At 45.1% G+C, this 144179-nt stretch overlaps 2 protein-coding genes, 1 long non-coding RNA gene and 2 pseudogenes across 9 annotated transcripts; 2 read left to right on the forward strand and 3 right to left on the reverse strand.

Annotated features, from left to right (window-relative positions):
• Window positions 1-12203: 12203 nt before the first annotated feature.
• Window positions 12204-19162, forward strand: LOC136478081 (uncharacterized). 7 transcript variants are annotated; one of them, XM_066476408.1, is made up of 12 exons: window positions 12204-12459; window positions 12549-12643; window positions 12726-12899; window positions 13811-13949; window positions 14032-14127; window positions 14637-14907; window positions 15487-15544; window positions 16068-16165; window positions 16805-16884; window positions 17233-17315; window positions 17419-17484; window positions 18702-19162. In XM_066476408.1, exons 3-10 carry the CDS (start codon window positions 12799-12801, stop codon window positions 17284-17286), a joined length of 897 nt encoding a protein of 298 aa, XP_066332505.1. In that variant the 5' UTR covers window positions 12204-12459; window positions 12549-12643; window positions 12726-12798; the 3' UTR covers window positions 17287-17315; window positions 17419-17484; window positions 18702-19162. The 7 variants fall into 7 exon arrangements, with proteins under 7 accessions (XP_066332505.1, XP_066332504.1, XP_066332506.1 ...); XM_066476407.1 differs by having other exon boundaries at window positions 12204-12643; XM_066476409.1 differs by lacking the exon at window positions 12549-12643.
• A 7117-nt stretch (window positions 19163-26279) lies between these two features.
• LOC136474810 (uncharacterized) lies at window positions 26280-69437 on the forward strand (annotated as a pseudogene).
• Window positions 69438-70675: 1238 nt separating this feature from the next.
• On the reverse strand, window positions 70676-71342 carry LOC136470577 (uncharacterized mitochondrial protein AtMg00810-like). The gene is made up of 2 exons (XM_066468378.1): window positions 71048-71342; window positions 70676-70950 (listed from the first exon to the last, which is right to left on the reverse strand). Exons 1-2 carry the CDS (start codon window positions 71340-71342, stop codon window positions 70676-70678), a joined length of 570 nt encoding a protein of 189 aa, XP_066324475.1.
• Window positions 71343-110000: 38658 nt separating this feature from the next.
• LOC136475941 (uncharacterized) lies at window positions 110001-110472 on the reverse strand. Its single transcript, XR_010763337.1, has 3 exons — window positions 110383-110472; window positions 110207-110299; window positions 110001-110125 (listed from the first exon to the last, which is right to left on the reverse strand). It is a non-coding gene; the product is annotated as an uncharacterized lncRNA (long non-coding RNA).
• An 11205-nt stretch (window positions 110473-121677) lies between these two features.
• LOC136470578 (uncharacterized) lies at window positions 121678-123312 on the reverse strand (annotated as a pseudogene).
• Window positions 123313-144179: the final 20867 nt, after the last annotated feature.

A 144179-nucleotide genomic window follows, 5' to 3' on the forward strand; every position in this document is an offset into this window, starting at 1 on the left:
CCAACCTCAATTGCAATTGAACGGGAGCTGAACAACTACAAAGTGCCGCGACGCATTGAAACGAATATGAAGCAAATAAATGGAGTCCGTGCGCAAGTTGACAAGTTGCCACATAACATTTTCATTGGTTCGACATAACCAACTAAGTCTGCAAGTTTCGGACGATAATATTCGTTCAACATAAGTTCGACATAACCAATTAAGTCCTAGGAGTGTAAGGATCCCTCGGACTCCTCTGTCTCTTCGGATTTGTAGGCAACACATTGGGAGTGTAGCCAACGTCGGTGTGGTCGCATTGCCGGTGCGTACGGCTCGTACCCTGTAAGTATATGATATGCACGATTACTTATAATCTTTATGATCATTAGTTCACGGAGCCTATGTATTTAAAGAAACTACCTTTGTTACTACCTGTAAGGCTCCTTGGGTATCAAGCGGGGCACCACCTAGCTGAGACATGCCGATCTCGTCCTGCTGCCAAGGGTCCCACTGGTGGTGCTGTACGCGGACGCCCGGGGTGTCGTCGTCGTCATCGTTTGTAGGGTCCTTCCCAGCGCTATAATGTGGTGGTGTACGCACAGCGGAAGCAGCACCTGTCATCGGCTGGGAAGAGACGACTGGTGTCCTCAAAGAGCCAGAAGACGTGCCACCCGACCTCGCCGGGTAATCGGGTTCCACCCAAGGAGTGTCCATGCAGCTTAACTTCTAAGCTAGCTTCCTGCAGCTCCGCTTCACCTTCTGCATAAATAGACGTTAAAGTTAGTGCATTTCCCAAACGCATATACACTAAAGAAACATTTTTGGAACGGACAAGTTTATGTTTACCTCCACAAAAGCCTCGAGAACGCCTGGCCCCTGCCCTCTAGACTCATGAAGCCAAAACGCTGCTTCGTTGGACAGCCTTGACAATTGTATCGCCTTGGTACAGAAATACGGTTGGACAGTTTTAGTACACATACTTAATACCAAATGGATAATAAATTATACCATTCGAGTATCTTACCACATATCTTTAAAGCGGGGCTCTCTGTAGTTGTGTGTCGTCCCTAGTGGCAATGTCATACACATCTTCGATCACATTTTCCTCGTCATCCTTGTTAATCGCCTCCTCAGTGTACGGAGGATTGATATGTGTCCTCGTAGACTTGTGAAGCCACCGCAGGTACTCGTCGAAGGTGTGCTGGTCATGTGGGGGACCTGCATCCACCGGCTGCCGGTCCCTGGTCTGCCACAACTAGATGTACGTGTTGTGTGTCACGTGCCAATCATTGGTCTTGTACCTCTTCCTATGGTCATACCTGCAACAAAACGATTGTTAGTTGTACCATACACACCTCTGAATTATAGGTTTGTTATTAATCGATAACGCACCCGTGCAATTCTTGGTTGGTGGAGTAAAGTGATGGTGGGTAGCCTATCATTCTTCTAAACTGCCTGCAAACCCTGATGGGCAAGTGAATCTCGACCACGTGGAAGAAAATAAGAGGGACATTGCAGCGATACTCGTCTGACTCATCCCTAGTGACAGGACAGATAGTCCTAGAGCTCCGGAGCATCCCAAGGACACCAATACACCTGAACATTTCATAATTGAGTTACGTTGTGATATAGTGTACATCGAACAAGACACATGTATGATAGTAAAGAGAGCATAACCTAGTGCTGTGTCAGGACGTCGAGACAGTCCGTGTACTCCCTGTACTTGCGCCTCGTATTCCCTCTAACTAACTCTGCTTGCGTCCAGATATACAGAGCTATAGGGAGTGTATCCTGCCTGTTCCAATGCTGCATTAAACATGATAATGAATTAGCGATTAATAATTTCATCATATGTAACTGCCTCGAAGAATATAGTGAATCGAAGTATTTACAGGGAAACCAGTAACAAGGGGCCTCCCAACGGGCCATCGTTCCCAACACCAAACCTAGAGTAGGTAAGAGCAACCCCCAAAGTTCGCATACCCTGAGGTGCGATGGTAGGCAACGCATAGCTGTCGATACATCTATGCTAGGACTGCGCTGCTCCAGCTGTACGCCGCTGTGTTATCTCACGGGGTGGCGTAGTATGTCAAGAAAGATCCAGCTGATGGTGTTGCCCGAGATGTCTGGGTAGCGAACCTGTCGATCTGAGCCTCATTAACCTGTGGGTCCAAGTAATCAAAGCGCTCTGTGATCCACGACGACGAAACACTGGAACTTTTCCTAGAATTCACCAAAGAAAATAAGACACGATGGCTGTAGAAAAGCAATGCAAGTATTAAATAGGCTTCAATTGCTCACTTATTTTTCTTGAAAACCTCATCGTCCGGTGGAAGAAAGCCAGTGAACTGAGCCACCAGCTCTCTCCAGTGATCATTGTCAACTATACCTGTCACTGGAAGTCCCCCCAACTGAGGGCTAAAGATAGCCTTCACGTCCTGCATGGTCAAGGTCATCTCGCCGCAAGGTAGGTGGAACGTGTGGGTCTCAGGCCTCTACCTGTTATAAGAAAAGAAGACTGTTAGTTACCTCAAATTTGTTATAAGAATGTTTATGTACAATGAAGACACTCGTACATATCTACAGCTGCAGTAAGTAGTGCTAGGCAAGGGGCCGAAGACCGTAGTTGACAACACGGATAAGCTCGAGGAAGCCGACACACTGTATGTATGACGCGTAATGCTCGTCCTACTGGTGCGCTCTGGTGTGCGTGCGGGGCCTCAAAGGAGGCAAGGGCACCTCTGCGTCGGTGTTAGTCAAGAAGTGTGCTCGGTGCGGGTCGTCGTACTCCACCTCAAGAACAGGGTACAACTGGTGCTGTATGGGAGGGGCCATCATGTTACAAATTAATAAACAAATTAACAATATTCAAATTAATATTATGTAGCATTACAAAATTTGAACTACTTATTATGCAATACGAAAACAATATGAATTACAGTATATAAGTTACAGTATATAATTTACACTGTTGATTTACAATATATGATTTACACAATCTATAATTGGGGAGATGCCACAACTGCATTTGCTATATAGCTTTCCTTTCTTTCCTCTCATGATAGCCCGTTTTCATCCACCAGAAGCGACGGTCTTTCCCCACTCGCTCCCCCACATTTAAGCATTTACGCCCAACTTGAAAAGACAAATTAAAGCCACGGCTTTGCGCTAGCGAGTACGCTAAAAGCTTCTTTGCCAACTTTAGAATGAAAACGAATACGGATAATACGAGAAACTATTCACGGCGCTGCGCTAATGAGTATACTAGAGGTTTCATTACTAACCGCTATACGAAAATGGATGAATGTATCTATGGGCGGGTGAACGTATCTATGGATAATTTAGAAAAATAAAACCATGGTTTTGTGCCGCTGAGTATGCTAAAAGCTTCTTTGTTAACTTTTAAATAAAAATAGATACAGATACACGTCGCCGAGAACGAGAGCTTTGTGACTGCCGGCGAGCAGCTGCTCTTCGGTAGGTTGCAGCCATCCCTGTGTCGCAAGAACGTCCTCACGTACCAGGTAACTGTCCACATTCGCAGCATCGCCGACTTTGTTCTTGCCGACCTCTCACCACCACCACCTCCGCCAACCACCGACAACGGCGACAGTGGCCAGGACGGCAATCCAGATTGCCACCACTTCCAGTGCGGAACCAGTCCTCGGCTCCAGGGATACCGGTGCCAGAGGGGCATCGTCGACAGCGAGGTTGGGACCTGCAAGAGTGGCGACGGCGGTGTTGGTGCCATGAAGGCACCGCATGTTGCAAGAAGGTGCCTAGGGGACAACGTCACCCAACAACTCCACGCCTGCCAACATTCTGAGTACGCCTGCGCAAAGCAAAAGGAAAAGCAAAAGCCGAAGCCACAGCAGGATGCACGCGAATCCTGCTTTTGTGACCATACCGTTCCTAGGCGGGAGAATGACCTACCGGAGCCTTCCATGATGCCTGAACTAGGGGCCCCGCTCCCATTCGAATTTGGCCACATGCTAAACGACGGCCAATGCACTAGAGTCGAGTCGGCCTCGGATCCAATGATCCTCGAGGTAGGACTCCTCAGTGACCCCACAACGCTAACAGTCATGCAAGTCAACAACCCAACGAGCGTCGAAGAGGCAGGCACCGCTGAAGTGACCAACCCTCATGCCGTCCCTACGGACAACGCAGGTGGTGACCATGTGGCGGCCAATGTGGTTGCAACCTATGAGCCCCTAGGCCACACAGCAGTTGCTGGGACCGGGGCGCCTGTCACCCCACCGACCGCCACACTGCCGGCAGTTTCGTCATCGGCAACACAACCCATGTTAACATCAGAAAATACCTCTGCTCTGGATGCCACCGCCACAAACGTGTGCGCCACGGCGAGCGAAGCCACCCTATCGCTGAATGAAGCCGCTCGACGGCTGGCATGCTTTGCTGATGAGGTGATACAAAACACCAGATCACCACTGCTCAACACTCCGCTAGCCCAGCAAGCCCCGACAAAAAAGAGGGCCATGCCATTACGTAGCAGCCGGATCGCCTCGCAGCAGCTAGTGCACGTCCCAGCATCCAAGCGTGGGGAAGTGCTTCTTATGAGGAAAATGGGGATTCCGCAGAACACGGCGCCACCATCACCAGGGGCCAAGCGGGCCTATGATGCCATTCTATCAGGGAATCTCACAACTTCACAAGTAGCTGCCCTGGACGAACTATTCCCAGCAACAAAAACATGAGCCGGTCGAGTAGTCCGCGGGGCCACGGTCCTAGCCAACTAGGCCTTGATCACCGTCTGTCGGACGTCGTATACATCAATGGATAACATCTCCATTTTATCGTGGAACGTATGGGGTCTGAACTCTAGAGCGCGCCAAGACAACGTGCGGACGCTCGTGGCTGACATTAGGCCGGCGATCGTGACGCCAGGAGCAGGATAGAACACGACCATAAACCGTGTCCGCAGATAGTTCTTAATGCCTATGTAATCCCCTTTAAGCTTCTGTTGCCAGGCCGGAGTATGCCATTTGTAATTTAAACTCTCTTCCTTCTTAATACAAATGATACGCAATGCTCTTGCGTATTCGAGAAAGAAAAAATAACACTTGGAGCGTCTACAAGAGTTTTTTTTAAAACTCATTATCTAAATAATCAATTAGAGAGTCATTTGCATAAAAAATTGCTTTCTATATGTTAACAATTTTTCTATATCTTATGTGCACTCTATATCCATTCTCGCTGTCTATCTTTGGCTAACAAGAATTATGGAATAGAAGATAACTATATTTGGATAATCAATTAGAGAAGTTATTAGATGAGTTTTTTTTACCAAAATCTCTATATTTGGGAGTAAGGCTAGATACCGAGCCAGCTCGGCTCGTTATGGCTCGACTCATTAGTGAGCTGGCTCGGCTCGGCTCGTTATACTAATGAGCCAGAATGTTAGCTCAGCTCGGCTTGCTTGCTAGCTCGAGCCAGCTCGTTTGGCTCGCGAGCTCACCGGTGCAAAAGAGGAGAGAAAGAAAATTGACATGTTTTAGCCTAACGTGACGGATGAAGATTTGTTGTGGCAGCTTCATGGTGCAAATGAACACCAATAATCAACCCAAGGAACAACAATCTCTATCTCTACTCTCTTCTCTATCTCTATCTCTACCACATATAATGCACCGATGTAATCCCTATCTCTACCACATATAATGTATCGATGTAAATTTTTCTAAAGCCATACCAAAAACTGTCCATCACAGTCAAGACCTCTCCTAAATGTACCCAAAAAACTACACCCAGAAACAGCGCACTCTCAAAACGAACACACTAGATCCACTCTAACCCATCCTTTCTCTTAATCAAATCCAACGCTCCAGATTGTCCGGATCAAACCTCATCACTCATCCCCTCCCGTGCCCACCGCGCGCCGCAACTCTCCCTCTCCCCCGACGTCCGCCCCCTTTCCCACACGCGAGCCCACCCCCGGCGCGACTCCCCATCTCCTTTGAGGCCCCGACGCCTCCTCTCCCACACTCCCTGCGCCGCCCACCAGGGCAAGCCGGGCGCCGGCCACCAGGCGAGGCCGCCATCCGCCGGCCCGAGATGCGGCAGCGGCACGGGATGTGGTGGCGCAGGCTCAGCAGGCGGCGGCGTGGGCTCAGGAGGGCGTTGGTGGCTTGAGCTTTGTGGAGGACAAGGCCACGGCGGCGGCCGCCACAACTGCCCACGACGACACGTGCTTTCATCGTCACGCAACCAATCGAGATCAACATTCTCTACCATGTGAGACAACCCTCTTCCTCCATCTCGCCTTGTGTTTAGTGAACTGCTAGGTAAATTAATCTTTGAATTGTCAGATTCCTTTGATGCAGCGGATGCCCTTTTCAGGTAAACAATGCAGTGGTCTTTGTCTCCATCGCTTGCCAGGGTTTTACACTATAGATTAATCTGATTCCTATGGCCTTACCTTATCTAACACAACTTGAGTGCTAATATGATATTTTATTAGCAGATGTATTATGTGTTTGTTGATCCTTCTCATTACGTGGATTAGTTTTCCAATCAAAATTGACGGAGTCTACTAATCAAGATACACCTATGATGCTGCTATCTATAATAGATGAAGTTGAGAGGTAAGCCTCTGGCATGTCCATTTCCATTAATTTCTTGCAATATTTTGTTAGTAAAATAATTTATATTAGAATAAACTGGATACTTTTACCCAAATTAACTATGGTTAATCGAAACAAAAGTAGAAAAGGTTAATCGAAACAAAAGTAGAAAACTCTCAATAACCTCGCCTCCCTAAACCATTGCCTTATATTGTCTGCCAATAATTGTCGGGGTTGATGGCTACTTACCCTATGGATGAATTTCATCTTGTCGGGGTTCATGGTTACTCGGCATCTCTGGTTGTTTCAATGTTTCACTATTTTTGTTGAAGAAGCTGATGGGTTGGTTGCCATTTTACATGGTTATTCATGTTTTCTAGATGTATGTTGCAAAACACTGAGATAGTAGTTATATTATAACATGGTGACTCAATTTCTATCTCAATTTTCTTTGTTGGTCATATCTCTGAATACATCCAGTTAATTAGCTTTGCTTTTAGAGAAACAAGCAACTAAACTCACGACAATGTTACACTATGTTCATCAAATGCCTATTTTTTTATTGCTGATTTGCCTTACAAACTCATGACGACATGAGTGTCGTTAGTCAGAAAAGGAATGAGGGCCAATAAACTCTTCTGAGCATGTTCCCTACTACGACGGTACAGCCTGCTCTGGTGCCACTAATATTTTCTCTATTTTTTTTTGTTATGAACAACTTTTATTTGCTCATGAAATTTGACAGAAGGGATGATAGATACAAGTATCATGTACAATATATTAATCTGACAACTGCATCCTTTGTACAATTTGAGAGATTGGTTGTATGCTCTGGCCAAGGACCCTTTTAGGTCTGGTTGTTAAAATTTACTATAGTTATGATAGTGCCTTATCAATATCGAAGAAATGTCATTCGTTGAAAAGAAATGCAGGCACACTAAATTTATAATCTCCTATCTCTACTCTCTACCACATATAATGCACCGATGTAAACTTTTCTACGGCCACCACATAAAGTGTCCCCAACAGTCATAACCTCTCCTATATGCACCCCAACAAGCTACACCCAGAATCAGCTGACCTTTCAAACGAATGGACCAGATCCACTCTAGACTCTCCTTTCTCTCACTCACTCAAATCCAACGATCCAGGTTGTTTGGATCAAACCTCATCGCTCATCCCACCTGGCTCGGTCCCATCCTACGCGACTCCTCTCCCCGCTCGCGACTCCCCTCTCCCCTCGACGTTTCCTCTCCCACACCGGATTTTTTTATTTTTAACACTTTTTGTAAACTAATTCTAAATCTAACACTGTTTTTCCCCAAAACTAACACTTTTGGCCACGCCTATTGTCATGGCGCGGCAAAACGCCTGTGCCACGCCATGCATGGTGTCGTGGCGAGAGGAATGACGTGGTGACGACTGGGGCGCTGACCGGTGACGTGGCAGGGTCTGTCGCGCCACCTATCTTGGTGCGGCACTGACGCACCATAGCCCATGGTGTGGCACTGACGCGCCAAGGCCCACGGCGTGGCAGGACCTAGACGTAGACACAAGCCGACCAACCTCAATTGCAATTGAACGGGAGCTGAACAACTACAAAGTGCCGCGACGCATTGAAACGAATATGAAGCAAATAAATGAAGTCCGTGCGCAAGTTGACAAGTTGCCACATAACATTTTCATTGGTTCGACATAACCAACTAAGTCTGCAAGTTTCGGACGACAATATTCGTTCAACATAAGTTCGACATAACCAATTAAGTCCTAGGAGTGTAAGGATCCCTCGGACTCCTCTGTCTCTTCGGATTTGTAGGTAACACATTGGGAGTGTAGCCAACGTCGGTGTGGTCGCATTGCCGGTGCGTACGGCTCGTACCCTGTAAGTATATGATATGCACGATTACTTATAATCTTTATGATCATTAGTTCACGGAGCCTATGTATTTAAAGAAACTACCTTTGTTACTACCTGTAAGGCTCCTTGGGTATCAAGCGGGGCACCACCTAGTTGAGACATGCCGATCTCGTCCTACTGCCAAGGGTCCCACTGGTGGTGCTATATGCGGACGCCCGGGGTGTCGTCGTCGTCATCGTTTGCAGGGTCCTTCCCAGCGCTATAATGTGGTGGTGTACGTACAGCGGAAGCAGCACCTGTCATCGGCTGGGAAGAGACGACTGGTGTCCTCAAAGAGCCAGAAGACGTGCCACCCGACCTCGCCGGGTAATCGGGTTCCACCCAAGGAGTGTCCATGCAGCTTAACTTCTAAGCTAGCTTCCTGTAGCTCCGCTTCACCTTCTGTGTAAATAGACGTTAAAGTTAGTGCATTTCCCAAACGCATATACACTAAAGAAACATTTTTGGAACGGACAAGTTTATGTTTACCTCCACAAAAGCCTCGAGAACGCCTGGCCCCTGCCCTCTAGACTCATGAAGCCAAAACGCTGCTTCGTTGGACAGCCTTGACAATTGTATCGCCTTGGTACAGAAATACGGTTGGACAGTTTTAGTACACATACTTAATACCAAATAGATAACAAATTGTACCATTCGAGTATCTTACCACATATCTTTAAAGCGGGGCTCTCTGTAGTTGTGTGTCGTCCCTAGTGGCAATGTCATACACATCTTCGATCACATTTTCCTCGTCATCCTTGTTAATCGCTTCCTCAGTGTACGGAGGATTGATATGTGTCCTCGTAGACTTGTGAAGCCACCGCAGGTACTCGTCGAAGGTGTGCTGGTCATGTGGGGGACCTGCATCCACCGGCTGCCGGTCACTGGTCTGCCACAACTAGATGTACGTGTTGTGTGTCACGTGCCAATCATTGGTCTTGTACCTCTTCCTATGGTCATACCTGCAACAAAACGATTGTTAGTTGTACCATACACACCTCTGAATTATAGGTTTGTTATTAATCGATAACGCACCCATGCAATTCTTGGTTGGTGGAGTAAAGTGATGGTGGGTAGCCTATCATTCTTCTAAACTGCCTGCAAACCCTGATGGGCAAGTGAATCTCGACCACGTGGAAGAAAATAAGAGGGACATTGCAGCGATACTCGTCTGACTCATCCCTAGTGACAGGACAGATAGTCCTAGAGCTCCGGAGCATCCCAAGGACACCAATACACCTGAATATTTCATAATTGAGTTACGTTGTGATATAGTGTACATCGAACAAGACACATGTATGATAGTAAAGAGAGCATAACCTAGTGCTGTGTCAGGACGTCGAGACAGTCCGTGTACTCCCTGTACTTGCGCCTCGTATTCCCTCTAACTAACTCTGCTTGCGTCCAGATATACAGAGCTATAGGGAGTGTATCCTGCCTATTCCAATGCTGCATTAAACATGATAATGAATTAGCGATTAATAATTTCATCATATGTAACTGCCTCGAAGAATATAGTGAATCGAAGTATTTACAGGGAAACCAGTAACAAGGGGCCTCCCAACGGGCCATCATTCCCAACACCAAACCTAGAGTAGGTAAGAGCAACCCCCAAGGTTCGCATACCCTGAGGTACGACGGTAGGCAACACATAGCTGTCGATACATCTATGCTAGGACTGCGCTGCTCCAGCTGTACGCCGCTGTGTTATCCCACGGGCGGCATAGTATGTCAAGAAAGATTCAGCTGATGGTATTGCCCGAGATGTCTAGGTAGCGAACCTGTCGATCTGAGCCTCATTAACCTGTGGGTCCAAGTAATCAAAGCGCTCTGTGATCCACGACGACGAAACACTAGAACTTTTCCTGGAATTCACCAAAGAAAATAAGACACGATGGCTGTAGAAAAGCAATGCAAGTATTAAATAGGCTTCAATTGCTCACTTATTTTTCTTGAAAACCTCATCGTCCGGTGGAAGAAAGCCAGTGAACTGAGCCACCAGCTCTCTCCAGTGATCATTGTCAACTATACCTATCACTGGAAGTACCCCCAACTGAGGGCTAAAGATAGCCTTCACATCCTGCATGGTCAAGGTCATCTCGCCGCAAGGTAGGTGGAACGTGTGGGTCTCAGGCCTCTACCTGTTATAAGAAAAGAAGACTGTTAGTTACCTCAAATTTATTATAAGAATATTTACGTACAATGAAGACACGCGTACATATCTACAGCTGCAGTAAGTAGTGCTAGGCAAGGGGCCGAAGACCGTAGTTGACAACACGGATAAGCTCAAGGAAGCCGACACACTGTATGTATGACGCGTAATGCTCGTCCTACTGGTGCGCTCTGGTGTGCGTGCGGGGCCTCAAAGGAGGCAAGGGCACCTCTGCGTCGGTGTTAGTCAAGAAGTGTGCTCGGTGCGGGTCGTCGTACTCCACCTCAAGAAGAGGGTACAACTGGTGCTGTATGGGAGGGGCCATCATGTTACAAATTAATAAACAAATTAACAATATTCAAATTAATATTATGTAGCATTGCAAAATTTAAACTACTTATTATGCAATACGAAAACAATATGAATTACAGTATATAAGTTACAGTATATAATTTACACTGTTGATTTACAATATATGATTTACACAATCTATAATTGGGGAGATGCCACAACTGCATTTGCTATATAGCTTTCCTTTCTTTCATCTCATGATAGCCCGTTTTCATCCACCAGAAGCGACGGTCTTTCCCCACTCACTCCCCCACATTTAAGCATTTACGCCCAACTTGAAAAGACAAATTAAAGCCACGGCTTCGCGCTAGTGAGTACGCTAAAAGCTTCTTTGCCAACTTTAGAATGAAAACGAATACGGATAATACGGGAAGCTATTCACGGCGCCGCGCTAATTAGTATACTAGAGGTTTCATTACTAACTGCTATACGAAAATGGATGAATGTATCTATGGGGGGGTGAACGTATCTATGGATAATTTAGAAAAATAAAACCATGGTTTCGTGCCGCTGAGTATGCTAAAAGCTTCTTTGTTAACTTTTAAATAAAAATAGATACAGATAATATAGAAAGATAACCATAGCCCCACGATAATAATATATATACTAGAAGCTTCTTTGCCAACTCTAAAACGAAAGGTGATGAATATATTTTATAAAAAAATTTTAAGGAATCATACACGCAGAATTCGTTGCACACGAGACTATTGATATCCCTAATAAATACCTATATGAATTTTACAAAAGCTAGCTGAATTTTACAAATACCTATGTGCGTGGCCGGAGGGCACGGCAAGCGGCCGGAGGGGGTGGCGCGCCGGAGTGCGGGCGCGGCGGGCGGCCGGCGGCCGTGGCGTGCCGGCGTTCGTGGCGCGGCCGGCGCGGCGGTGGGCACACAGGCGGGCAGGCACGGATGGCGTGGCGGCCACGTGCGGGCAGGCGGGACTGGGCCGCGGGCCTTTAGCCGCCTCTGCTGCGCCACCGATCAAGGCGTGTCAGTGCCGCGCCAGGATCGGTGGCGCGGCAGACCCTGCCACGTCACCGGCCAGCGTCCCGGTAGTCGCCATGTCATCCCTCTAGCCGTGCCACTATGCATGACACGATACAGGCGTTTCGCCTCGTTTTGCAATAGGCGCAGCCAAAAATGTTAGTTTTGAAAAAAATAAATAAAACGGTGTTACATTTAAAATTAGTTTAAAAAAACGTTAAAAATAAAAAAATTCCCACACCGTGACTCCCCATCTCTCCCCCACACAGACGACGACCACGAGGGCAGGGCACCAGGCCGCCAGGGCAGGGCGGGCACCGGACGCCAGCGAAGGGCGCCAGGCCGCCAGGGGCACGGCTCAGCCACCGGGGGCGCTGCCTACAGGGGCGCGGCCGCCGGGGGCACGGCCGCCCGGGGCGCTGCCGTCGGGGCGACACCCGCAAGCGCGTCGTCGGCATCCTCCTCGGCACCTCCTCCCGCGGCTTCATAGACGTCACCAACTCCTACGCCGGTAAACCTCCCACCCCCCGCCTCCTGTTTCTCTGTCCGTCGCTAGGGTTTACACCGCTCAAGGTGTACGGCTCGATGTGCTCTCCCCAGTCCATCGATCCGTGGATCGATCCGTGCATGGACTCGGTCCGTCCCGGTGTTGGACGGTGTTCCAATCTGGTCCTCGCCTCGCCAGAGCAGGCTAGGTACTGTGCGTGTGCAGCATGTTCGATCAATTGTCTATACATTTTTCGTTCAACGTTGAGCTGTGTTGGTGACTTGGTGCAGAGGATTCATATCCAAATGAGATGAAGCAAGCCGAACTGTCGGTGCAGTTGGGGCTCACAGATATGAACTGTAGATGTGGTTCTACCATTGCCAGGTCAAGAACTGGAGAACTCTTCCAGCCAAGATTTCTCGGCCGGCTCAAGGACTGCAAATGTGTTACTGGCAAACATACATGTATGCTTTCTCCCGTCTTAAGCTTTAGATTTATGAACCTACATATTAAATGGCCTCAGATCTTTTATGCTATTATTGATAAGCTTTGCTGAAGTGCAAGATATAGTATCGTTTCTATTGAAAAACTTTGCTTTTGAAGTGTGCCTTGACCTCCATTTTTTTGGTTGTACTGAAACTGGATGATACATGTCTTTTTTTTTTGCAAGCAGGCGTCACAATTTGATTATTTATGAATTTATGAATTGTGAGAAATATTCTCTAAATTACCAATGCAACATGGTAGCCTTATTTTGTTTACATGACTATGTTTCACTCTGTTGTTGCCATCATTGCATTCTTCCCCTGAAATTGTTGCTTGTTGATAGCATGTACATAAATACTACTCTTCAAACAAAATTCAGTAACCTTCACTGCAGTTGAAGGTTACTCTGATGTATATATTGACTACTACCATTGAGATCAGGTTTCTCTATTTTTACTACTACCATTGAAGTCAAATCATGTTGTGATGTATATATTGACTTTTGTTCCTTTACAAATGCAGTGGAAAAAAATCAGTTTCGATTTCATCTCATAGGGCAAAAGGAATAGCCATAATGACAGGACCACTGCAACAAGAATTATATTATTTTTCTTGGTTTACAGCTACCTTCTGTGTATGCGTTGCCAATTTATTTGAGATGGAGTACCTGTTTATACATTCTTCTGTTGGTAAAGAACAAGGTAGAAAAAATGTACAGTTTTCAAAGGTTGTAAACATTTCTTTTTTCCTCTACAGCATAAGTTTTATTTGGAAAGAGGAACCATGGTTTAGGGTATGTTTGGTGAAACTAGAATAAACATATTGCATCTTTTTTGGTCTGCTCTCGAAACCACATTAATCCAGTCCTCCTTGTCTTATGCTATTCTAGGGTTGCAATTCATGAGGCCATGGAGCAGCAGACAATATCTATTGCCAAAGCTAGCATTACAACAGTATACTCAATTCGAGGACTTCAGTTCTTGCAGCTGCCAATCGAATTGCAGGATGCTATGATGATCTTAAGGTTGGTAAGCATATTTTATTGACTCAATAAGTAGCCATGCATGCAAGACAATTAATTTGACAATTTTTCTTTTTGATGGTCATCAGACTGCACAAGACAAAATTGATCTTCAGACTACCATTCTTTCTAGATTTGATCTAATCTTTATCGTCAACGATATCAGAATGTATGATCAAGATAAGGTATGAAGAAAAATTCTTTCTACACCTTTTCTATTCTAGCAGCTGAGAGAGTAGGAACTTTTTCCAATTTTCTCCTTTTGATGCGGCACGGCCACCAGTGCATGCTACCGTTTTGAAATAAACAATGCGTGCGATTTTGCTCTGCAGTTTGTAGGGATGTAGTCTAAATTTCTAGGAACCTTTTCTAGTTTTCTCCTTTTGATGCGGCACTATAGTGGCGGTTCTACAATTTCCTTGTGCAGGGATGCAGTCTGAATTACACAGAGTAGTTATCCTGACAATTGGAACTCTGCTTGTCTTTTTACAGTACTAATATTTCTGCATTTCTCCAATATACAATTATGTGATTTTTTGTGCGCAGATGTAGTCTAGATTTCTCCAATTGCTTAGGTTCTTAATTGGGTATTGCTGCAAAAATTTGTCATTGTGCTTGTCTTGCTGCAGTCTCCGTTTTTCTGGAACGTGAAGATCTTAAGTCAATCTCCGTTTTTCCTTTAATAAACGCGAAGACCAGGGAGGTAGCAGCGCTGATCAGTGTGGGAGGTGCCGGTCCCAGGAGGCCGGGGCGGCAGTGTGGGCTGGAGAAGCGATGGTGGGGCCGGCAGTGTTGGTCGGAGCGGCGTGGGCCTAGGAAGCGGTGGTGTGGGAGGATGAGGCCACGACGGTGGCGGCTGCCTTCGCCGTCCACTACCACATGCTCGTCGCCGTCATCCTGTCACCGAACTGCGGGTGCCCACGAACGTGACACGGGTCCGATTCAACTTCGCTGCGACTGCACGAGTAAGCCGTCTCTTCTTCCCTTGCAATCAATATATGTATGCATGCTCATTTTGTCCCATGTTGCATGATTCAGTTACTCAAGTTCCTCATAGTGCAGTTCATATAAACCACATGGACAGTGGCTGTAAATGCCCCCCACTTGCTAATTTGGATATGGCTGGAAACTTGGGAACCAAATTGTATTGTTGATTAATCTCGGTTTCATCCCTGATGTCTGTTGGTCGGTTTCTAGATAATTAGCCATGCACATCGTTTCATACAGGACATCAGTTTCAAAAGCTAACCTGTATAATGCTTCCCTTTTTTTTTGCGGCCTACAAATGCAATGTATGACCTTTCCGATTCACTTGCTTATGCTATATTCACCCTGTCTTGTACCCTTGTGGACAATTGATTCTAGAACTTTAATGTGGTCTTAGTTTGTTCCTATTTTAAATATTGCCATTATTTATTCATGGTCAATTGGACCTTTATATTCTTGTTAACAATCATTTATGTTTTAATGTTATTTCAGTTTCTTCCTACTCCATGTGTTGACTTTATTTATGTATGACCCCATTTAATCTACTGCCATTTCAGATTTGTTGTCCCTTGTGTGGAAGAAATTGGAAAGAACTATGAATCTACACCTCCCCTGGTAAGATCTTCAAAGCATTATCTGCTTATTCTCGCCATTCATCAAAATACAGGTATTCTCACCAACCGATGCATAGTTACTTTATGACATAGCCATGAATCCCCCCGTCTATTCCTGTTTTCTTCCTAAAAGTTACTTTTGATTTTTAGGATTAGATAGGGTATCTACATGGTGGTGTAAGCTTATTTATTAATTTGGATGTATGTCCCTGGCCGTTTTGTTAAATTTGTCATAGGCTTAGGCTGATCATATATTTTTTAATTTATCACCAGTTTTGAATGCATTCCAAACAAAACAGTTGATGTCCATGATCTTCTCTAATAAACAACTACTCTTGCATTTAATGGTCGAGAGGCAACCAACAACGCCATTTCAACTAAAACAAGTTTTACCCTATATGCAGTAGTAGTTTTCCCTTTCTTAGAGGATCTTGCATTTAAACATGGGATATTTTTGGCCCATAAAAGATGGTAAGTGTTCTCTGTGTTGCTGATTTCTGTTTTTTTTTTATTTGGTCTTTCAGTCTTTGTTTGGCCAGCAGTGTTCCTGTGATTGATGGCCATGGAAATGCTGCAGTACAAGCACGGCTCCAATTCCAGATTGCAGAGATTTCTAGACTAAGTAAACTTCTAGCAATTTCATTGGAGGAAAGGCTCCTAGGCAGCTAGCCACCCATGTTTGTAATAATTTGATCTTTCTTCATTTTTTTTGTTACTACCTGCTATTGAGAAAGCACAATGGAAGTCATTTGCCAGTATGTCAATACCATTTTAGAAGTAAGACAATTTTATTTTTATTGCCTAGGATTGTTCTCCGTAACACATTATTTGCATTTGCAACTATAGTTCCTTTTTTCCTCCGGTATACCCTTATTAAATGTACCAAGCTCAAGAGCACACTATATTAATGGAAGCGTAATTTTCTCTTTATATAGCTTTTATCATCAAATTAATTGTAAGTATTGTCTTCCGTAGCATTGCACGGGCACTATACTAGTACATGTGATTCTCATTGCTGTGTGTAGATGTACTTACCTTTCAGCTGATTGATTTGTTCTGCAACTTCAGTCATGTCTAAAAGGTTATCTATACTGAACGTGTTTTTCTTTTGGGATGCGGGTGTGAGCAGGAGGACGTACTCACTATACGACCAGATCAATAGAGTTCATGACTTTCAGACTCGAATTGTATTTACCCATCTGTATTTAGTCGTTTGATTTTACAAGGTTTGACTATATATTTTTCATTCTATTTTATTTAGGTACGGATTACTTGCAGAAAGGTTGTGGATTAGTGTTTTTTGAAGATGACAATGAAGCATTCGACATCTGGCACAATGAGGTCAGCTATCTAAATCTAAAGTTTATAAATGTCTTCAACCATATTTCATTGCCAACCTAGGCTAGGAGTACAAGAGCGCCGTGCACAATTAGAGGGGAGTGAGGGAAGGAGGGAGGGAGGGAGCAACAATAATAGTGAACTGTAGTAGAAGCAAGAGTAGATAATCTTCTGATTCATTAATCATCTTTAACTGTCAAAGCATGCATACTCTGTTCTGAGATGCAATGGCTATATTTTGTAACACTGGAGATGCTGGACCTGAGAAAGATATTTGTTCCCTTTTTTATTATATATAAGCAGTAGCCTTGCAGTATGAGTGATAGATTCTATATTTGTTCTTTTATGAAGGTTGGTGTACCAAAGGAGCGGATTTTGAAGGTTGATAATGGAGGCTATTCTTGAAAGACCAAACTATGAGTGCTTGCTGTTTGGTGTGTCCCCTGCTCTTAAAAATCGAGAAAAATTTGTTGCTGCGTTTATTTCTTCATCTTGTGGTACAATCAAATAATGATGTTTTTTGTATTTCATTTTCAGATCTTGATGACACTTTGTATCCCTTTAGCGCTGGCATCAATCTAGCTTGTCGCAAAAACATACAAGGTGGGTAATGATACTAATCTTTTTTTTTCACTGCTTCGTGCTTCATGCATTTATAGGCTGTTTTCTTGGAGCTCTGTATGAGCACGGTTGCCATTTTGACAACAGAAAACCTTCAGGTATCTGTCCTGTTCGCTTGGCTGATAAGCCATGGCTGAAAATACTGTTTTATTGGCTGTTTTGTTGTGAGAGAAAAATACTGTTCGTTAGCTGAAAAAGTACGGCTTATAAGCCAAGCGAACAGGGCGATCACATATTTGTAAGATGAATAACAAACATTCTTATTGCAAGGGGCATTCTTGTTGATTGTAATTCCTTATATAAAGTTGGGCAAAACAATAAACTAGAATGGTGCGGCCTGCCTCCTGTCTGGATTACTGAACATTCTCTAGCGTTGGTTAAGCCTTTGATTTTTATCTCTAAGTTGGCAGATAATACAATTTCTAAGTTCCAATGAACTAATATAGCAGCAGCCATAATATTCCAAAAAAAAATTTGACATGCATTTGACTGAAAATATATGCCTATTTCAATAGGCAACAGTAGTTTTTTTTAGCATAATAAGCAACAGTAGCTGACCAGTCAATGAACACACACTCATAGCCTATCCAATAGATAGAAATTCACCTGGACAAATGTTTGTTATTGTCTTGGTGAATGAGACATAGGTGCCCTGGTCCATCGATTAAGAAGCAAAGCATGGTGAGTTGGTCTCTTTTCTTTGTTGATTTGAGTGCATATATGAAAATTTTGGAGAGCAATTTAGGTTAGCTTTCCATAGATCTATTTGGACAGTAATAGTAATAATTTGAGTTCTGGATATTTGAAAATTTTGGAGATGCTTAGACTTCTTTCTGAGAGGTTACGAACAGCAAGTTTTTGCCTTCTGTTAAGGTACTCTCTCGAGTAAAATGATTGCATGTTTAGCTAATTTCCTTTGTTTGCTGGCTTAGGTTCCTTCATGATTTTTTTTGCGATTAGTTCCTTCATGATTGTTTGCATGCCTTTCAAAAAAATCATGATACTGCGGATTCAATTTTTTATGATAGTACTTCCATTCTTGTACTTAGGTTCCTTCATGATTTTTTTTTTTTTGCGATTAGGTTCGTTCATGATTGTTTGCATGCCTTTAAAAAAAATCATGATACTGCGGATTCAGTTTTTATGATAGTACTTCCATTCTTGTATTGTGCTAAATTTAGTTTTTGAATTTATGAAAGGGAATGCTACCAACATGGCACTTTTGAGAGGATGGAGGTTGGCGGTGGATGACGTGGTGCTGGACTTGGAGAAAAGAAATCAGATTCTGCAATGGAATACGTCAACCTCCTTGGTGGTTTCTTCTCTGTTTGGCACTGTTTTACTTTTGGAAAAATACTACAAAGCATGTTGTAACATGCATTCCATGAAACCTGAAGCCGACAATCAGTTTGTCCCCCATCTTGGCCATATGAGCCGTGATCAGTGATTGTTCATGAAATTGGTCAGATCAATGGCCTGCTAGCTTTCATGATATTTGTTGGGACATTGATGCTTTTTTGAGAGACCTGCTAGCCGTGACCAGAAGATGGCCGTGACGAAATTGGTCAGATCAATGGCCTGTTAGCCGTGACTAGAAAATGGCTGTAGCAAAAGGCTGACAATAGCTATTGATCAAGTATAATAGATTGATTTGGATTTACCATATTTTTTTAAATTCGTAATAATAGGTCGTTTACCATGTTTGATGAATGAATGTTTAATATGTGTTAAACTAGATGTCGCCGTAGCGTTATAAGAATCCAATAAAAAATAGTCGCTAATCCCGGTTCCAAAGAAAAAACATACAAAAATCCAATAAAGAATGGCCATTAATCCCCAATCCATCAAGTCCAGGTTCACCGTCGATGGTGTAATTTCATTGGCTGGATCTAGGTGTGCACCATAGCACAGGGCATGCTGCCCCCGCACGAGACGCCAGGAAGCTAGCGGGCAGCAGCTTGCACCGGCGCCGTCCAACCCAGGCTGATGGCGAGTTGTTGCTTGCGCCGGCAGCGTGCAGCCTCGGAGAGACGGAGAGGAGCTGCGTGCGGCGAGGTAGACTGGCGCGCCGTGCGGTGTCGGCTCGGGCGGGGAAACCAGCATGATTGCGCGTCTGCGCCTCCGCAGAAGGGGGCGGTGGGGATGGGAGTGGACTGGTGGTGTATTTGGTTACGGTTTTACTATATTAGGGTGGGCTTTGTCGCCATTTGAACTATCTTGGCTCGCGAGTTGCTCGTGAGCTAGCTCGAGCTGACAGCTGGCTTGTTAGTTAACCGAGCGAAAGTGCTGGCTCAGCTCGTTTAAAAATTCAAACGAGCTGAGCTCAAACCGAGCCACTAACGAGTGAGTTGAACGAGATAGCGAGTTACGAGTTTTTTTTTGTCCAGGCCTATTTGGGAGCGGAATTATCTATGACGTCCTAATCTAATTCAATGCCAAAATATATGCTCCACCTGATAAACCTTAGCTTGGGTTTTATCGTGATAATCTAGGTTTCAAGATGTATAATCTTTAATTATTTTAATACATATATATTTTTTTAAACAAATCATGAGACCTTAGGGCATCTCCGGCAGAACTACCTAAAACAGGCTGTCTATTTATCTGCTTGGTATCTATATTTTACTCCCAACTAACTAGTCCTAGTAGAGAATACATGTAGGTCCCACATGTCATCCTCTACATGGCTGGAGCCGCATGCTAGGGAGCGCCGGAGCAGAGGTGGCCGGGGAACGCCGGAGCAGAGGTTGCCAACGCGCCGAGGAACGTATGCCGCCTTCAGCGCCGGCATGGCCACATCTCGCGCTAAGGAAGCCTGATTTGTTGGGTCAACAAAAATAGAGAGTGTACAGAAAATTTATTGGACCAATAAATTTAGATAGTCTCTGTCGGAGTACCTTTTTTTAGCCTCCACTATCTAAATGTAGGATAGGTAATGAATTTAGTTAGCCTGTTAAAGTTGCTCTTGTACTAAATGGAAATAGGAAAGGAGACCTTGTATATATTGTACTTAAACATAATGCTCAAGCAGAGGAAACAAAACGCTACATTTCAATTTGCACGTGGGAGGGTTCCCAGCGAGAGGAGGGTGCTTTTTCATTAATAATAAAAGTTAGGATTACAATCAGATACGAGTCGGGGCATTTGCTTTCCATCGCACAATTTGCACATAAAACGCTTTGATAGCCGAGCTAATTTCGTGCGCTATTCTATTAATTACACTTTCTTCTAGTCCATCCAAAAAAAAGAGTGCACATATACACACCGGATATATATATTAAATTAAAATAAAAAAATGACTCCTCCGTTCTTTCGTCCGTCAGTTTATCTCACTATGTTGACTGTCCTGTCGTAGCTAGTTGCTACAAATCAGTTCTTTGGGACCAACGTTCCCAAATCTTTGTACTCTGCTTTAAGGTTTAATACGTCAGCCTTGTCAAAAAAAAGAAGTCTATCTCACTCTACCTGTCTGCATCTCACTCTTGTTGTTCACACGGTTCTAATCTAAATACAACAACAGGAAAACTCGCTGGTTTCATCCTGAATTCCTGATGCATTTATTCTAACCATGAGTCAAGAAGTTCGAATTCAACTTACCGTGATCACGTTCACATGGATTGCGAAATCTGAATCTGAACCACAGTGTGGCGAGAAGCTTTAAGTTGGTCGTGCCAAAACCCGGCTCCAAATATTACCTGGAAGTGATACTCACAGTACAGTCCAGACTTCGGTTCATGCAGGCCCTTATCTCTCTTTGTAAATGTGTGTATACCGTGGCCTTTCATCCGATGGCAAATGGCGATGTTAATGAAAGGTCTCAGCATTTGCCATTTGCCAGACTGGGCCAACTGCAAAGAGACTGCCCATTCCAACGCCAGCTTCAGGCCCTCATGGTCATGGCAAGCTATCGCCTCAGCTTGTAGTGCAGAGCCGCTGGGACCGGTGATGCGCCAAAGTAGCCAGGATCGCCGTCCCTCTGATCTCTGATGACAGTTCGAAAGATACAACTGACAAGATGCCAGAAACAGAAAGACAGAAACATATGCACAAACCTTGTATCCGATAGCCTGATATATGCACATACGTGCTGCCCAGGCAGCAGTACACTGAGTACAGCACACTGTAGAATTAGTCCTGAATATGACGGATTATGTCACTCTCATATGCATTCACGCGTATCTAGAAGAAATGTTTAGCCATGTTTGATCAGCTAGTTAACATAAAACTTCATTATGGTTAAAAATCCTTTAGGATTCCTACGATTTTCTCATGACCTATCCAAAGGGCGGTTCCATCAGAATTTCTACTGTTTTCAATCCAGTGTTCATCTACAACCCTACAATATTCCTATGTTTCTACGATTCCCATATTTTTTTCCTATGTTTCAAAGGAGCCCTTAAGGCTCCCTTTGGAACACAGGATTGCAAAACATAGGGATAGAAAAAACATAGGAACTTTACAGGAATGCAATTGCAAAACATATGATCCAAAAACATAGGAAAACTATTTTAGGTAGGTGTTTGGATGGCTATGAAAATTCAGGCCCCCTTTGGAACACATGAAAGCAAAATCGCAGGAACACGAAAATCATAGGAATATCATATGAATGTAGTTGCAAAACAGAGGATTGGAAAACATAGAAATTTTGAAGGAGTGATCATTTGGACAGGACACAGGAGAAACGTAGGATTTCTACTAAGATCTTTGAGTGGATGTTATCATAGAAATTTTGAAGGAGTGATCATTTGGACAGGACACAGGAGAAACGTAGGATTTCTACTAAGAGCTTTGAGTGGATGTTAGATTTCCTGTAGTTTTCCTTCAAAACAACAGGTAAAGGAAAAATTCCTGCATTATTCCTATACTCTATTCCTATGAACCAAAGGCATGAACAGTGGAAATTCGTGTAGAATTCCCAATCCAATGTTTTTCTTCTGTTTTTTCTATAGGCCAGTCTCAGTGGGGGTTTCATCTCCCAGTTTCCAACACACCCATATTTTAGAAATAGTGCACCATGAAACTCTCTCTACTCCCATGAAACTTTTATCTTCTCTCTTTTCATCAAGACAGTGCCATGTCAGCATATTTAATGCTCATAAAACTCTATAAAATCCCCATTGAGACTTGCCTAAGAAGACCTAGTAGGAATAGGAACGTATAATCTCCCGTGATGTGATGTGATGTTTGTCCTCTAGCTCTTTATTTCTCTGTGATACCTGTGATTTGGCTCTGGACGGTTCTGCATGCTCCACTGAGCACTTGTGTAAAACAAACGTGGTGCTTTGCTGGGCCGACAAAGGTTGCGGATAGATCATAGATGGGCTTGGTTTTGATGTGGCGACTTGGATTAGGATTTCTTGTTTCTCTTTTTTGTTTGCCGAAAGATATAGCAAGGGTGGCTTTTGTTTTTGTTATCGAAATAACATTCAGAGAATCTACGGGAGTCTTTCTAAAACTCACTATCGAGCGAACTGATCATAGATCAGTTGGTTAGGTTCCTTGTGGTCGAACCTGCTCATCCGGGTTCAAGTTCTCGACTTGGCACGGGTGCTCGCATTATACTTTCAGTGGTAGACGACGTCCCCGTCAACAGCTAGGCATCAATGGTGACTTCGTGAATCTCGAGATCTGCTGGCTTAGTCTTTTGAAGGTGCTCACAGGGGTATGGTTTGTGTATGTATATTCATAGGGGTGAGTGCGTACGTGTTGTGGATGTCTGCGTTGTATTGTGTAATTCTAAAAAAAACTCACTATCTAAATTTTCATTTAGAGAATCATTTAAATAAAACAAATCATTTTCTATATGATAATAACTTTTCTCTATCTTGTGCGTACTTTAGAGAGCCATTCTCGCTATCTATCTTTGGCTAGCATAAATTACGGAATAGAAGATGACTATATTTAGATAATCAATTAGAGAAGTTATTGGAGGGTATTTTTTTACTAAAATCTCTATTCTTAACAATTAGGAAGGATACATAGAGTCTTTTGGAGTTGCTCTTAGTATTTGGGAGCGGAATTATCCATGACATCCTAATCGAATTCAATGCCAGATTACATTCTCGACCTGATAAACCTTAGCTTGGGTGTTATCGTGATAATCTAGGTTTCAAGGTGTATAAACTTTATTTATTTTGATACATATATATATTTTCAAACAAATCAGGCATGAGCCCTTAGAGCATCTCTAGTAACGTTACCTAAAACAAACTACCTATTTGTCTGTTGGGTAGCCACTCATTTTTATACTATCTATATTTTGCTCCCAACTCCATCAGTACTCCCTAAAACAGGCTACCCAAACTAGTCCTAGCAGAGAATGACATGTGGGTCCCACATATCATCCTCTTCAGTGTTCTTCTCGCCGGAGGAGAGGTGGCCGGAGCAAGTTCGCTTGGGAACGCCGGAGCAGAGGTGGCCGAGGAACGTCCGCTTGGGCGCGCCCGTGCTGACGAAGCCTGATTTGTTGTGCCAACAGAAGTAGGTAGTGGAGGGAAAAATTATTGGGTCAACAAATTTAAGTAGTCTAATAGGTAGCTTGGAGTGCTTTTTTTTTTCCCTCCACTACCCAAATGTAGGATAAGTAATGGGTTTAGTTAGCGTGCTGAAGTTGCTCTAAATAAATACAAATAGGAAAGGTGAACTTGTATATACTGTACTTAAACATAATGCTCAAGCAGAAGAAACAAAACGCTATGATTCCATTTGTAGGTGGGAGGGTTCCCACTCCCAGCGAGAGGAGGGTGCTTTCATTAATAATAAAGGTTAGGATTACAATCAGATACGAGTTGGGGCATTTGCTCTCCATCGCACAATTTGCACATAAAACGCTTTGATAGTCGAGCTAATTTCGTGCGCTATTCTATAAATTACACTTTCTTCTAATCCATCCCTCCAAAAAAAGAGTGCACATATACACACTGGATGTATATATTTATTAAATTAAATTAAAAAAAAAAAATCACTCCTCCGTTTTTTTGGCCGTCAGTCTATCTCACTATGTTGACTCTCCTGTCGTAGCTAGGTTGCTACAGATCTGTTCTTTGGGACCAACGCTCCCAAATCTTTGTACTCTGCTTTATTAAGGTTTATAATACGTCAGTCCTTATCCAAAAAAAAAGTCTATCTCACTCTAGCTGTCTGCATCTCACTCTTGTTGTCAACACAGGAAAACTCGCTGGTTTCATCCTGACGCATTTATTCTAACCATGAGTCAAGAAGTTCGAATTCAACTTCGGTTTCGTTCGTTTGCAGCCTGGAACGGCCAGAAACTTTTCTTAGCCTGTAACTGTTTGATAATTTGTACTGGCTTGGAAATGTTCCTGGCCTGAAACGGCCTGGGACGCCTAACCGAACGGCGCCTTACCGTGATCACATTGACATGGTTCGCGAAATCTGAATCTGAACCACAGTGTGGTGAGGAGCTTTAAGTTGGTCGTGCCAAAACCCGGCTCCAAATATTACCTGAAAATGATACTCACAGAACAGTCCGGACTAAGGAGTTAGGACCATGCGCTGATGTAATCATGTAACGCAATGGGCTACTGGCTACAAAGAAAAAGTTGGCCCCACTCCAAATGGCGTGCCTAAATTTCTACGCATTCCCTGATCTCACATAAGGGAGAAGGTTCATGCAGGCCCTTATCTCTTTGTAAATGTGTGTATACCGTGACCTTTCATCCGTTGGCAAATGGCGATGGTAACGAAAGGTCTCGGCATTTACCATTTGCCAAACCAGGCCAACTCCAAAGAGACTGCCCATTCCAATTCCAACGCCAGCTTCATCAGGCCCTCATGGTCATGGCAAAACTATCGCCTCAGCTTGCAGTGCAGAGCCACTGGGACTGGTGATGCGCCTCAGCTTGCAGAGCCCTCTTAACTCTGATGACAGGGCCAATGCTTGTTTCCCCTGTCTTTTTAGTTCGAAAGATACAACTGACAAGATGCCAGAGTTAATTAAAGACAGAAAAATACGCACAAACCCAGTATCCGATAGCCTGACTTGGTCTTTTCGTCACCGTACGTGCTGCCGACGCAGCACACTATAGAATTATTAGTCCTGAATATGACGGATTATGACATTCTCATATGCATTCACGCATATCTTCCAAGTTTGGATGATCTTCCAGTCCTGACAAGTTCTATGCAAGTTATGAGTTGCAAATGGCTCGCTAATTACTCCGCTGCCAGGAAAAACAGCTGCCGCTGGCTGTCAGAACAGTGTTCTGTGAGAGGAGGCAGCTGCAGCAGTAGCCCCCAACAGAGTGGTGGAGACAGGAATAATTTTTAGGTGTGACGGAGTTTATAAGAACCAACATATCGACTTGTATTCCATATATATATATAATACACATATTAAGTGTTTTGTACAAACTTTAGGTATGGCAGTCGCCCAAGCTTGCCCAACAGCTGTGAAAACAAGCTGCCGAACAGCCCGATTCGGGTGCGTGTCCTCCTAAACAGCTGGCGTGCGTACTGTGACTGGGATGCACGCTTGTAAATGGAAGCATTTGTCACCGAGATAACAGAGCTGCAAGCTGTTGATGGCAGCCTGTCAGGTTCATGGGTCCTCTTCGGAACTGTCATGCACCAGATCATTGACCGTTTATTCATTTTTATCGGTCGCCCCTGTCACTGTCAGTGTCTCCATTATAAATACCCTGATCTTCGCTTCTACTTAGTACGAATTATGCGTTTGCTGCAGACGTGCTTCACTAGTCACAACTGCACTACCACACTGAACGCTCTTAACAGCATTTTCTCTCGAGTGTCCGACGATGGCCGTCAGTAGGATGCCGGCGATCTGGGTACTACTACTAGGTGCAGTTTTTACGTTTGGTGTTGCAGTCAGCCCAGCTCAAGCGTCCAGGTCTCATCGTCACTACGATTTCGTCGTCTGTCTGTCCCCGGACGATCACTCGTCGGTGCCTCCCCTCCCCCCCCCCCCCCCCCCCCCCCCCCCCCCCCCCACCCCCCCAAAAAAAAATGATGCACAGAATCGCACATTTCTTCTGATGCTGTATGGTAAAACAAAACTTCACCTGCAGATAAAGAAAGCTGAGTACACCAGGCTCTACCAGCGGAAGAGCATCCTAACCGTGAACGGGCAGTTCCCTGGGCCAACCATCTACGCGCGCAAGGGCGACGTCGTCACCGTCAACGTTCACAACCATGGCGATAAAAACATCACGATCCATTGGTAACGATACAGCCCTAGCTAGCATAAACTCTTGCTGCCTAAACCACATTTTATTCAGCCCGGCCGACCAGCGTCACAATCACAACCATGGTGCAGGCACGGCGTGGACCAGCCGCGGAACCCGTGGTCCGACGGGCCGGAGTTCATCACACAGTGCCCCATCCAGCCCGGCGCAAGCTTCACCTACAAGATCATCCTCTCCTGGGAGGAAGGCACGCTGTGGTGGCACGCGCACAGCGATTTCGACCGGAACACCGTGCACGGCGCCATCGTCATCCGCCCCAGGCGCGGCACTACCTACCCGTTCAAGAAACCGCACAAGGAGGTACCAATCTTCCTTGGTACAGTAACAGTACTATATAACGTTGCTTCAATGCGCATGCCTGATCGTGGAACAACGCTAGCTGTTTCGATCTGCTTAAGGGCCCGTTCGGTTCAGGCAAAACCACGCCAGGAATCATTCCATCTACTGAAAGCTTATACAAATTAAATAGCGATTCCGATCAGAAACTCTTCCTGCCAGTCGTTCCTGATAAAACGAACGGGGCCTTAAGTCTGATTGATATGCATGCAGGTGAGTGGTGGAAGAGCGACCTCCCGGCAGGTGCTGGCCGACGCGCTCCGGACCGGCAGCGAGTTCAACGCATCCGACGCAAACACCATCAACGGCCAGCCCGGCGACCTGTTCCCGTGCTCCAGGGACGGCACGTTCAAGCTTCCCGTCGAGGACGGCAAGACGTACATGCTCCGCCTCATCAACGCGGTGTTCACCTACTAGTCCTTCTTCAGCGTCGCCGGGCACAGCCTCACCGTGGTCGGCACCGACGGCTCCTACGTGAAGCCGTTCTCCGTGGACTACATCTTCATCGCGCCGGGGCAGACGGTGACCGCTCTGCTCACGGCCGACCGCGCCTCGCGTGGGCTGCGGAACGCCCGGTATTACATGGCCGCGCGGCCGCTGTTGCCGAACAACCCGTTCGTCATCTTCAACAACGGCACCGCCACCGCCGTGCTGGAGTACGCCGCCGACGCGGCGGCACCCTCCGGTGGGGCGGCACCGGACCCGGAGTTCCCCGTCCCGCCGGCCATCAACAACAGCGCGGCGGCGGACGCGTACACGTCGCGCCTACGGTCGCTCGCCAGCGAGGAGCACCCGGTGAACGTGCCTCGCCACGTCCAGGAGCACATGCTCGTCACCCTCGCGGTGAACGTGATCGCGTGCTCGCCCGACGAGCACTGCCAGGGACCCCGTGGCAACCGCATGGGCGCGAGCCTGAACAACGTCAGCTTCGAGGCGCCGCGGCACGCGAACATCCTCGACGCGTACTACCACAAGGTCCGTGGCGTGCACACGAACGACTTCCCCAGCAACCCGCCGCTGCTGTTCAACTTCACGGCCGACGATCTCCCTCCGGAGCTCTGGTTCACGAATCGCGGCACCAAGGTGAAGGTGCTGGAGTACGGCACCACGGTGGAGGTGGTGCTGAAAAACACGGCGATCCTCGGCAGCGATAGCCACCCGATGCACCTGCACGGGTTCAGCTTCTACGTGGTGGGAACGGGTTCCGGCAACTTCGACAGGCATAGGGACCCCGCCGGCTACAACTTGGTCGACCCGCCGTACCAGAACACGGTCGCTGTGCTCAGTTTCGGGTGGTCTGCGATCCGTTTCCATGCTAAAAATCCTGGTGCGTACGTGTTGCTGTTTTGTCGTTTGCTGTTTTTTTCAGATAGGAAGTATATCGGTTCCTCATGATCATGGCTATCGTTGTTTTTATTATGGTTGTCTAGGTGTGTGGTTCATGCACTGTCACATTGAACGGCACATGACGTGGGGGATGGACACCGTTTTCATCGTGAAGGATGGGAATGTACCGGAAGCTAAGATGTTGCCACCGCCTCCGGGGATGCCTAGGTGTTGATGACCAAAGGTTGATATGGTACCGATTTCATTAGTAGCTTTTTTTAAGGGAAGATTTCATTACTAGCCAGGCGCCCAGGCCTGGGCCAATTCTCGTTGGGCCTTTGAAAGCAGACTGCAACCCCAAACTCGGGCCAATCAAACTTCACTGATATTGTTTTATGGCTAGATCAATTTGTATACTTCTATTGTTTTTCTTCTTTCTTGTTTGTTTATTGGTTGTTGTGTGTAGCTATTCGTATCATTTTTATATCTATACCTATACCTAATATTAAACAACGAAGATCCTTTCAACCGCTTTCTAAGATACCATGCATCCTCCATGTCCCATATGTGACTTACGACCCGTGTTCATAAGAGTATGACTCGTGTCCAATGATAGTACGAAATCTGATTTCAAAACGCATATTGGAACCTGAACACGTTTGCTAGTCTTCTAATATTAAATATGGCAGTTTCTCTCTCCGTTCTTCGGTCCGTCATTGTTGGGGCGCAGATACGCGAGTAGCGGAGGCTAGAGAGAGTGTGAACTAACGATAACAGAATTGTTGGATAATGTCATGCAGGGACAACCGGCAGGGCCTTCGCTCAGCATCTTGGGCAGGCGGAGGGTCGGAGCGCGGAGGCGGAGACCATCCGGCGAAGACGGAGGCCGCGGCGCCATGGGGGGAGGTTGATCGGGCTCCTATTGCAGGCCAGCCCAGACATTATTGCAGGCAGCAGAAATCAGACAACAGTTGGCCGTCCTGTAGGTGGAGATTCAAAACATGCAGCAAAGCCAGCCCCAACCCAACACATCTAATCAGCTCCATTCAACAAATCAAAGTCATCCTAACCCTTCGCCAGGTATGGCCTCCCAACTAACCTTCGGCACACCTTTCAACTCACCACTAGTTCACAAAATCATATATTCAAGATCCCCACTATCCGAAGGAATCCAAATCTCACCTTGGCCATCATCTTACAAGCCCATTACTCTACCCAAATTCAACGGAAGGTCAGACCCGCGCCAGTTTATCATGGGTTTCAAAGCAGCTATAGCCTCCACGGGCGAGAATGACACTATCTTGGCCAAGTTATTTGTTATTGCAGCCGAAGGAGACGCATTGGCATGGTACTCAATGTTGAGGCAAAGTTTAGTATATTCATGGGAGGACCTCTGAGACAAGATCATCGCTAACTTCAAAGGGTTCACTATCGAATCTTTGACGTCAATGGACTTATTTCAGTGCAAACAGAATCAAGGTGAAGCACTAAGGGATTATTTTCAGAGATTTGTGTAGCTTAAAGCGAAGACACCCAATGTCCCAAAGGATGTGGTAATCAAGGCCGCAATTAAAGGTCTCCACATAGGACCCTTCACAGCTCATCTAGCCAGGGAAAAGCCACGGACCATCACAGACCTATACAACGAGTTTAAGAAGTATTGCAGGTCTGACAATGACCTCCGCAGAAGGCTAGAAGAACAAAACCAGAGCAAGCAATTCCAAGAAAACAACAAAAATACCTAGAGGGGCAACAGAAGCCAAGGCCAGACACAACCATAGCAAGAGCAAAGCCAGCAAGTCTTCAATATAGAATAACAAGGAAGCAGCCAGCAAGGGCAGCAAGCGTCGAAGGCAAGTCCAAACAACGTGCCTCAGAAACAATTCGAAGGCAAGGGAAATGGCCATGGCAAATCAGAAGCAGCGAAGGCAGTACTGTTTCTTTCATGGAGAGAACAAGGGGCGCATAACCAGGGATTGTCCAGATGCTAAGGAGACCCAAGAAAGGATAAAAAATAGAGCAAACCCATAGCCTCTGCCATAACAACCTGCAAGAGAGGTAAACCATACCTTTGCTGCACCTCCTCAGCAACAATACTGCCCCATATATCCAAGCCTAAACTCCACCCAAATTCACCCATCCACCCTAGCCTCTGCCTATTACCCACATTTCCTACCTACATGGCGACCAGGTACTCAGCAGCAAGGGTAAACTAGCAACCAACGAGCAGAAGCCAGCCTCACCTATATAAACCTGAGGCCTCCGCATATAACATTCATTGAGACCAATCAACCATCTCAACTACACAACAGACAGCTAGAGGCATTGCCTCCGCCCCCTTTAACTCCATAGCTAGCCACACCCAAAAACAAACCCAACCCAGAAAACCAACTTAACCCTCACACACCGTTACCCACCATCGGCATGATATTGCCGATAGCCAAAGGTTCCTTGATGGAATTCCAGACAAAGAAACAGAAGAAAGATCACCTCCGATTGATCAACAACATAGCGGTCCAAGGGCCAGTGCGCTGCATAGACTAGTCGAAGACGCCAATCACATTCTTAGAATAAGATCTTCAATTGGAAAGCTGCCCTCACACCCACGCTATGGTAATCAAGGCCAATATAGTAGGCTGGGAAATCAATAGGGTTCTCATAGATTCTGGGAGCTCCGTAGATATCATATTTGTTAATGCCTTTGACCAAATGAAATTAAGCAGAAGCCAGTTATAGCCCTCGGATTTACCATTAGTTGGTTTTGGAGGAAAGAGGATTGACGCATTGGGAAAAATATCCCTCCCAGTTTCATTCGGAGGCCAGGAAAATGCAAGAACAGAGTACGTGATTTTCGACGTAGTGGACCTCTACTACCTCTACAACGCCATCTTCGGCAAAGGGTTTGCAAACAAGTTTAACACAACCATTCATATGGGTTACTTATGTATGAAAATACCAGCTTTGCATGGAACCATCACAGTTCATGGCAGTCAAAAAGAGGCAAGAAACATAGAAAGAGCCATCTATAAATCACAGCGCAACATCAACTCGGTCGAGTCGGCCAAGAGCAATTCACCAGAGCCTCTAGACATACCAAAGGGCAAGACGGATCTCAAAGATCAGGAAGAAACAAAGCTAGCCCCATTAGAAGAAGCAGTGTCGGACAGAAAAGTTATCATTGGAAGCAATCTTTCGAAAGACAAAGAAGCAGAGCTCATAGAAACCCTAGCCAAGAACAAAGATGTCTTCGCCTAGTCAACCTCTGACCTAAAAGGAGTCAGCAGGGATATTATCGAGCACTCACTTGATATAAATCCAAAAATGAAGCCAAAAAAGTAGCGGCAAAGGAAAATGTCAGAAGACAGAATCCTAGTAGCGAAGGCAGAAGTCCAGAGATTGTTAGATGCCAACGTTATCAGAGAAGTCAAGTACTCAGAATGGCTGGCAAATATAGTACTAGTGCCAAAGAAAAACGAAAAGATGAGAATGTGCATTGACTTCACGGACCTAAACAAGGCTTGCAAGAGACCCATTCCCGCTGCCAAGAATAGACACCTCCGTCGACAAAGCAGCAGGGTGTAAACGCTTCTCACTTCTGGACCGTTTCTCAAGATACCATCAATTTGGCTCAAAAAAGAAGACGAGGTGAAGACAAGTTTCACTACTCCCTTTGGAACTTATTGTTACACCAGAATACCTGAAGGACTAAAAAACATGGGCTCGACCTTCGCTAGAATGACGAAGGCAACTCTTGGCCCTCAGTTGTAGAAAAACATAATAGCCTATGTTGACGACATTGTCATGATGAGCAAGAATGAAGAAGACCACATTACAGACCTTAAAGAAACTTTCGCCAATCTCATAGAAGCCAGGCTAAAGCTTAACCTAGAAAAATGTGTCTTCGGCGTAAGCAGAGGCAAAGTGCTCGGGTACATCATAGGGCCTGAAGGCATAAGGGCTAACCTAGATAAGATGAAGGCCATAATCTCAATGGTAAAGCCATCAACCAAAAAAGAAGTCCAAAAACTCACTGGAAGAATTGCAGCACTAAACAGATTCATTTCAAAATCAGCAGAACACAACCTCCTATTCTTTAAAGGTGTGAGAGGCGGAGACAAGGTAGAATGGGGGCTAGAGCAATTGAAGGCGTTCCAATAGCTCAAAAATTACTTGGCTACCAGACTCTTGGTGACAGTACCAGATCCGGAGGCTCCATTACTGTTATATGTTGCAGCCTTCGACCATGCAGTCAGTGGGGTGCTCATTCAAGAGAAAGAACAAAAGTCGAAGGTCATTCAATAGCCTATCTACTATATCTCAGAAGCCCTATTTGGAGCAAAGTTGAACTATACAGAGATTGAAAAAATAGCATATGCAGTGTTGATTTTATCAAGAAAATTGAAGCACTACTTCCAGGCACACAAAATCACAGTGCCCTCTTCGCAGCCACTCGGGGGCATACTCAGCAACAAAGAATCCTCTGGAAGAATTGGGAAATGGGCAACAGAATTATCCCAATTCAAAATCAACTATGTATCAAGAACAACAATCAAATCACAAACATTGGTAGATTTTATGGCAGATTGGACACCTTCAATGCATCAGCCCTCACAACCCCAAGTTCAAACTTGGACGCTTTACTCAGACGGAGCTTGGGGGCATATGGGAGCTAGAGCCTCCGTCGTAGTGATAGCACCATCAGGCCTCTGCACAAAGTATGCAGCAAGGTTAGAATTCAAGGCAACAAATAATATAGCAGAATACGAAGGCCTCATACTAGGCCTCAACAAGGCAAAGGCACTCGGAGCAAAAACATTACTAGCAAAAATAGACTCCCAAGTCATAGCAGGATAGGTCAAAAAAGAATACATGGCGCGGGAACTAGAATTGATCAAATACCTAGCCACAGTAAGGGATTTTGAGCGGAGGTTCCAGGGATTCACCCTACAGTATATACCAAGAGCAGAAAATGCAAAAGTGGACGAGCTGGCGAAGGTAGCAGCAAACAACTTGCCCATACCAAATGGAGTCTTTTACCAAGTGCTACTAGCGTGGGCAACATAGGTAACAACGAAGGCATTCAAGACAGTCTTAGTCACTAAGTCTGAAGACTGGAGGCAGCTGATCATAGATTGCCTGAACAACGTGCATCACACAAAAGATGAGGCAAGCACAACAAGAATGACAGCAAGAGCAAGAAGCCATACGCTCATAGATGGAGCACTATACAAGAAAGGGGTTGTTCAACCACTGCTCAAGTGCTTACCTCAGAGCGAAGGCAAAAACCTTCTACAATAAATCCACTCAGGGATATGCGGCTCACATATTGGTCAGAGGGCGCTATCTACGAAGGTCGTCAGGCAGGGATTCTTTTAGCCTATGCACATCAAAGACACAAAAGAGATTGTCAAGACATGCAAAGCATGCCAGAGCACCTCCCCACACCAGTCAAAACCTTCGGCCATTGTACAACTCATCCCACCAACTTGGCCCTTGCAAAGATGGGTCATGGACCTTGTTGGACCGCTACCACCATCGCAAGGGGGAAACAAGTTTGTAGTAGTAGCGATAGAGTATTTGACAAGATGGATTGAAGCTAAGCCACTTGCAACAATCACATTAGAGACAGTGAAAAAGTTTTTCTGGCAGAACATAGTTTGCAAATTTGGAGTACCAAGAACCTTAACAGTTGACAATGAAAAACAATTCGACTCGGACAAATTTAAAGAATTCTGCAAAAGCATAGGCACCAAGATAGCCTTCACTTTGGTCTACCATCTAGAGTCAAATGGAGCGGTGGAAAGAGCTAATAGAGTAATATTCTTAGCAATATCGAAGACTCTATTCAACCTTCGTAAAGGCAAATAGGTAGAGGAACTGCCGAAGGTAGTGTGGTCCCACAATACTACAGCCTCTAGAACAACAGGCTTTACACCGTTCAAACTCTTATATGGTGAAGAAGCAATGCTGCCTAAAGAAGTCAGGCATCAGAGCCTTCGCATCATAAAACAAGCCCTGGCAGAAGATGAGGAATACTCTAAGGAAACAATCGAAGGCACAATATTGGAAGCTATGAAAAACATCACAAAATACTGAGAGCAAACCAAAAAGTGGAGAGACAGCCAGGTGGTTAGAAAGCTCATACAAGATGGAGACCTAGTCCTTAGAAGGAAACCCATTGCAGCAAATGTTGGAAAGCTTCAACCAAAATGGGAAGACCCATACATGGCGAAAGCCGCCAGAAGACCAGGGTCATTCTACCTGACTGACGGCGAAGGCAAAACAACGACCCACACTTGGAACATCTATAGTTACATAGGTTCTACATATAAGTGTAAAGGGGTGACCTCTGTGAAACTATAAGCGAATGTCACCTCACCTCTACTTTCTCGCATTTTATTTTCTCGAAAAAAGGCATGTGCTCTTCTTTTCCTCACAAAGGGGTCTCCTAGTGGAGGTGTGGTTTTTTATGAGGCAGGACCCATGTAAAACCCTCTAAAACTTTGAAGAGGAATCCCCCCCCCGAGAAAAGTGGCTAGCACAGGAGCCACGACATTCGACAACAACAATCACGATAGAGAGGACCTTCCACTACCTTAGCCAAAGGCTATAGAGCGTGGAACGACCTCCATGGCTAAAACTAGCTAGCACCCTTGACAAAGCCCTGTCCTCAATCAGTCATAAAGGATTTCTCAAATGGCCAAAAGGCCACCAAACCTGACAAAGACCTACCTCCGCTGTAGGCATCGGGCGCGGGAAAACTTAGTGAAGACCTATCATTATCAGGCACCAGGTGGCAGTCAACAGTTAATGACAAGTACAATAGAGTTAAAGAACTAAAGATATGCCAAGTATAGAGAAGTCTACCAAAATCATGTGACTTTAAAATACATCCAAGCAATAAACCTTGGCCAACCACCAAAATTTATTAAAACATACAAACACTAGACTATAAAACCCATTGCCCCCCTACCAGCCTCAGTCGACGCATAACAAAATCACCAGCCCTAGAAAGCACTAGGGGGTAAGTTAAAGCAAACAAGACCCACTACGCCATTGAGCAAGGAGAGAGGATCATGGAGGCCAAAATTTCCTTAGAAATAACAGATCCATAAGATACCGTGCAAAGGCTCGTAATCACAACAGCTCGCATAGCCCGGTGAAGGCCTCGGATAGGTAGTACACATCAACAAATGGTGTCATACAGCCTCCATGGGGTGTTGCCGAACCATAGTCTAGCAGCATGCAGTCAGTATCAGAGGTTGTGGAAGGGTATCGCACGAAGACTCGTAACATCCCTCCGCAACCAAAGATACTAACCATTGCAGCCCGACATCAACCATGTTCGACGGGAGCGCAGCTGCTCCAGCATGGCCGAGGGCAACAACAAAGCAATCCAGGTGCAAGCAAAGGCAATGTCCAAGAAATGCTTCATCAACCTTCGTTGCTTGCTCAAATTGCTCTGTGGCCTCTAGAGAAGCATCAAGACTAAAGACTAGCGCCTCCGATGAGTGCTCAAATTGTGCCAAAGCCTTTGCAACATCAGCAAGATCAAATACAAGCACTTCAGCTTCTCTGCAGTGACATGCCAGAGCAGCCCTATGAATTCTGAGCAAGCACAAAGACGGAGGCCAGAACAACAAAGCAGACACTGCATCCTTCACAAGGCGCACAAGGTAAAAAACTAGCACCTCAACTCTACCATGTGGAAGTGCAGACTCGTACTCAACGTCGACCAGAGAAGAGAGAAGCAGAGGCTAGGAAATGTAAATAAGCCACAGAAAATGTAACCCTTCGGCCTAACCAGCAAAAGTAGCAAGAATCTTCAATAAAACAAGTGTCCAACTCAAAACATACCAAGCAAACTTTATTCATTCAAACATGAAAATAAACATGTTGCAAAGTGCATTAGAAACATACAAAAGCCCAAAGGCAACAAAAATGAAATGTAAAGGCATTAAGCCCGAGAGCAGGAATTACAATAGCGCGAAGGTCTACCAAGCAACGTTATACAAAACTTGTGTTAAGTCGATGAGCGACGCCCTCGCCAGGCTTGCAACCTAGTAAACTCGGCACGCTCATCATCTATATCGTGCAACACGAAGTCAAACATATCACGGACCAAACATCGGGGGAAAGCATCATGCCAGTATTCCCACAACTCTCCACTAACATAAACACCATCTTGCATCATAGTTAAAGGAACAACGTCTCGTGCAGGCCCCTGAGAGGCAACCTGCGCAGGACAAATGTACATTAAATTTACAAAGTTCTAAAAGTATGCAATGCAACACGCCCGACCTACACCATCAACTAAGCCTGAAACAATATCTAAGAACCTAGAAACTACACCTCCGGAGCTGTGGGTGTAGAGGCACTTTTTCTAGGCTTCTAGGAGTCAGAGGCAGTAGCAGAAGACTTCTTGCCCGCCGTCTCGCCAGTCTTCGACGTCTGTGCCTCCGCAGCAGCATGTTGAGCCCCAGCCTTCTGCAAATCCTATAGAAGCAAAAACATAAATAATAAGCATTTAAAAAATGCGAAGGCCCTAAAGGAAAACAAGGCAGAAGGAAACTAACTGTAGCACGGCAAGCCTCCGCAAGTGAGCGGGCGTCGGCGCGACCAAACTTGAACCAAAAATACTTCATAAAATTCCTAATTGACTTGGTAACCTCCTCCGAAGGCTCACCAAGCTCCGAAGGTGCTTCGAACTCGCTTTACCCTTTTAGCCCAATAGCATGTGCACAACCGAGCTTTCCAAGGGTCTTGTAGAGGTTTGTGGCATAGGAAAGCACACCAAAGTCCATAGCATCTCTGACAAACTCAGGTAGCTTAGAAAGGTTATCCTTGAACCAGGTAAAAATGCCATAGGCGGAGGCATCGACTGGCAAAGGTGAAGTTGCACCACCAAAACCAGCCAGAGCCGTCCGATACAGCTCAGCAGCCGAAACACCAGCAATCCACGCCTCTTCTAATCGCTTGTTTAGCAAATCAATTTGCGCACTCAGGGCCTGGCTCGAAGACTTTTCCACATCAACTTCCTTCCGAAGGCCCTCATTCACATTGATCGCCTTCTACAATCGAGCAAGGGCCATTTCCTCGGTGGCCTTCGAGCTAGCAACATCCTTCTCTAGGGCCCCCACTTGGATCTTCAAATCCTCAATAGTTTGGTGGGCAACACGAAGGTCGGCCACTTCTATAGCAAGCTGTTTCTTCTCCTCCTCAACCCTATCCAGCTCTTTTTGAAGGACCTCAAAAGCCTCATCTCGCTTGATAACTTCTTCGGATGCACTCTCCTCAAGGATCTAACGTCAGCAAAAATAGAGAGGACAATTAAGTTTGAAGAGGCGAGAATACAAAGCCTACGCACTCACCACACAGTTATGCTCGAGATTGTAATGCAGCAACTTGTAAAAGTCCACCTTCTTAAAATGATGGCGGGCATGATCTAACAAGAAAACAAAATAAAAGAAAAAGTAAGGCAAAACAAACAGACAAAAAAATAATTAAAATGCAACCTCCTATCTCGTTGTATAGAACATGCAGGGTTTCTGCCCACCCACTTAATGTGTCAGAAGAGCCTTCGCCTAAAGCAAAAACAAACAATAAAAATTAAGCAACGGCAAGTTCAAAGGAAAACGCAAGAGCTAAGCGAAACAAACCTCCATCGCTAGGGGCACGCTCCGAAGGACCAGCTCCAAGCTATAGTGGGGCCTTCAAAGGAGCATGCAACCCAACTCGGGCAAGATCCAAGTTAGCAGGGGCAGGTTTTTCCCCAGGAATTGGTGTCCCCATTGCCTTGGTCAAACCAGCTAAGAAACGAAAGAACATATTAGAGGGGGAACAAAACAAGTAAAACAAAGAAAGCACTTGAGATAGATTTACCTAGATGCAAGGTTTCATCAATAAAACCCAACACTCCAGTATCCATAGACGGCGTGAGGTCGGCACAACCTCTGAACCTTTGTAACATCCCAGATGTTAAAAAACAATTAAAACTTTTATCATGAGCATCATCAAGTATAATCACCAAGTGTCATGTCAGTTATGCAATTTATGTTTCAATAATAGCATGTCTATGTTGCATTGTAGTGTTTCATATGTTGTTTAATATGTTTCATTAATGCAACTCATGTTTCAAGTATAGCATTCATGTGTTGCATATGTGATGTTTCGTATGTTGCATCTATGGTTTTTCTTATGTTGCATGAAATGTTAACAACATTAGTGTTTAAGGTTCTTTATGATTTTATATATGAGAATTTGTTAAAATATACTTTGTAGTATGAAGTGTGCTTTGAAATATAGAAAAAAGGTTGATTGAAATTTCAAGAAAAACATGTTCAAATTTGAGCTCCAAAGTTGAATCAAGCACTGCTTTTACACACAGCCTTTTTCACTAAGTCCATGAAAACAGTGTTAACCTTCAATTTTTGGAGGATTATTGAATCAATTTTTATAAATAAAAGTGGTGTAACTTTTGTTCTATTGATTGGAGTGATGCTTGAGCTTTAATAATGTGTATTTGGTTGTAATGTATGATCAATGTTTAGCTTTCAATTAATAGCCCAAAGTTGCTAAGCCAAAAAACTGATTTCAAAACCTCAAACTAAAACCCTAGGTTCAGTTTCACTGAACCCTTGTTGGACATTCAAAATCTCAAAATCCAGTGAGTGTTTGGTGTTGATCCATAAATCAAAGTTGGAGATTTCTTGTAGATCAACAACTTTGGTTAAAGGTGATCATCCCATTTTGGTGCAAAATCAAGTGAGAAAGGGGGCAGAAGAAGAAGGTTTCAGTCGGCTACAGTAATCTCGACAGCAGTCTGCTTCACCTGCTCACCATCGGTGGCTGCCCACCGCCTTCGCGTTGCTTCTCCACGCACTGGCACATAGCTATTTTCGTGGCACAGCGTAAGCAGCTGCTGGATCATCTAGACGACTCATCCTTGCCTTTAAGCGCCCAAGCCGCCAGCCATCTCCCTCTTTCTTCTTCCCCTACTCACCGCCGAGCTCCTCAGTTCCCCAATCAATTTGTTGCCACCAGTTCACCAGCACCTAATTCCTCGCGCTCATGACTCCGTCTAGTCCTTGCACTCCTCTCCGAACCGCTATAGCCATCGCTTGCCATCGGAGTAACCCGCGCGCGCCATACCTGTCACGGTGGTCTGCCATGGCTGCCATGGACCAATCCACCATGGCTAGCCCTCTCTAATGCGTCCCTTGCTCCCTCGTTTGCTGTTTTAGGTTGCTTATGACCTTGTGATGCTCATATGCCTATCTATTTTAACAGAGGCCCGTCGGAGCCGCCGGAATGGCTACCTCACCGCCGGATTATGCCGCCACCCGCGCCATCAACGACGGCTGCCACATCTGTGCCACCTTTGCTTCTACCTATAGGCCGATAGGGTCATGGTAAGCGCCACTATGCTCTCCCAAAACCTAGTCGGGCTGGACTCACGCCAGAGCGCAGTGCCCGCAGCCGCACCGCTACGCCTTGAACCACCATGGTCGCCATGGCCAATGTTGAGGTCGTCATGGAACCCTAGCTAGCTGGTTGGTAGCCTAGATTGGTTCGCCTGGTTGTGGGGATCATGTAGGTGCTATCCCTGTTGCCGATCGACTCACCGCCGATGAGCTGCGCCACTGACCCACCGACGTGCTCATGGTCAAGGCGGGCTGGGTCGGGTTTGACCACTGGCCCCGCGTGTCAGTGACCTAAAAGTGCATCTAGCCCTTTAGTGGGTTTTGGTGGATTGAATGACAGCATAATTAAAGGTCTAACAAGTTTTCTAAGTGTTGAACAGGAAATTGAGTCTATTGCATATACTTATGGATTATGGAATGAGAAGTGACTAAAGGTTCAACAAGAAGGCAAACTTGATGATATTCCACATAATGTTTAAATCAAGGCCAAAGTTGTGTATTGTTGTGTTAGAAGATCATGGAAACAATCTAGTTCAAGAAAAGGACAACAATGCAAATGGAGTTGATAAAATGGCTTCTATGTTGTGGGATATCATAGTATCATGAGAAAGCAAGCATATTTAGCAAATAGCAAAAGAGACATGAGTTGATGATTTTGGATTGGTCTCAATAATGGCTTGCTTGACATGAATAAAAAGAGTTTGATAGTAGATTAGCTTTGATCAAGGATTAAAGAATGAGTCAAGAATGCATAAGTGAAGAAATACCAAGCAAAGGTTAAATGACAAAGGACACAATTCATATTGGATATAAGTCAGTCTCTACATTGGTTTGCTTGTATATATAAAGATTTAGAAAATCACTTTGCATTGATTTGATCAAGCTAGAAGTATGAAGATATATATTGAAAAGAGTGTTAGGAATGTCAAGCCAAAATTAAGAGGGTATGAGGAACCATGAATTGGCTTGACCATATTAATGTTTATTTATATATGTGTCAATGTGAATCAAACTAAAGCTTGATTGATCTCAACATTCATATCTAGAAGATATTCAAGCAAGGATCGCAATATTGAAGAAATAGTTTTTCGTTGGATGCTTAGTATGATGTGACTTGATTATGGCTTGATAAGGTGAAGATAGCAAGAAAAGGGCTTTGAGGGACTAAGCGGAGGTGAAGGGTAAGCGATGGCTTGGGGACCGAGGTACCATAGCTAAGGTGAAGAAGAGAGTACTTGCATTGAGTCGAGGAACTAATGAAGCTATGAGGAGTCATATTATGTTGAGGATCAAATCATTAGTGGAAGTGACTTGAGGCCATGTATTGAACTCACATGTGTTGAAATGGTTCAAGTCACATGCTCAAGGTATGTTTGCTCGAAGAGATGAGACAAAGATGATTGCAACCCTTTATAAAGTGATATTGAGAAGAAATGGCATATGAAGACATTAAAGACTCAAGTGGTTGAAATGATTATATTCTCTTGATCTTGAGTATAGGTATGTCATACTATCAAGGGGGGTGCAACATGAATTATAGACAACTCTCAAGTGCTCAAACTAACCAAACCCAAGTGCTAACATGAGAGAAACACAATGACACAATACTTGCACTTGTTGGTTTTGGGGCTTGTTATTTGTTGGATTGGAAAGCCCTCGAAACAAGCTTTTCAGAAAGTCCAAGATCACTGAAAATGGAGTTCGGAGTAAAAAGTTATGGCGTTTTCCGTATGGTGATCTGTGCTGTCATGAAGACCCATGGAGGTTCCATCCATTTATGCGGAGGCTCCAAGACGCGGAGGCTCCGCTGGGGTGAGTATATTACCCATCCCACATCTCCTAGCCATGCTGCTAGATCCCTAAACATTCTAAACTCATTCCAAGCCTTGTGTAAGCTCTCCCAACCTCTCTCTTTGTGAGAGTGAAGTGCTTAGTGATTGCTTAAGTGTTGGGAGTGAGAGATTAAGAGTTTGAGAGCAAACCAAACCTTGAGCACTTGTCGGGCTATGTCAAGCATTCATTGTGCATTTGTTACTCTTGGAGGTGAAGCCTCCTAGATGGCTAGGCGTCGCCCGATGAGCTCTCGTGCTGGTGGTGAGACGCGGGAAAGTTTGTATTACTCGGAGATCTTAGTGGAACCCTCAAGCTCAACCTCAGTGTTGGACTTGAGAAGAGGATAGGGTTGGAAGAGACCCAAAGCCTTTGTGGCTTCCTCAACAACGTGGACATGGGCAAGCCTTGGTGGCAAGCTGAACCATGGGATAAATCGTGTCTTGTCCCTTATGTTTTGAATTGCATTATTTGTGTTCTACTTGATGTACTTGGTTGTGTGTTTGTGAGTGCAGGGACTTTGTGGACTTGCCACTAACATCTCCAAGCACATCATCAAGAAGTTTGGTTTGAGTTTGATGTCTAGGCGTAGCAGCTGCTTCGTACTCTGTGTTGCCCGAAGGCTCCGCGACATCTCCCGAAGGTTCCGCGTAGTTTCCCAGAGGTTCCGCGGTCTGCTAATCCGCTGTAAGTTTTATTTGTTGATAATTTTTAGAAACGCCTATTCACCCCCCTCTAGGCGACATCAAGGTCCTTTCATGACCGTGGGTCGCTAGTAGTGGGTGAGAAAAGTTTAAAACGACTTATTCTTTTTTAGAAATGGATTAAAAGTATAGTTTCTTATTTAATTCATAACTAATTATTTGTGCATGTTAAAATTATGAAATTTATTTTGTAAGCTTGTTATGATATGCTCTATCAGGGAAAAATATGAGTTAGGCATAATCAATACTTTTGCCATGCTTAAAAATTACCTCTTTTAATTGTAAAGTGGACCTTGCATGATTTTTATAGATGAAAATAATAATCCTTTAATCATGAAACTTTTTGTGTATGCTTTACATGCTTATATCTGCCTCCACAAAAAGTTTGATACTATTTTGATAATTCTAAATTGGTTAATTAATTTAAGTGTGTTTAAACACCTTTTATGGATTAATAAACATACGAAAATGATTTCTATAAATCCCTAAATGACTTTGATGTGATTTTGGGATTGATTGTGGACCTTGGAACACCAAACCTCTGCTATTGCTTGACAACTTAATTGTTTTCTTGATGTGCCCATAATCAACTTTTGATTACTAATTAACATGGCTTAATTAAATGTTTAATTAGTCAATGCATGTGATTAGGTCATATAATGATCCTTGTTGCCCTCATGGTTGAACTTGGTGTAATGTTAGTTAAATAAACTTGCCATGCTTGATTAGTATAATAAGTGTTACTTTCATGATTTGATTGTAATCCACTTGTTTGTTTGATAATAATTAAAATGCCTTAATTGAATGTTTAGTTTTATGAGTTCCTTATAATGATCATGAGTTAAGAAATATGTTAATCTTTTGCTGATCCATGTTAAGTTATGCCTTTCATGATAAACAACTAATTAACTTGATAGTTAATTAACTACAATGCTTTTATAATAAACAAACCCTAGTTCTTTGGTGAAGGAAAGTTGTACTCAACTTTCTCAACTTTGTTAGACTTCTGTTAATGCACTTGTGTGTCTCTCATCATGCATCATGGCATGTAGTCCATCATGTTAAGCGAAGCATCATTTATTATGTGCAGTGTACGAGAGGACTTGTGTTGATGAAGTTTCGGAGAAGGTTCATCCACCGTGGTTTTGGTGCCAAATTAACCTCTGGATCTTTCTCTAAAAACTAACCTTCTCTGCAACACAGGCAAGCCCCAGAGCATAAACCCTTCTCTAGTATTTACAAATCTTTATTACACTTTAGGTCTTGTAAGATGTGCATTAAGTAATTAGGAGTTGGTCGAATACAGTTGCTGCATGATTACCTTGATATTCAGGTATCCTTAGTCGTACCCTGCTAGTATGTGTAGGTCGTTCCCCTGATGCTTAGTAATGCTTAGACTTTGATAGAGGGCGAATGATGGTTTCATCATTTGCAAGAAACATGTTTACCTTGCTCTTCTCGGCTCTACTTATGAGTCGTGGTAATACCATGATAAGGTTAGTATTAAATTAAGACCGAATGGGACACATGTTATGTCTCTGGTGGTTAAGCCAATAGGGTTGTCTGGTCATGCTTGTCTCATCTGTGTCGATTGAGGACCATTCGTTGTAGGCCACCGTATGGTCGAGACCTTGCAGTACTAGCCACATACTTCGGTAAGCCTGATATCTCGGCTATTCCATTATATGAAAAGACAACTGCGCCCTAGGCATGGGAGATGGTGAGAGTAGCATGTACACATCCTGTGAATCTGTCACGGACAAACGACGCAGGGAGGTGGAGTACTGTGCTCTCGGGTAGCGCAGACCAGTTCACATTTTGGAGGATCCGAGTGAAGGTTGATATATGTAGATCTCGGACCTGCATATGTCGTGTGGTAAGGAAACCCTAGGTAGGCCTAATCGATTCAAATCATCTTGCTCCTCAATTATGGAGACTCGACCCTCTAACCATACATAGTAGTTAATCAATGGAAACATAGTTACTTATAGTTATGAATATGAGAAGAGATGAGATGCTTAATGAAGTGATTGATTTAGATCAGGTGCAAACTGGATACTACTGATAACTTAACGCGAAGCTAAAACATTGAAAGTAAGAATCCACTTATAGTAAGCTTTTCTATAAAAGTTACTCTTGCTTCAAACTTACCTTTAAACCTACTTACCTTGGAGTCTTTTCTTTTAGTCGAGTAAGACTTGCTGAGTACCCTGAAGTACTTAGGATTTGTTAACCCCTATTGCAGGATCTGACTTGTGCTGATAATCGAGGTCATGTCTGTAAGTGCATCTAGCCCTTTAGTGGGTTTTGGTGAATTGAATAACAACACCATTAAAGGTCTAACAAGTTTGCTAAGTGTTGAACAGGAAATTGAGTTTATTGCATACACTTGTGGACTGTGGAATGAGAAGTGTATATAGGTTCAACAAGAAGGCAAACTTGATGATATTCCATATAATGTACAAATCAAGGCCAAATTGTGTATTGTTGTGTTGAAAGATCACAAAAACAATATAGTTCAAGAGAAAGACAACAATACAAATGGAGTTGATGAAATGGCTTCTATATTGAGGAATATCATAGTATCATGAGAAAGCAAGCATATTTGGCAAATGTTAAAAGAGACATGAGTTGATGAGTTTGGATTGGTCTCAATAATGGCTTGCTTTGCATGAACAAGAAGAGTTTGATAGTGGATTAGCTCTAATCAAGGATTGAAGAATGAGTCAAGAATGCATAAGTGAAGAAATACCAAACAAAGGTTTAAATGACAAAATACACAACTCATATTGGATATAAGTTGGTCTCTATGTTGGATTGCTTGTATGGATAAAGATTTGGAAAATCACTTTGCATTGCTTTAATCAAGCTAGAAGTATGAAGATGGATATCGAAGTGAGTATTAGGAGTGTCAATCCAAAATAAAGAGGATATAAGGAATCATGAATTGGTTTGACCATATTGATGTTGATTCATGTCTTTTTGTGAATCAAACTAAAGCTTAATTGATCTCAACATTCATATCTAGAAGATATTAAAGAAAGGATCATACTATTGAAGAAATGGTTTTTCAATGGATACTTAATATGATGTGACTTGAGTATGGCTTGATAAGGTGAAGATAGTAAGGAAAGGAAGCGAAGGTGAAGGGCAAGCGATGGCTTGAGAACCAAGGTACCATGGCTAAGGTGAAGAAGAGAGTACTTGCATTGAGTCGAGGAACTAATCAAGCTATGAGGAGTCATATTGTGTTGAGGATCAAATCATTAGTGAAAGTGACTTGAAGCCATTGAGGTGAACTCATATGTATGTAAATGGTTTAAGTCACATGCTCAAGGTGTGTTTTCTCGATTAGATGAGATAAAGATGATTGCAACCCCTTATGAAGTGATATTGAGAAGAAATGGCATATGAAGACACTGAAGACTCAAATGGTTAAAATGGTTCAGTCATATGCTTAAGGTATAATGGGAATGATGACAATACATTCGATGGTGGAGTCCCCACTTATAAAAGGGATGCAGTGACCAACTCAAAGGTGTTTAGATTCTTTGATATTTTGAATTTGAGTATAGGAAAAGCCGTACTATAAAGGGAGACACAATGCTTAAGCTAAATGTGCTACCAAGTGCTCAAACTTACACATATATCCTCAGTTACTCAGCCAAGATAGCCAACACTTCACTCTTACCCTTGCTGTCTTGCCTGGTGCGGCACTACCATGCCTAAAGAGAGGCACTGCCGCAGTGCGGTGCTGCTGCACTAAAGCCATGGCGCTGCTGCAACTTAATTGACCATTGGGAGCAGGGGGTATTTATACCTTCTCTTCTCTCCCACAATGGTCACCTATTTTTTAGCATGACCATTCCCTTCCTAGGTGTGACCAGAGCAGCTCTCTCTCTCCCTCCCTCACCATTGGAGCTCCTCAAGTTTCTTCCTTTGATTCCCTTCCAAATCCAAGAGAGTTTGAGCCTCCAAACTGTATTAGAGACAGCCCAACTGCTCTTCATCTCCTAGAGCACTTGGTTCACATTTTGGTCGGCGGTTGTGTTTATTACTCTTGGAGCTTTGCTCCTAGCCGGCTAGAGCGTCGCCCGTAGAGCTTGCCAACTTGTGTGGGAGCCCCGGGGGGTTTTTAATCACCCCAAAGAGCTAGTGAAATCACCTCTCATCTCAAGAGTTCATTCTCTTAACTTGAGAATGAGGAAAGGGTTGAAAGAGACCCAAAGCCTTTGTGGCAACCTCAACAACATGGACATAGGCAAGCCTTAGTGGCGAGCTAAACCATGGTATAAATCGGTGTCTCACTTGTGTTCTTGTGATTTGCATTGCTGTACTTATATTTGTGGTAATTCTAGGGTTTGGTCCCGGTCTACTTGCTCGTGCAGTTCCGCCAACATCCAGGTGGTGGAATAGGCTCTACACTACCCCAGGAATATTAGTAATTTGCTCAATCTACTTTTCCTTTGGTAGTTTTTGAATTGTAGTTCGAGCTTGTGAAAGGTCCTAATATGGCTAGAGGGGGGGGGGGGGGTGAATAGCCTATTTAAAAATCTACAAATCAACTAGAGCAATTTGATTAGTATGACAAATAGCGTAATGCAAACTTGCTCTAGCTCTACAAGGGTTGCAAGCCACCTATCCAACAATTCTAGTTGCAATGATTACTTAGGCACACAAACTTGCTATGTAATTACTCACTAAGAGCTCTCAACCTTGCTACTCTAAAGAGCTCAACTAGATGAATATAAATAATAAAGCAAGCTCTCAATTCTAATTACACTAAAGAGCTTGTGTCAACTAGTTTGTAAGAATGCAAATAAGTGAGTAAGGTGATTATACCGACGTGTAGGGGATGAACCAATCACAAGATGAATATATAGCCAATCACCGGGAGAATGCCAAAGACAAGAGACAATCGATTTTCTCCCGAGGTTCACGTGTTTGCCAACACGCTACGTCCCCGTTGTGTCGACCAACACTTGGTGGTTCGGCGGCTAAGAGGTGTTTCACAAACCTCGTCCACACGATTGGACACCGCAAGAACCTACCCACAAGTGAGGTAACTCAATGACACGAGCAATTTACTAGAGTTACCTTTCGGCGCTCCGCCGGGGAAGGTACAACTCCCCTCACATTCACCGGAGAGGGCCACGAACAATCACCAACTTGTGCCGATCCTCCACCGCTGCTCCAACCGTCTAGGTGGTGGCAACCACCAAGAGAAACAAGCGAAATCCGCAGCGCAACACGAATACCAAGTGCCTCTAGATGCAATCACTCAAGCAATGCACTTGGATTCTCTCCCAATCTCACAATGATGATGGATCAATGATGGAGATGAGTGGGAGGGCTTTGGCTAAGCTCACAAGGTTGCTATGTCAATGAAAATGTGCAAGAGTTACCCCTTGAGCCGGCCATGGGGCTATAAATAGAGCCCCCATCAAATAGAGCCGTTGTACCCCTTCACTGGGCAAAACACGCTCTGACCGGACGCTCCGGTCATACCGACCGGACGCTGGCCCTCAGCGTCCGGTCGCCCGATGACGCCACGCGTCACCAGCTTCAAACGCTGTTCGTCAGATTTCAACGGCTACGAAGCTGACCCAAACCCAACCCTGCAAACACCTTGCGCACATGTGTTACCCTTTTTTCACAAATATTTTCAAGGGTGTTAGCACTCTACTAGATCCTAAATGCATATGCAATGAGTTAGAGCATCTAGTGGCACTTTGATAACCGCATTCCGATACGAGTTTCACTCCTCTTAATAGTACGGCTATCTATCCTAAATGTGATCACACTCACTAAGTGTCTTGATCACTAAAACAAAATGGCTCCTACATTTTATACCTTTGCCTTGAGCCTTTTGTTTTTCTCTTTCTTCTTTTCCAAGTTCAAGTATTTGATCATCACTATGCTATCACCATTGTCATGATCTTCGTCATTGCTTCATCACTTGGAGTAGTGCTACCTATCTCATAATCATCTTGATAAACTAGGTTAGCACTTAGGGTTTCATCAATTAACCAAAACCAAACTAGAGCTTTCAGCTTGTCTGTAGGCACGGCAGTGCCGCACTTTTGTGAGGCAGTGCCATAGTGCGGCAGTGCTGCACCTTGGGAGCAGCAGTGCCGTACCTAGAATTTAACTTCCGCTGTGAGTTTGTTTTAAACAGGCGTATTCACCCCCCTCTTGGCGACATCAAGGTCCTTTCAATGTCGGTGGGCTCAACATGATCTGGCTATCTCTTCTACCTTAGGTTCTTCACCTAAGTGGTTGCTGTAGCTTTACTCAGCCTTTTAATCTCAAGTTAAGTTTTTACCTGAAACATGTTTTGTAAACTAATATTATAAATCTTTCGCACTCCGATGTAAGTTATTTTTATACCAACTGTTATAATGTTGTGGTAACTCCATGTTGATCCTATATGAGTTGTAAAATGTGGATGATTCGGGGTTCCCTAAGGACACCCGACAGACTACCAGGATTATCTGGCTCTCATGTTCAGCAGTCAGAGGTCTTTAGGATAATGACAGGTGCATGTGGGCCATATAATTTGGGTGGTTCTACCATAACCATGGGGCAGAACTAAAGACGGTCGCTCATCAGACTTGGCCACCGACTCCTCCAAATGTTGGGCCTTCGCAGAGCGGCCAACTTTGACAGAAGCGGTTTCCAAACTGGTGGAAGCAGAGGCAGAGCCTGCACCCGCTGCGTTACCCTCAGACTCAGACGAGTCATCACCAAGGATATAGGGCAACGGCTCCACACTGGAGGCTCCCGCCCCAAGAACAATAGCCATCGCCTCAATGGATGAAGCCATTAGGTCTTTGTCCATGCGAGTAACAGAAGCCTCTGACTGACCAGCATCAACAATTGGACGCGCAACTTTTGACTCATTATGGGTACTCTCCACCACCTCTTTAGTGGCATCCTCGGTGTTCTTCGCAATCTTTCTCTTCTTTACAATAGCCCTCGGAGTGTCAGTCTCCTTCCTTTTCTTAGACTTGGCCTGAGCCATAGCAACAGGAACCTTAGTGGACTTAGAGGCCTTCACCGCCTTATCCTCGATCGACTTCAAAACCTTATCTGGAATCTTCCGATCCCCATACGTAACCTTCATTTTCTTGAAAACATGGTTTAACCGGGGCATAGTCCCACCAATGACACGTCGGGACAAGTACTCCTAGTCGGAGATCTCCCCAATAATCATAGAGGTAGACTTCTCCATGGTACTCACAAGCTCTTCATCTGTTTCGTCTTCGGCATGCTTGAGGTTGAAGCAGGGAACAAACTTGCCCTCTTCGCTACCGAAGACTAGAAGTTTCATCTTTACCAGCTTCATCTCAGGCCTAAACTTCCCCAGGGGCCAAAAGTTGGAGGCCACCATTTCCTCCATAAGGTCACGACCTCTAGAAAAACGACAGGCCTTGGCAAAGGCAGCATCGCAGGCCGCTCGATCAACGCCAAATGGATACTTCTTAACCTTTGGCTCTATCTTGGGCTTGACACCAGGGGTCTTTACATAAAACCAGTAACGCGTCCAATCCTTCTCCCACTTGTTTTTTGGGGCAAAGGATATCTCTAAGCCACCATCTTTTTGCCCCCTCTTCGCCATAAAGGCGCAACTAGCAAATTGATACTCAACCTCTTCACCATTGACCTTCCCCTTCTTCGGCTGGCGTTGGGGCTCATAGTAAGCGCAGAACGTATCCAAATCGGGTGGAGCACCATACGTCTCACAAGCACAGTAGAACTTGCTCAGGGTCAGAATCTCATTGCGGATAAGGTGGTGTAGTTGTACCTTGAAGGTCTCCAGGACCAAGCGACGGAAGTACATGGGCAGAATGTGGAGATCGCTGGTGAAGAAATCCTTAAAGACGACAGCTTCATCAGCCTTCGGCTGAGGGACAGTCTCAACACACGAAGGATGGCCCTTCCCTTCCGGGAAACAGCCCTCGCCCTCTAGAGCCCTGATCGCCTCTTCCATCATGAGCGAAGGCCCAAAATCCCAAGACTTTGGCATTGATTTCTTTGCCTTTTTAGCTAGGGAAGCAGGGATTAGGTCGCCGACAGAAGCTTCAATGTTCTCCAAATCCTCCAAATCCTCCGCAGATACAGACATACACTCTTCGTACCTCCTCGACCAACCCACATATCTCACGCTAAGCAAGCGGGAATAAAGACTACTAAAGCTCAGCCAGCGAAGATCAGAACTCGTAGGCGAAGCCACTTCCAAAGGCAGCATAGAAATAAAAGGGAGCAACAGTGCAGGGAAACCTAAAGCATAACAGCAAGGAGGCAGAGCAGCGCAAGAGAGCGATAGACAATTGGAAAGCTACAGGAAAGAAAGTGATGGCTCAGGCAGCATGGGGGGGGTCTCCCCACCAACTCCCCCCTATATAGGCCGCAGCCAACGCCTCAAATTGCAGACGCCAACGGTCATGACTGTTCACGAACGCATCGGTTCCGAAGCCATTGCAAAAATCAGAAACCAACACATCACACACCCAATGGCCCGATCCGGGTGATCCAGGGGGGAAACGAGAGGAGCCTCTGCCACTCGGAACCAGCACCAGACTTGAGGCTCACGGCCTGCTCACATCGGACCGCACCCTCAAGGGGAAAACTGTTGGGGCGCAGATACGCGAGTAGCGGAGGCTAAAGAGAGTGTGAACTAACGATAACAGAATTGTTGGATAATGTCATGCATGGACAACCGGCAGGACCTTCGCCCTGCATCTTGGGTAGGCGAAGGGTCGGAGCACGAAGGCGGAGACCATCCGGCGAAGGCGGTGGCCACGGTGCCACAGGCGGAGGTTGAGCGGGCTCCTCCGTGGGGCGGAGGCTTATGGCGCGGCGGACACCCCAGGCCGGTAAAGGCCTCATTTGGGCCGATGGCTAAGGCCCAAGAAGTGAAGGTGGTTCAAAGAGGAGAAGGTCCAGATTGCCCCAGGCGGCTCGTACTGGCGGAAGAATATTCAGGGAAAGTGTTGTAGCAGTTGTAGGACAAAGATGTAAAAAGGGGGGAGTAGTGAACAACGCCCTATAAAAAGGGGGAGCTGAACCCTGTAAGAGGTGGTGGGTGAACTCATTTATGAAACCCTAATTGTGCTGGGACCCACCTTTTACTGTCTATCCGCTGAACCTCCGCCTGGGGCACCGACTGGGCGGAATCCCCCTTTCTCTACCTGCTGGAAATCCCACTTTCCAACAGTCGTCCCTTCTCATGTTCATAGTTTAGGGCTACAAAATATTCGCTGGTGCCATGTCATGGCCAAGTCTAAGCCTTTGGGCATCGTGACTCGACACAGCTGGCCGTGTGCACGGGCGTGTGACTTGCCTTCCACATTTTCAACCTCATAATAGATAGACATGATAGCTATACATTTAAGTGAGTCGATCTAAAGCCATATCCCCATCTTGGATTAATTTGATTTAATTAAAATAAGATTTAGTCAAGCGTAATTAAACCTCTTCTCTACAACTAAAAAGCAGGACGACGTCCTGCCTTGATCGTTCCGCTCCATACGCCTAACACACACTATGGTTTTGTATGGTTTTCTATCCACCATGTGATTAATGGCATCTCTGTTGCACATGCCCTCTACCTCTCTCTAATTTTCTTTAAAAAAACTAGCTTAAGTGAATCAACAAAAAAAAAAAACCAAACCCTAATCATCATGACTCGATCAACAAAACCAGAAAGTCTTCCTCACCATCAACCTGAAAAATCATGCAAAGTTTCCCTTGCCAGTAACTAAAACTTCTCGTCATCCTACTCGACCACACCGCCTCCTTTTCCAATCCAACGTTTCCCTCTTGGGACTTGGGAGAGAGGAACTCAGCGGCGAACCCTTGAGATCGACGGCTAGCAATGGCATCGGTGGGCTGCCTTCTCAACTTAATCATATCACATTCTCACCACCTCATTATCATGTTCATCGCTTGACTGCCTGTGATCCTGTTGTGCCCTGTCGTGATGGCTTGCAACGGCAAGCCAGAGCCCGTTGCATCGAATCTGTCTTCAGAAATGAAGGGCCCCCCATGAACGCCATCTTGCCCTTCCTCCTTGCAGCCAACATCTTCATCAAAGGTGAGAGAGAAACCCCCAAATGAATTGTGAGGCACCCGTACGAAACCGCTTTTTAGAGGTAGTCAAAATTGGTCTATAGAGGTGGGTTTTCCAATTATCACTACTCAAGTGCATATGCAACCATTTCTATAAATCAGTTTATAAAGGCAGTTAATGCTTCTGATTGCTTCTAGAAATCTACTGATAAAGACGACTGGTAATAACATGGCCTACTTCTAAAAAATAAATTTTCAAAATATAAAAATTGGCTGTAAAAAAATCCTGCTAGGGAGGCCGCCACATCTGAAAACTAAAAACATATTTGTGGTACCCTAAATGATTTTAAATAAAAATGGCATCAATTATAAAGTTGTAGATCTATTCGAGCTCTATAACTTTGATATGATGTTCACCTTCATCCAACTACATTTAGAAAGTTTTTTTTGTTGCACTAACACTACCTTCTTTACAAATGCTTTTTATACAAACGATTCGTAACGCCGATCGCTTCCAGAAATAACATTTCTGGATGTAGTACTAACCACCGATGAAAATAGATGAAGTTTTTAGGGACGGCTAGAAACATCGATCGCCTATATAATTGATTTTTGGATACGGATGATCTCTGAAATCATGTTTAGAAATGATTTTTAATGGACTCCTTTTTAAGTAAGAGGGACTGAGAAACGTTTGTGTAATAGTACGAGCTCTAAGGACAGCAAAGGACTCCGACAGGGAGGTGTACCCCGTGCTTAGCTAGCTCTGTGCTCGTGAATGTTCACGATGATCCTCTACCTGAGGATGTGGTTGCACGGAGGGATGCGTCTCCATCAAGGATGTCCACGCTAGCATGCATCCATTGCCTAGAGCTGGTGGTGGCGTGCTGCATCCCTCCTGCTACGGGGATTTCTGTTCGGGGTTCCTTGTCCCGTCTCTGAAGGCGGCCACAAATGCTGTTGGCCTGGCCGAATGCCCGATGAAGCACCTGCTGGTCACCAGTGGGCCGGCCGCTCAACATAACCATTCATCATCTATACTTCTTCGGTTTCCTAATCCTAAAAAAAGCAGACTAAACTTTTGGGTTAGGTTTGGTAACGCGCGTGCTCTGACGTGGTGGCCCAACGGATGGTTCGATCTGGTGCTCCAGCCTCTTCACTGGCCGTCAGACGTCAGTGGTATGCTGACAACTCGATCTCTAAACACCTGGTCAAACACTTAACTAATCTACTCTTACTTGATCTTCTCCACCGAGAAATTCCCGTGCAGGTTGACTCCACATGTCATTATGATACAAGTGTTAAATCTTAAAAGGTTTGCAAATTAAATGTCAATTATCAAAACCTCTCCCGCTAAACATGTCAAGTCAAGTGAAGATGATTACCTAAAGGGAGGATATGGCGATAAGGTCCAATGGAGACTTGACAAAAAAAACTGTGATTCTATTTATATATTCATCTCTTCCTATCTTTTCAGTGAACCACACAATAAACTAATATATTCTTACTCCATCTTCTCTCCTAAGAAGTCCCCGCTACTGAATCAAGTCGATTACTTGAATCTGGATGGATAAGTTCTACTATAAAGAACCTAGCCAGCTGAGCTACGCTAAGTCTATCATCCCTTCCTATCTTAATTCTTATGTAGGCATAGTTTCTTGTATCTTGTATAGCAAAGAATTTACATCTCTTTCGCAAAAAAAAAAAGAATTTTCATCTCTCTATTATTTAGTTCCAATATGGCATCACCATTTTGTTAGATCTTGGCGTAGAGCTCGGAAATATCTATGGCCCGCACCGCTCCGCTCTCTTCTTCCTCCCGCGCCCTAGCCCTGCCGACGCCGCCGCCCTTGCCCGCGCCGCCGCCGCCTCCGCGCCCGTGCCACCTCGGCCGCCTCCGCGCCCGCGCCGCCACGCCACCACGCCACCGCGCCGCGCTGCCGCTCCACCGGGCCACCGCGCCGCGCCGCCGCGCCACAGCGCCGCGCCACCACCGCCCGCCCGCGCCCGTGCCACAGCGCCGCGCCACCGCCGCGCGCCCGCGCCCGCGCCACTGCTCGATGCCGTGCCGCGCCGCCGCCCTACGCTGCCGCCCCACGCCGCGCCCGTGCCCACGCCTCGCCGCCGAGCCGGCGCCACCGCGGCTTCTTCCGCGCCCGCTCCCGTGCCCCGCGGCCCATGCCGCGCCCCTCGCCGCTTCAACCCCGCGCCGCGCCCGTCGCCGCGCAGAGGCCGCCCCTCGCCCCGCGCCACGCCCGTCGCCGCTCCGAGGCTGCACCTGCTCCCGCGTCCACGCCCGAGGCCGTGCCCGCCCCCTCCTCCCCGCCCCGTGCCGCGCCGAGGCCGCCCCCCGCCCCGCGCCATGCCCCTCGCCGCGCTGTCTCCCGTGGTTGGCCACGCCTTGCCCTCCACCGTCGGCCCTAGGCCGCGCCCGTCGAGCCGGACTCGTCGCGCGTAGCCCCGGGCATCCCGCGCTTGCAGCGCGCGCTGTCGTCTACCGCGCCACTGCCGTCGTCTATCTTCGGCCTGACCCACGCCCATCGTTCGCCGGTCCGGATGGGTAAAAATTATGAATATGCAATGTAACTACTAAGTTGGTATTTGTTATTTATTAGTTAATGTGATGACTCAGATAGTTGACTTAGTTAGTGATCTAGTGAGATATATATGTAGATAGATAGAAACATAGACATATGGGCACATAGATATAGTTAGATAGCTACTTAGATATGTAGTTACATTTTTAGTTATGTACCTATGATCTAGCTATTTAGTGAGTACATTGTAAATATATTCGTAGTTATTATCTTGATTACTTAGTTTGTAGTTAGAAAGTACTTGTTAGGTACTATCTATCGTCTAATTGGGACTAAAGAAAATGTGTTTCATTACTTGTTTGAAATAGATGGATAACCTAGTGACCATATATCATGGAGGCACAGTTGAAAGCGATCGCTATGGATATGTTGAGTTTCTTGACATGCAAAGCGTGCCTATGCTATTCAATGATAGGCCTTCATTTAGTGACATGGTTGCAAGGGCTCGGGAGGAGCTGCATTGCCTTGGAGATGATGGCATTGAAGTTGATGGTTTACTACACCTAGGTTGTCCTCCGAACATTTTCAGGCGAATGATCTCAATTGGTTGTACGGATCAGTGGGAGAACTATGTAAGATCAGCTATGAAGAGCCAGCTGCAATGTTTGGACGTGGTTGTGCGTCGGGTGTTAGTTGATCCCATCCCTCATGGGTTTACCCCAACAATGGATCATCAGGCATACATCAACCCTCCCGTTCTGGAACCTTACCTGCATGTGCAGATTACACCTATAGTTCCCGATGCTCAATCTGCCCCCAATGCAGTATTTGGAGATGGTTGTCAGACTCATTTTTCCATGGCAGATCCTCCTTATGAGATCCCTTTGACACAGAATCATCCGAGTAAGTGTCTTAACCGCATGGTTTTTGGGACCTTACCCCTTTCCTTACATCTATTTCTTTCATTCTTTCCTCATTTCTGTAATGATGTTGCAGGAGACATTCTTGAGAATGTGGATGTGCCCCCTGTTGCTGTGCAAGTGCAGTTTGGAGATGGATTCCGTGGGTTAAATAGTGTTGAAATTATGTATGATTTAGAGCCATATGAGATGACTAGGGCTCTTGATTCTGATGATGATCGCCCTGTTGGAGAGCTGACGGAGAGTGACGTTGAGATGATGAGGCGTATCTTTCCCGATCGCCGTGATCCCAGAGTTCATGAGTTCAGCGATCTTGCTCATTCCGATTAGGCGTTTGCAGAAGGACGTGATGATGAGCTCCTAGAAGCTCCTGAGGCTGGTCCTAACATGGTAATTGAGAATGGGAGGGTGTTCAATGACCTCCCTGCTTTGAAGAGGTGGTTGCAGGCTTTTGGTATGATACAAAAGAGGCCTTACAGGGTATTGCATTTATATGTGGAGCGCCGTTACACAGTTGTGTGTGACAAGGAACGCTGCCCATGGAGGGTTTGTGCAAGGAAGCAACAGGTAACCAGAAAATAGAAGATCACAAAAGTTGTCAGGCCACACAATTGTGCTGACCATGAGCTAACACTAAGGCATCGGCAGTTGACATCTACCCTCATTGCCAAGCGGTTGATGGGAATTTTGCAGGGAGAACCCAACATGAAGGTGAGGACAATTATCAGGACCGTTGAAGCGTTGTATGGAGGATATGTGATAACTTATGGTAAAGCATGGAGGGCTAAGCAGCGAGCGTGGAAGATGATATATGGGGACTGGGAGGATGGGTATGAGCAGCTGCCAGTTCTTTTCAATGCAATCAAAGCGGTGAATCCTGGCATGCATTATGAGTACATCCCAAAACCTAATGCATGGAAGGATGGGAGGCAGATATTCTTCCGTGCCTTCTGGTGCTTCTCTCAGTGTGTCGAGGCCTTTAGGCACTGTCGTCCCGTCTTCTCCATTGATGGTACGTTCTTGATTGGCAAATACCAGGGCACACTTCTTATAGCCATATCCTGTGATGTGAAGAACAAGTTGGTTTCTTTGGCATTTGCCTTGGTTGAGAAGGAGAACAATGATAGTTGGGGATGGTTCTTGAGGCTAGTCCGGATACACATGGTTGGGCCTGGCAGGGAGGTTGGCGTCATATCTGATAGGCATCAGGGCATACTTAATGCCGTGCGAGAGCAGATAGAGGGGTATGCACCATTGCACCATCGTTGGTGTACTCGGCACCTTGCCGAGAATCTACTCCGGAAGGATGGTGTCAAGGGTAACTTTGATCTGTTCCAGGAGGCTACTCGATAGCTTGAGGACAAGTACTTTAAGGAAAAGTTGGAGCAGGTCAGAACCACATCAAATGCAGAAGGTAGACAATGGCTCACTGGTTTGATGAGGGATTTGGAGAAATGGACGAGAGCTCACAACGTCGGTGGCTGGAGGTACGAGTTTCAGTGCAGCAACATGGTAGAGTCATTCAATAAGTTACTATTAGGGATACGTGGTATGCCCGTGAATGCAATTGTTCAATTCACCTTCTATAAGCTTGTTGCCTGGTTCAACAATAGACATGCCCATTCATTGCAGTTGAGGAGTGATGGAGACATATGGGCTCCGAAACCAAAGGCACATCTAGAGAAGGCAAGAGAAAGGGCTGGCACACATGAGGTTGCATGCTTTGACCATGCCACAGGGACTTATCAGGTCGAGCATAGGGGCGGTACAACATCCGACGGCGAGGTCCGAGAGTCGAGGATACATGTGGTTGTCCTCCAAGATTTCAAGTGCACTTGTGGTAAACCAAGGCAATACCACTTTGTATGTTCTCATTTGGTGGCAGTAGCTAGGCATCGCAACTATAATATCGAGAGGAGGATACCTCACGAGTTCAGTGTCAACACGCTTGTGAACACATGGAGCCCCCGCTTCGTGCCTTTCTGGGACCCTGGAGAGTGGCCTCCATATGATGGGCCGAAGTACATTGCGGATCCAGCTTACCGTTGGAACAAGCATGGATCAAGGCAGAGGACGAGGCACAGGATGGTTATGGATCAGATACCCGGAAGAACTAGGCATGGGAGAGGAACTCCATTTGTTACTGATCCCAAGCAGTATGAGTGCGGCAAGTGCGGTAGACTTGGCCACAACTCACGAAGTTGCCGTTGGCAGATTAGTGAGGTAGGACTATTGGTTTATAGTATTATTTTATATTTGTCTTATTCATATATTTAATTATGCATGTCTCAATTTATGCTTGTATTTGTGTCAATTACTTATACATTTATAAGTTCATGTTTCATTGTACATTGGAATTCTAATTCATTCACTTTTTTTGTAGGATGGAGCAATTCCACCTGCTCGACCCGACGTACGAGGAGACCCACAGAGGACGTCTTGTTGCACTAGGACAGGTAATAATCTATAAGTTTTATTCGTACATGTGTTCGTGAAGTAACATGTGACTATGTTTTATTCGATGTAGGACCTTTCGCACCTTCGTTCTAGGACCCACAGTGGGTTCTTGGACATTCGGTACGACGACAGGTACACTCCTTTCCTGCAAAGAGCTGGCATGGATGTCATCTCCTTTCAGGTTCATCGTGGGTTGCCCAAGTTCAACTCAGCGGCGATTACTGCGTTGGTAGACAGGTATTAAAGTGAATAATTGCCTCCATTCATGGCCATTTGTTCATGCGATTGACTTTTTGACAAGTAATCTTGCTTTGTCTTAAATATAGGTGGCGGCTGGAGACTCACAGCTTCCACCTACCTTTCGGGGAGATGACAGTCTTGCTCCAGGACTGTCAGAAGATGCTAGGCCTAAGGATTCATGGGAACCCAGTCACCGGGCAATGCACATCAGAGGGCTGGAGAGCACGAGTGGAGGCCTTCCTTGGGCATGAGCTTGGTGAGAAAGGGGCTCGCACTTCTGGAGTTCCCATCTCATGGCTACGTGCAGAGTTCGCACAGTGCCCTGAGGAGGCAGATGAGGAGACGGTTGGGTACTACTGCCGGGCGTGGATCCTACACCTTTTTGCTTGCGTTCTCTTTCCCGATGCCACGGGTGATAGTGCGTCCTGGATGTGGATCCACTGCCTCACTGACTGGGACCAGGCGGGTCAGTACAACTGGGGCTCTGCAGTCTTGTGTTTTCTATACCGGCAGCTGTGCGAGGGGTGTCATCGGTCTACGTCCAACCCATCACTTGGTGGATGCGTGTACCTATTACAGCTGTGCATGTGGGCTCGTTTTCCAGTTGGTCGTCCAGAGGTTCTGGCTCATCGTGAGTGGTTCCAAGGTTAGCCGCCAAGTCGCTAGCCGACGTGGGCGTACCTTTGGGACCAGGTCAGGGTTCCGCACACGAGGATAGACCGGGCGTACATTGAGTACATGAACGAGCTAGATATGCCGACGACATCTAGTATAAGTAAATTTTATTTTCCATGCTGCTTTGAAAAGGATTAGTATACCATCTAACATCTTATTTGGACATGTTGCAGGTGGAGTGGGAGCCGTATGGTGGAGAGGACGCACTTCCTTTTCAACTGAGCAACGTCTGTGGGGCCGACGACTACTTCTATAGGATGAGGTGCCCTCTAATCTGCTTCTATGCTGTCGAGTACCACCTGCCAGATAGGGTTGCACGCCAATTTGGAGTGAGACAGCTTTGGCCTATGCCTCTGTTCTCGACTGGCATTGACTTACACAAGTAAGTGTTTTGATATTTCAAATGTCTCATGATGATGGTCCATTTCTTATAATATGGTGCCACGTACGTGGATTAATGTAACGATGACATACGTGCAGGTTGGATCATTAGAGGAACAAAAAGATTTTTGACTGGGAGAGGCACCACCAGTCCTACATTGAGGAATGGGAGGAGATGCACGACAACGTGGATGACAACAATGAGCCACACACGAACCATGAGTTCAGGCGGTACCAAGCTTGGTACCAGCGTGCGACACGGTGCAGGCTGAGGCTACAGTGGATCGAAACTAACTACGCCGACATCGAGTCCTCTGACGATGAAGACACGGCGTACGACCAGTCGACTCGTGCAGGAAGGCAGGTGGAGGCAAGACTGATGTTGGACAGAGTGGTAAGCCAATTGTCTTATTTTTTTACGTTGAGTTACATAACAATACATTCGGCGTTCTTGGACCGACATTAGGAGTTATCTATTGTAGTTATTGCAACCTTTGAGCCGTATAACCCTTATAATAAGTTAGATTATTGTACAAAAGAAAACAAAACTAAATGCTATCTGTTCAGAAGTCTTATTATTGAGAACTTTGTTGCAGGGCAATACACTGAAATGCTCAGTTGAAGAGATCGAGCGCGTTCGGCCGAGAGTCAATGACGACTACATACTTGGCTTCCTAGACGTAAGATTTAAAATATTCTTTCAAACATATCATTAATACGTTATATTCTTTTAGTTAACATAGTTTTGTACAACAGAGGCTATCACGTCGTCTACGCCGTGCGGCTGGTTGTTGTGGTTGCAGGACAGACACGACGCAAGACATGTATGTTCCTTCCACAGGAAGAGGAGGCTTGGGTTCCTCTAGTCAAGCAGCTACAGGGGACGGGGATGAGGACGACGACGACGACGATGACGTGGACAAGAGGCACGATGAGCTTGGCCCCTCTCAGCTCCATAACGCTCCATCGACTCATCCTACACCGCCTCTAGACACTAGGCGACGCCGTCCGCATGACCCTTACACTCCAGGCACCAGCGCTCTGGGTCACAAGGGTAAGGGCAAGAGTAGGAGGCAGTGAGGGATGTGGTAGGTGTTACTATGAACTATTATGAATTTTGTATTTACTTTTCTGTAACTATTCGGGACTATATGGACATTGTGGACTATTTGGACTTTGCATGACATATTATGTTGGTTGTGATATTCATTGTGGTTGCATTATGCTCGTTGTATGATTAAATGTTTGGAATATATATTGATGTCTCTGTTTGTAACTGTGGATGCTCCTAATACAAGACTGTATCTTGCGAATTTTTTGCGTGAACCTTTAATCATACTACACTTGTACAAAGGCACAAATGTAGTGCACAGATTAACTATAAATTTATTACAATGTGTATAATCCAGGAAATATTGTACATACGCTTTGTACATGAATCTAGGATTACCAATCAACAATGAACGAATCTATGCTTTTTCAGACAATAAACATAGACTTTTCAGATACACGGACAACATCGAATTATCACATCACTGATATAGTACTAGCATGCAAGGAAGCACAACTCCACTCTATCTCCACCATCCATCTTATGACTGTTTGATCCAAGGGGTGAGGTGAAGAGGCACATGGATCGCTGACATGGCACATTGAGAGGCCTCCATTCCTCCTCTCAACCTATAAATAACCACTCACTCCCTCTCATTCACATAAACAACAAGGAAGAAGAACACTCCTCAGCATTTGCTTTCGTTGCAGTACCAATGTCTGGAGGGTCATCCAGAGGGAGAGGAAAGGGGAAGGAAACTACCTGGGGGTGGGAGGGTCCTCTTGGTCCCGATTTCTTTGAGGAAGCTCTTTATGAGAGATTCCCAGTTGAGAGCAAAAGTGATTTCACCAAAGAGACACCACTGAGAGGATATGATGAAAGGAAAGAAGAGTGGCCAAAATGCATGCATGGTGAGGACTGCCTAGTGCAGATATTCACCGAGGGAATAGATGGAGGTCGTCGTTTCTTCAAATGTCTGCGAGCATGGGTAATTGCTATTACTATTTGTTTCTTCAATATGTTTGTCTTGTATATCACTTACACGACATACTTATTGTAGTCTTCCTTGGCCGAAGAAAACTGTGGATTCAGTAGGTGGGTCGATCCTCGACCTATTTATCCACATGCGGAGTACATCTACTACCTACAAGACCATATCTTCGATCTAGAAAGGGAAGTTAGCAGCGGTTACAAGGATGACGAATAGAACGACAACAACAATGGTCCCGATTCACAGGAGGCACTCTGTAATGATCCATATTGCACCTGCCCTAACCACAAGAACAAGGGGCCTCCCCCGTCACCCCCACCACCACCACCAACAACAACGGGAGGCTACTATGGAGAAGGTGCAACACAATTTGCTATGTGACCACACTACTAGGATGACTTTATCTTTTTCACATGTACTCAGGTTTAATTACCTAAGGCATGCTAGGTTTAATTACCTAAGGCATGGTTTAATTACCTAAGGCATATTAGGTTTAGTCAAAGAAAACTCTATACCCAGGTTCGGTATATGTAGTCACATGCCATTTAATGTGTTTCGTGTGTTGATTTATATAATGCCGTACGTCGTTAAGTTTTTTTGCAGCACGTGTTCAAATTTAAATACGTCCGTATCATTAAGCGGAATATTAAGACCATAGATAATGAAAACAACCACATAATGAAAAGTTCAATACTATGCCACATTACACAACATATTAATACTACAACTACGTGCCGACAGTAGACATAGGGGTAAATGCACTTCCAAATCCTCAGTCTAAAACGTACTGAGTAAGAAACTCATCATCCGAGTACCAGTCCTCTACTACAACCCTGTTGCTGTGGCTAGGCTCAACTACGTTGCTCTGACCTGCTTGTCGCTTGTAGTAAGCGGCCTTCGCTTCATCTATGGCCGCTGCGGCCTGAGTGAAGAACGCGTCGTCATCCTCCTCTGCCTATAAGCCCACCTCTACTAGAGCGATGAGCTCGCTCAGTCTGCCAGTGTCGTCGTCAGCCTCCTGCGTCTGAATGCCCGCCTCTGCTAGAGCGATGAGCTCGCTCAGTCTGCCAGTGTCATCCTCAGCCTCCTGCGCCTGTATACCCGCCTCTGCTAGAGCAATGAACTCACTCAGTCTGCTAGTGTCGTCCTCATCCTCGTCTCCCTCATCACACAACACAATCGGTGATTGAACGGAGCGACCAGCTCATGATCTATGGCCATCTAACTTCTTCTCCTCATACCTTACATGAGCCACCTCTGTGGCATGTTCCCCGCTGCAACCAATCCCTTCATGTATAAAATGCAATCAGTTAGCAACGCGATTATATTACATTTAAAACCAGACAACGAAAAAAAAGGTTTTCAAGCACTCACTGGCACATAATGTAGCAACATGCTCATTCAAGACCTGCATCTATACTCTTGTCTCCTCCCTTGCCTCATTCCTTGCCCTCTCCTCCTCTAACGTCATCCGCCTCTCCAATCCTCATTTGTTAAGTCCAACATCGATCGGGTTACAAATACCGCGCTGTCTATCAAACTCACGCATCTTTTCTTTGTGATGTTTAACGAATAGGTTGACGTAGTCAGGTCCATATCCCCTCTTCCGTGCAATTAGTTGCATCTTCTTCAGTTCATCCAAGAACTTAGCTTGACCATCATAACATTTCCAACTGCATTTCCTAGTGCTCTGTTCAAAAGAAATATTATATCATATATGTTGGATTCCATGTTTACCATAAAAATAACGAACCTCATCATACTCAATCATATGGCCGCAATAATAGCCTATTCCAAGCTCCGAAGGGACTAGGCCATAGTTGGATTTTACACCACATTCGCACATGACAGGAGGTGCTTTGTAGATTACCCATTCTTTCTTCTTTTCCTTAACCCTCCGCGGTTCTTCCGGCCATTGGTTCTTAGGACCATACAACCACTTCTTGAAACGACACTTCGCCATTGAATACACCTAAATAATGAGACATTAGTACATGAACACATATAGCTCAAGATTTTAACACATACACTTTCCACTTACTTTATGCTTGTTTGGACACACAAACTCCAACGTATTCTCAGGGTTTATCACAGCTCGATCTCCGCAATCATACAGAGGAGGTTCCTCGAGTCGTCTAACTGCGGCTAGGTGCTTCTCCTTAGCCGTCATTGCCGGAGGGTTAGGGGGGTGGAACCCACCGCTTGAAGTGCTCACGTGGATGTCTCCCTCTAAACCAATCGTCGAAAAAGAGGTACCTAGGATCAAACTTGTCTGCACCATCGATCCACTGAAAGAAAAAGCACCTCTCATGGTCCTACACAGCGAGATTCCAACAAAATATTAGTACCATACTTAAACAAATAAAGAAAAAGGATAGTACAAACAATTTCTTACATTAAACCGACTACATGTGTAGAAGCAACGCACGGCTGTGTCCGGATGTTTCGATTGAAAAACATGGGCCGGAAAACTACAGTCACAGTTAGGGACAGAAAGGTCAGGAGGGACGGAGGCATCTTTGCTAGACGCGTCGGGGTATAATTCTCGAGGACGACCCCGTTTTCGCCAAAACTCCTCCCGAAACATTTCTTGCATGTAACAAAACGGATGTAATTTAACAAACATAAATCAAAACATCACAAAAAAATATCAATGAGAACCATAACTACAATACAACCAATTTCGTTCTAAGAACCGAAAGCAGTTAATATTATACCCTAAACCTAGGGTTTCTCATTTGATCCACAACAATGAACCCATAACATAACTACATGCGGCTAGCTTTGCTAGCTTTTTCCACGCCTTGGAATCAACCTACGGTTGTATAATAAATATATTGAGGGATACAATGAAACCCTAAGTAATGACGATTCTTAGGTTCAAAAATCCGACTAATATATACCGAATCGATGCGAAAAAACAAGGAGGTAAGCGAGTATACCTTGCTCTCGAAGATCTACGGATCAAATCAAGTTTTTCAAAGTCCAATATGTCAATTCGTGAGGTAGGGTGAAGTGGGGAGAGAAAAACCCGAGAGGGAGGAGAAAGAAGAGGAAGAACGCTCGGGCAAGAAGGTTGGGCTGGGGTTAAATGCAGGGAGCTCGGCGCCAAGATCTACGGCGCTGAGCTCGGCGCCAGTCACTCTGGCGCCGAGCCCCCTAGCCGGTCATGGCCCCGTGTCCAGGAGCTCGACGCCAGTGACGGTGGCGCCGGTGCCACCCTCAATGACGCCGAGCTAAGAGTCCATTTCCTAAATTCTTTCCGCCAAAAATCTATTTATGAGAAACTTTCAAAAAAGAGCCAAATTGTAAAAAATTTGGCCCATATGCACGTCACATTGCCAGTTTATTCGTCACTGGGCTATTAATTGTCCGTCCGTCCTACTGCCTATTGGTTCATGGTCATGCATACGTGCTCGCTTTCGTAATCCATGCCAGACATGCCCTGCACTGCAATTAAGAACCACTTGAAAAGTCTCTGCGCACGAATTTCTCTAGTTATTGAAGTCAAAACGGAATAATCTACTAGTAGTAATTTACTTCAAAAAAAAGTTAAGACCGATACCCTGGAAATCGGTCTGCTTTTAGCTTGCTTCACGCGGAGTTCAAAGAGTAGTCTGAGATGTTTGGATGACTGAGACGAACGGACGAACGCCGGCCGGTCGATCAGATCAGGACCTCGCAAGAGGACATTCTTGCTGTTGGTGTCACAGTGTCGCAGACGTGCCCGCCGTGCATACACTCCCCCGATCGGATCACATCACACGTCGCAAAGAGAGAACATCTCTTTTTGAAAGACGCAAGAGAACATTTCTGGCTGTTAGTTGGTGTCACATAGCTTAGTGTCTCGATCAGGCGTACTCACCGTGCATATAAGCCTAGCCAGCTAGGCACGTACGACCGTTACGTACGTACAGACATGCATGTATTGGAGTATTGTTTACGTACGTACATACGTGCATGGCTGAGCAACTCGCCGAAAATATCCAGCACGTACGATCTCTTCATGATTATAGCAACTCGCCGAAAATATCCAGCACGTACGATCTCTTCATGATTATATTGCATAGTCAGCACAGCATATATAGGTTCGTTATGCCCACGTTCATATATATTATTGGTAGTAGTCAAATTGATCACCTCAACCTTCAATATTAGGTACGGTGTGCCAAATAATCTAAACAAGCTAGCCCTAACTACTGGTCTGCTGCTATAGCATCCAAAAGCAGGGCCATTCGCTGTAAGCCAGCATCTCTCGGAACCCTCCTTGCTTGCCTGCTGCCGTTCGTTGAAAACTTGCATGCATATGTGGCCGGCGCGCATTGGGTTCCTTGGACCTTGACTCGTTCTAATTAAACTAGCAACCCAAGTCGCCGTCGTGCCAGTTACCGCGGTGAAGATTCAAGCCTAGGTAGCTCGGACGTCGTCGTCGTCGTCACACGCTCGCGCCACCGGGGCGAGGCAGTCGATCTGCTAGGCCACGCCAATCAACTCACGCTAACGGAGGAGGCAGAGGAGGGCGTTTCAGGCTAGTACGCGGCTTCTGGAGCCACACCGTGCATTTGTCGTCGGAAAAACGCTGCTAGGACGCGCGTGGACGAGTTGCTAAGCTAGCCAAGCAGACAAGCATTCCAAGTTATCGACCGGACCGGGGTAGTTTAGGCACTGACTGGTGGCGGTATGACGAACGGAGGATGCACATGCATATGCATCCCTCGTCGTTTCATTGGCAGCTCTCTATAAATACCTGCGGCGTCCGAGCCAGATGAGCATCGCAGCAACGCACGGAGATCACATTGCAGAAGCTAGCTAGCCTTTGCATCCTCTCGCTCGCTGCTAAACACGTTGTTCCAGTTTGCTCAAACTAACAGAGCGCACACACGTTCCTTCAAAAAAATAAAAAAATAAACAGAGCGCACACACATCATCATCATACACGAAGATCAGAGAGCCGAGCTGAGCTAGCTCTGCTGCATGCCCCTTCGGCAACGTCCGACGATGGGCGGCGGTGTAGCTAAGATGCCGGCGGCAGGCCGGCTCTGGTTACTGCTAGGCGTGGTGTTAGCCTTTGGAGTTGCAGCTAGCCCGGCCCAGGCCTCCAGGAATACTCACTACGACTTCGTTGTAAGTTCATCCATACATCTCACTTCATTTCAACCTATATGTATCAGTACTAGTTTAATTTCAGAGATGCAGGCAGTTGCTTGAGCACGTAGTATTTGCGGGCACATACAAATCAACAGCTGTACATATGCATGTTCTAGTTTTGAAATATCTAGCTAGGTTGATGTGATTGCATATTTGCATACCTTCAGAACATTTGGACATGTCAGGTCTCTAGCTAGTATGAACTGTTAGATACTCTGCATGAGCATGAAGAAGTAAGTAGACCTAGCTAGCTGTATTCCGACAGGCACAGATTGACTTCTTACATACTTGCTTGTCTAACTAGAAACCGTATTAGCAGTTATATATATTTGCTAAGCAAAGAAACTACGGAAGCCACAATTTTCCCATTTCCCTGATGTGAACTGCTGAATCGTCATCACTTGAGAAAAAAGCTAGCAACGATGTGACACATCTTATTAGCTGCTTGCTAATCTTTTCCGTTCCAGAATGCAGCATCGTCTTATCGAAATTAGCCTCTTTGCTAGATATCCAAGCCCCTTTTGACGCCCACTGCTTGCTTCATCCTACACACCCACCATGCAGTAGGCTCGATTAAGAGGAGACAAGGACTAACGCCGGCGTGTGATATATATTTCGCAGATCAAGGAGACCAAGGTCACCCGGCTCTGCCAGGAGAAGACCATCCTGGCTGTGAACGGGCAGTTCCCCGGGCCGACCATCTACGCGCGCAAGGGTGACGTGGTGATCGTGAACGTGTACAACCAGGGCAACAAGAACATCACCCTCCACTGGCACGGCGTGGACCAGCCGCGGAACCCGTGGTCTGATGGCCCGGAGTACATCACGCAGTGCCCCATCCAGCCTGGCGCCAACTTCACCTACAAGATCATCTTCACCGAGGAGGAGGGCACGCTGTGGTGGCACGCGCACAGCGACTTCGACCGCGCCACCGTGCACGGCGCCATCGTCATCCACCCCAAGCGAGGCTCCGTCTACCCCTACACAAAGCCGCACAAGGAGATGCCCATCATCCTCGGCGAGTGGTGGAATGAAGACGTGGAGCAAGTTCTCCTGGAGTCCCAGAGGACCGGCGGCGACGTCCAGGTTTCGGACGCAAACACCATCAACGGCCAGCCCGGCGACTTCGCCCCGTGCTCCAAGAATGACACCTTCAAGATGTTGGTGGAGCATGGCAAGATGTACCTACTCCGGATCATCAACGCTGGGCTCACCAACGAGATGTTCTTCGCCATCGCCGGGCACCGCCTCACGGTGGTCGGCACCGACGGCCGCTACCTCAAGCCGTTCACCGTCGACTACATCATGATCTCCCCCGGACAGACCATGAACATGCTCCTCGAGGCTAACCGCGCCACCAACGGCTCAGGCGACAACAACCGCTACTACATGGCCGCGAGCCCGTTCTTCACCAACATCGGACTCCCGGTCAACGATAAAAACACCACGGCCATTCTGGAATACACGGACGCGCCGCCCTCAGCGGGGCCACCAGACTCCCCCGTCCTGCCGGTCATCAACGACACCGCCGCGGCAACGGCGTACACGGTGCAGCTCCGCTCCCTGGTCACCAAGGAGCACCCGATCGACGTGCCAATGGAGGTCGACGAGCACATGCTCGTGACAATCTCCGTCAACACGCTCCCCTGCGGGGCCAACGAGACGTGCACCGGCCCCGGCCCCGGAAACACCCGCCTCGCGGCGAGCCTGAACAACGTCAGCTTCGTGACGCCGACCGTTGACATCCTCGACGCCTACTATGACTCCATCAGCGGCGTGTACGAGCCGAACTTCCCTAACAAACCGCCCTTCTTCTTCAACTTCACCGCCCCTGACCCGCCGGTGGAGTTCCAGCTCACGAAGCAGGGCACCAAGGTGAAGGTGGTGGAGTACGGCACCGTGGTGGAGGTGGTGTTCCAGGACACGGCCATCCTTGGTGCCGAGAGCCACCCCATGCACTTGCACGGTTTCAGCTTCTACGTGGTGGGCAGAGGCTTCGGTAACTTCGACAAGGACAAGGACCCGGCCACGTACAACCTGGTCGACCCGCCGTACCAGAACACTGTCTCCGTGCCTACGGGCGGCTGGGCTGCAATGCGCTTCCACGCGGCAAATCCTGGTGAGTATTTGCTAAATTTGGGCAACAGTGATCGAACTACAGTATATATGTTGTTATATATATATATATATATATATATATATATATATATATATATATATATGGTTTTTTTTATCTTACGTTGTGCTGATTATTTCTTTGCTTGTCTGTTAGGTGTGTGGTTTATGCATTGCCACTTCGATCGTCACACGGTGTGGGGCATGGACACTGTGTTCATTGTGAAAAATGGCAAGACCCCAGGCGCTCAAATGATGCCACGTCCTCCTAACATGCCTAAGTGCTAAGGAAACAAAGGCATGAGCCACGGATGATGCGGTGTATGCAAGACAATCGAGCAAAATAACTATTCTCAGTTGATGATTGAATTAATTATTTGCGGTACAAATTTTAATTAGTGTCATTTGTATTTTTTTCTTTTTCATTTGGTTGGAAGAGAAAAATATATTCGTTGTATTCATTATTTGTGTTGTTTTACTCCTAGTGCAATCTTTAAAAAGTGTAATTAAACAATGTATTCTATGGAGTTACATTCTGTATCCCATGAAGATTCAATATAAATACGTACTTCATATATGTATTCATTTATTTTCGCCATGATAAGACCATGATCATTTAGGTCCCTTTTGGATCCTTAGAAATGAAATCTATGCAAAAATCGAAGTCTAGGCACAAATCCAGCAGGTTGCTCATACCCAAGGTATTGCATTTCAGGTTATGGGCTCCTGTTGCATTTGTCTTTGTCAGACCTTGGCATGGATTGAGCAGTGACGAGCCAACGAGCCTACTAGGCATCATATAGCCTTGACGACAAAGGCTTGGATCTGGTATATCTTTCGAGGAAAAAACAAGGAGAAAACACATATAACTATATTCTTCCACATGATAAAGACAACAAATTGCAATGAACATGTTGAAATTCTTCTGTGAGGAACACGAACCAACAGATTAATTACATTTTCTCTGTGAGCCTTTCGAGACCCATCAAGAAAAATAAGTGGCACACAGGGAAAATACTGTTTCCAGTAGTGTGATTGTTAGGAGATCACCGAGCCAACAATCAGAGAATAAAACATTGAGCAGAAGCATGAAGACAACCATCTCGACTTGGGTGTAATGTAACATTTTCCTATATCCCACGCTCACGTAGCTTTGGTTTGATGGTGGCTACAATCACCATATGTGTCTTCTCCACACATTGCTAAACACCAATCGGTGACCCCAGCAACAAGACAATCACCGGTGCAAGGTGGTGCAAGGTGTAAGTGATGCATGAAGAGAGATTGAGCCAACAAGTTCTCGTGTTGCTCTCTGGAGTATACATATACAGGTTACAGTAACCGGTGTTGGGTGCGCACGGGATGAGCGTGGGCGACGTCATGGCCACCTCACTATCAAAGATTGTGCTAACTACCTGAGACTATAACTGGTATAATACAACACTTCAACACCCCCCACAGTCTGATGGGTCGGCACAGCGACGCAAAGACAGGAACGAAATGACTCAAATGTCGAAGTAGGCAGCCCTTTGGTCATGACATCTGCATACTGTTCGCCGGTGGGCACATGAAGAACTCGAACATCACCGAGCTGGACTCTCTCGCGAACAAAATGAATGTCCAGTTCGATGTGTTTGGTGCGCTTGTGATGAACTGGGTTGGCCGACATGTATACCACCGAGACATTGTCGCAGTAGGTGACGGTGGCTTTGGTGACCGCGCACTGGAGCTCGCCGAGCAACTAACGAAGCCAGATGCACTCCGCCGCGGCGTTGATGACAGCACGGTATTCAGCTTCGGCACTGGAGTGCGACACCGTGGGCTGGCGCTTTGAAGACCACGAGACAAGCGCGTCGCCCAGGAAGACGCAGAACCCTGACGTCGATCGTCTGGTGTCGGGGCAGCCCGCCCAATCGGCATTGGAGTATGCCGTGATGGAGAGGTCACGGCTGCCATGGATGTACGGTCCCATCGCGCTGGTCCCTCGAACATAGCGGAGTATCCTTTTCAGCAGAGCTTGATGGGGAACACGGGGGGTCGTGCATATGCAAGCACGCCTGCTGGACCGCGAACGCCAAATCAGGGGGTGTCACGGTAAGGTACTGTAGCGCACCGGTGATACTCCGGTATGTCTTGGCGTCTTCAAGCGGTGGCCCATCAGCGGACAGCTTGCCCTTGGCATCGATCGGTGTTGACGCCGTCCTGCAGTTCATCATCGCTGCACGTTCAAGAATATCGTCCGCATACTGCTGTTGCGATAGATAGAAGCCGGTCAGTGTACGCTTCACATCGATGCCGAGGAAGAAGTGTAGTTCACCGAGATCCTTGATTGCGAACTCAGCACGTAGTCGATCGACGATCCGTTCGAGAACTGCGTTGCTGGACCCGGTGAGCACCATTTCATCCATGTACAGCAGGAGGTAGGCAACCTCGTGTCCTCGCCGCAGAACGAACAGCGACGAATCAGAACTCTGTAACACCCGTGTTTTTACATCATGTTAAAAACCACTAAAAAAATTTAAACTTTTTAAAATTTTCAACAAATTAAAACCTTGACTAATTATTTTTCACAAAACCATTTTAAAAATGTTTTCCGAAAACCCTGCATCAAAATCCATCATATGCGTTTCGTATCTCGTAGGATTTAGTTGTAGCGCTAGGAATATTTTCTAGGATTAGAGAAATTGCTTCGCATTTATATTCCATTGCCTGCACTTTGTTTGCTTGGGTGTATGTTTGCTTGCGTGATTGCTTGAATGCTTGAATGGTTGCTTGCATGCTTGTTTTTCTGGAATTTATTTACGGCACCAAAATAACGCCCTTTAATTATCAATTGCATCTTTGAATTATTTAATACATCGTAGATATAAGCAATATTTTATTCTCTAGGAATTATAATAGCCATCACATTAATGAATTATAGGTTTAATTTTCTTTCCAATATTCCCTTCGAATTTTACATTTAGTTAAATTATAGTTATATATATATATATATATTAGGAAATCTAGAAATATGAGATTAATAATTTTAATTTGTGTCATAGTTATAATAGAGTAGATATAATACTTAGTCATACTAGAATATATATAATATTTAGAAATACATCATGAATATTGCATTACATTTCTCTTCTTGATTTACATAATCTATCTATTAAAGGAAATAGATACATCTACATTGTTATACATTTTCTGGGAAAAGTAGAAAATCGTTCTCCTGTGGACTCCTCCCGGCCCAAGCCTGCTTCCCTCCTGCCGAATGGGCTCGGTCCAGCGTGGCCAGCAGCTTGGTCCGGCCGTCAGCAGCAGCCCTTCTCCACTTCCATCCCTCCCCTCTCTTCCTTTCCGCCTAGGCCGCGCGCAAGGCTGGCCCAACCAGGCCTTTGGCCCAGCGATGCATCAGCCCCTCCTCTTCTCCTCTTCCTCCCTCTCACCGATGAGTGGGGCCCACTGAAAGGTCCTTGTTTGGTTTTGGTGATTGAGTGACAACCTTAGGTGGACTAATTATGTTTAATGTGAGATACATAGGTGATTAGTCCACATGTATATGTGTGTGAGCAACATATGCCGTGGAGGTAAAAATGGCTTGGAGATGTTGCAAAGCTCACACATGTGATGAAGGAGTTCATTGCATATGAGACATGACATTGAGTCATATGACTAAGGTAAAGAAGATCAAGACAAGGCTTGGCTCGATGGACCAGTTGCAAGTGTGAAGGGCAAGTTGAGTGATGACTTGGCACCGATGAACCAAGGCAAAGGTGAAGAGCAAGTCAAGTCAAGATCGATGAACCAATACGGTCACATGATGATATGAAGTGGATCATATCATTTGGTGATTAGTTGGTGCATGTGTTGCATCAACATTGGAGGAGATGGAATGGAATGCGCAAGGCAAAGGTATAACCTAGAGCATTTCATTTCACCGGTCAAAGGTTGTGTAGAGAGGTGCATGACCGGGTTTAGGATAGATGGCCGTACTATCAAGAGGGGCAAACTTGTTTGCATATCGGTCATCTAGTGCCACTTGAGCGATCTAACTTTGCATACGTGTTAGGATCGAGTGGCATGGCAAGAAGAGTGCTAATCCTTTGGAAAAATGTTTGTGAAAAGCTAACACACTTGCACAAGTTGGTGAACACTTGGTGGTGTTGGCACTTTCGCAAAGGTGAAGAAGAGGAGGCGAAACCAGGCTCTGGGGTGCTGCTTGGGTGGCACCACCACCCCCTGTCCGGTGCACGCTACCCCTATGGTGGTGACCGGCTGGACAAGGCTGAGAAGGAGGAGTTGGGGTGGCACCGCCCTCCTATGTTCGGTGACTATTTGGAAGTGGCCGAGAGCGTGTAGAAGGACTAGGGCACCGCCATGACTGGTGTGCACTACCATGGGCAGGGCAGTGGCACTGCCATGGGGTGTCCAGCGCACCATCATGGCACTGCCACTTTTTGGCAGAGTGGGGGATTCGGGGCCGGTCACCGCCTAGGCACCGCCGTGCCTAGGGCGGTGCACCGCCCTAAAATTCCAGAGAGTAGGGTTCTCGGGCAGTTGGCCAGGTGGTCACCACCACCCCTAGGGCGGTGCACCACCACCCCTATCCAGTGACCAACGACTAGTTTCTAGCTGTTAGAATTCAACCGTTGGGGAGGACACCGCCGTGTCCAGTGCCAGGCACCGCCGTGCCCGGTGCCCTCGCAAAAACCAGTAGCTTTGCTCCAACGACTCTATTTGGCTTGGGGGCTATAAATAGAGGTGGAGCTCGGGCTTGGGCTGGTTGCTAAGCACACTAGAGCCTTGGTGGCTTGTGTGGTGGTGCTTGGGAGCCCTCTACCTCACTTATGCTTCATAGTGATCATCCGATCGAGTGAGTGAGCGATTCTAGTGCGATTGCATCGAGTGGCACTAGGTGATCGTGTTTACAAGCCGGTGGTGCTTGTTATTCTTGGAGGTTTCCACCTCGTAGATGGCTTGGTGGCCTATGACTCTGTTGAAGCACATGAGAAGATTCTGCGGTGCTCTAGAGGAGGATTTGTGAGGGAGATTGTGCTCACCCCGTGGGGATCGCGAAGAGCAACTCTAGTTGAGCCTGTCATTGAGCTACACTCACTTGTGGATAGGTTCTTGTGGTGCCCAACGTGTGGGCTTGGTGAGTGATGCCAATTAACCGCCGAACCACCAAGTGAGCAGTCGACACAACGGGGACTAGTGTGTTGGCAAGCACGTGAACCTTGGGATAAAATCATCGTGTCAACTTTGTATTTTATCATTCTTCTCGGTGGTTTGCATTCCGCGCAACACAAGCTTTTATTTAAATTTCATACATTGTGCTTGTGTAGTTGCTCTTGTGACTAGTTTAGCTTTAGTAGCTTGCTAGTTGCCTTCTTGCTTGTGTGGCATAGAACTAGCTCCTTCGCGTGGCTAATTTGGTTTTAATAACCATGTTAGCCACATTTCTTAGTTTGTGTAGCTAAGTAATTTGTGCTCCATAATTTAGCTTGTGTAGCCTTGTTACTGAGCATTGCTAGTGAGCTTAGGTGGCTTTGTGCTTTTGCTTACTAGTTTGTGTAGGAGCTCTCTCGGTTACCAAAGTACTAGTGCATAGGTTTATGTGACCTTGCTCTAGAATTGATTAGGTGAGCTGTAGCTAGCCCGGCACCTTTGTTGCCTAATTAAGGTCTTTGTAAGGTGCTTGTAACTTAGATAGAGGGGTGTAGTCTTGGCTAGACTGATAATTTTAATTCCGCATTGGTTACAGTTAGCCGACACGGTTAATTTTAGAAAGGACTATTCATCCCCTCTAGTCTGTCATCTCGACCCTACACCCGCCCGTCAGCTTCACCTTCTGTAGTGGTCAACGAAGTGCTGTGTCACCCTCGCCGTGTCGCCTTCACGTGCGCCGCATTCGCGCCGCGTCAACACCGCATTGACACCATGTGGCCGCCGCATCCATCTCAAGCACGTGAAGAACACTGCCAGAGATATTTTCTAGCAACCGATAGCTCGCTGCTCCACTGATTTCCTATGCGACGGTCACTGAAGTCGCCGACCTCACTGTGCCCTGCCACCATTGTTGGCAAAGATCTCCATGGTCGGAGAATATCTCTGCCGAACGGCTTTACCATGCGCCTATAAAAGGTCGGCCATGGCTGCCGTCGAGAAGCACCTCACCGAGCTCGGGTCCCGTCTCCACCCTTCCCTCCTCTTCCTCCTATGCTCTCTGCTCCATCGAGCCACCATGGCTGTCCACCGGCCACGTTGCCTCCTATTCTGCAATCACCACAGCCGCTGATGCCGTCGCGCTACCCGCTGCCGGAGCACCACGCCATCACCGCCCTGCCCCTGCTCCCCTTCGCTCGCCCTTCACCACGCACCACCCCCGCCATTGTTGAGCATGCCACCCGCACACCCTGCACTGCCATCGAGCGCACTCTCTGCTCCCTCTGCTCCCCTTGCCTTGCCCTACGCCACCACAGCAAGCACAACAGCTGCCCCGCCCCACCCTGCCACTCGCCATGGCCGCACTGCTTCCCTCCTTTCTATCTCTCCTTCTCTCTTCTCCCTTTCCCCTCTCTCTCTTTCTCTCTTCCTCTCTCAGCTCGCTCGATTGAAGACAAGGATGACCGATACGGGATGAGGCAGAGGAAGGGATAAGCCCGGCCACGTCTGTGTGACCAATGGGGCCGCTCCACCTCGCCCCTTGGGCCCTACACGGCAGTGCCCCATACTCCTCCTCCTCTAAGTCAACCTGGTGTGCGTGAACCATAGAAACGGAGAAGGCTGGTTCACCGATCGGCTCACAAGCACAGTATCGGTCAGCTGGACCATTGACTAGGCCCACGCGTCAGCGATCAGGGTAAATGCTATGTGCACCCGGGGATTGTACACAGGATATTAAAAGGTAAGCTTTTAAGTACAGAAAAAATCCCAGAAAAATACTAAAATAAGCTAGAGTTACCCTAGATCATACCCAGATATTTGCCACTCATTTTCATTAGATAAAATTGTAGAAATTATTTCCATATTCATTTCCATTCGCGTTTAGCCGATAAACTTTGGTAATTTATATATTTCCAGTCTTAATTCTGAATTCCATAATTCTTGCACCATAAATCTTCTAAAATAAAACCCTACATATTTGAATCCTATTCCCTAATTTTTGGTGCCCATTTAAATTCTAGATATGATTGCTTTTTAGTTTTTATTTAATAATTAACCCATAGTTGCATCTAGTAAATAACAGCTCTTAGCCACGTAAGTCCGCGTACATATATACACTATACTCCGTATATAAATACATGGATAAATATAGCATGAATAGTAATATATTTGCACCCATGCAAATATATCCGCGGTAGGAATATATATATATAAACCCATATATAGTATTTTATATGTGCCGATAGTTACACCTGCACTCTCCCATGTAGATAATATATTACCCTCCGCCGTAGTAGTAGTTAGCCCTTTATATTCACGTATGTGTATGCACCATGACACATACTTGAATATATCCATATCCAATCACCTAAAATGAGTAGACATCTATACATATATAGATATGCCTGATACTCGGGTATATGCCTATGTATGGCTAACCCTAGCAACCTAGTTACTCAATTCTACTTAATCATGGGCATATACATATGCATGAGCGTATATGCCGCTAACCCTAGCCATAATCCAGACCACCTAATTAACCATAGGCACATACATATGCATGTGCATATGTGTCACTAACCCGGTGGATTTGTAGAAAGCCTGGCCTAGTCATCTTTCTCTTTTAGGTTCACATAATAGTGAACTCTAATAATGTGGTCTGGTTTTTCATCGGACCAACTACCCACCTTAACCTAACCCGTAGAACCCCACCCTATGGATGGAATCCCTCTATCTAAATCTTACTTCAGATTGATGTAATAGTGATAACCTTAGATAACAACCCATCACCCAATAGGACCAACCCATCTAGGATCGTTTGTTTGTTTATGCTTGCTTTACAAGCTTTGCTTGTTATTTTCCTTGTTTGTGTTTCCCTATTTGTCGACGCTAGACCGTGTAGGTTAGAAGACGTGAGAGAACCCGATGGAGTCAAGAAGACAGGAACAGTAGACACAGGAATTTGAGAAGGATATAATCATCAACGAATGGAGGCTAGTCCTAACACCCACCTACCCTATCTCTCCACCTTAACCACCAGCCCTTATCCACCCCCTCTCCACCACCACCACATTTTTCTAGCCTCCACCATAAATCCTCCACACTCCATCTCCACCAATTAATAAACTTGACTTATCTAAATCCTCATTGTGAATTAATGAAATTATGAGTTTAATTATGATAATAATATTGATAATAAGGTAATGGTTACCTTGAGATCATATGTGATTAATGAACTTGACGATAATAACTACGGAACTGAAAATTGGTAAAACTTGACTAAACCCGAAGTCACTTGGCTGGTTCACCTAGTGAGGGTTCTTATGGGACATACTCGCCTCGGTCACATAAGGACCGGTTCGTAGTCCCTCTCACCAAGTGAGATATTATGTACAACCACATGTCTATATGGGTAGACTTGATCTCACACCCCTTTAGATAGAAGTATAATTTCTACTAGGAGGCAGGTTTTTTACGGTCATTAACATCAATTATAAACCATCAACATAACCTACATTTATATTTAATTCCATCACCAAACATAGGTATAGGGGTTTAAACTAATGAATTCCATGAGCTTTGGTAAATATTTGTATGGAGGAGGATTTATCTAGAAAATAGCTTCCGAGGCCACTGTCATACACTCCAAACAAGCTCACTGATGACAACAAGTGATTCAACCTGCGAAAACTATGAAAGACAACTCTAGAAGGTTCTAGAAGACACCACGCCGAAGCTTGGGCCAAACGAACATGAAAGTGGGCCAGTCGGCCTAGCCCATAGGCCGGCTGGCCTGCCACGGAGCCCACTTGCCCTCCGCCACCTCGTACTCCTTCCTATGATCTACACCGTTGATTTTAAGGTGGTTTTAGGTCGGTTTATCCAACTGTGGTCGAGGGAGTTGACGCGGATTGATGATGCGGCGATTCCTTGCCCTCTACTCCACCTCGATTCCTTGCCCCCTACTCCACCTCGGCCTATATATAGCAGCCCCAACCCTCCTCCCTAGAGGCCATCCTAAAACCCTAATTCATATTCTCCTCGTCAGGATCAGAGCTAGCTATCAAGAGAAGATTAGTCCTCCATAGGATCTAGTCTTATAAATAGAAATAGTAAGATAGAAGTGAGGGAAGAGCATGGAGGAGGTGCCGGCTTGTCGGTGCTCTATCTACAACTTGTACCCTGGTGGATCCAAGTTCTATCTGAGCTTGCCTCTGAGATTTCTTTGGTAATCAACCTCTGATTCAAGTAAGCATCTTGCTTATATTGTTCATCAGGTTTGTGACTCTTTTGAGTGCTTTATTCTCTACATAGGGGGAGTAAAGTATTAATCATAAGTGTAAGTGTTGTGCTTAGACTTAGGTTAATCATGGATGCACCCTGCATTTTGGATCGGTGATAGCTCGCGAGAGTGACTCTTATAGCCTCGTTGAATCCTTTGTAGTCCACCTCCTATCTATAGGACAAGTAGGACCCGGTTGTGAAGAAAAGCATCCTCCACTGGTGTCTTTCCCTAGTAATGTCCCCAATTGAATAGTAGAAGACATAGCTTACCCAAGTCAGAAAGCTACAATGGTATCCGTGTGGTCAGTGGATTTATCTATGTGCGTTAATTTATACCAACAAGCTTTCTGGCGCCGTTGCCGGGAAAACAGTTGCTGAATTAACTATGAGCCTAGCTTAATCTTATCTTTTAACTTTTTTCTTTTAATTTATTCTTTTCCTTTTCACTATGGATTCCACTCCTATATATCAATATGCTGCACCTATGAGTGCATGCCTCGAGCTACCAAATTCTTCAGAGCCTATCCTAGCACCTGGCTATGAGCTATGCCCATGTTTTATAAAACTAATTCGGGATCAATCCTTCTCGGGAGAAGGTGATGAAAACCCATACTCACACCTACAAGAGTTTGCACAGACCTATGCATGCTTGAGTATCGCTGGCATGTCTAACGAGACCTTAAGATGGAAGTTGTTTCCGTTCTCTTTGACGGGAAGAGCTAAACAATGGTATAGTCAAACCGTAGGAAGTATGAAAGGAGATTGGAAAACACTATGCTCTAAATTTTGTTTACATTTCTTTTCCATCTCTAAAGTAGTTAGCCTTCAAAAAGATGTTCTAAATTTTAGACAACTACAAGAAAAATCTCTTGCCACATCGTGGGATCGTTTTAATGACCTCATCATCATTGGCCCAGACCTTGCCATTCAAGACCCTGTACTTATTCAACATTTTTACATGGGTCTTAGTAAGGATTCCATGGAATCCCTTGATGCAACCTCTAGAGGAGCTTTCCTTCATCTATCTACTAGTGAAGCAAGGTCTATGCTTGATAAGATTAGTGGAAAAACTTCCTACACTAGCATTCATAATTAACTCCTCGAGGAAGAGAAGGAATCATCTCCCGAACAAGAAGAGAGAGTTTTGATAGCCAAATTACAACCACTTCAATCCCAAGATTTAGCTATCAACCCCTGAACCATCAGTACCCCAGAATCTAAATCCTCCAAAAGAACAAGAAATTCAACCTTTTGAAATTTTTTTTGTGAGGATGATCTTTTTGATGTTGATTTTGGGAAAACTTGAACTTCCAACTTCACAAGAGACCTTCAAGCGAATATAATTGAAATCCTCTCAAGAAGGGATCTCTTAGAAACATCCTTATTCCCATAGAGGACATTGGGAAGAATTCAAGGATGACATGTCTAGTGAACCCATAGAAGGAGAGCCAAGTCATCTAGAAGTTATTCCTATCTTTTCTCCTTCTATGCCCACATTAGATGTCTCATCTGAACCCATCTCTAAACCCATCCTTGACCCCAATGATTCCCCTTATGCTCTTTTTCCTAAGACTCATGATGATCCTAGAAATCCATCAAGACACCCAAAGAATAGGAGTCATGAAGGCCACAAGGAAGACCAAGAAGAAGAACAACAAGGGCTGGAGGATATTAAGAACTTATGTGCCATTGCCATTGAATGGATAGATGAGGCCTTGGACAAGATCATCCCAAGAGTCACCAATCCATGGGAAATCTTGGATAATAAAATGTTTAATGAATGTCATAGGCATGGAATGATGGAGACTTTGTTTCCACCTATAGATATTCATGAAGAAACAACCTCAGAGTCTGAAAAGGAAGATGACATAGACGAGAATGGATGTTATTTCATGAACACCTCATCAAATCCATGTTCACTTGAGAAATCTCCTGAATCAATCGGTCTCTCCAACATTGCCACACATGAGATCTTCAACCCCCTCATACTCCCTATTCATAAAGACTTTGAAAGGGTGGTTGTAGATGCATATGTTTATCATTAATATTGCAAATCTTGTTGGCATGAATCTTGAGATAGACACACAAAGGTTGGTGTTGGAGGGGAAACCATTTCACCAACTTAAAGCACAATTCGAAGGTTTCCCAATGATGAGCTTTTGTCCCAAAACCAGCACTTTTGGGAGATAACATAAGTTTTCATCTTTTGCTACAATGCCCTTGTGAAGTGAGCATAGAGATATAAATTGTGAAAATATTCCTTCGAGTATTTTTGTCACTAACCATTTTAGGTTTGAAGCAAAAAGAATGAAGGATGATGACGCAAGGTATGTCCAATCAATTATCATACAACATTTAATCACATCCATCCAAACTTGATTTTGCATTTGCAAAATTCAAGTATGGGGATGGGCTTCTCTAAAAAATCTTGCTATGTTGCTAATTTGTCTTGCTTGTCTCTACCTTTAAGCCATGCTCACTTTGCTAAATAACAATCATGCTCTTTCATCTCTATTTGAATAAATCTCTATAATGCTTTCATTCTACCTTTGTTTGCTATAGTATGCTCAAGGTTTAGAGTATGTTCATAGATGTTTTAAATTAATCATGGTGCTTAGTTTAGGGGTCTGATCTTACTTCTGAAGGCTTTTTAAATTAAGCGTGGTGCTTAGGTTAAAATGCTTTCCTAGATTAAATTAGACATGATGTCTAGTTTAATTTTTGAACCAAGAGTGTGCTTTAGTAGATACTGGATATTTTGTTAGACTAACCCCTATAGAAAACTCTTAAATTCAATTTGGGTAAGTCACAATATGAATTCAAATCAGAAATGAAGCAAGGCACATCATTTAAAACATGGGATAAAAAAATTCTATGCTAATGTTAAAGCTAGTTTTGCAACAGGATGACCTTTAGCTCTATGACAACACTACCTCAATTTTGAATTATTGTATATTTCTTCAGGTATGTGTTGTCCACTAATCCTTTGCAGGTATGAAATAATGAGTGAGCAGAAGGTTCAATAAAATGTCAAAGATCAAAGAGTAAAAAAAAGATGGCATAACAAAAGGATAAGAAAGAAAGGGTGCCATCTAGGAGACAAGAAGCTCATGAATAGCTCAAGCTGCGAGGCTAGCTAAACAAGGAAAACTTCAAGCAAAAGGGAAGGACCATCACGAGTCATCTACTCTTCGTCACATGGTGTTATCATGCTCTAGTGACAAAGGTAACTTCCTAAGGTAAATGGTCATTATTCAAAAAACTTTTCCTTGATTCTGCTAGGCACATAAATAAGAAACAAACATGTTTAGGTTACAACTCCATTACTTGATCCAACCTGACTAACTCAACATGTTCTTTAAGCTTGTTCCTAGCACCACTTTCTTAATCTCATAGACTTAACCAAATGAGTTAAAAAGTGCACGTCTTATCTCTAGAAGATGATAGTCATAATCATGTAAAAGATTGATACATTATGCACAGATAGACAATCCTTCCATTGGTTAAGAAATTCAACCCACATTGTAAATGTACTTAATGTTACATTCATACTCAATCTTCTGATCTTACCACCCATGTTATAATTGAACAAAGCACATAACATCAACTTCATCTTGTTCAATGTGCCTAAGGTATAGAGGAATAAGTAAAGTTTTGGTTTTGTTGGTGTTTTTCACCAATGGAGCCCATGCACTTGATCTCTACCTTGTCTTTATGAGTATGACACACTTCAAGCAAAATATGGGAAAATAGTCGATTCCCCAGGTTTCTACAAGTGAAAGTTCTGAACCTGTCAACTCAAAATTAAATTCAAAAACCAAAAACGGGTTTGGCAGGAGAAGGTGACATGACCATAAGAGGCGTCATCACAAGAATTCTCATCTTTAGAGGAAACCAAGGTACTTGATCAATGAATTTCACAAGGAGAAGTCTGGATCGAAGGACTTACAACACCGAACCCTCACCGAAAGAGCTAGCTTGGGGGAGAAGCATTCCTGTGTATCCAGGTAAGTATTCTTTCCCTTTTGTTTTAGTTTTTAGTTTCTTTTAAATAGTTAAAAAATGATGAATGAAACAAAATAAAAAGTTATCCTCATAATAAACATGTATAGCTATAGTAATAATGTGTGATCTAGTAATTTATTTTTAAGAGTTGTTAGCAAATAAAGAGGACTCAGAATAATTGCTATAGTAATAATGGAAATGATGAATAGTTGCTCTGTTTTAATTCCTTTCAAGTACCTAGATTTCAGCCTTGAATTCTCCTGAGTTTTGGAAAGGATTGTTTTTATATAAGGATTTACTTTGAACTCGAAACTCGTGGGTAGCATATGCTTGATCTAAGTCTAGGTAATTGACGGATATGATATGAGAAGGTATGAGCTAGTGTTTATCTTGTTCCAAGTGACACTAAAGTTCTAAAGATTTGCTTTTTGAAAAACACAAAAATGTTACATGATGAGTTCATGTATGATAAATCTTGAATTCCTACCAGAGCCGTACATGTTATTTAGGGTTGGAAAACTCCCACATATATGCTGTTTGCTTTTGCATTGAGTTTTGTCAAGCTTGTTTGACCCTTATGAAATATTTGTCATGCTCTTGAAATCAAGATCACGTACACACCACCCAAATATGCACTACTCCTATACTAAGGGTAGGCGCAGAAACATGGCTTCCATCTAGATCCACTCATAAATGTTTTACTCCTACACTAGGAGTGAACACAAAAACATGCTTGTTAGGTTTTCCATCAACCAAATAAATGCTCCAAATTCTTGTTGATATCTCTCTCAAAGTTTTGTTGCAGAAAAGAGGCATGAGGCTATGCAAAAGTTATTCATAAAAAAAGAGAAAGAAAAGAAAAAAAGAGAAAAAGATGAATAAGATAGCCCTTGTTCTGTAGCAGATGTTTTCAAGTTTTCAAAAGAGAGATAAGTTTTTAAGGAGCAAAGTAGAATTAGGTTAGCCACCATATAACCGCACACATGCACATCTTGATTTGATTGTATGACTCAACTCTCTTTGGATCCGTTGTTTGACTTTACAATATATGCATTGAAAGTATGTTCTAGCTTTCTCCCTACCTATGAACTCCACATAAGCCTTAGTGGTAGGAAGAGAAAAAGGCATCACATCTTTATTTCCTTGGTAAAGATCCACAAATACCACATATATTGAGAGACTTGAGAGTGTCATACAATGAAATCTCTGAGTTTTATTTTAAAAACTTATAAAAACTCTGGAACAATGGTTGAACAAATAACTTGAGACATAAGTGCTTGACTTGATCATTCTATCTTTCAATTGCTCAGGACCCAAGTGAAGGTTGAGAAACCCCATGGTTGAAGGTAATATGGGTAATTTTGAAAGTTAGATCAGTTTATTCTAATCCGGAGGAGAATTTTTGATTGAACGCATATGTACTTTTGAGGCGTGAAAACATTGTAGCAACTCCTGATCCATTGTCGAGTTTAGCTTTGCTTAGGGACTGGCAAAGGTTAAGCTTGGGTGAGCTTGTTGATGGTCATTAACATCAATTATAAACCATCAACATAACCTGCATTTATATTTAATTCCATCACCAAACATAGGTATAGGGGTTTAAATTAATGAATTCCATGAGCTTTGGTAAATATTTGTATGAAGGAGGATTTATCTAAAAAATAGCTCTCGGGACCACTGTCATACACTCCAAACACGCAAACTGACGACAACAAGTGATTCAACCCGTGAAAACTATGAAATATAACTCTAGAAGATTTTAGAAGACACCACGCCGAAGCTTGGGCCAAACATCCATGAAAGTGGGCCAGCCAGCCCAGCCCATAGGCTGGTTGGCCTACCATGGAGCCCGCTCGCCCTCTGCCGCCTCGTACTCCTTTCTATGATCTACACCATTGATTTTAAGGCAGTTTTAGGTTGATTTATCCAACGGTGGTCGAGGGAGTTGACGCAGATTGATGATGCAGCGATTCCTTGCCCTCTACTCCACCTCGATTCCTTGCCCCCTACTCCACCTTGGCCTATATATAGCAGCTCCTATCCCCCTCCCTGGAGGCCATCCTAAAACCCTAATTCATATTCTCCTCGTTAGGATTAGAGCCGGCTATCAAGAGAAGATTAGTTCTCCATAGGATCTAGTCTTATAAATAGAAATAGTGAGATCGAAGTGAGGGAAGAGTATGGAGGAGGTGTCGGCCTATCGGTGCTCTTGCTATGGCTTGTACCTTGGTGGATCCAAGTTCTATCTGAGCTTGCCTCTGAGATTTCTTTGGTAATCAACTTCTGATTCATGTAAACATTTTTTGTATTTATTGTTCATTAGGTTTGTGACTCTTTTGAGTGCTTTATTCTCTACATAGGGGGAGTAAAGTATCAATCATAAGTGTAAGCGTGGTGCTTAGACTTAGGTTAATCGTGGATGCACCCTGCATTCTGGATCGATGGTAGCTCACGAGGGTGACTCTTATAGCCTCATTGAATCATTTGTAGTCCACCTCCCGTCTGTAGGACAAGTAGGACCCAGTTGCAAAGAAAAGCATCCTCTGCTGGTGTCTTTCTCTAGTAATGTTCCTAGTTAAATAGTAGAAGACATAGCTTACCCAAGTCAGAACAAGAGAACCTTAGTTATCCTTTCTACATTCATGTTTATCCTAACCTTGTTGCTATCCTTAGTTAAGTTAGACTGTAGTTAGTCTCACATGTTTCCCTGTGGATACGATACTTGGAATACTTCCGGGTGAAAGCTACAGCGGTATTCGTGCGGGCAGCAGAATATCAGGTGTAGACATGGGGGATAGGTTTTATTCCATGGTCTGGTTGGTGTGGATGCTTTGTGATCTTCCACGTTAAGCTTTTGGTTTTTGGCCGCGTTCAAGCCCTTGATTATTTTTGGCCATGTTCGAGCCATGTTATTTTTGTGATGATTTAGTATCATCATGTTTGGATGATTAGGTATCATCCTGGATTTGTGTGTTCCCAACCCCTGAGAAGCCATGGTAGAGTTATATGGAAATCTGAGGATGCATCCCTTTGGGTACGAGGTCTCGTTAGGCCTGTCGCACCACTGGCCCTAGTGTTGACTATGCCTATCATGTGGGAAAATTTGTAAACCTCTATAGAGTTTTATTGAATCTATTCGAATAGCCACATCCTTGGAATGGGCAGATGCTAGGATGGGATACTATGATTAGACTTCTACAACTGTGATAATCTAGTAAGATGAATTTTACTAATTTGGTAATTATAATGAGTAATGGGAACTGGTGAGAATGGTAATACTCTGTCAGGGTCCAACCTATAATTATAAATACTTCACCCTACCACCTTTACCTCTATCTATCCACCTCCACCACCATAACCACCTCCATATATAGCCTTCCCCTTCCACCTGTCCTCCACCCAAAGTTTAGGGCTTGTTGAGTACTTTATGTACTCAACCCCCCTCCATTCTACGTTTTTAGGAGTTAAGCTACAAGAGGACATACCAGGATGGAACTTCTAGAGCTATGCAAGGATAGGATACCCAGAGTATACTCAAAGACAGAGCCATATGAGAGAGCTATGCTAGGACTATGATGATTAGAATATAGGAGTATGCTATAGGAATAAGTCTAGGGTTACATTCGCACTTCAAGTTGCCTGTAGGAATAGAGCCACGTCGACATAGGACCATTGTCTTAGAACTCTAATATACGATATAAGGCCAGTGGCCCAAGATATGTAAACCTGAACCATGTAATGTGTTCCCATTAGCAATAAAAGTATAGTTTTTTATATCAATCTTGTTTGAATTGTGCGTATTAGCTATTGATCTAGGGACTAATACATAATGCATAGAGGACCCTAAGTTAGGAGCCTAACAAACGCGTGGGAGTGAAGCCAAGACTGGTGGCAAATGTGGTGAAGCGATCGAACCTAGCACGCGGTGCCTACTTTAAGCCATAGAGAGACTTATCAGCAAGCAGACAACGTCTGGACGGGAAGGATTAGCAAAGCCAGTAGGTTGCTAACAGAGGACATGTTCATGTAGATGCCCATGGAGGAAAGCATTAGACACATCGAGTTGATGCATTGGCCAATTGTGAGAAGCAGCAATGGTGAGGACAGTGCGGATAGTTGTAGGCTTGACCTCTAGTGTAAAGGTTTCGCCAAAATCAACACCAGCACGTTGTGTGAAACCCTGGATGACCCAGCATGCTTTGTATCGATCAAGAGATCCATCAGGTTTGAGTTTATGGGTGAACACCCACTTGCCCGAGATGATACAAGCACTAGTAGGGTGATCAACCAGTCGCTAGGTGCGGTTAGCTTGGAGAGCGCTGAATTCCCATTCCATGGCCACATGCCAATTAGGATCATGGAGAGCGGCATGAACTGAGGATGGCAATGGCAAGATCGCACCAGCAGCATCAGTCATGATAGCCAGAGCATAGCGAGGATTAGGTTTGAACACACCAGCCTATGAACGGGTGAGCATAGGATGGGTAGACTGCACTAGTGGTGTAGGACTGTGCTAGTGGTGCTAGCGATGGCATTGAGGGTGCACAGAACTGCGTAGAGGCAGGACTGATAGATGCGGTGGTCCCAGGATAGGGAGCCGAAGGACCCGAGGCTAGTGGATTAGAGGAGGGTGTGGAAGCTTGCCCTAACTGAGGACAAGACAGAGGTGGTTGAATTAGGCGCTGGCTGGTTTGGGATCAGCTGCTGAAAGACCATGACTTCTATTGTCTTGTGATGAACAGTAGCCAGGGACGGAGAAGAAGCAGCAGCAGATTGAGCATTGTGAAAAGGAAATTGGCGCTCATCAAATGTGACATGTCAAGAGGTGATAACCCATCTAGTGGCAAGATCAAAGCATCTATAACCACGATGATCCGATGGATACCCAAGAAGGACACAAACCAAAAACCGAGCAGTGAGCTTATTAGGGGTTGTTGTTGTCTAATTTGGAAAATAGAGGCAACCAAACACTCGGAGATGATGGTATTCAGGTGGAGCACCAAGCAACGACTGAAAGGGTGTGAGGCGACCACTGGTCTAGCACGTCCTCTGAGTAATGAGGTATGTGGCAGGTGGATAGGGCCTCGACCCAGAAGGAAATGGCAATCTAGCCTGAATAAGCATACTACAAACACAGTCATTAAGTGTCCAAGTGATTCACTCAGCCTTGCCATTCTATGATGATGTATAAGGACAAGAGAGGCATAGGGCAATGCCGTGAGAAGTAAGATAGGCACAGAAGGCATTATTGTCAAATTCCTTTCCATTGTCAGTTTGGAAGGAAATCAATGGAAGTTGGAATTGAGTGCTACCATAAGCATGGAATGAAAGCAAACAAGCATATACATCAGATTTGCATAGTAAAGGAAAGGTCCAAACATAATGAGTAAGGTCATCAAATAAAACAAGGTAATATTTGAATCCAGAACAGCTAGGTATAGGAGATGTCCATACATCGGCGTGGATTAATTTGGAATGGAACATAGCTAATAGAAGTGGAAGATGAAAATGGAAGCCAAACATGTTTACCAAATTGACAAACCTGACAAGAATGTGATAAAGACTTAGAACAATTAAAGTCGAGCTGAGGTAGAGTCCAACAAAGAGTGTTTCTCCCTGATATGTCCCAACATTAAGTGTTATAGATTAACTGAAGGAGCTGTAGCAATGAGCGTCGACGATGAGGAAGAAGCCAGAGGGTACAAGTCGTCAGCACTGTTACATCGAAGGAGCATCATTTGGGTCGGGATGTCCTTGATGGAAAAACCAAAATGATCAAATTCAACAGTCACATTATTGTCATGTGTGAGGGATCGAACTAAAACAAGGTTCTTGACTAGAGATGGAGAAATAAGAATGTTCTTGAGAAGAGAGGAGAATGGTGAGTAGCAATGGCGGTGGAGGCACGGTGAGTGACCGTCAAGAGATCATCGTTGCCAACAGTGATGCGAACCGAATGAGGAAGAGGGTGAGAGGAGGGGAAGTTACTAGGATTGGACGCCACGTGCGATGTCGTGCCAGTGTCCAAGAACCACTTAGTGGGCTAGGGGCCGCTGGGTGGAACGCCAAATGTAGCGAACATGGCGAGAAGTGCCTGGTGGTTACAAACGTCACCAGGTGAAGACGGTGGCTGGAATGTGCCCGGTGGGGGAGGAGTAGGCACCCCTACGAAATACACCTATTGGGGTGGAGCACCAGGACAGGAACCGAGCACACTAGCGCCTAGCACGTGGAATGGCATCTGCCAGGCTTGGACCATCCTAGTCCATGGATTGATGCCCAATGTCTAGGCTATGGAAGGGCGCCGCGCGGGCGAGATGGAACCACCTGGATGCTAGAAACTGCCTTGACCACGGCCACTGCCCATAACCCTTCTTGTTGTTGTGGCGCGGGGGTGCACCGTGACTCGCCACTGGACGACGCGCAGGAGGCTGGGCGATCATAGGAGCTAGAAGCGCCCTCGGACCGAAACCACTAGAGGAGCAGATGAACAACCACCAGGTGGTGACTAGAGCCTAATGTGCAGTAACATTTGCCTATTCCTTGTCATAGTGTTCCTTAAGGAGCATATAGGAATGTATGGGGGGCTACTTTCGCCGTGATCGCCGGGATGGCAGTGGTGATACTTCGAGCCAAGTCCATGTAAGCATATTGAGGACTTGGCTTGTCTTGCGCACTGGGCTAGCTAACATCATGGAGGGCATCGGGAAGGTATTTTAGGCGGCTGGTGTACTGAGTAATGTCCATGTCCCCTTGGACAAGATTGTGAAACTCAGCTTCAAGGTACATGGTGCGATGGAGTTCATTGTCATGGAACTAGGAATGGATGCTGGTCCAGATGAGGTGCGTGGTGGGATGCGAAACACGCACTGATGGAAAGCACAGTCCATGGAAATGGAGTTGTAGAGCCAGCTCAAGATGCACTGGTCATGGAGGCTCCAGTCCACATCACTGGCGTTGTGTCGGAGTGGGAGGGGAAGAGAGGTGGGATTCTAGACCAAATTTCTCAATCAATGAATCAAAGAAACAACAATATTCATCAGTAGTTCGGCTCGACAAGATCAAGAACAACAAGAACATGGGATTTGATGTTTACTATTTGGAGGATGGTAGTGGATGGAGGAGCAATGAGAGGGGCATCGTTCTTGATGGAGGATGCATTGGAGGAATCGATGTCAAGACTGGACAGGTGAACACCGAAGAGGGGGTTGTCTTCCGTGTCTGCCATGGCCGTAGATCGATCAATGGTGGAGCAGTGGAGATTAGGAGCAATGGTTGGTGGCCGCGGAGGTGGAGGATGAAGAATAGTAGGAGAAGGATTAACCTACGCTGACTGATAACATGAACAGAGATTGAGCCAACAAGTTCTCGTGTTGCTCTCTGGAGTATACATATACAGGTTACAAGAATCGGTGTTGGGGGCACACGGGAGGAGCGTGGGCGACGTCGTGGCCACCTCAACAATGCATGACACTACTGCAAATTACTCAAATGCCATGCTCGATTAGTGGTCTATCTTAGAATTAGAAATGATATAATGGTGTATGTCCATCATAGCAAATGCATGGATCATCACGATTAGCCACACCAACTTGATTAAGTGCAGAGATAATGGACCATCAGTTTTGCTTCCTTGCAAGCATGAGTGCATGACAATTTGAGTAGGGCATGTCTATGTCTCTGAATAGAAGATAGATTGAAATGTTCTTTCTGAGGGAGGAGACAATTTTTTGAAAGCTTCTTCCCACAGGTTACTCATCAGTTTTGATGAAAATCTTCATACTAGTATTATGTTAATGCGGAGATGCAATGGACTTATGGACCTTTGCTTGCAATGGACGTGAGGTGGTTGACCTTTTCTCTCTCTCATTTCATTTGTCTATGCCAAACAATCAAACATGAAAAGTTTTGTCATGGTAACATTTAAATTTTTTTATTTACTCAAAATTGTTTTGCTAATAGTTTTGTTTATTCATTTCACTTTGGTGTCCTCTCTCCTGTGCTCCCCATATATCATTGGCATGAATTATATATAACTACAATCAACTAATTGGTTGGCTTCAAGCTATTTTTATCTCATTTTCCACTTCCATTTTTCCCACTCCTATCCTATCCCATATTTGTTCAACTTCTTAGCAACGCAAAATCAAGATATGCTTTTTTTAGCTTTGTTAACTACTATCCATATTGTTTAGTTCTTTAGCCCTTGTCATGGGTTAGATTCCATAGGTAGGAATCGGGTTGTTCAACGTGGGTCAATGCATGTGTCTCCTGGTGACTTAAGCACTCAAAACACAAGGGGTTTATCCTGGTTCAGACGTCTAAGCCCTACAGTCTAGTAGTGGAGTTCTTCATGTTAGGAGTACTCAATTGAGTTATTATAAGATAGAGAGAGAGAGAGATGTAGGGGGGCACTATGCTATTATTCTCCTGGCCCTAGATCGCTTGGTCAGGGGATCCGAGCTAGAGGTCTGATCTAGGTTTCAATGGCTTCCAATGGTTCATTCTCTTGTATAGGATCCCATGCCCCACCTTATATATCGAGGGGGCGATGGGAAGTACAAGTTCAGGGGAGTTCTAGGGTTTTGAGTCCTAAGCTTTGATCTCCTGGCTGCTTCGACGCCATCCTTCGTCTTGTAGCGAGGTGGGTCAACAATGCTCCAATTGCCTCTAAAATCTTCCGCCACCGTCTGGAGTTGACCATCAGGTGTTGTGTGTTTTCATTATGCTAGTCCCTAGGTTTTCCTTCTCATGGCATCCTTCACTATGCCAGGATCCTACCCGCACACAGAGGGAGGGTGCCACACGGGCCCTGCGTCATCCACAGTAGCATATGAGTGGGAGCTCTTTCATGTTGCATCACACTCCGAAGCATCACCCTTCACTAGGAGTAGCCAACATAGCCATGCAGGAATGGGGAAACAAAATCCCAGCAGGGCCTACTGCTTTACTACTCTGCTCATGTGTCAGACCCTAAATGCCTGACATATTTCATAGTATACTCTCAAGGTTTGTTGGGGTTGGATCCTAGGCTTGAGTGAAGGCCAAGGTGTGCATTGTAGTGCTGAGCTTGGTTGTTACCCCTATGGTCAGGAGCCTCTTAGGCCTAGCCAAGGCCCTGAGTGGGGGACCATGAACGTGTATTTAGCCTTTTGATTTGTTTCCAAGGCACTGAGCTCTTCTCCTAAAATGGCCTTTGAGGCCCACAGAACCAATAGTCAATGGACCAGAGGGTGCACACGAGCGCACCTGATGGGTGTAGCCCCGAGCCCTTGTCTAGCTAGGAGAATCAGTTAGGGGATTAATCGAACTAGCATGGCACTAACCTAGGAATTATATCTACCCCTATGTTTCATATTCAATAGGATCCCCTGAGCCCCTCACGGCCTCCTGTGCCATCTCTAGGGTGGCGGTGAGGGGATCTTCTCATCTCGACCTTTCGCTCAGCTAAAGAGGAAACCTTTCACTTCGAGTTCGATTTGTCCGTCTAAGGATGTGAGGAGCGCCTTCATGACTCTTAGGTCGAGTAACACCCTCGGCGAGCTCAAACCAGAGTAGGGAGGCAGTCAGCCCTTCATGGGACTACCAGGTTTGAGCCTCAGTGATGTGCCCTGCTTACCCAGTATGCTATGGATCCGACAACTTTGGCTCGGGGCCTTCTATGTCGCTTGGCATCCCACTCCTATCGGTGACTTTGATAGCATACTTCGTCATCTTAGGCTGCATGTTGCAATGGTTAGACGCTCTGTGCGCCCAGGATAAAAGACCGCTAGTGGGTCTATCATGCAATGCTCGTCTGAATGGGAGCCAAATCCAATTCACTTTTGATTTTGACCGTTGTCCCAAATTGATCCCCAAAGCACCCAAAATAGTAATACTTCCCATTAGAGTGGATGCAGGACAACTAGCTGATCGGATACCCTCTAAACACCTCGAACTTAGTAAAAAAAAGAGAAGTCAAACAGACAAACAGAGCACCAAAACGAGCAAAAACACGTTACAGCGAGAACACAACGTAGAAAGCCGGCCTGGCTGGTTTACTATTCAACCAGACTGGTTTGGCCAACTTACTATTCTCATCGGTCTTGCCAGTTTACTGTTCAAACTAGCCTAGCCAGTTTTGGGTACTGTTCAAACTGGCTTGGCCGATTCTACAGACCCTGCAGCCCAAAAACATCTGTCCAAAAGGGCTTTTTGATCCAAACAAACTCCTATTGACTTCAAATTTGGCAGAGGGATTCCCTAGGATGCTTAGAAGCTATACCCAAAAGTTCATCACCCAAAAGTTAAGGAATCAAAGTGGATTTGAAAAACTCTAAGAAAAAAGGGTTTTCTCAAATTTTCCACCAAGTGATGGATCTCCACTCAAACTAACTCCAAACACGCAAATCACAAGATCCAACAAAGCAATCAAGAGGAGAAAAGAGTGGAGAAAAAACAAATCAAACCAAAACCCAAACTCATTCTTGATAGAAGAATTTCAAAGGACATGATTTCTTTACTGCCAAGATCAACAATGTATGGTCCTACACATAGACAGTGGTTTCTATGAGATCTCTCTATTAGTACAGATCTTAGGCTAAAAACAATAAACTACACCTAGAGACACAAATAAAAGTAATGAAATAGATGTGATGGTTTGGGAAGCCTCCCCTCTTATTTATAGAGCTATTACACAATCCTAAACTTGTCATTAGATACTTTGCCTAAACCACTTAACCCTAGGAGTAAAATGGTCTAAGTGGAGATCCATGCATCCAACAGTCACAAGCCCTTCATGAAGTAGCTTCTCCTTGACATGAACTCTCTAATGACGCCACGTGCCACCCTAAACTCTACTCTCTGGTTTTGAGGCCCAAACCAGGCAATTCGTATGTCCATAGTGTTGAGGACAAAACCGCCAAACCTAGCTAGAGTAGTGTATCCGCTACGCTCCTCCACGATCTTGATGTGTGTTACCACTTGTCCTCAACTGCCCTATCACCATGTCCCTGCGCCTCACTTGACTTGGTCAACCGTTGTCTTGACTTGCTCAACAATGTCTACTCCTCCACATGTACACTTGCTTGTCAATGTCTCCAAGTGTCACCTACCCATAGTCAGTCTTCTAGCCCTTGGTCCCTTAGTCCAAGCCTCCATGCCCGTCCTTCACCGCTCCCAGTCCATCGGCACGAACTCTCTTGGCCTTTTTCATTTTCATTGACCGTCTTAGTGCGCCACACCCATGCACCACAAGGCAAGAGGCATGCTACACAAACACCACACTCACGCAATGGTTAGTCACCAAACTCAACCAAAGCTTTATCATCTCTTGATAATGACTCATCATCAACACACACATGGGCACATCTCAACCATGTGTTCTGTTGACACCTGTGGAGGCATACAGAGACAAAATCTGCAAGCGTATGGGTATCGAAGTAGTTTTCACCCAGAGTATTATCGAGTATCGTATCCATGGGGAAACGTGTGTGTTGTCTAACAACTAGTTTGTCTTGGGATAGCAATCAAGGTTTAAGGTATGAGTAGAGAGGATTCCTATGGTTATGACCCTATGCAAAGCAAGGCTTATGATTTTAGTGTTCACTTCGGGACGCCGCTTAGACGGTAAAGCACCGCTAATAGATAACTCTACTAACACGACTACGGTCCTACTAATTTAAGAACCTGCTTAATTCGGCGTGAACTACAAAGAATAGATGGGCCTGTGACCTCACACTACTACCACACAACCAAGAAGCAGTGAGCAAAAATAGGTAGCCAATAGCCTAAGCACCACGCTTATGCTAACGATTACTACTCTAATCCAAAGATCAAACAAGAACTTGAGCACTTAGAAGAACTGTGAACCTATGAACAAAAGAGCACAAAACTTACTTTAAACAGAAATCAATTACCCAAAGTATCTCAGATGTAGACTTGGAGAAGCCTAGATCCACCAAAGTTTAAGTTGTAGAGGTAGCACCGACAGGCGGTGCTTCCCCCAAACTCTTCCCTTACTCTCTAGCTCACTATTTCTACTTACAAGACTAGATCCTTTAGATGACTAATCTTCTCTTGAGAGCTGGCTCTGATCCTAATGAGGAGGATATGAATTAGGGTTTCAGGATGGTCTTAGGGAGGGGGCTACAGGGCCATATATATAGGGAGTAGCATCAATTCTGGACCCTCGGATCAAACCAACTTCAGTAAATGGCGTAGATGTGATCTTTAAGACGGTGGAGAACCATCATTCGAAGGAGACACTGAACCATGGGTCCCATAGGCTGGCCGGTCTATAGGTGGGATCAACCAGCCCTACTTGGTAGCCCCTCGTGGTCTTGTTCAGTGTGGTGTCCTCTGGTGTCCTTTGGAACCTTCTGGAGTTATTTACGCCACGGTTAAGCACGATTTACTTTGACAAATAGGTCCACCTTGACGGTTTTCTGGATAAACCCTGCTGAAAACACAGATTCACCAAAACTCGTGGAATTTATTAGTTTAAACCCTTAGACCTATGTTTGGTGATGGAATTAAGTATATATGCAGTGGTTTATGATTGATGTTAACAAACATCAACATGTTCTCACCGTCGTTCTTGTTCCCTTGGTCTAGAGGTGGACACGTGTCGTCTGTAGACTGGACTTCAAACCCCTAGAATCATGGGCCAAAGGATCCCTCGGGCCCTTTGTGGGGTTGATTTGTCAGCGAGCAGGCTGATTTTTTTGCACGTGCCCTGCCCGCAACATGGAGTATTGTGATATTTTTTTGATTCCCGCTCTGGTTGAGGAGTTAATGCATGCGGCGTGCCATGCTCCTTTTCGGGCAAACTAGCCACCACATGGCATCGATCCGTGTTGCCTGTAGCCATGGCATTTTTAACATGCGGATCTAGGCTATCGAGCCCGTCATGGAAGATTCAAGGGGGCACGAACCCTCGATCTGCATGAGGGCACACATGGGCTGCGCCAGGAAACTGGCACTGTAGATTCATCACATTGTGGCGCTGGTTATGGGGTTGGACACGATGGTTTAGGGACTCCCATCAGGCTTTCCATAATGGTGAGCGATTGCCCTCATGCGGTCGGGTTGTTCGGGTCATCAGTGTGAATAGGGTCTGGCCCTTCAGGGGTTGAGGGGGGCAAACAGATGACCCGCTGCTCCTGATCGATTGGACAGTCACTGTCGTTTTGGATATTTATTGCCTCGGCCTATAAATAACCCCATCAGCGGAGAGGATTCACAAGAGGAAGGCAAACACTCTTCAAAAGCTTCTCGTCTAGTTCCAGTTGCAATGGGAGGAAGGCCGAAGTGGGGCGGCACCTCCCACATGAATCTTCATAGCGGTGATGGTGAAATGCCCTAGTTTAATTTGGTTTTGGTAATTAAGTGACAACTTAGGTGGACTTACATGTGTTTGATGTGTAGTACATAGGTACACTAGTGTGAGCAACACTTAAAGCCATGGTGGAGAGGTGGCTTGGTTTTGTTGCAAGTTCTCGACTAGTGCTTTGGAGAGGCTCATTGCATATGAGACATGACGTGGTGTCATGTGGCTCGTTGGAGAAGATCAAGTGACATGGCTTGGCTACGAAGGACTAGGTTGCTAGGGTGAAGGGCAAGTTAGAGGCTCGGGTGCGATGGACCGCGTGGCGGTGAAGTTAGAGCAAGGACTTGTTGCCGATAGACCAGGTGCAACGGTGAAGAGCAAGCAAAGTTGTGATCGATGATCCAATAAGGCCACATGATGACATGAAGTGGATCATATCATCTACAAGGTATCAAGCCATGGAAGACTTGTGATGATTACAAGTGGCTTGATGGAGGTTGGATGCTTGTGTGGCATCATTGAGGATGGAGATGAAATGGAATGCACAAGGCAAAGATATATTTGTATGACATTTCATTCCATGGTCTAAGGTTGAGGAGAGAAGTGCTTGACTGGGTTTATGATAGATAGTCATACTATCAAGAGGGTTTTTCTTGTGCGATAAAAGGTTATCTAGTGCCACTAGGTGAGATCTAACTCGCATTACATTTAGACCGAGTGGCGTGGAAAAGAGCAACTGAAAATCTTTGAGAAATGTTTGTGAAAGGCCAACTCACATGTACAAGTTGGTGGAAGACTTGGGGAGTTAGCACATTTGGAAAAGGGTTTGAGACGTGGAGTGAAGTGTCGTTTAATTTCTGCACTCACCGGAGATGTCCTGTGTGGCACCAAAGTGCACACCGGAGTTCTCGGGTAGTGGCGGCTGGTGGCAGTATTTAGAAGCACACACAGTGGCTTCCGGTGTGCACCGGGCGTGCATCACAGGAGAGGTCCAGTGCAAAAGTAATAGAGCGCAGGAAGTTCAAATCTGGCCACCGGAGCTACTATTCGGTGAGACCACCAGAGGTCCCACTAGATAGGAGTTCCAAAGAGGTTGTTGGCGCGCGGTTGAAGAAGTTGCACACACCGTTGTTGTCTGGTGGTCACCGGACTTGTGCACCGGATGGTGAACAGTGCCAACAAATAGTTTCAGAGACATTGGAAGTCGACTGTTAGGGGCATCCGGTGAGATGTATGTCCGGTGCAATGCAGAAAGTGCAGCTTTTAGGCAACGACTAGTTTGGCTTGGTGGGCTATATATATGTGGGTTGCCCGGCCATTTGAGGTTGTTGTGGATATTTTCGCCAAGAATGAATGGACAAACAATAATAGAATTTGTTTTTTATTTTCCCTACAATTTGCTATTCTCTTATCCATTCGATTATAATCAACAAATTGATTGTGTGCGTTCGAAGAGGTTGGAACATTTTTTTCAAAAAAAAAAATCTAAACCTAAGTGATGAGTTTTGAGAAAGCTACGCATATCACTTTCGTATATCCAATAGGAATATTAGCTCTGGAGATAAACCTACGCACGCATATCGCGTTTGTAAATCTAATAGATCCGTATTAGCTTTCGATTTAAACGATTGATTGATGATGAATATCACTTAATATATCTAACGACCTAAATACTAGCTAGTGCCTATAATATTACAATGAGATAAATAATATGGTAGCCAAGTTAAGTTTTGAAAATCTAAAAGGTTGATGTCATTTGTGTGAAGTTCTAAACGTCGATGTCATCTGTGGAGGGGCTGTCACGTCCAACTTCAAATAAGTATCAGCTTCGTGTTGGACTTCTGCGCCGGACCTCGTCGTCCGGCCACTCCTATATATGCACATCACATTGCCAGTCTGTTCGTTAGTGGGCTATTGGCCTGCTGCCGATCGGACGTGGAGCCGTGAAGGTGGTGCCAACATTCATTGAACACATGGCCGGTTTTGGAGAAAGAGAGTTACACAAGGTATCTATTAGTCTATCTCTATTATAATGGACCAATCAAAACTGTCCTAAATACATTTAGGAAAATGTCTCTCGCTGAGAATCTACAATCATTGTGCACCCAGAAAAATACACGTAGGAAATTGTCTCCATTAAAATAAAAGGCTACAAAACCACCGAACCCGATCCGATGGCTGCTGATGAATGTTTGATGCAAGGCTTCAAACTCAGCCCCTCACCCCGCGCTTCCGCCCTCGCAGCATCGCCGGTCAGGGTTCGAATACTTCGATCAGGAATAAAAAAAAAGGACCGACGCTAGGGAGGACGCGAACAGCTATCCCGCCGCCGGCCGTCTCCTCCCAGAACAGGACGAGAGCGGCGGTCGCCTCCTCCCGATGGCAACGCTCCACGCTCGATCTCGACGGCAACGCTTCCCACACCGCCACCGCCAATGGACGCGTTGAGGACACCATGGATCCCTCGCCTCCTGCTATGAACAACCGCCTCTTGTTGTTTCTCCGCCGGACGTGGTGAACTGCCGCGTGGATCGTAGGACACTAGCGTGAGGAAACCCTGCAGCCGCCGCTACTGCTGGCCGGGCGGCCGGCCATAACCCCGGCGCTGACACCATCGTGCTACTCCACCAGGTAACGGAAAAGATCACCCAGGTAACGATGAGTTTATTGTGTAAAAAAAACTTTATTTAATCTCTATCTATACTATAATAATAATATATGTCTGGACCCAGAAACGAGACCTTGGCTAAACCAAAAGAGAAATTGGATTCTACATGGAAGAGCACCAAGAATATTGTTTATAAAGACATCCTAAATTGGTGATTAACGGTGGGTATACTCAAACCATTTTATCAGTCCTCATATGTATATATATATTGCTGGGTAGGTGCTTGATTTTTTTTTATTTTTTGGTATATTGGTAAACCATTTTACTCACTGTGCATATGAATCTAAAATTTACTATTTTCAGGCACAATGGAGGGGGCAAGTGGATGGCTTTATAATCTCGAGATGCATTGTTATGCTGATCCGGTGCGGTTATGCTGATCCGGTGGCATGACTTAGGAAGAACAGTTTTGGCTCCTGATTTCTTCTTCCTTCTTTCAGTGGATGGCCCTCGCATGTGCATTGATGATGGCCGTGTTGTCAGTAACTTTGTTGCTCAGGTAAATATGCGCACTGCTGTTTATTCTAGCTACAGAACCCAAAAGATATGACCATTGGTCTTGTATCACTGAAATTAAGTACGCGCGATTATGGTTGCAGGCACTGAGGAAGGAGCCCTTGACGGTTTATGGTGATGGAAAGCAAACCAGGAGTTTCCAATATGTTTCTGATCTGGTAGGTCTATCTCTACCCAACATATATTGATGACCAAGACACCGCGGTCACCACTGGAAACCAGCAAGGTTAAGATGAAGGCGCATGAGACTTGGGAAATTTTTGGTGGCCTGCTTCTAGCTGCTTGGTTGCCCCCCTTACTGACAAAAAAGCTACATGGCCACGTAGTTTGTTGTGTCAGTTGATCTCCACCATGGCCTATTGGGCCCTTGCCTCTGCTCCCTGATCTGGGAAGCCCAACTCTAACTGGTTGGTGGGCCCCTGTCTCACAACACATATATATAGAGGAGTGGGGAACTGGGCTCGGGTCACGAGGTTGAACGGAGCCGCCACCCACCTATAGAGAAACCCCAATCCGATCCTAAAGACGTGCTGCCAGCGACGGGATGTGCCCCACCACCGCCGTCGCTCCCTCTGTAGGGTCCCCACAGCGCCACTGGTGATCGTCTCCACCGCGCTGGACGCCTTCTACACTGACGGCATTGGCGTCTACCCGCTGAGGTGCATCCACGGAGAAGACGAGGATGCTTACCCGATCCTATGGTCACATAAAGGTACACATCGATCCTAACAATGGTATCAGAGCTAGGTTGCCTCTGTGTAACCCTAATCCTAACCGGGTAAAAGAAACTGAAAAGAGACCGAGGGTGGCGGAAGTCACTAACTGCCGGTCATGCCGCACCGACGTCTTCGCCGGTGCGCGGCAAGAAAACAAGATCCATTCGGATCAGAGAAGAGATAGGGCCCTCGGCTCATGAAGCCGAACCCTAACCCAAGAACAGAACAGATCCAATTCGGATCTAAGAAAAGAAAGGAGTTCCTTACGGATCTGAATAAAGAAGGGGAAGGGAAGAGATTTGGAAAGAAAAGGTTCAACCGAAACCCTAACCCTAATTTGTAACCCCATCCCAAATCGGGTTAATCCCAAAAGAAGAAGGGGAAGGGGGAAGAAGGGGAAGGGAAGAGATTCGGAACCCTAAACCCCTCATCCCAATCGGAATCAAATCCAAAAAGAAAAGAAAGGAAATTCAAGCGAAAAGAAAAAGAACAAAGAAAAGGGGTCGGCACACAAACCCTAACCCCAATCGGTCAAACAAAGAAAAGCAAACAAGATCTAGATCCGATTGGGGAAGAAGAAGAGAAAAAGAAGGGTCAGAACCCTAACCCTAACCCTAGTTTCCCATTCGGATGAACTCGAAAAGAAAAGGAAGAAGAACAATACAAATCCGAAGGGGAAAGGGGTGGATCTACCTCGCCGTGCGTTGGGTTGTCACTTCGCCGGCGCGGGAGAAGAAGCCGAGCAGGGGTAGCTGGCTCGCCGGGCTCGGCCAAGGGGGCGCCGCGGCCAGGCCGCTCGACGGCGTTGTGCTCACCCGTTGGGGAGCACGCGCACCGGCGAGGGGGCCGGCGACGGCGCCATGGTCGCTCCTCCATCTTTGCTCGCTCTCGGTGTCTCACTGTGGCTGCGCTGAGGTAGAGAGAGGAGAGAGCGGCGAAGAAGAGAGAGAATCAGAAAGGAGCAAATGAAACTAGGGTTCGGGACCGCGGCCGGTGAAGACCTTTTGTTCGGCCGAAACGATCGGACGGCCGTCGGATGAGATCCAACGGCGCCGGATGCACGGGCCAGTGAGCGGCCCAGGCGGGCGAGCGCACCGCGCGACACTTTGCCGGCCCAGGCCCAGGTTGCGGCCTGGGTGCGGCCGGGCGTCGCGCACAGAGCTGGGCCAGGCTGTTTAGCAGGCCAGGGCCGTACTGTAGCTGATAGGCTGTGCACTGTTCCTACAGGCCGGGCCAAAAATGAATAGAAGAATATAGAAAGGTTTTATTTAATTTCAAAAGCTGACTTGAATGAATTCCAATGGTTTAAAATTTCTGGTAAAATTACACCAACGTGTTATTTTTCCAGAAAATAGATACGAACCAGAAAAGCTTCTGAAAAATAGATAATGAATTTTTCATGCTTTTCCTTTTTCAGTAAACGTTTATTTCCTGGAAAATTGAAAATGCAAATTGGCTCAAAAGAAAAATAGAAAAGTAATTTTTCCCTATGGATAAAATTCAAGAAATTGAGTGAAAGTTTTTCCGCTGCTAAAAAAATTGTTTATTCTCCAGTTAATTTGAACCAATGTGGTATTTAATTGGAGAAAAAGAGATTTTTTCCGCTGCTAAAGAAAATATTGATTCTCCAGTTATTTTGAACCAATATGGTATTTAATTAGAGAAAAAGAGATTTGACATGATTATGATGTTATTATTTTCTGACCAACGTTGTTAATAACAATATCATAATTTTAATGATTTATGATTAATTCTACTTCTGCCCAACGGTGATGTAGAATTAGTATATAAGAAGAGTTGTAAATTTTAATGATTTATGCATTAATTCTACTTCTGCCCAACGGTGATGTAGAATTAGTGTGTAAGAACAGTTGTCAAAGTTAATGATTTATGCATTAATTCTATTTCTGCCCAACGGTGATGTAGAATTAGTGTGTAAGAACAATTGTGAAAGTTAATGATTTATGCATTAATTCTATTTCTGCCCAACGATGATGTAGAATTAGTGTATAAAAATAATTGTATGTTTTGATTTTGACCAACGTTGGAATCAAGGCATTCAAATGGTGTTATTTTATGTTAAGAAAAGTTTTGACCTATTTTTCATCTTGTCTAAGGTGGACTGGGTAGTCATCTCACCGTGTTCCACTGAGTTTGTGGCACCAGTGAGGGAGACAAAAGAGAATGATGCCACTTGGGCAACTAAAGAAAGGGATTTTGAATCCTAAAAGATGTCCTATGACTTTTGAGCATAGAAAGTGGATCACTGTCAACAAGAAATATTTGGCTGTGATAAAGAACATGATTGAACCTGAAATTATGGGCTCAATCCCAGAATGTGACACGGTCACCGAGTACCTCGATAGAATAAAGAGTCAGTTCACTAGCTCTTCAAAGACATATAAAGAGCCAGTTCACTGGCTCTTCAAAGATATATGCCACTCAGCTGATGAAGTAGCTGGTGACACAGTGTTAATCTGGAAATGGTGGCATAAGAGAGCTCATGATGCGTCGTCAAAATTATGGCACTGTCATTTATGCTATATTTCGAGGGGGAGAATAGAAAGACAAGTTAAGAATGATATTCTTCCTCCATTAGAGCTCTCAGATTTAGAACAATGCAGAGAATGCATAAAAGGAAAGTGAAGCGCAGGAATTTTACAGATTATTCACACAAACCTCTATGGTCAGTTTCCTGTAAAGAGTGTGGATGGTAATGATTCGTTCATAACATTCACAGATGATTACTCCCATTATGGCCATATTTATCCAATCAAAGAAAGAAAAGATGTATTAGATAAATTTAAGATATTAAAGATTAAGATAGTCAGGTCTGACCGTGGGGGAGTACTACAGTCGGCATACCCTAAAAGAATGGCATAGTAGCCCAGTATTCTACACCGGGCGAACCTTAGCAGAATAGAGTAGCTAAAAGAATCAATCGTACCCTAATGGATATGGTGGGAAGTATGATAAGTTACTCCACCTTACAGTTGAGCCTGTGAATAGAGGCGTTAAAACTGCCACTCATATTCTCAATAGAGTATTAAGAAAGTCAGTGCCCAAAACACCATATGAGTTGTGGACAGAAAGAGTACCCTTGCTAAACCACTTCCGTGAATGTGGTGAGCCCTGTTGAGGCTAAAGTGTTTAACCCAAACATTGGAAAGTTATATCCCAAAATAGTAAGTTGTCATTTGTTTGGCTACATAGAAAAGTCAAAAGGTTTTCATTTCTACTGTCTAGAGAGACACACAAAGTTTGTGGAAACGAGACACGTTGTTTTCCTAGAGGATGAAAAGATGAGGGGGAGCATGGTAGCTCGAGAAATTGACCTTGAAGTGAAGCGGGTGTATGCGCCCACTCCAATGATTCATGAGCCAATTTTCTCACTACATGCTGTCGCTGCACCGACAGTGCAAGATACTATGGTGTCAGCACCTGTTGTTATTCCACCTGTGGCAACAATGAATGAAAATGAGAAACCTATTCTTCAGGATCCTATAGAACCTATTGCCACACATGAGGGGGAGCAACAACAGCCTCAAACAGTAGATGTGCCAAATGTGGAGGCCCCTAGAAGGTCTCAAAGAGTTAGAAAATCAGCTATTTCTGCTGATTATGAAGTGTATAACACTAAGGAATTTCAAATGAAGGATGATCCCATCTCATTTGAAGAAGCCATGAGAAGTGATCATTCATCAAAGTGGCTTGAGGCCATGGAAGATGAAATGAAATCGATGAATGCCAATAGAGTTTGGGACTTGGAAATAATTCCTAAAGGAGCCAAAACAGTAGGCTGTAAATGGGTCTATAGAACAAAACTTGACTCTCAAGGGAATATAGAAATATATAAAGCGTGACTTGTGGCAAAAGGCTTTATGCAAAGAGAAGGGATTGATTACAATGAGACCTTTTCTCCAGTCTCATGTAAAGTTTCCTTCAGAATCATAATAGCATTAGTGGCACATTACAATTGAGAATTACATCAGATGGATGTAAAGACGACATTTCTCAACGGAGACTTGGAGGAAAATGTTTACATGGCACAACCGAAAGGTTTTGTCATGGAAGGAAAAGAACGAATGGGATGCCGCCTAAAGAAATCTATTTATGGATTAAAGCAAGCTTCAAGACAGTGGTACTTGAAGTTTGATCAGTCAATAAAGAATTTTGGATTTTAAAAGAGAATGTAGAGGACAATTGTGTCTATGCAAAGTTTAAGAATGGGAAGTTTATCTTCCTTGTCCTATATGTAGATGATATCTTACTTGCTAGTAGTGATGTCAGTCTACTATAGGAGACAAAGAAGTTTTGTCCTCAAAACTTGATATGAAAGATCTTGACGAAGCCTCGTACGTTCTAGGGATCGAGATTCACCGAGATAGAAGAAAAAGGGTATAATGACTGTCACAAAAGGCATACATGGAAAAGATCTTAAAGAAATTCAGTATGCACAAATATAGTCCCTCACCTGCTCCTATAGTCAAGGGCGACAGATATGGGGATTTTAAATGCCCCAGGAACCAATATGAGCTAAATCGATAAAGTGAAAGTGGTTCCATATGCTTCAGTTGTCGGAAGCTTGCAACATGCTCAAGTATGTACGCGCCCTGACTTGGCATTTGTTACCGGGTTTTACTTGGCAGATTCCAGAGCAATTCTGGAATAGAACACTGAAATTAGTAAAGAAAGTCTTGCATTATTTGCAAGGAACGAAAGGCCTCATGATGACATATAGAAGATCTAATTCACTCCACATGGTGGGATATTCAGATTCTGATTATGCGAGAGTGAATGCATATCCAGACGTGGATTTTCTATCATCTCGCAAAGGGGAGCTATTTTATGGAAAAGCTCAAAGCAAACTGTCACTACATCATCCACAATGTATGACAGTTTATAGCGTGTTATGAGGCAACGGGCAGGTGAACTGACTAAAGAAGTTCATACCCAGTTTGAAGGTGGTTGACGACATCTATAGACCACTTAAAGTTATACTGCGATTATAATCTGGCAGTACAGTATGCTCACAACATAAGTCAAGTGGTGCTGCTAAACACATTGACATAGAGTATTATGTTGTGAAAGATAAAGTCCGGGATCAAGTCATGAGTCTTGAGCATATAAGTACAGAAAAGATGCTCGCGGATCCGCTTACAAAAGGCTTACCACCAAACATGTTCAGAGGACATGGTGTTCAGAGAACATGTAGCTAGCATGGGTTTAAGGGAAAGCCTATAAAATTCTTGGACAAAAGAAGGCCCAAAGATAAGTATCTATTTCAGAACAAAGTAGTGAGTTGTAGCTGTTAAGTCTATCGGCAATGGACCGTGACGATGAGACATGCTCTATAAGCTAATCTGTAATGGAATGAACAAAAGTAAATGATATGAAAGTGAAAGATGGAATGAGATCAAGGGAGAGAATGTTAGTTGATCTCCACCAATAGACCCAACGGCCTATTAGGCCCTTCCCTCTGCTCCCTGATCGGGGGAGCCCAACCCTAACTGGTTGGTGGGCCCCTGTCGCACATCACATATATATAGAGGAGTGGGGAACTAGGCTCGAGTCATGAGGTTGAACGGAGCCGCCACCCACCTACAGAGAAACCCTAATCTGATCCTAAAGGCGTGCTGCCAGCGACGGGATGTGCCCCACCACCGCCGTCGCTCCCTCTGCAGGGTCTCCACAGCGCCACTGGTGATCGTCTCCACCGCGCTAGACGCCTACTACACCGATGGCATCGGCGTCTACCCACTGAGGTGCATCCACGGAGAAGACAAGGATGCTTACCCGATCCTACGGTCACATAAAGGTACACATCGATCCTAACACATTGGGAATGTGTTACTAAAATACCTTGGTTGGTGCTGTAATGCTATTCTTTTTCCTGTATATTTTTTTTCTCAGTTCTCTCAGTCCTTAGCTAAGTGTTATGTATGCCTGCTTTGATGGGTCTGTTTCTTTGTTCAGACATAGAGGATGCCTATCCTGCTCTCATAAACTACTAGAATAGAACAAAACAACAGTTCTGAAGATGAAACAAGATGACATGTTTTTATTTCATTCACCGTCAGGCTTGTTTCTTATGTCATGTACAGTTCTTTGTCAACAACTGAAGTAGAAAAATGCAAATGTTTTCCATATCTACTACATCCTACACTGTTGCTGGTGCGATCAACACCAGCCCACGATCAATGCATCTTCTCAGTGTAGGATGTACTTCGGGCCACCGCATGAGCCTGCCAAACCAAGCGGAGGGATGTGGGCCGGCTGCCGCATATGCCCGCGTGCATACTTGCGGCGCAGGAGGCGCTTTGGGAGAAAGACCTCCGCCTGGCGTCACGGCCGAGCTTGCTCGTCTCGTAGATCATCTGCTACGGCAACCGCGACATCGCCTTCTCGCCCTACGGCGACTACTGGCGCTCGCTGCGCAATATGTGCACGGTCGACCTCCTCAACGCTTCGTAGATGGTGAGGCAGTTCGCGGCCATCAGGGACAGTGAGACCATGTCCCTGGTCAGGGAGATATGATGTGCTGCTGTTGGCGGAGAGCCCGTCGACCTCGATAGCCTGCTCCTGTCGTGCTCCAACTCCATAAGCCCTCATAGGCTTTGGCTTTTGAGCCCGCAATACCAAGTGAAGGGATGTGGGCTGCATCTATACCGCCTAGACGATATATGTTACAAGGGTTATGATCAAATCATGTCATATATAGCTACATTTCATACTATTGCTAAAAGGCCTAAGTGAAAAACGCGTCATCATCCACTTCCGCCTGCAAGCCCGGCTCTGCTAGAGCAATGAGCTCGCTCAATCTGCTAGTATCGTCCTCAGCCTACTCCATCTACAAGCCCGCCTCAGCTAGAGCGATGAGCTCGCTGAGTCTGGCAGTGTCGTCCTCATCCTCGTCCCCCTCAGCAGACAATACAATTGGTGATTCAACGGTAAGACCAGCTCGCATTCTGTGCTAATCTAACTTCTTTTCCTCATACCTTGCACGAGCCACCTCTGCAGCATATTCCTTGCTGCATCCAATCCCTTCATTTATAAAATGCAATCAGTTAGCAACGCGATTATATTACATTTAAAATTAGGCAATGAAAAAAATGCTTTCAAGCATTCACTGACACATAATGCAACAACATGCTCGTTCAAGACCTGCATCTGTACTCTTGTCTCCTCCTTTGCCTCCTTCCTTGCCCTCTCCTCCTCTAACGTCATCCGTCTCTTCAATCCCCATTTGTCAAGCCCAACATCGATCTGGTTACAAATACCGCGCTGTCTAGCAAACTCACGCATCTTGTCTTTGTGATGTTTAATGAAAAGGTTGACGTAGTTAGGTCCATATCGCCTCTTCCGTGCAATTACTTGCTCCCCTTCAATTCATCCAAGAACTTAGCTTGACCATTATAACATTTTCACCGGCATTTCCTAGTGCTCTGTTCAAACAAAAAATTATATCATATATGTCTTAGCAAAAGAAACAAAATATGATTTCATGGTTACCACAAAAATAATCAACCTCATCATATTCAACCATATGGCCACAATAATGGCATATTCCAAGCTCCGAATGGACTAGACCGTAGTTGGATTTAACACCACATTCACACTTGACTGGAGGTGCTTTGTAAATTAACCTTTCTTTCTTCTTTTGCTTTGCCTTTGGAGGTTCTTCTGGCCATTGGTTCTTAGTACCATACAACCACTCTTTGAAACGATACTTCGTTATTGAATACACCTAAATAAGGTGACATTAGTACATGAACACATATAGCTCAACATTTCAACACATACACTTTGCACTTACTTTATGCTTGTTTGGACACACAAACTCCAACGTATTCTCAGGGTTTATCACAGCTCGATCTCTGCAATCGCACAGAGGCGGTTCCTCGAGTTGTCTAACCACGACTAAGTGCTTCTCCTTAGCTGTCATTGGAGGCGGGTTAGGGGGAGATGGAACCCACCGCTCGAAATGCTCTCGTGGATGTCGCCCTCTCAACCAATCGTCGAAAAGGAGATACCTAGGGCCAAATTTGTCTGCACCGTTGATTCACTGAAAGAAAAAACACCTTTTATGGGCCTACACAACAAAATTCCAACAAAATATTAGTAACCTAGTAATACAAACGAAGAAAAAATATACGGAAACAATTACTTACATTAAAACGACTGCATGTGTAGAAGCAACGAGCCGCTGTGTCCGGATGTCTCGATTGAAACACGTTGGCCGGACGACCACAGTCACAGTTAGGGACAGGGAGTTCAGGAGGAACAGGGGCATCTTTGCTAAACTCATCGGGGTACAATTCTCTAGGACGACCCCGTTTTCACCACAACTGCTCCCGAAACATGTCTTCCATCTAATAAAATGGTTCCAATTAAACATCAATCAAAACAACGCAAATTAATGTAAAATATAATCATTTGCATTGCAACTAAAATAATATAATCAACACTTATAGCAACAAAAATATACATGGTAAACATACTTCTAACTAAATAATTAACCTTAACATTGACAAAATCAAACTAATATCTTCCTTTAAACCGTAGCCCATAGTTTCCAAACATAATTTTCCTCCTAACCTTAACTTCCATTCATAATATTCCTATCCACCATTCAAACGAAAATAAAAAGTGCATCATTACCTTGAACGAGGACGAGGAGGGATGGAGGCGGCCGGGGAATGGAAGGGAAGGGAGGGAGGGAGGCGGCAATGGAGGGCTGGGCGGGCGGCGGGCGTGGCGGCCAGGTGGCCTTACTGCTCGGGCAGGCGGGACTAGCCGTGGGGCTTTTATTCGGCTCTGCTGTGCCATGGATCAGGGTGCGGCACTGCTGCGCCAAGATCGGTGGCGCGGCAGGCCCTACCACGTCACTGGTCAGCCTTTGCGGTCGTCGCCATGTCAGCCACCTGTCGCGCCACCATGCATGGCGCGGTATAGGATTTTCGCCGCGCCATGGCAATAGGCACAGCCAAAAGTGTTAGTTTTGAAGAAAAAAAACAGTGTTGATTTAGAATTAACTTACAAAAAGTGTTAAAATTAAAAAAATATATCTGCAGAGGATGCCTATCCTGCTCTCATAAACTACAAGAATAGAACAAAACAACAGTTCTGAAGATGAAACAAGATGCAATGTTTTTATTTCATTCACCATCAGGCTTGTTTCTTATGTCATGTACAGTTCTTTGTCAACAACTAAAGTAGAAAAATGCAAATGTTTTCCATATCTACTACATCCTACACTGTTGCTGGTGTGATCAACACCAGCCCACGATCAACGCATCTTCTCAGTGTAGGATGTACTTCGGGCTACCGCATGAGCCTACCAAACCAAGCGGAGGGGTGTGGGCTGCCGCATATGCCCACGTGCATACTTGCGGCGCAGGAGGCGCTTCGGGAGAAGGACCTCCACCTGGCGTCACGGCCGAGCTTGCTCGTCTCGTAGATCATCTGCTACGGCAACCGCGACTTCGCCTTCTCGCCCTATGGCGACAACTGGCGCTCGCTGCGCAATATGTGCACGGTCGACCTCCTCAACACTTCGTAGATGGTGAGGCAGTTCGCAGCCATCAGGGACAGCGAGACCATGTCCCTGGTCAGGGAGATATGCTGTGCTGCTGCTGGTGGAGAGCCCGTCGACCTCGACAGCCTGCTCCTGTCGTGCTCCAACTCCATAGGTCCCGTTCGTTGGTCTGAATCTTGGCTGAAACTGGCTAAAAAGCACTGTTCCAGCTGAATTGTTGTGAGAGAAAAACACTGTTCCGGCTAAAAAAACAAGCCGAACGAGCTGAATATGGGGTAAGCCGAACGAGGCCATCACTACTACAGAATGTTACTGTAGGGGCGGCTCTAGAGCCTCTGTAGAGGCGGCTGCGCCAGTCACCCTTCCCAGGGTGTTCCTACAGAGGGTGCCTCTGTAGAGGCGGTTTTCTAACCGCCCATGCAGTGCCCTCTGTAGGGGCGGCTGGTGTTTTCAGCCGCCCCTACAGTTACCTCTGTAAGGGCGGCTGGTAATATCAGCCACCCCTATAGTGGACTTTTGTAAGGGCGGCTGTATCACCAGCCGCCCCTGCTGTGTGTATTTGTAAGGGCGGTTCAATCAAGAACCGCCCCTACAGTGGATTTTCCAACAAAAAAAAAATTCAAATTCAAATCTGACTGCCACAAATATACATATATACATCCACAAACACAAGACCATCATCACAAATCATAATTCATAAAAGTCCATCATTACAACATAGTCCATTATGAAGTCCATCATTATAACAAAGTCCAAACCGTTCCAAAGTCTGATCCAAATCATACCACGAGTCCACATTGTCATCAATGACCTAGGGCTAACCTATCAGTCTCCCGAAGGTGTTGATACAGAGGATTACTACCTAAGTCAGAAAGAAGATGATGGTAAGTGCCTTTATGATACACAATCTGGTCCATTATAAAGTTGCAAAGGTCGCCGACCATCTCTAAGAGCTCGTCATCCTTGTATGGGTTCCTTCTCGTGTCTTTATCTTTCTCCAACTACAAGAGAACAAGTTTAGGTTTACTATATCACAACATATGTGAACTTTTCATACTACGAGCGAAGAGGTTCAAACTTACCAGATTGGGGTTTCTGTTGTAGCCACCGATGGTACTCATCATAATACATGTGTAGTATCCACAATGTAGACTCCCAGGCTTCTGCTTGGGGCACTGTGTGTTTTGCATATGGAGATGTTAAGTAATGCTATTGACAGACACGTAATATATGGAGTACCAAAGTAAATGACACTTACCGCACATAGAGTTTTGACATACAACTTTTCCTTCCTATTTGGATGATGCCTCCCCTTATGTTCCTGGACATAGTGCCTGAATGCCCTGTTTCAATGGTTTTAGCAAATGCAACTTGTTAGTATCCCACATTGAACCTTACAAGTATGTATACAAACATAGTAGCTAAAATGAGGATTGTCAATATGTATACGTCTTGACAATCGTTATGAAGTCTTTGTATGTCTCGACTAGGAAATCCGCTGAATCAAAGACCCATGCCATGCTATGTGAGAGCCAGACGCCTATGCAAATCCAGTGATCAGCTGCATGAATTTAGTCATAGAAGGAACACATAAGCTCTTTTGCATCGAACAAAGTAATTTGAACAAAGCTAAGTATACAGTCGAACTTACTTGAAGTGGTATGGTATCCATATATCATCGTGTTGTTGGAGATTTTTAAAACATAGGGCAATGTATGCCGCAACCTTGAGGGACTCTTCCAATATTTTCTTGTTCCTGATGTCCTCTTTCTTCTTAAGTGTCTTTCCAGCTCCTAGTTCTTTGCAATCTAGTTTCCTACTCTTTAGGGTAATTAAAATTTGTTGATGCTATAGGTGAAGGGTCTATATACCCGTGTTTCAGAGCTGGCCTCTTTTTCACAAAGTCCGCTTGCATTCTACAAATCATAGCGCGGATTAGTTACAACAAAATTAAAAGATTACATTCATATCATATCGAGAGGGCAAGGACTTACAGGCACCATATGTGAATCAGATTCATTTCCATTCGTCCGAGGTGGAAGCATGCCTGGATATCCTTAAACTCAACGGCAATTTGCCCACCTAGGGCTCCAAATGTGCCGGCAGGGATCCATGCTTGTAAGATTTCTAGTTCTGTTATCTGAGCACGCAAGTACCAATTCGTGGAACTTTCTCATTCCACGTGGCAAGCACTGTAGGACTCGGTTTGGTAGGAAGTTCTTGCCTTTTTCATATTTATCCGGGCAATCATCTGACCATTTGAGGTTATCAACAGCTGGATACTTGTTAAACCCTTTGTGCAGTTTGCTAGTGGTGCCCTCCTCAGTGGTGCCCTCCTCAGAAGCTGGTGCTCTGAATTCTTTTACTTGGTTCTTAGGCTTGAACTGGTCATGAGCCATCCACTTGTGCACCGACAAGATGCATTAATGCCCACATACGATGGCCTTATCTTGATTGGGATTTTGTTTTGAGCTTCCCATTCGGGCATGTCCTTGTCAACTTGTGCATCACCTGCTCCAGGGGCCACTTGTTCTTCATGTATCGGCTGTTCACGAGGCAATTGCTGTTCATGAGACACTTGTTGTTCATGTATTGGCTGTGCTTGTTGATAAGAATGTTGCATCTCATCATGCCTTTGCTCGGTACGAGCTGGAGAAGGACGTGGCATGTCATCATGCCCATGCTCGATATGAGGTGGAGAAGGATGTGGCATGTCATCATGCCCTTGCTCGGTACGAGGTGGAGAAGTCTCTAGCGTGTGGTGGTCATGGTCATGGGCCGGTGAGTATACCTCCCCGTCCTCGACGGGTCGCTCCCGAGGATGAACTTCAGTCAGAGTTGGCGAAGACTCGGTCAATACAATGTCCCGTCTATGCCAGAGGATGAACTGGTTCATGACGTCTCCGAGTAACACGAGCCCCTCGGGAGTAGGGTGTTCTATCTTCCAAGTCATGAACTCGGGCTTCACGGTATGCACCTCGACCCGAGTGTAATCCTGCGGGATGTCCCTATTGTGCCACGTGCCGCCCAGAGGATGTGCCATGCCCGTTGCCACCTCAATGATCATGTTTTGCCTGCCCATCGGAACCACCAATTTACAACTGGTTGGCGCCCGTATGCGATCGACGGGGGTTCCGGTTGCATTGGAACCTTGACTGCTGGGAACATCCGGAGGGCTGCCAACTACCACCAGTTCTCTGGGCGGCCCCATTGGTGTCTGTGGCTCCATCATAGATAGTCCTTTCTCCACCAACATCTTTTCAACTAGAGCCTTCACTTGGCGCTCAAGATTAGACTCTCGGTCTCTGCCATGTTTCTTGTACATGTGCCTCTCCTCTACGAATCCTGTGCTTCCAGGACATCCTCTTCCCTAGCCCCCTGGTGCGTCCTGTGTGCTCGGGGTTTCCCAAGGCAACGGTAAGCTCGTCCCTCTCTCTGGAAGGGTTGAATGCGCCCTTCTCCTTGTCTTCAGCAAGTTTTAGTATTTTTGATACTACCTCTCCGGTCTCCGGCTTAGCAAACTTGAGGCTACTACCGGATGAATCGACACTCCTTCGCGTATATCCACTGTTTAAGGCGTGGCTTCAACTTTGGCACTTTCGTATTCCCGATAGCTTCGGCCTCTGCGTCCATCTTCCTAAAGACCTCTTGCTTGCCAGCGTAGCCACCGGGGCCTAGACGAGGGTAGTGTTGGTTCTTCTTTGCCTGCTCTCTGTTACGGGCACTGAGGGACAATGATGCCTCTGAAGTCTTCTCAGCCACGAGCCCCTCCCATTGACTAGGAGTTATGTTGCCATACTCATGGAAAGGAGTTAACTTCTGTTGGATAAAGTTCTTGTTCAGATCTGATCGCCAACGTCGGAAGCTCTGCCCCATTATCTTAAAAGCATTTTGTTGTACCAACTCGTGCGTTCCCTCCAGAAACCTAAAGTTCTGCTTCAGCTTCTCCCATAGGTCTACCTTTTGGCTCATAGGTACCAGATTCCAGCTATGGATAGCTGGGTTCAACTTATCTCTAACTACAAACCCGATGTGATTACGGAATTTTGCCCTATATGTATATGGCTCAAGGATCTGCCCGTCTGGTCTGACCTCCGTTATCACATAGCATGCCTTGTCATGATATTGGTTTGGCTTTCTAATCCCCCCTCGTTTCCTCTTTGGCTGGGCAGTCTCAGTCGTGGTTGTGTCCTGAGGTTGTGGAGCAGAGGCCTCATTGTGAGTACCTATGGCTCCTTCCTCTGATCTCCTTTGCCCCGCTACGTATTGTCCGGCAAGACGAGCCGGAGGCCGATGTCGTCTTTTCAGAGGTTGAGTAGGGACGACTTGTGTATCCGACAGGTCAAAAGTGTTAGCAGAGGTAACATAAAGCCATAGCATTAGCCAAATTTACAAGCTACTAAGGCTTTAACCGTACCTCATCGTTCAGATTAAAATCCTTGTCCAACTCGTCCTCCGTTGGCCTCCGTCTGGGTTCTTGTGGGAAAGGATCCTCGGGACTTACATATCCCCCTTGATGAGGTGTCGTCATCATCATCTCCTTCTTCGCCTTGGGCATCCTCTCCGCCTTCTCTTCCCTGGGCTCCCCCCACTGGATCATCATCATCGACAAGGTCCTCCTGAGTAGGCATCACTTCTAGACCCTTTTCTAACTCGTTATCGAACTACTCTTGAGTAAGCTAGTCATCTAGTTCTTGCTCTCCATGGGATGGCTGCTCATCATTCACGGGGCATCGGGATGCACTCTTTGATGTTCGCGACATTTCGTGCCTTGTTCTAAGATATGCAAGAAAAAAAGTAGTATAAGTAGTAGAAGTAGTAGTACTAGTGGTAGAAGTAGTAGTACTAGTAGTACAAGTAGTAGTACTAGTACTAGTAGTAGTAGTAGTAGTACTCGTAGTAGTACTGGTAGTAGTACTTGTAGTAGTACTTGTAGTAGTACTGGTAGTAGCTTGTAGTAGCAGTAGTACTAGTAGTAGTAGTACTGGTAGTAATAGTAGTACTTGTATGCTGTAACTGTAAGAAATGAAACTGAACCTTTTTTAAGAATCCACTGGCACTTCGATGTTTCTCATGAATTGCACTTCATGCCAAATGGAAAGTAAAAAAAGACGATTACCAGTGACTAAAACTACAACCTGGCTCCTGTATGCACCTTAATGTAGTCCTACCACAATTACCTTGTGCACTTAGCCAGTCAATCATTTGATGAATGAGAAATAGGTAAACTTACTTAAGGCACATCTGCTAGTGATTAAACGTCAACTACACAAGGTGATAATGTGGACCTGTTTGCTGATATCATCCTCCATTGTGGATGGCTTTTGTTATTATGATTAACTACAGAGTGCAGTTAACACTCACTTTTGATAGGTAATGTGATGTGACACTTGTGAGTAATGCTGTGTAGATCACTATAATAACATGCATATGCTACTGTGACCAAGAAAAATATGTTATTAGATTCTCCATGTGCTAGGTCCATTGCAAGCATGTGGTATCCCATGGCAAGGTAATCATGATTAGCTTCTAATGACAGTCGACTAACATGGTGAGCTGTTAACTGTTACAGAGGTCTACTGTAGTCCTAGGGGAATGTTGCAAAACTGGACATGAAGCTATGAACTGCAAATTTTCGCTATTTCTTGTTTTTTGGTGCATTTATAAAAAAATAGCATTCATGAAGAATTTATACTTTTATTGGAATTTAATGGTGCTTATTAGTATTTTTATATAAGTGAGTTCCTTCAAAAATATTTGCAATTCAAACTTTGATGTGTTAATTAGATAATCCTAGTGATGCCAACTACTGCCTGCAAAATCCATTTACAATAGGTTCTCCATTTTTCAGTAATTGATCGTATGCTTTTGTTCTAGTATCCTTTATCATGTTCTTTAGTATCTTGTTGTTGACAACTAAATAGTTCCTAAACACTTCTTGTTTTATTTATAACCTCTACTTGTACTGATAAAAGACATTCTATCTTCTGAGTTTGACCAGTCCAGTGGATGGCCTTGTTCGTTGCAATGAGAAAGTGGGTGAGAGGATCGTCCAGGAGAATAACAATACTGTGGTAAATGTTACTGGGAACCAACCTGAAGATTGGCAGAATCCAAAAGGACGTGGTCAATTAAGTGGTGGTTTCTCAATTGTTGAGGGAGAACCTTTTACAGTAATACTGTGGGCTGGTGTAGAGGGGTTCCATATGACAGTAAATGGGCGGCATGAGACATCATTTGCCTATAGAGAGGTGAACTTTTGCAAAACAATAAGACTGCATACTTCACTTTTTGTGAGTAATTGAGTGTTACATAATTGTGAAAGCTATTAGGTTTTTTATAGAGGTCGGAGCCATGGTTGGTAGCAGAAGTCAAGGTTTCTGGTGATTTGGAGCTCTTGTCATTCTTGGCTAATGGGTTACCAGTTTCAGAAGATATAGACATGGCTAGTGTTGCGGTTTTGAAGGCCCCACCTCTGCCAAAGAAGCGAACTTTTCTGCTGGTTGGTGCTTTCTCTACTGGAAACAACTTCAAGCGGCGGATGGCTTTGAGGCGAACATGGATGCAATATGAGGCTGTTCGCTCAGGCGATGTAGTAGTCCGATTTTTCACTGGTCTTGTAAGTTCACTATATTTGCCTCAAGTACATTACAATGTTTCTATTTCTGTCTTTTGAACCAGTTTCTTTTTGGTTGAGATACCCTGCTGTATCAGTAAAGAACCACTTGCATATTCTTGCATCTTCATAGCCAAATTATTTCCCTATTTTCCGACTAGCTTCAGCATGTAAGAGCCTAAGCGGCAACTCCTCTGAACAGGGACTGGTTTGGAAGTGAGTCCCATGTTTAGAATAGAAGTAGTAGAGAACATAATGTCGCAACCTGTTCTTTTTTGCCTATATTTTGTTTGGAAGCCAGTTTGGAAGCCAGTCAATCAAAATGCACAGAAAGAACCAAGATAACAAGAAACCAATAATTGTCTCTACTGCTAGTCAGATTCCAACCACAATACACATGACTGTCTACCTTATCAGTCTCGATCACAAGTCATGAATACTGAGTTCAAACAGCATATCTTAAAATAACTAAAAAAATTAAAAACAATTAGTATGGCCATACATGTTTGCTATTTGCTAGTCCTGAAGACTATAGTGTCTTTCATCACTACTAACATAAGTAGTAATGGTTATGTTATAATGGAACTCATATGATGCTCTGAACCAACTTTAGAACAAATTAAAATAGGAACAGTCAAGAAACATGTTATGAAGGAAACAAACAATCACATAGTTAAAGACTCAAAAACAGGGCAGTGAAGCGGCTATAAAATTTGAGGACATATGCAAATCTAGAAAAGGATTTATGAGAAATTAACAGCAGACAATGGGGATAACTCATACAAGATCATGTGAAGAAATTACAAATAATAATAACAAAAGAAGCAAGTTTATTTACCTCTAGATGGAAACAATTCAAAAAGAGGGGAATCCCAACGATTACGCCTCTCTGGCTTCTCAAATCTCCTTACAAGATCTTCAAATCTGTCATCATTGAAGAAAAAGCCAATGAGAGGGCAATTGTAACTAATAGTTGACAGAGCCGTGCTTGAATAGAAAAAGCACAGTTGTGTTATTATTCCGACAACCCCAAAATTCAATACAGTAACTGAACTACTAAAGATTTATAACCTATGAAATACAAGTTTGTTTAAAATAAGAATGCCAACATCTGCCCCCATTAGTGTTTTGGGTCAATGAGCTCCATACAGACTAGAATCTGACTTACATATTACTTACATATCCCTACAATGGTCCACTTCTGTATCACAAAAAAGCTGAAACATAAAAGAGGAAGTATAAAAGAAATCACTTTCTAATGGATGATTTACTGTTCTGAACTGTTCAAAGCAAAATAAAGTTTCCATTATTTCCTATAGATGCTCTTGGCAAAAGGATCATGCAGGACATAGTCATGAGTTCCAATTTGTCCTACTTGTTGAATTAAAAGAACTTTTGTAACTTTGTTTAGGTGAGGCTCTATCTTGTAAGTTTACTTAGTTAATCCTTTGATAGATACCAAGAATAGCCTAAAAAGGTAGCTCATCATGCAAACAATATTACCATCTGATTCGCGATGTTAATTAAATCCATACTTTCAGAACACGTAATGTCGTCTACAACTCCAGTTTGTTTGTATTATGCTAGGAAAGCCATCATTCTAAGTACATAGTACATAAACAAGAGAGCAAGTGCCTACCACACAATATCTTACTCCAGATGCATGCGCAAGACACCACAACTCATACCGGTACCCCTGCATATTATCAAGTGAAAGTCAATTAATTGTATCCAAGACAAAGACATAGGTGCGCAATAATATTGCAAGACCATAATGCATTTGAGGCATCGTAACTGTAAAATGATGCAAGGCAAATTGCAGAATCTATTTTGTATCACAACTAACGTGAGAGTTTATACAGAACAGTACCGATGTAGCAATAACAAGAGCAGCACACAGTTGCAACTATGAGTGTCAAATCACTGATTCAATGAAAGTCAGTCAATAAAGATAGGAAGAAGCAACACTTCAAAGGTCTAGGAAACTTTTATGTCTTCTAGAACCCCCGATCATCATAGTGATGAGGGCAAACATATATAACTCACCTAGTGCAATGCAAACATAACTGACCTAGTGCAATGCAAAGTGCAATAACTCAAATGACAATTTGTCGGATGACTCGTAACCCTTGTGTAAGCTGCAAAGGTCACAATGTGGTTTTAGAATATGCTACTGAAAATATATGGGATCAATTTTTGTATAGAACTATTTTCCTAAATATTACGTCTCAATCATTCACCAAATAGGGCAAATGGAAAAGAAATTTAAATCTTTACCATAAATTGGATAGGTAACGAAGCAATGCTTACTATAAAGAGAAGGATTCGTACGGTGGAAACTACCCCTGTTCCACACGGAGGTGGATGACAAGCTCAAACTACCAAGAATTTCGTGGGTTAGATTTGAGATGGAGAGCAAGATACAGATCGATTTGGGGAGAAGACGTAGAGGTAAGACCAATAAAAAATGGAAACAAGAACCTGCTCGGATGTACCCTCGACTCGCAAGACCTCCACCAGGTTGTCGTTCGCCCGTTGTCGCCTGCCGTCGTCGCTTCCAAACACGTGGATCTGATGGCGAACGAGGATCTGATAACAAGAGCCACGGCCGGATCTACGGGTCGAGCGGGGATCCTACCCGCGGGTGTCGGTGGCACGAGGGGAGGACTCCCGGCAGCAGAAGTGGAGGTGGGCGCAGCGGAGGCTCAACGACGACGAGACGGCGCTCGACGCGCGCGAGCGGTGGGGCGTGGCCGGCGACGGGGCTCCCGGTTCCGGCCGCCGCTGGTCTGGCTCAGGGATAAGGCGGTCGCCGAAGAGCAGAGAGGGAGAGGGAGGGGGCCGGCCGCCAAAGACGCGTCGGGAACCCTAGTCGCCAAGGAATTGGGCAGCCTAACGGCGTCCACAGGAGATTTCGCCCAACACTCAACGGGTGGCCACAGCGACGACACTGATATACCTCAGAGCACTGTAGGGGTGGCTGACGTTATAAGCCGCCCCTACAGAGAAACTGTAGGGGCGGCTGAGGTTATAAACCGCCCCTACAGTTGAATTTTTTTTTCAAAAATCTAAATCAAAATGGGGAAAAAATTAAATTTTAAAAAATTAAAATCAAAAGTACTAAAATAATTTTGAGACACCAAATGATCTCAAATGAAAATCAAAGTTGTAGAGGTCATAAATATTTACAACTTTTATTTTGGTCATCTTGTCATTTGACAAAATTTGAACCTTTCAAATTTGAAATTTCAAAAAATGACAAGTTCAAACCAAAATTTGAGACCCAAAATGATTTCAACATAAAAAGTGATGAATACCAAAGTTGTTCAACTCATTAATATCTACAACTTTTATTTTGGTCAACCTATCATTTGACAAAATTTGAACCTTTCAAATTTGAAATTTGAAAAAATGATAAGTTCGAACCAAAATTTGAGACCCAAAATGATTTCAACATAAAAAGTGATGAATACCAAAGTTGTTCAACTTATTAATATCTACAACTTTTATTTTGGTCAACTTGTCATTTGACAAAATTTGAACCTTTCAAATTTGAAATTTGAAAAAATGACAAGTTCAAACCAAAATTTGAGACCCAAATTGATTTCCACATAAAAAGTGATGAATACTAAAGTTGTTCAACTCATGAATATCTACAACTTTTATTTTGGTCATTTTTTAATTTGACAAATTCTTAGCCCACATTGTTCACTAATCTTACACATATCTCATATAGTTTATAAAACCTTATGAGAGATGTGTCACATTTGTGAACAATGTCATTACCACTTTATCATATGAAGAAATGACCAATACAAAAGTTGTAGATCTTGATGAGTTATTCAACTTTGGTATTTATCACTTTTTCAGCTGAAATCATTTGGGGTACCAAAATCTTGTCTGAAGTTGCATTTTTTTTATATTCAAAATTTAAATTGCTCATACTTTTCATATGTATACATTGACAAAAACCAACAAAATAAATTTATAGAGAATTATTTTAGAAAATTTTAGGAAAAAAAATCATCAGATTTGGAGTTAGTATGAGGAAGAAAAACTAGTTACAAAGTTGACCCACAGATTAAAAAAAGAAATCACACTATTCACTATGATCATATAAGAATCATCTAGAACAGTGTGATTTCTCTTTTTAATCTGTGGGTAAACTTTGTAACTAGTTGTTCTCCCTCATACTAACTCCAAATGTGATGGTTTCTTTTCCTAAAAATTTCTAAAATCATGCTTCAGCATTTAAGTTTGATCAAATTTGGATGTGACAATGTTTTACACATTTTAAAATTTGAAATTTGGAATTTGATAAGTTCAAACCAAATTTTCAAACCCTAAATGATTTCAGATGTAAAAGTGATGAATACAAAAGTTGTTCAACTCATCAATATCTACAACTTTTATTTTAGTCATCTTATCATTTGACAAAATTTGAACCTTTCAAATTTGAAATTTGAAAAAATGACAAGTTCGAACCAAAATTTGGACCCCCAAATCATTTCAACTGAAAAAGTAATGAATACCAAAGTTGAATAACTCATGGAGATCTACAACTTTTATTTTGGTAATTTCATAATTTGTTAAATTCTTAGTACACATTGTTCACACAAACATACATGAATGTAGTCTCACACACACATACATGAATGTAGTCTCACACACATACATAAATGTAGTCTCACACACACATACATGAATGTAGTCTTACGAACACTGACATACTTACATAAACTAGCTAGCCCACCATGACAACTTTTCCCTTGACACCTTTTCGTTCCCATGGCAATACATCTTTGGGCAGGTTCTTTTCCACAGCCTCGATCTTCTTACAAAAGTCTGTGAATAGCGGCATCTCATCACACTTATTGTAAGCTTCAACATCATCCACGCCATCAACTCCGATGATATGTTGTTTTCTAGAGGCCACCACGTGCTTTGTCTTCTTCTTTGGGGGGAGGTTACTTTGCGGGTCGGGCATATAGAAGACTTGAGCGACTCGTTCAGCGAGCACCCAAGGGTCATCCTGGTAGCCTACATTCTGGAGGTCGACGACTCTCTGTCCAATCTCATTTAATTGATGTTGCTTGATCCAATGGCATCGAAACAGGGCCACCTTTATATCCCTTCCATAGTCAAGTTCCCATATATCTTCAATTATGCCAAAGTACAGCACCTTTCGCCCCACTCCGTCGAGAGCCTCTATTCGGACGCCGCTATTCTGATTCACAGATTTCCTGTCCTTTGTGTCGGTATAGTATGTGTACCCATTGATGTCATAAGCATTCCAAGACGTCACCTATTTCGATGGCCCGGCCACCAACCGACTGATGGTAATAGAATCTATGGTTTCTCCAGGATGTATGTTCTGGTCCTTCAACCATGATGTTAGGCATTGCTTATGCTGTTTCATGACCCAATCATCTGAACGGCCATTCCTCTCGGCCATAATGATAGCCATGTGTTTATCAATGTACGGTTGCATCACTGCCATACTCTGCAAGACACTGTAATGCGCTCGACTCACCTCTCTGTAATCATTGTCGAGGAACACTTTCCTACCACTTATGCCCTTCCTAGCTAGCCTTCCCTTGTGACGAGAATCAAGATTACCAATCCCTCTCTGTACTTTCAGCCACTCTTGGCAGCACTCGATGACTTCTTTGGAATTATAACCCTCTATCATGGAGCCCTCTGGGTGTGTTCGGTTATGCACGTATCGGCTTAGAACCGACATGAACCGCTCGTAGGACCACATTTCATGCAAGAAGCTAGGCCCAGCGCCTCGATCTGATGAACCAGGTGAATCATGAGATGTACCATTATATCAAAAAAAGCGGGAGGTAAACACATCTCTAGCTGGTTCTGGGTCTCCACCATGAATTCATGTAGGTCACTCAGCTCTTGCCTGCGAATCATCTTCTGTGAGATCTTTGAAAAGAAATAGCACATGCGGGTGATGGCCATCTTTAGGAACTCTGGCTTTATAGCTCTGATTGCAATTGGTAGGAACACTGTCAGCATCACATGACAATCGTGAGCCTTGCAGTATGTTAATGATAGGTCCTTCATCGACACTAGCTTCTTCGGGGTCACCGAAAACCCAGTCGACACTCTGACCCCCCTAAGGAAATTGCATATAGCTCTCCTCTCCTCTAGGGTTAGGTTGAAGCTAGCCGCGGGAAGACTATACTTGCCATTATCTTGCTGTACCGGCCAAAGCTCTCGCATCACGTTCAGCTGCACCATGTCTTTCCGTGATCTGAGACCATCCTTTGACTTGCCCGTGTCCATCAAGGTAGCCATGAGACTCTCAAAGACATTCTTCTGCACATGCATCGCATCAATGGCATGGGGGACCTCCAAGTCTGGCCAATAAGGCAGGTACTGAAAGAAGATCGATTGCTTCTTGAATGGTAGGCCTTCGATGGGAGGTGTGCTTCTATCTCTAATCGTTCCATCCGGATTCTTCTCTCCATAGACGACATGTATGTTTTGGACCATTCTGAACACATGTTCTCCATTACGACGTCTCTCTGGTGGGGGTTCATCCTCCGGGATGTTGCCATAGTATCTTAGGTACAATTTGCCGTGGTACTTGTGACCTGTCTTTAAGAAGCGCCGGTTCCTTATGTAAACTATCTTCCTGGATCCATTTAGGAACACCCATTTGGTACCATCCAAACAGACTAAGCATCCAGTCTTGCCTTTGAACTGTCCAGACAGGGCAAACAGCGCGGGGTAATCATTGGTAGTAACAAATATTATTGCTTTGCATATAAAGTCCTCCCGCCGGAACGCATCGTACATCGGCTCCCCATACCTCCATAGCCTCTCCATTTCTTGCATCAGAGGCTCCAAGAACACGTCTATATCAATGCCTGGTTGTTTGGGGCCGGAGATAAGAATGGTGAGGAGAAGGTACTTCCTCTTCTGACACAAATACGTTGGGAGGTTGTACATGGTCAAGATGACTGGCCATGTGCTGTGGTCGGTCATCCTCTCATTGAAGGGATTCATTCCATTGGTGCTCAAGCCGAACCATACATTCCGTGGATCATCACTGAATTCTGCTTTGTACTTGGCATCGAACGATTGCCACTAGCTACAATCGGCCGGGTGTGCGATCGTATCATCATCCACCTTGCGCTCATCATCCCACCATGTCATCAGTGCGGCTTCCTTAGGGTTTAGGAACATACGCCTCAAGCAGTCGGTCACTGGCAAGTACCACATAACTAGGGCAGGAATTCTTCTCTTATTTGCATCGTTGCCTAATGGAGTTTCCTCTAGGGGCTGAGATTCTTGCAGCACCTTCTTCCCACCCTTCTTCCTCTTTCCTGTGGAGGCTTCCACCCCACTTTGAAGGTCATTGTTCTTGTACCGACTAGCCCCACACCTAGGACATGTATCTAAAGTCTCAAACGATGTGCCACGTCAAAAAAGGATACAGTGGTTGGGGCATGCATGAATTTTTTCAACTCCCAATGTGAGTGAACTTATAACCTTCTTCGCTTGGTATGTGTTGGCGGGAACTGTGTTCGGCTGTGGGAGCAACCGTGACATGAGGCACAACAGATCATTGAAACTGCAGTCTGACCAGTCGTACTTAGCCTTCAGGATGAGTAGCTCAAGCACAAAACATAGCAGTGTGAAGTATGTTGGACAGCCCTTCTCAGCATCATACACAGTCTTCTTCGATGCTTTTGTCATCCTCTCAAGATTTTCTAGACCTCTCTTGCTCTTTTCTAATATTTCTGGTCCAAAGGCCCCAAGCATTTCGTCCAAGTTGTCATCGTCATCTGCATCCCCCTCACGTGCTTCGCCATCATTGCTGACACCACCAGCATCATCACCACCTTGTTCATTGCCAAAGCCACCACCTTGTTGATTGCCATAGTCACGATCCATTTGTTGCTCAAGATCGTCTGTGAATCGGGACAAGTATGCTTGGGTTTCAGCTTCATCAGCTAGATCATCGTCGCTGTCATCAACAACCACTGTTTCACCGTGATGAATCCACACAGTGTAGTCCGGAACAAATCCTCTCCTAATCAGATGTTCTTTGAAGGTACTCACATCTCGAAATGCAATAAGGTTCTTGCAATCTTTGCAGGGACAAATAATCGTGTCACTATTCTCTTTCAACGTCGTTGCATGCTTCTCTGCGGCTTTGATGAATTTGTCCACCTCATCACGGAAAAGAGCGTCGTGTCTTAACGAACCATACATCCAAGAGTTCCTGTAGTCCATCTTATAGAAACAAAACAACCAAAAAAAGAATATTACTCGAGAATAATTGTATATACCTGAGACACGCACCATGATAGTAGAGGATAGTTAATTAATTGACTATTAATGCATAAATATTTTAAAATATAAATTGATAGGTTCAAATAAACAATTTCAAAGAAAACAATTAGCAACATTTAATATTTCATCCACTACCTTTCATGCAAACTCTATTCCAATTTCATGGTAGAGGATAATTAATTAATGGCCTATTTATCCATAACTAATTAAAAACACGCATTATAGAAAGGAATCAAAATAAATATTAAATGATAATTAGTAGCCATGGTAGAGGATATTTTACACATTAGCAACAATTAAAATCTTACACATTCACCTACATGCAAACCCTAGTCACATAAAGAAAAAATTAAAAAAGAATAAAAAAACAAAATCCTAGATCTAGATCTAGATATAGGGTTTCATGACACATGCATCAAACTTCACTAATACTACACTAAAATCAACAAAGATGTACTAACAAAGGGTGCAATCTTACTTCCCTACTTAATTACCCTAGTATAGTGAAAATTAGAGTCCAATTTCACTCATAACTAGCTCAAGCTCCATGGAAGAAAGAGAAAACCAAAAATCAAATTACTCATTAACCAACGAATTAAACTTCAAATAAAGGGTTGTAGAAGCATTTCTTTACCTTTTAGAGCCTCTTTATCAAAGGATTTGAGATCAAAACCTTCCCCCTTAGTAGAGCAATTTTTAGGAGGAGCCAAAGGCCTCTCAACCTTTTTTATGGTAGAAGAGTATGTCTCGAGGTGGAAGAAGGGGTGGCTGCTGCTATTTATTCATGCGCCGTCAGTAGGGGCGGCTGGTGATTCAGCCGTCCCTACAGTAGAACAGCAGGGGCGGCTGGTGGCAGCCGCGCCTACAAAATGGTCACTGCAGGGGCGGCTGGTGATTGCGCCGCCCCTACAGATCACCCCCAACTGTAGGGGTGGCTCAAGTTACCAGCCGCCCCTACAGTTCCATCTGTAGGGGCGGCTGGGCTGCTGGGGCCCGAGGACGCCCACTATAGGGGCCCCCCAACCCTAGCCGCCCCTACAGTAAAAATGGCCCCGTTCCTACTGCGCGAATCTGTAGTAGTGCATAAGCCCTCATAGGCTTCGGCTTATGAGCCCGCAAAACCAAGCGGAGGGATGTGGGCTGCATCTATTCCGCCCAACGATGTATGTTACCAGTGTTATGATCAAATCATGTCATATATAGCTACGTTTCACACTATTGCCAAAAGGTTCAGTTTCACCATGAAACTGCTAAATTCTAAGTGGAACGGTAATATTTATTACTAGAAGCGAAAATTCCCTACATGTGTTACAAAAATTCAAAAAAATAAAGACCGGTAACCACTTATAATATATTTCATCTTTCTTATCCCAAAATAGTTATTTGATTTATGTACAATAAATAAACAAATGCTCTTCTTCAGAAAATTAGGAGGCTTCCTTGTATATCATTTCACGAAGTCATGGGATGGTGTAAGATTGCCACCAATCAACACTGTAAGCCTATATTCTCTAATTATATTCCGTACACTACATAGAAAATTAATAACTTAACTTATTATCTACCATGCACAGTATTAACTTCATTAAGGATGGAATTCTTGGTGAACATTCTAAAGAGCCATGCAAACAAATGTTTTAATAGCTTCCCTGAAGATCTCCAAGTCATGATTAATGACTTAGGCAGAATGTAACTTAGATGGTTAATATGAGAATTAACTTTGCTATGTCTTCTTATGCAAAAGTGTTTTCCGGATTGTATACATGCGCAAATACAATTGTGTAAAAGTTAAACTACGAAAAAAACATTGGTTGTTTTTATGTGCATCCCCAAGATAAAACCGTGACGTTAGCACATGCATTGTACTAGTTTTAACAGGATTATACACTTGAGTGTCACTCAAAATTTACTGCAAACTTTGTATGTTAGTTATATATAGGAAATTTATTGGATATAGGCTTCTTTGTTCCAAAGGAACAACACGCATGGGTGAATTTTTCCACAGTGGGCCAAGGTTTTTCTCGTATGCATGTTTAGCACGTTTTGTCGACAGTCCACACTCAGTACATGTACATGCATGTGCTCGTCGAGGTGCTCATGTTTGTTAACGTTTTAAATTCTTCTAAACCTCCGGCAACATTCTCTGGATTCTATCTTTTTGGATCTTTATTAAAAGTTTAAACCACCGGCATGCCGGCATGAATTTTCGGTTCAAACTCATCTCCAACTCTGACGAAAATTTCTTCGATCTATCCAAAGAAGTAATTGATCCACGGCTTTGACTCACCAAATGATTGAAGCTTGTTAGGTCATGGTGGCACGTCTAGAAGAGACCCCATTCTTGCTGTCCGCGAGGTGGAAACGGGATATTTTAGCAGGATAATATATTCAGAGACGACGAACCATCTGTGCTGCTTCCTGCAGGCTGTGCATGACAATTTGAGCTTGTCTATGTCTCCAGATAATGGATACAGCATAGATTGAAATGTTCTTTCTGAATTTTTTTTGAAAGTTTCTTCCCACATGTTACTCATTTTGCTGAAATCTTCAGACTAGTATTCTGTCAATGCACAGTTGGAATGGACTTATTATGGACCTTTGCTTGCATGGGGCATGAGGTGGCTGACCTTTTCTTTCTTCCATTTACTTTGCCTATACCAAACAACAAAACACGAAAGGGACGCAGATTGGCATCCGATTCAGGGTTTTACGACTTTCAACGATGGGACTGATAATACATTACAATAACAGAAAAGAAAGTAGTGGTACAAAGAAGCGCATGGTACTTTCTTATATATCTATCTAAACCTAAGTGATGAGTTTTGAGAAAGCTACGCATATCAATATCCAATAGGAATATTAGCTTCGGAGATAAACCTACGCGCGCATATCCCTTTTGTAAATCTAATAGAGATCCGTATTAGCTTTCGATTCAATTGATTGATATCACTTAGTATATCTAGCGACTTAAATACTAACTAGTGGGTGATCCTTCCTGGAGCAAAGAGAGCCTGGCATGCCAGCCACCTGCCACGACACTAGCCAGGTGCGCCCCTGCCGTTGCCCGACGCGACCCCCGGTAGGGATTTGGCCATTTCCTGCGGCCTCCACGAGCTCCTGTGGTCAGATCCACCTCCAGCGGCAACAGCTTTGCCTCTTCATCGGCCGGCCCCAATGCAGACGGGCTGAGCCTCAGAGAGTTTTTTTTTCTCGAATACGCAAAAGATTTGCATATCATTGTAATTAAGAAGAAGAGTTTAACCATACACACGACATATTTCTAATGAGTGTCCTATGAGGTCTTACAGTTGTGACTGGACCATACACACGACACGCTTCTAGTGAGCCTCAGAGAGCTTCATATCTGAAGCCGAAGCCGTAACAAGTTTTGCGCAGCAAGGAAGCACACCAGACGTCCCCATCTCTCAGATCTCACGGTGTTGGCTGGGTCGGCCGGGTGTGTGCAGAGGGAGTTCGCTGCGCGGCCAGCGCCCAGCGGACTGGCACCGGCGTGCCACAACAGTAACCTTCGTGCGGCAGTGGATCACCAAGAAGTTTTGCCGGCTACCCTTCAGTGCTGATGCGAGCTCCAAGAGGCGCCGTTGCTGCCCCATCGCTCGGATCTCGTGGCTCCCTGCCTCCCGCCTCTGCACCTGTTGCTGGCCACGATGTGAGCAGGGTTACCTGACACAGCTTTCGCCGGCCGTGCTCATCACGGTCTTGGCTGCGACCTCGCTTTGCTGCCAGTCGCCACCTCATCGATGTTGCCACCTCCTTGCAGTCTGCCAGTCGTCACCCTCGGATTCGCCCCTGCACGCATCGCTGCTGAAGATCCATCCCTCCTCGCCTCAGACCCGCTTCATCAACCGGCTAGGCTGTGATATGTAATATCACCCCAATGTCCTCTTCATCGGTGTCGAACCCCCCTCCGCCAGGGGTCCAAGCAATGGGGGGGTCGTCCTACTATTGACACATCTTCTCTTCGTGTTGTGCATCAGTTGCCGGTGCCATCCATGGCACAGGAGGAGCGGAGCCTCGCCTTCAAAAGATGGGTCTCGAGGTAGATGCTACCGTTGTCTCGCCCACGACCATCAAGTTAGCTCTTGCTGGGATTCCTTTCGATGCATCCGCTGCCATCGTTTTAGGCATAGGGAACGACATTGCCAATTTCAGCCTCCCCTGGTTGCCCCATGTTCATGCTCCCCTTCTACCCAACTTCCCCCCTCGTTCTTCGCATGCCCGAAGCTGGGCGGATGTTGTGGCAATGTCTTCATCAAGTTCTTCGCTGCCAGCTTCATCCAACTCTGATCCACAAGGTGGAGTGGATGTTCCATCATGTGCTACATGTGGTTATCGTTGTCGCACTGCACATTGTTCACCCACCCCTGACCCTCTCTCCATGCTTGGGCCTCTGGTGGAGTCACTTCATGCAGACCTGAAAGATTTCTTCATGTCTCAAATTGAGGAGATGGCGCGTCCACTCAAGGCCGAGGCATCTACCATCAGGCTCTGGTTGGCACGGGTGGCAAGCCACCTAGATGGTGTGCAGCCATCTAGCAAGGATCCTTCTACTGCCGACCTCGTCGACCTTTTTGGTCCTTGTTCCCCAGTTAAGTTTTCTTCGACTCTGCTTTTCTTCATAGCGCTTGCGGCTGACTACGCGCCTTCCGGGGACTCCATTCCGCACAATGAGAAGTTGGCTTCCACTACCACAGATGATGTGGGACAGATCACACAGTCGACCTCTAAGGACTGTGAGCTTCCCATCATCAACGAGATGACTCCAGAGGACTCAACAGGCCCCAGGTTGCATGTCCAAACTCCTAGGGTTCCATCATCTGCAGCGGATGTGGCATTGACACCTTCAGTCAATAAGCGGCTAGGCGAAACTTCTCACCTCACTGTGGGAGCAACACCTTTAGTCATGGTGCCTTCTAATTGTGTGCAGCACATGGCGGACCCACAAGACCTTCCCATGGAGTGAATGATAATGCAATTTGATACCTCTGTTGATGATACTGTTTCAATGGAAGATGCTTATGAGAAAGCTGACTCACCCCCCATTGCCCTCGTTGTCACCGAGGATGGATACAACCAACCTTCTGCCGAGATCGAGAGAGAGCCTCAGTCATCAAACGACTTGGTCTTGGAGGCTACTATTCCCTTAGATATCAACGTCATGAAGATTGAAGGACTACAGGCTACCACCCATAATGAGGATATTGTATTGGTGGAAGATAGATCTGATGATGAGGAAGAAGACCCTACTGCTGCCTTCGTTGATGATAACCCTACCTTGTCGTAACCCCCAATTGATCTACTGCTGGAAGTGACGCCACCTCTAGATGATGACATGCATCTCCTACCAACGAGGACGCCTTCGACAACACAAACAAGACACAGGCGCAAGTCTTATGATAGATCGTCGTCTCATCGGAATGCTCGCCTTGCCCAGCGCAATAGTTTGAGGAACTTGGGAATCATTGAAAGATCCTTGTTTGGTTTTGGTAATTGAATGACAACCTTAGGTGGACTAATATATGTTTAATATGAGATACACAGGTGATTAGTCCACACGTACATGCGTGTGAGCAACATATGCCATGGAGGTGAAAATGGCTTGGAGATGTTGCAAAGCTCACACATGTGATGAAGGAGTTCATTGCGCATGAGACATGACATTGAGTCATCTAATCAAGGTGGAGAAGATCAAGACATGACTTGGCTCGACGGACCGGTTGCAAGTGTGAAGGGCAAGTTGAGTGATGACTTGGCGTCGATGGACCGAAGCAATGGTGAAGAGCAAGTGAAGTCAAGATCAATGAACCAATATGGTCACATGATGATATGGATTGGATCATATCATTGTTGATCATGTTGGTGCATGTGTTGCATAGACATTGGAGGAGATGGAATAGAATGCGCAAGGCAAAGGTATAACCTAGGGCATTTCATTTCACCGGTCATAGGTGTATAGAGAAGTTGACCGGCTTTAGGATAGATGGATGTACTATCAAGAGGGGCAAACTTGTTTGTTTATCGGTCATCTAGTGCCACTCGAGTAATCTAACTTTGCATCGTTGCTAGGATTGAGTGGCATGGCAAGTTAAGTGGCTAACTCCTTAAAAGTGATTGTGAAAATGCTAACACACATACACATGGTGGTGTACACTTGGTGGTGTTGGCACATTTGCTAAGGAGAAGAAGTTGGAGTTAAAGTGGATCAACTCGGTGAAGAAAAGGAAGCAAAAGGAGGTCAATATGAGTGACTAGACACTGGCCTCAGCTGGACCTACGTGTCCGGTCAGTGGCAGGAGCGAAGGCGCTGGTGTCGGTCTTCGACCAGATGCTAGCATTGAAAGTGACCTAATGCGTAGGGGCCACATCCGGTCAGCGCTGATGTATGCTGATATAGTAGCACGGGCGTAGCAATGACACGTGGCAAGCGATGAAGGACCGAACGCTGGTGCTACGTCCGGTCACATCTAACCTAACACGTCTGATCATGTTTTGAGCGCTCTAGGAGCTCTCTAGAAACGATCTGAAGCGGCTCGGGCACGGCGATAGAAGGAGGGATTGTCGCGTTCGGTTGGTTTCTCAGTGAGAGCGGGTTTGCGAGGACCTGACATGGCATGGCTATGTCCGGTCATGCTCCTGTGAGTCCGGTCATCACTTGACCGTTGAGGTGGTGTTAGTGACCATTGAGATCTGGTGGCTCTGGTTGAACGCAGAGCGACACATGGACGGCGTAGCGTGGCCAGACACTGGTTGGGTGCGTCCGGTCATCTTGACCAGCACTTCCAATCACCTCGAGTTGTGCCCAGTGAAGGGGTACCTCAGGAGAAAATCACCATGTCGACATTGTCTTCATCATCTTCTAGGTGGTTTGCATTCCGTGAAACACAAGCTTGTATTACTTTCATATACTTTATGCTTGTGTAGTTGCTCTTGTGACTAGTTTAGCTTCAGTAGCTTGCTAGTTGCCTTCTTGCCTATGTAGCATAGAAGTAGCTCCCTTGTGTGGTTAATTTAGTTTTAGTAACCTTGTTAGTCACATTGCTTAGTTTGTGTAGCTAAGTACTTTGCGCTCTCTAATTTGGCTTGTGTAGCCTTGTTATTGAGCATTGCTAGTGAGCTTAGGAGCTTTGTACTTTTGCATCACTAGTTGTGTAGGAGCTCCCCCGGTTTGCTTGAAGTACTAGTTGCATAGGTTTGTGTGACCTTGCTCTAGAATTGTTTAGGTGATCTCTAGCTAGCCCGGCACCTTTGTTGCATCTTTAGGATCTTTTAAGGTGCTTGTGAACTTAGATAGAGGGGTGTAGTCTTGGCTAGACTGATAGTTTTAATTCTGTATTTAATTTGGATAGTTGACACGATTAAATTTTAGAAAGGACTATTCACCCCCCTCTAGTCCGCCATCTCGACCCTACACGTGGTATTGGAGCTTGTTCTCTCATTTGTGGTCTTCACTGACCCGAGAGGATGGCGTCTAGTGGGATAGATGAGTGTGACACACATTTTTTATAGCACACACTTTGCACGGTGGAAACACCATATGCTTGATCATTTTCGTGCAAAGGGACCTAAGTTTTGGTGGGTTGTCATAAGTGGTCTCACCCATGTCTTGGACCATAAAAATCCAACCAAAACTCAAAAGGTTCTCTTTGAACTTGACTCCGATGCTTATTTATTTCTAATGGATGCTTTGAGCTTTGAGTTGTTTTACAAGGTGAACCACAAAGGAACCACCCATGAGTTGCGAGAATCAATCAAGCACACCTTTGGTGACTCCTCCACATGGGATGATGACAAGTTCAAGAAGGAGGATGAGCCCAAGGAAGATGCACATGAGGGTGTTGAGCATGACCATGATTTGATGATTGTGGAAGATTGCTCCACCTCATGGTCAAGTGATGATGATGATGACGATGATATTACCACAAGATCACTTGACAAGAATGATGATGATGCCACAAGTGATGCACATGATGATTCTACCTCAAGCACACTTGGTGGTGATTTTGATGATGTTGGTTCATGCTCGAGCTATGAAAGTGATGCTACTACAAGCTCTCCATCATCACCATATTGATTCATGTCACAAGGTGACACAAAGGTACAAGATGACAATGTGGTTGATTATGTTGATTCATATGATGAGCTTGTTAGTAGACTTGCTAGCATGACCATGTCTTTAGAAATTGAGAAAGCTAAAACATTGAAATTGGAAAATGAAAACTCATTTCTAAAGAACTCATGTGAAGAACATAAGCACTTACTTGATGTTCTTAAATCTTCACATGGTGAGCTAAAATTGACTCATGAGACACTACTTGCATCTCATAAAGAATTATTAGAACAACATGCTTCTCTCATTAAAGCTTTTTCAACAAAACTTAAAAAGAAAGAGAGCTCATCACATGAGTCAAGAGATCAATTGTAACATGTGACTAACTCTTGTGATGTAGGGAAGAAGCATGTATCCTCCTCTTGTGATGATTTATTAGAAATGTCATGCTCTACACATATAGATGCTTGTTCTACTTCCTTGTCTTATGAGACTAACCTTTTGAAGGAGAACAATGAGCTCAAGAATAAAGTGAAGAAATTGAGCAACAAGTTAGAGAGGTGCTACAACTCAAAAGTCACCTTTGAGCATATATTGAAGACTCAAATAAACTTTGGTGACAAGAGTGGCCTTGGCTTCAAAAGGAAAATGACAAAGGGCAAAAGAAAAAGGGCAAACAAGATGAAGAAGCAACTACAATTGAAGTTGTGTGGGGGGTACAACCCTGGATGCCCACGACAGACTACATGGGCTACGCTCCCAGGGGTGGTCCAGCCCACAAGACGAAGACCTACAATGCACGGCACTACTCGGCGTGCACCGCAAGACATCAAGGGTGATATCCTAAAGATACTACGAGATCTGTTAGGATACGTTCGATCCCATGATTCATGTAATATGTTATTACTTTCCGATTATCTCCTAGATCTAGTCGACTTGTAACCCTACCCCCCAGACTATATAAGGCGAGCAAGGACCCCCTCAAAAGACACGCAAGATCATATGAAGCCAATACAAACCAACAGACCATAGGAGTAGGGTATTACATCGCTCTAACGGCATGAACCTATCTAACTCTTGTGTCTCTGTTGCCTTCTTGTTTTGATTACACGCATCTCTGTCGATCAATCTACCTTCGTGGGATAGCCCTCGGAGGACTGCCAATGATATTCTATCGATAGTTGGCATGCCAGGTAGGGGTGTGCATGCTATTTCCATGTCATACAAGATGGTACGTTTTGCAGGCTTTTTGTCCTCCCCATAGTCCGGCCAGATCTTCATGGTCGGATCAATCTCCTGGATAATCAACACTGACGGAGATAGAGAGATCATCGAGCTGGTGCAGATTGATTCTACGCCGACCACCCCAACACCTATGACTATAGATCTGATCTCGAAACTACCTTTGAGGTCATCTTCATCAACAATTCACCGCCCGCTCCCCCGCTACCCGAGGAAGCGGATCAGCAACGATGATTTGATCGCATCCATCGATTAGGTTGGCCAAAAGCTCATCGACTGCCTCTCCATCGCAGAATCAACTCTGACCACTCTAGTTCAGTGCCGACCACCCTCCAATTCGGATCCATTGGAGGCCGATCAGGAAACTCTAGGGGTTACAGCCCTACCCTTTGGGCTCACCAGCATCACCGCCTCCTACAAAGATGCCCTAAGGAGCAAATTCGCCGACCAAGTGGGAGACATCTATCCTCTTGCCGACAAGATCGTTTACCAACTCTCGCTGACTATCAACATGCTGCAAATTGGCCGACATCCTGAAGCATCCCTCCAAACCATCTTGGAGCAAAACCCAGACTCTGAGTCCCAGGGCTCAATGGTGACTGTCGCTGAAACCGCCGCCGTTCAACCTCCTTTCCCACCCTTTCGAGGAAGGCGGGATTTTCAATGTCAGCGTCGATAGCCCTCCACAGGATGGGGAACCGACAAGGATGAAAGGTCCTTGTGTGGTTTTGGTAATTGAGTGACAACCCTAGGTGGACTAAATGTGTTTATGTGAGATACACAGGTGATTAGTCCACAAGTACATGTGTGTGAGCAACATATGCCGTGAAGGTGAAAATGGTTTGGTGATGTTGCAAAGCTCACACATGTGATGATGAAGGAGCTTATTGCAATGAGACATGACATTGAGTCATGTGATCAAGATGGAGAATATCAAGACAAGACTTGGCTTGATGGACCGGTTGCAAGCGTGAAGGGCAAGTCGGAGGCTTTGGAGCGATAGACCACGTGGCGGTGAAGCTTGAGCAAGACTTGGCGCCGATGGACGAAGGCAACAGTGAAAAGCAAGTGAAGTCAAGATTGATGAACCAATATGATCACGTGATGATATGAAGTGGATCATATCATTGTTGATCATGTTGGTGCATGTGTTGCATCAACATTGAAGGAGATGGAATGGAATGTGCAAGGCAAAGGTATAACCTAGGGCATTTCATTTCACCGGTCATAGGTGTGTAGAGAAGTTGATGACCGGGTATAGGGTAGATGGCCGTACTATCAAGAGGGGCAAACTTGTTTGCATATCGGTCATCTAGTGCCACTCGAGTGATCTAACTTTGCATCATTGCTAGGATTGAGTGGCGTGGCAAGTTGAGTGGCTAATTCTTTGGAAAATGATTGTGAAAATGCTAACAAACATACACATGGTGGTGTACACTTGGTGGTGTTGGCACATTGCAAAGGAGAAGAACGCCCAGTGAAGGGGTAACGGCTAGTTTAGCCCATGGGGCTATAAATAGAAGGGGGTCTCGACCATGGCTGGGGCTGAGCACCTCGAGGGACTTTGTGTCCATGCTTGAGAGTGCTTGGGAGCCCTCCATCTCACATATGCTTGATAGGGATCATCCGATTGTGTGAGAGAGCGATTTTAGTGCGATTGCATCATGAGGTTGCATCGAGTGGCACTAGGTGATCGAGTTACAAGCCGGTGGTGCTTGTTACTCTTGGAGGTTGCCACCTCCTAGATGGCTTGGTTGTGGTCTCCGTCGAAGCCCGCAAGAAGCTTGTGCAGTGCTCCAAAGAAGAGCTTTGTGAGGGGCATTGTGCTCGCCCCACGGGAGCCGTGAAGAGCAACTCTAGTTGAGCGTGTCATTGAGCTACCCTCACTTTCGGGGTAGGTTCTTGCGGTGCCCAACATGCGGGCTTGGTGGGTGATGCCAATTAGCCGCCGAACCACCAAGTGAGCGGTCGACACAATGGGTACTAGCGTGTTGGCAAGCACGTGAACCTCAGGAGAAAAATCACCGTGTCAACCTTGTTCTTCCTGTTGGTTTGGAATCCCTTTACACAAGCTTGTGATTACTTTTATATACATTGTGCTTGTGTAGTTGCTCTTGTAATTAGTTAGCTTGTGTAGCTCACTAGTTACCTTCTTGCTTATGTAGCATAGAAATAGCTCCCTTACGTGGCTAATTTGGTTTGTGTAACCTTATTAGTCACATTGCTTAGTTTGTGTAGCTAAGTATTTGCGCTCTCTAATTTGGCTTTGGTTGCCTTGTTATTGAGCATTGCTAGTGAGCATAGTTGGCTTTGTGCTTTTGCTTACTAACATGTGTAGGAGCTCCCTTGTTGCTTAAAGTACTAGTGGCATAGGTTTGTGTGACATTGCTTCTTGAATTGGTTAGGTGAGCTCTAGCTAGCCTAGCACCTTTGTTGCTTAATTAGTATCTTTGGAAGGTGCTAGAGAACATAAATAGAGGGGTGTAGTCTTGGCTAGACTGATAGTTTTAATTCCACACATGTTTCAGTTAGCCGACGTGATTAATTTTAGAAAGGACTATTCACCCCCCTCTAGTCCACCATCTCGACCTAACAAAGGACCGCACCGCTTGTGTCAATAGGAACACCAACTATGCACAGCTCCGAGCAAATGAGGCTGCCATTATGCTAGCTGAGGCTGCTCGCAACGAATAGCTCGAGTCACAAGGGAGGCCATGCCCACTCCAATGCAACCTCGATGATGAATTCATCCATGTCGACGACCACGATGTCTACAAGACCCCAAGCGCTAACTTGGCCGTGGCCACCAATGAGCTCGCCCGGCTTGAGCAAATGCCAGAAGTCGTCAAGGGTCGCCACAATGCTCAAAGTGCACACTACCAGGTCAATGAGATCCGCCAGGATCAGAGACCTTCCTACTCAACGAGCTTGATTCATTGATCCATCGCGCCAAGATCCAATCACCGCCCCAGCAGTAGCCATTTCACTGATCAATAGTGTGATGATGGACAACCTCTCTAGGGGGAGCTAGGGGAACCGCATCAACTAGCCTCGCCAACACGACCAAGAAGTCGACCAAATTGTCTGAGCGCACATCAACAATCTCCGAGACACGCGATGTCATATCGATGGGCGTTGTTTCTCTCGCCATGAAGAGGAAGCACGCCGGCGTCAAGAATACGAGCAAGAGTTTGGTAATCCGGACGCAACCCTCTAGCCACTCAATGCGTGCAATGCCATAGATCACGACGGTAACGATCCCGGAGGGCCCTGAGCATTCACAAGGGCACTCCAAACACTCCATTGGCCCCATGGTTTCAAAATCACCGGGGTTGAGCTCTACGAGGGGTGGATGAACCCCACACAGTGGCTACAAGTTATGCCACCGCTGTGTGCGCCGCCGGGGGAGATACCAGTGTCATGGCAAACTATATTCCCATCATGCTCACACCAACTGCGATGAACTGGCTCACAAGCCTCACCTCGGACTCTATCGGATCCTAGGAATAGCTGAAGAAGGTCTTCACCGACAACTACATGGCTACGTGTACTCGGCTGGGCACCAAGCATGATTTGAATCACATCTATCAGAAACCATCCGAGCTCCTTCATAGCTACATTAGACATTGGACGGGCGAACGGCATGATCCTCAATGCCCTCAAAAAGAGGCTATACCAGAAAGAGGAAAAGCATCCGAGCAAATGGCTCAAAGAGCTCCCAGCTGTGGTCTGGGGACTGCACACTCAAGCTAGTCGCAACACCGGTGTGTCTCCATATTTTTTGGTCTACGGCTCAGAGGACGTACTTCCCACGAACATTGTTTTCTGAGCACACAGAGTAGAGCATTATAATGAAGGGCAAGCCACAGCTATTTGGGCAGAGGATGTCAACAGGGCCGAAGAAGAACGCCTAATCACTTGCATCCACACAGCCAAATACCTAGAAGGCCTATGAAGATACTACAATCGCAATATCAAAGGTCGTTCATTTGTGGTCAATGACCTCATTCTCTGTAGAAAGCGGAAAACTGAAGGGATGCACAAGCTCTCCTCCCCCTAGGAAGGGCCTTACATGGTCAAAGAGGTTACCCGACCAGGGTCTTACCCGCTATATGACTTGGATGGAATCGATATCCCTAATTCATGGCACATCGAGCACCTTATACGTTTCTATCCTTGAAACGCTCTAGATATGTACTCTCCACTCCATAGTAAATGATGTTTTTGTCGCCATAATTTGTCTCCATGATTTCTCCACTATGGTTTAATCTCCATTTGCGATCGCCAGCTCTATCCTACTCTAGTTTAAACTCCGACAATTATATGTGATCTCCGTATATGCTCTGCCCCATTTCACCATACTAAAATATCTCTAATATATTTCGCCAACCATCAAGCAGCACACGTTTTGCTCTGTATTCTTTGGAGAAAACCCAGTCTCTGGTCTCTCCCTACACGTGCTACGGGCTCCATGCTCAGCATTATGGGTGGTTGGCTGTGGTTCCTTGGTCACATCTGTTCCTCCTACACGTGCACGGGCTCAGCGCTCAACGTTATGGAATATGGGCTAGCCAAGGCCAAGAGCCCAGTAACGAACTAACTGCTCGAATGCTACTATACCACGTATAAATGTATTAGGGTTAACAATACATCTATCTTTCATCGAAAGTGCTAGCCAACTACATAAACATGCACACGACGTCTACTTACAACATTTATACAAATACATAAATGTTTGTTTATGCCCTTGCGCATTTAACTCTCCTCTCCTGCTGTTACATATAGGTTTCCCTCTACTCAGGTCATTGAGCTTGGCCCTTACCGTCTGCCTCGCCAAACAGATTAACATTGCTGGCCAACCTCTTCGCCGTGTCCTCCGCCTCATCTTCTAGCTACTGCTGCTTCATTGCACCTGTCCCTCTAGCAAATTCGGCCCCTATCGCTCAAAGATCGATGGTAGGGTAATGAGATAGGACCACCGCCAGGGCATGGGTCATGATGGAGACAGTGGCATCTCGGTTGAAGCTCTTGAAGTTCTCCCACGCTGCCTTGCACCTATCGATGATGGTGTCTAGACGTGGTGACCTGTCGTCTGGCTGAGGAGCCACCTCCATGTCGATACAGTCAAGCACCGGCTTGACTCCGGCTACTACGGCATCGAGTTTACTCCTTTAGGTTTGCACCTCCAGCTCCAGCATGTCGAACTATGCCCTGGTTCTTCAACGGTATTTTACAGACACCAAAGGGATTCGTCACACGAAGCAATCATATCAGCGACAACTCCGACCATGAACTACTCACCTTCTAGTTCCTCGACCAGTTTCTCCACTCGCCCAGATGCTTTCTCCTTCTCCTCTTGGAGCTGACCGATGACTTGATGCAACTAGTCGAGCTCCGCATCTTGCTCTACAAACATAACAGTCATTTGCAACAACAAGACTGTTCGGCAATGCAGAACAAATTCATCGATCTGCCATACCTTTCTTCTGCTCAGAGACGCTTCTTAGCTGCTCAAAGTTGCGCTCTAGCTGCTCGGAGGTGTGCTTCAGCTGCTCAAAGATGGTCATCAGCTGCTCGTATAAGGCGCCATTTTGGTATTCCAGGTCCCACGCATTTGATTCGGCAAGATCCCTTTCGCACTGGGCCCTCTAGACGTTTTTCTCCATCATTTTCATTGCCTCCTTCAGCTTCGTGTTCTCCTCGATGAGGGGCTCCATCCTCTTGATTAGCTGCTGTTGTTGTACGGTAGTTTGTGCTATGCCCTGCAAAAGCACCAAGATTATAAAGGACCCCATTCTCCAACGCTAAAGACAAACATCACCGACACAATATTGACCTCGATCTGCTTCATGGCTGTGGAAAGGGTGGACCGTAGCCTCTTCACCTCCCTAGAGGTGTCTTGCCCTCCATGACCACTACTTCATCCCCCCACTTGTGGAGGATCCGGACGGCTTGAGGTTGTGATTCTTCACGCTCAATCTCCTCGACCTCATCCTCTTCCTCCAAAATCGGTGGCGCTCCCTGGGGGCTTGGTGGCCACATGCAGCGACTGACCACACCCTACGACAACTTAGGGCACGCCGCTTGCTCCTCAGATGCTGCCAGCCTCTATGCCTTAGGCTCTAGCATGGCGCCAGCAGCTCCTGCTCCTGCCTTCGAAGATTCGGCGGCTCTCACCGTCGCTCCTGTCATCTCCATCGCATCGGCCGCCGTTGTCGCCAACCGTTCTCTACTGCCAACTCCATCAGCAGCGGTGGCCGACTCCTCCACAAACCACCAAGCACCTGGGGACTCTAGGATAGAGTCCGTCGGCATGGTCTCTGCATCAGGAACAACCCTCGGCTGCTCGCTAGACTGGACAGAAGGATTCAGATCCTCCATGCGCCTCGTTCTGCATCAGATCAGCTCATCAATCACTGCAACTATAAAGATCGAACAGCAACCGACTCTAAGGTAGGGATACTTACACGTCGGCTTCCTAGTAGACAGTTCTGAACCGGTGCTGCCTTCCCAATCACCCAGGCATAGCTCTGGGGTCAACCCACGTGCCCTAGGCTAGAGGTCTTGCAGCCCCCGTCATTGGCCTCTCCTCCGCCTGCTGCTAGGGGACTCCCTCCCCTCCCTTCGACTACACCTCCGTGCGCATGTTGTGTGGTGGTGCCTTAGTGCTAAGAGGAGGAGCTACTAGAGCCCCGTCATCATCTGACCACTTGGACATCACCGTACTTTGTATCCGAGTGGTCTGATCACCGCCAAGCGAGATGTCGCCCAGCTTGCTAGGAGCTACACCCGCCATTTTCCTCTTCTTTTGGGTTGGCTCATCTGTTGTCGTCCTTTTCCCCCGAACCTTCTCTGAAATCGAGGGAGGACCCTCCTTCCGACCAACACCTTTGTCTTTAGACTCAGACAAGGTGCTGATGGCTCCTTCCTCCGGCTGAGTGGTTGGCCTAGCGTCCACTGCCTTTGGCCCAATCACTCCTCGGCACGCTCGAGAAGTACGTCGCCCCTTCCTGCAAATGGATCTTTCCACAAGTGAATCAGTTTACTGCTTGTCACTGATACGGGGTAAAATGCACCAAGAACAACAGTTGAGATTTTTACTTGAGGAGGTGGGTTCATGCAGTTGAAGGCTTTCGGCTGCCCTGGCTCACCGTATGGTGTGTTTGGAGCAAATAGCTCAGCAGCCCAGTGTAGCATGGCCACCTTCGTTAGCCTCTCCGTCCTCTCCTCGATGCCGTTAGTATCTCCCTTGAAGTCAAAGCCCGGATGAGCCCTCTCCCTATAGGGCTGGATGCGGCGCACTATGAAGCTCACCGCAACCACCACTCCATTCACCTTCATGCCCCTCATCAGCTCGAGGAGCTCCTTCACCTGATCCATATCAACACTGGTCGGCTTCTCTGACCAGCTCCTCTGGTTCTCTAGAACCTGGTCGACATCGCATCAGATGGCAGGATGGCTTTGCTTCATGTAGAACCACCTAGCATTCCACCCCTTCAGTGAGGTGTTCAATAGCATAGTAATGTACTTGTCCGCCATCCCATCGTGGAGCTGTAGATACACACCGTCGACCACTCTGGAACTGCCCCTACCCTTCTTCTTTAGCCTGAACAGATGTCGGAAGAGGTTGAAGTGGGGTAGAATGCCAAGATACACCTCATAGAAGTGGATAAAGACAGCAATATGCAAGATAGTATTCGGATGCAGATTGCGTAGGCTTACTCCCCAATACTCCAATAGATCGCACAAGAAAGGATGAACAGGAAGTCCTAATCCGCGCTAGAAATAATCTTCAAAAACTATGACTTCGTCAGTATGTGGCATCAGGTAGGGCTCACCGTCGACCGAACGCCATCTGGTGGTGACACGGTTAGGAAGAACGCCCGCCTCCACCATCCCATTGAGCTCCATCTCCCCCATGAGCGACGACACCCATTCCTTGTCACGGCTCGCCCCGACGGCCACCTTCTTCATGTTGCCACTTCCTCTCTTTGCTGCCATTCCTCAGATCTGGATTGGGACTGGCGGTGGAAAGCGTGTGTAAATATGAATGGGGGAACACGAGGCTGAGAAGGAAGATGAAGTGGCGAAGTAGCAAAGGTGGGAGCACAGAGAGCGATGGCGCAGTTATAAAGAAATCGTACCCACTTTTTGCATTCAAGGGTTTTTGGGAAACCGCAGCATGATTTGCGCCTTTCCGAATTCCCTGAAGTGGTGTGTTGGGCCGTTATCTGAGCTTCTACGCAACTGTAGCCCATGTCACCCATTTTTCGATGCAACTTGGAACTGCACACCAAATATTCACCGACTTCGCCACAATACCATCAAGGCTCAGTAACTTCTGCTGTATAGCCATTACTCTGGCTTTTTCTCCATGATTTGATTTATCCAAGGTTTCCACTTATGGCTCAGGGACTACATCATCATTATGACTTGGTTTCTCACCACACTAGGGTCTTTCTTTTGGTTGCTATTTTTTCTGACCCTGGCACCACGTGACCACGTCACCTACTATCAGGCTCGAGGACTAAGAGGGCACACTTCACCTTGAGGTGATTGTGTGTTTCTCATTTCAGGGCTCCACCCAGGGACTGGCTGCCTGCTCAACTGGTCTTCTGCTTTTCTTCTACTTTGGACCCTGGCACCACGTGACTACATCACCTACTGTCAGGCTTGGGGACTAAGTGGGCATACTTCACCTTGCGGTGAGTGTGTTTGGTTTAACCTGGAAGACTCTGCGCCTCCTGAAATTGAAGAAGACTATCTCCCTTTCTTGTGGTCAGACTCTAAGTGGGCACACTTGGTCCACTATGAGGAAAATTTTGATTTTGAGCTTAAGATCCTTACATCCTTCTAGCAAGCCTCACTTGGGTAAGCTTGTGCTCGGTCGAATAGTTAAGCTGGTCGGCTATGGTCCACAACTGCTCGGCGACTTGTTATGATGATCAGACCATGAGTCTAACTACTTGGCTTTGTTTACACTTGCTCAGACAAGCTCAAGACAGCGTTGCACAGCGGATACAAGGCACTCGGGGACTAGCTATGGGTGGTACGACCCTAGATACCCATGGTAGACTACATGGGTTGTGCTCCCAGGGCGGTCCAGCCCACAAGACGAAGACCTACGGTGCACGACACTGCTCGGCGTGCACCGCAAGACATCAAGGGCAATATCCTGAAGATACTATGAGATCTGTTAGGATATGTTCAATCCCATGACTCATGTAATCTGTTATTACTTTTTTAGTTATCTCCTAGATCTAACCGACTTGTAACCCTACCCCCCAGACTATATAAGGTAGGCAGGGACCCCCTCAAAAGACACACAAGATCATACGAAGCGAATACAAACCAACAGACCATAGGAGTAGGGTATTATGTCGCGTTGATGGCCTAAACCTGTCTAACTCTTGTGTCTCTGTTGCCTTCTTGATCTTGATTACATGCATCTCTGCCGATCAATCTACCTTCATGGGATACCCCTCAAAGGACTGTCGATGATATTCTATCAACAAGTTATCCCACTCCATGTGCTACTGGTGCCATGAAGCGGGATACCTTGCAAATGGATGCCCAAACATTGAGAAGCTCAAGAAGATGAAGGAAGAAGAGAGGCTCAGGCATGTGAAGTGCTTCAAGTGCCACATTTGGGGTCACCTTACCTCAATGTGCCCAACCAAAAAATTGGTGAAGCAACAAGAAGAGCCTTAACCAAAGCCACAAGATGAACAAGAGAAGACACCCCAAGAGCAAGTCAAGATCAACCAAGGAGATGGTGGTGACTTGAAGAAAAAGATAAAGAAAACAAGAAGGGGTGGAAAGGCAAGGCATCCAATGCAAATTCAAGATGCCGAGATGTTGAGCAAGAATGAAGAAGAAAAGAAGGTGTATGCTCACATCAAGTGCTTCAAGTGTGAAGATATGGGATACTTTGCCTTGAAGTGCCCTACCAAGCTTGAGAAGAAGGTTCAAGCAACTCATGAGAGGAAAGGCAATGAGAAGCAACAAATGAACAAGGAAGAAAAGACTCAATCAAAGAGAGTTTGCTACTCATAACGGAAAAGGGGATACATGGCTCATTCATGTCCCCTAGGCTATGCCTAAGTATGTTGCACCTAACTTGAGAGGACCCAAACTTGTTTGGGTACCATCAAAAGGTGGATGAATGTGTGTAGGTACCATGGCATTGGAGGCTTGATTCAATTGATCTCACATTGTTCATCATATGTTGAGTCAAGTTGTGAAGCTTAGTGCATATCCTGTCCCAATGCCGAGTCAAGTTGAGTGAAGTCCAAGTGCTATCAACATACAAGTGCATTGTGTCAAGTTGTTAGTGCTTTATTTGAATATTTGATGACTTGCAATAGTTTGAGTTGAAGCATGCAAATTGAAGGATCATGAGCTAACCAAGGTATATTTCTTGTTGATCATTTCATTTGGGTGCATATGAGTTGATTGAATTGGATAAATATGCAATGTTGCTTGCTATAAGATGATTGAATGGATAAATGCTTAGTAATCAAGTTTGGATTGATTTGTGTTGGATAAATTGATAAGATGATCTTTAGTCAGTGGATTGAATGGATTTATGTCTTGTGAAAGTATTCAAACAAGTTGATTTCAAGTTTGGTTCAATTTGATGAAGAATAGCTCAACAATTGAAATATGTCCTAAATTTGAAAATATGAGTGAGCTGTGATATTAGCCATGTTTGAGTGATCAAAACTTATTGGAGTGGCATGAAAATTGGTGTACATTTTCTAGACTTATGGTATGAGATGTTGTAGAAATTTCATGAGAATTGGATAAG

The sequence above is a fragment of the Miscanthus floridulus genome, chromosome 8, assembly GCF_019320115.1.
Source record: "Miscanthus floridulus cultivar M001 chromosome 8, ASM1932011v1, whole genome shotgun sequence".
Taxonomy (NCBI): Eukaryota; Viridiplantae; Streptophyta; class Magnoliopsida; order Poales; family Poaceae; genus Miscanthus; species Miscanthus floridulus.

Bases quoted from the DNA above. Each gene is read 5' to 3' on its own strand.
- LOC136470577 (XM_066468378.1), bottom strand. From the start codon at position 71,342: ATGGATGAAATGGTGCTCACCGGGTCCAGCAACGCAGTTCTCGAACGG. The intron at 70,951-71,047 runs GTGCGCTACAGT...TTCCCCATCAAG, and splicing joins GACATACCGGAGTATCACCG to CTCTGCTGAAAAGGATACTC.
- LOC136478081 (XM_066476407.1), top strand. From the start codon at position 12,799: ATGTGGTTCTACCATTGCCAGGTCAAGAACTGGAGAACTCTTCCAGCC. The intron at 13,950-14,031 runs GTAAGCATATTT...GATGGTCATCAG, and splicing joins CTATGATGATCTTAAGGTTG to ACTGCACAAGACAAAATTGA. The intron at 14,908-15,486 runs GTAAGCCGTCTC...CTGCCATTTCAG, and splicing joins ACTTCGCTGCGACTGCACGA to ATTTGTTGTCCCTTGTGTGG.